Raw genomic sequence first — 108,349 nt, 5'->3', positions numbered from 1 at the left:
AAATTGTTAATTTAGAGTTTAGTGAGGTTGCAGGATCAACATACAAAAATCAACTGCTTTTATTATTATTATTTTATTATTATTTGCGGTACGCGGGCCTCTCACTGTTGCGGAGCACAGGCTCGGGATGCGCAGGCTCAGTGGCCATAGCTCACGAGCCCAGCCGCTCCGTGGCATGTGGGATCTTCCCGGACCGGGGCACGAACCCGTGTCCCCTGCATCGGCAGGTGGATTCTCAACCACTGCGCCACCAGAGAAGCCCCTCAACTGCTTTTTAAAATAATTTTTTATATACCAGAAAAATGCAGACTATCTCATTATTCTAAGCTTATTTCTGTATGTAAATGAAAACAACCATTCTGTCACGACAAAACTCACTGTGAATCCAGTGAATTAAAAAAAGAAAACATCCTATAGACAACCAAAGCATATTATCATGATACTTTAAAATACAAAAAAAGGACTTTCCTGGTAGCACAGTGGTTAAGAATCCACCTGCCAATGCAGGGCACACGGGTTCAAGCCCTAGTCCGGGAAGATCCCACATGCAGTGGAGCAACTAAGCCCATGAGCCACAACTACTGAAGCCCGTGCTCCACAACAAGAAAAGCCACCGCAATGAGAAGCTCACCCACCGCAAGAAAGTGTAGCCCCCGCTCGCTGCAACTAGACAAAGCCTGCGTGCAGCAACAAAGACCCAACGCAGTCAGAAAAAAAAATCCTAGGACTATCCAGAGAAGAAAAAAAAGTAGGTCACTGAGGTCACTGACAATGGAATAAGAATCAACAGCAACACTGGACGCTAAAAGACAATGGACCAATGCTTTCACATTTTTGAAGAAAAATATTTGATTTTAAACATAAAATTCTGTACCCAGCTAAACTGGCACTTAATTATAGATGTTTAAAATAATGGCATTTTCAGCTGTTATTATAAGGACTTGGAAAATTTGCCTCATGTATACTCATCAGAAGTTATCTGATAATATGCTCCAGCAAAAGAAGGGAGTAACAAAAAGTAATTAGACTTGATCTAGGATGCAGTAGACTCAGCCCAGGAGAGCAGCCAAGGGGAGTCCTAAGAAGACTTCTATGTAGGAAGCATAGCCCAAAGCAACCAGCCCAGGTTAGAGGGTAACATAGAGACTTCTAGAAGGGAGAGTTTCAAGAAAAAGGGCTTGATAGGGTAAGTGGTACGATAGCACTAGGGTGGAATAGGGAAGGGAAGGATATTAATTATAATCAAGATACTGCAAGAAAAAAAAAGTATAATTAGAAACACTAGGCCTCCAAAAAAAAATCTGTGTAAGGAATGAATATAATCCATTATAGTATTTGACTCTCCTATTCAACATTTACAAAGTCACAATAGTGTAAAAACCATTTATTGCTATAACTAAATACGATAATTTAATAATTTAGGAGAATAAAAGATGGAAAGTAGCATGACAGTTAAATCCTTATCAGTTACAATAAGAATAAATATATAAGGTCTAAAATGGATAAGTCAAGAAAAAGCATTATATCATTTAGAATAAATGGAGGTAACTACGAGAAGAAACTGCTAAAAGAGTTAAAAGGGGTTGCGTTTGGTAAGCAGGATTTAGGAATGGTGAAGGGCACATGTGAGAAATACGTTTGTTTTTCACTATAATCCTTAATACACCGGTTATGAACTATGTGTATTTACTACTTTGATAAAACTAAAAATTTACTTAAATAGAAAGATTTTTGGTCCAGAAAGGAGGGATGGTGTCAGAAACGGATTTTTTTTCTGGTAAAGCTAAGGAAGCTTTAGAGCTCCCCGGAAGGCTGGAATTTGTTTTAGGTGAGAGAGGAAACCATGTTGCAATCAAGCAGAATTTCTGACAACCTGCCTCAAGAGATCTCAGAGAAAGGGAACAATTTTCCAAGCATACAGTTATTTGTGGTTTATTTTCTCATTCTAAATAGACAATCATATTCAAATGCAATTAAAAAAATTTTTTCCCTAAAGAGAGTCCTTCAAACGGAGTAAATTTTAGGCTTCACAAAACCTGGGTTAGCTCCAGGGAGTTGTTTCCCAAAGGAGTCCAGATTCACCTTTTTTTTTAATGGTAGATTTATGTTTTTATGCAGATTCACTCTTTTTTTTTTTTTTCTGCACGTCGTATTTCTCTAGTTGCGGCGAGGGGGGCTACTCTGTTGTGGTGCGTGGGCTTCTCATTGTGGTGGCTTCTCTTGTTGCAGAGCACCAGCTCTAGGCGCACGGGCTTCAGTAGTTGTGGCACGCGGGCTCAGTAGCTGTGGCTCCCGGGCTCTAGAGCACAGGCTCAGTCGTTGTGTCGCACGGGCTTAGTTGCTCTGCGGCATGTGGGATCTTCCTGGACCAAGGCTTGAACTGTGTCCCCTGCATTGGCAGGCGGATTCTCAACCACTGCGCTACCAGGGAAGCCCTGCAGATTCACTCTTAATGTTTATTTGTTCCTTTTAAGTCTTGTTTTAGGGGGAGAGTGAGGACAATTTTTTCAGTAATTTTTGGAATCAAGAAACTGTATTAGAACCTGGTCCTCCTCTGGCTACCCTACCTGGAGCTCACGGAGACTGTAAGACCTTTGAGGATAGGAACAGAGCTGTGTTCTCTGTGTCTTCTACAGTTCAGGTGCAAAGTTAATGCAGGTTCAGTAAATATATATATATATATATATATATATATTTTTTTTTTTTTTTTGCGGTACGCGGGCCTCTCACTATTGTGGCCTCTCCCGTTGCAGAGCACAGGCTCCGGGCACGCAGGCTCAGCGGCCATGGCTCACGGGCCTAGCCGCTCCGCGGCATGTGGGATCTTCCCGGACCGGGGCAAGAACCTGTGTCCGCTGCATCGGCAGGCAGACTCTCAACCGCTGCACCACCAGGGAAGCCCAGGTTCAGTAAATATTTTTGAAGGAACAGATACATTTGAGTGCCATTAGGTATCATTTTCCCTTCTGCTCCGTCTCTTTATTAAGACTCTGTTATGCAAGGCAGAAAGCTGTGGGAATGAGGATGAGAAGAGGTAGAGCGGGGTAAGGTTGCTTTTTCCAAACCCTAGATCCCGCACTTAGACTTTACATAGTAGATGCCTTTCTGGATATTTTGCACCGTGTATATCAGATTTTGCTAATCTCAACTCACTTTACACATAGAGATTATTAATGATGTTTAAACATTTTGTGCTATGAGATGCAGAACATTTTTTTTATTTCAAGAATCTTTTTGTGCAACTTTCTGTAAAGTGAACTACCAGCATATCTGAAGTCTATTTTGGAGGTGTGCTTAAAATGGGGCACACCGTGTATACTAAGTTCGCCTTTAACAATGACTAATTCGCACACCATATGCGGAGTGTTAGATAGCTGTTGGGCGCTCGCCAACAACTAGGCACCTACCACTTCTTTTGGCCCCTTCACTCTCAGACCACCTGCTTCGACCCGGAGGTGCTGTCTTGACCCTCCGCGACCTCTTTGTCATGGCGTCTGCGGGGCGTCTCCCGCCGAGGCCCCGGCACCAGGCCAGGCGGCGACCTTCCCAAGATGGCGGCGTCAGGGGCCATTGCGCGGAGGGGGCGGGGTTCCGCCTCCGGAGGCGGGGCAGGGAGCCAGAGGGGTCGGCCTAGCGGGAGGGCAGCTTCCGAAGTAGGCAGCCCTAGCGCGCCTGCGTGGAGCGACCCTGCGCGCAGTGAGGCAGTGGCGGGGGAAGGCACCGGTGGGGCCGACTGGCGGGTTGAAGGAGGGAAGCGGGCGAGCGAAGTCCCAGTGCGCGCCGCGGCGGCACGGGTACCCTCCCCTTCCGGGCGTGAGGCGCTGTGAGGAAAGCTGAAGCGAGCTGACTCGCACCGGCAGCGAGACGCCGCTACCGCCGCCCCAGCCCAGCCTCCGTTGGCTTCGGCGCTCCCGTCGTGGGGGCCCGGGTTCCTCAGCACACCCAGCTCGAGCAGCCCCAGAGCCTGTCCCCAGTTCTTCGGAAGCCCCGGCGCCAGCCCGGGCCCTTGGCGGGGAGGATGACGGAGCTGCAGTCGGCACTGCTACTGCGAAGACAGCTGGCAGGTGAGCGGGCGGGTGGAGGGGCGCCGGCCCGGGCCGCGATCGCGGCGAGCAGCTGCCTGCTCCTCCTCTCCTCCTCCTGGGCGCTCCCGGGCGGGCGGCCGGACGGGCGAGGGGAAGCGGCAGCCCCCGGCGAGGCCGGGAGCGGGCCTGCGAGGTTGGGGAGCCAGGGCGCCAGTCCCAGCCGGGCCCATTACTTCTTTCCCTGCTTTCTTAGGGCATTAGGGGCGGGGACGCGCCCCAGCCTCGGCCCCAGGACCGGGCCTGCCGCCCCGGGGGAAGGAGGGGAGGTTGCCCCCTCCCCCACCGTTCGGTGGGACGTTGCGGGGGAGGGGCTGTAGGTCCACAGCCCCGGCGGACCCTCCCTGGAGGGGCGGGTCCGGGCTCAGGTGCGGCAGAGGCCGCCGGACCCCCGAGGCAGGAAGAGCGTCTGGGCCGGGCCGGCTGCGCGTCCGGGGCTCGGCTGTCGGAGCCGCGGGCCGACAGCCGGGGGCAGGGTGGGCGAGAGGAACTGGCCCCCGGGCGGATAGGTGAGGCGCGCCAAACTTCTGCCCAGGCAGCGCCGGGTCCGCGGAGTTGTGGCGGACAACAAAAGCCCCGGCCTCCGCGGCCTCGTCGCGGGCGCGCGGGGTCTGAGAACCCTGCGGGGCGCGGGACGCCGCCTCGCCTGCCTCCGCCTGGCACGGGCTCCGGCTGCGCCGCCCGGCTGGGGGAGGGTAGGAGCGGGCCGAGCCGAGAGCCGCTCGCTGGCCGGCTCGGGGCTTTGTGCTCCGAGCGACTCCGGCTCCTGTGCAGGCCTGCGGGTCCCCGGGGCTGAGGCCCGCGGGCTCTGGCTTGGGGCGGTGGCCAGCCTGCCTCCCCAGAGGTGCCTGCGTCCCCCTCCCCCATTGTCCCGGCCTCCGGCCGTTTGCGGCTTCCAGGTTGACTTTTTAGGGGGTTGGCTCCGACTCTGCTAGGACTGTGTGAGTGGAGCATGCGCAGTGGGGACGGGGACGTACGTGTGCGGAGTGGAAGGGGGGAGGCGGGTCGGTGGCTTCACAATGCCGCCCCACGTGCTGCCAGATTTAAAGAGAAATGAACCAGCAGTTAACCACTGCTGCCCAACGCCCAGCCTGTGTCCTTCACAGTTCTGACAGATCTTCACCTCCCCGCTCCACAGCCAGCGGCCCTGAGCCCTCGGCAGAACCCAGAGGCTGAAATGAAGACATCTATTTTTGAAATAGGTTTACTAAGACTTAGGTTGAGGTGTTAGTTAAATCACCTTTATGGCTTTTTAAGGAAAAGGTTGTCAGGGGCTGTTACAGGTTGTATAATTAGGTTTATTATTAGAGCATGAGCAAGCAGGTTTGGACAAGTACTAAAGTTCTAAATGCTCAGGGAGAGTGACGGAGTGAATGGAGAATTTCTAGTGATACCTGTGTCCATCGCAAATGTATTGGGCAAGCAGTGAAAGAATAACTTTATTGCATCTTATATTTGCAAACACACGTTACTCTGTGTATTTTTCTGGTTTGTTTTGTTTTGGAGGAAGGAATTAAGATGTTCTTTTTTCTCCCTAAGAATACTTTAAATCAGAATAAGTTTTAATTATGTGGTGGACTGTTAAACAGTATTAAAATACTAAATCAGTATTAAAACAGTACTCAACTCTTTCATAATGGGAAAGATACATGTTTTAAAGGTGTAAAAGAAGTTAAGCAGTTACTAAGATAGTAAAGTATGACTAATAAGTGTTATCAGTAGCAGTATTTCAAAATTCTTTCCAACCTATTTGTGAACAGGCTGTAAATTTTGATAGGCACTTGGTTCAGTTTTGCACTCTTTTACAAGATTAATCCCAAATATTGATAAGACATTTCCCAAAGCTCTTTCTTAATGGTTGACTTTTTGATAAGGCACACCAAGATATGCTTTAAGTTTGGAGAACAGAATGATTTAGTTTGTAATTTTTCATGCCTCATTATAAAGTTACTTAGCTGCTGATTAATTTTCTTGTCTTTTTGATCAGACACAATGGACTGTTGTTAATAGTTTCTTAAATTTTTGAAGGTTATTAACATGCTCAAAATGTATAAAACAGACCAAGGCCAGTGTATTAAGGAAAATGTGAAAATATCAAGTTTATTGGGAAGACTTGATAAAACTACATACTGAAATAAAGGCCCTGTTGTATTTTAGTCGTTAGTAGTACATTGTTTGAGCTTTTTGGTTTTTCAGATATCATTTGAAAACAGGAAAGAATGGTAAACTGTAGTCTCTTGAAATAATTTAGAGTGAACTTTTGGAAGGCGTAATAATAAATGCTTTGAAAATCTTGAAATGTATTGAACTGAGTAGACACACAAACCTAAGCCATTCTAGCTGCTAGAATTTCAGAAACTTAACAACAACAGTGGCTAACAATAGTTACATTTATTGAGACCCTAGTCTGCCAGTCCTGAAGGATTTTACTTCATTATTTGAGGGGAGAATTTATTGTGTGTGTGTTGTGTTTTGTTGGTAACTGTAATGAAGAACCTGGTGACTTTCTGAGTGAAGCAGAATGGTTCCTTGGGTTGCAGAGTTTCTCAGCCTCAGCACCACTGATGTTTTGGGCTGATTATTGTTGTAAAGGCCTATACTATGCATAATAGAATGTTTAGCAGCATTCTTGGCCCCTACCCACCAGATGCCAGTAGTACACCTCCTCAGTTGTGACAACCAAAAATGTCTCTGTTGCCAGATGTCCCCTGAGGGACATAGTCATCTGAGGTTGAAAACTCTGGTTTAAGGTGTTTTAATTAAGACCATAATGGCCATTGTGAAGCAAGTAAGAACACCTAACAGATTCATGAAATCAGATAGGTTGTATATTTCTTTGTGGGTATTATTAGACTATGACTTACTTCTTTGCGAATTCAGCAGTCACAGTTCAGTTTTTGCAGTGCATAATGCTAAACACTAAGAAATCCTACAGCACAAGAGATAATTTAATTTTTTTTTTTTGAAAAGGTGTTGTAAGCAGTGGTTAAAAATATAAAGAGTATAAAAAAGGTTTAGTCTTTCCATCCCAACCCAGGCTGCTTTTCTTGGAAGCAGCCATCATCAATAATTTCTTGTGTGGCTTCTTATACTGTATATGTTTATATAGCTATATATGTTTATATATATGTTTATACGGGCTAACGTTTACTGAGGACTAGCATAGCATCTACCAAGCATTTCGCTGAGAGCTTTACATATATTATCTCATTTAATCCTCCTAATAAGGAAATTGAGGCTAAGAGAGTATCAATAACTTGCCCAAGGTCACACAGGTAGTAAGTGGTGCTGCTAGATTCATATTCAGGACCTTCTTATTAGAGACTTCGTTGTTTTTAATTGGTTATATTGTCTTCCAGGGAGCAGCAGTTTAGCACAATTGTGAAATATGGTTTTATAAATTTAAATATTCGAGCTTAATTTATCCAGTAACTACCAAAATGATTGGGGAAATGTTCTCATCTTAATAAAATTTTATGTACGAAATAATGCACATTAAAATCTAAGTGATATTCTTAAGGTAATAATAAAAAGATGTTTTAGCCATTGTCACTTTACGACCAACATTCTGTAGAATGTCATAGATTGAAAGTAGCGCTAAGCTTTTTTGTGTTAGCAGTTAACTCTGAGAAAATAAATTGGACTAATTGGACTTATTCCCTACTCTAACCATACTAACTTTTATTTTATGATAAACATTTATAAAGAATAAGAGGATTTTTTTTTTAAGATCACTTGAGTTTTTTTTAACATTGACAACACAGTTGCTTTCTCCTAGGTACCTGTCATCCCAGAACTAGCGAGAAGGATCTCTTAAGCAGTAACAATAAAATAATTGAACTCCTTTTACTGTAGAAATTTTGATTGCATATTTTAAAGTAATCTGCAACATTCCCAAATCTTTGTCTCCTTGTCTACATATGTAAGTAGGTTGTGATGAGTTAGTTATGTGTGTTTCTCAGATTTATGTGCAATAAAATCATTTGGGAGTATGTTAAAAATACAGATTCCTGGCCTCACCTTCACAGAGTATTAGTCTACATGTCCAGATGGGGCCAAAGAAAGCCCAATTTTTAATATTTCTCCTTGGCCTTTCTAGAATGTATTGGCATTCTGACATAAAATTTCATTAATAATCTTAAAGTAGCAGAAATAGAGTAATTGATTATTGACAGGGATACCCTAGTGGTAGAAGATTCTAGGTGATGAGCAGAATATTAATATTTGTATACTAATAGTTGTTTACCCACATATTTAGAAATGGAAGAAAATTATAAAAGTAAGTTTATATTTCATCAAACCACTAATTGTTTAATAGAGTTTGGGAATTTTTATATCCAGAAATCATTACACTGTTATAGAAATAATGCAGCTACTATATGCTGTCAGAAAAAAAGTATAAATGAAACAGACATTGTGGTTGAGGGAGGGGTGTTGGATGATTTGTAATCCCTGTAGTGGAGGGAGCATCAAGGAATTATGCATCTGATGTTATGTTTCAGAATCTTATTTCAAAATATGTACATATATTGAATCGTGTATACCTTAAACACACGCAGTGTTATATGTCAATTTTATCTCAGTAAAGCTGGGAAAAAAGTCTAATTTTTTAGTAAGTGAATTTTCTTTTTTGTTTTTTTTAGTGAATTTTCTTAACATTAGGGAGTAAATGTTTTAAGTTATAATTTGTGTTACTCTGAATATTTTTGATATATAATGAAATTTAGTTTTTTATAAGTAATGGTAGTTTACTTTTGTATAAAGTCGGAATGAAACGTACTTGTCTTTTGTAATGGAAGACCTCACTTTCTCAAGTACTGCTTAATATATTAAAATACTGAAGTAAACTCTAATTTGTACATATTAGTATATTAGTATAATCTGTACTTACTATAAAGTAGTGCCAAAGTATATGGTTTTATTATATAGTTTGAGTTAATACACATTATATTTGGTGATATGTGTGCATATAAATGTACATTAGATGCCTTCATTATTGATAGAGTGATATCGAGTGAGGAAAATCTGAAAATCCATTCACTACTCCTATATTATTGTTGCTTTTTGACTTTTCAGGTGAAGAGTGTTTGTATATCAAGAAGACTTTCAATCCTTGGGTTATTTGATCTTGTTTACTTTAGTGCAAGTTTCTTTGAGGAGGTCATGCTAATTTATTGTAAATTGTAGTGTGGATGTGCTCTTGCTTCAAGCAAGTAAAATGCTAAGCATTCTTTTATTTTAATGGACTCACTTCAATTTAGGATGAAGGATTTTTTTTTTTTTCCGTATGCGGCCTCTCACTGTTGTGGCCTCTCCCTTTGCGGAGCACGGGCAGGCTCAGCGGCCATGGCTCACGGGCCCAGCCGCTCCGCGGCATGTGGGATCTTCCCGGACCGGGGCACGAACCAGTGTCCCCTGCATCGGCAGGCGGACTCTCAACCACTGCGCCACCAGGGAAGCCCAGGATGAAGGATTTTTGCATTTCTAAATTATTGAGAAATATTTTTGTTAGAATTTAAAACACTAGATGACCTGCAAAAGTCTGTTTAATGCCATCCTTGACTGGTTTATAGGAAATAACTTTTCAGAGAGGAAAGCATAGTATATGCTTACGGAACCAGTCTGGCCAGGTAAACATAGTATAGTTATATTTGGTTGAAGGCATTTCAGCCACAGAAAAGTACAAATAAAAAAAGCAAATATTTTGCAAATTTTGGTAATGAACATGAATTATTGGTATGAACAGATAAATGAGGGAATAAGAATAAAATGCGTCTTTAGGAAATAAGATATATACATGTTAAAATAGAGAATTTAAATTTTTTTTACCTAGTGCAAGATAGTATTAGGCTAATTCAAGTAAATCAGGATTTTTTTTTGGCTGTGCCACATGGCTTGCGGGATCTTACTTCCCTGACCAGGGATTGAACCTGCGCCCTCGCAGTGAAAGTGTGGATGCTAACCACTGGACAGCCAGGGAATTCCCTAAATCAGAAATTTTTATCAGTGCTGCTCCATTGATAGATTCTGGCCCTCAAAGAAACAGCTAGGAAAAAATTCTGTAGTTTATTGCAGTTGCTAGAGATGTGTACTTTTCTTTATGATGTTAAGTTCTAGAATATTTTTGAAAAGTTAATTTTTGTAAGTGGAAATGTTTACCTTTTATTGATGTTCTATATTAATGTCTAATAACTTAGAAAAACTGCTACTCTTCCTTCTCTGCTTTTCTTCGCCTTTCTTGTCCATTGGTTAGGGATCTGTTAAAAGTATAAACAACAAAACCTAAAAATGCCCTTTATATTAGAAGACACTTTTGATTTGCTTTTGAATGTACTTACACTTTAATTATATTATCAATTTCTTATATAAGGTGTATTTTAATTAGAGTTTCTATTTTAAGACAGTAATTCTAGGCAAAGTAGACATGGCGCCAAAAGAATGATCTATAAAAGGAAATATTGGTAAACTGGACATCATCAAAATAAAAAAACTTTTGTGAAAGGCAAATGAAAAGACAAGCTGCAAACTGGAAGAACAAAATTGCAAACAACCTGACAAAAGACTGATCTAGAAAATACAAAGAACTCTTCAAAACTCAACAGTAAAAGAAAACAGCCTGCTTAGAACATGAGCAAAACACATTTCAGATGGCAAATAAGCAAATAAAAAGTTGTTCAACACCATTAAACACCAGGGAAATGAAAGTTGAAACCACAGTAAGATATCACCACATACCTATATAGAATAGTTAAATTAAAAGAAATTAACACCAGATGCTGGCCAGGGGAGGCAGAAAAACTTCATCTCTCATACATTGCTGGTAGGAATGTAAGATGGTACAGTCAGTGTGGAAGCAGTTTGCAGTTTCTTGTTTAAATATACACTTACCATACAACCCATCAAGTACACATTTGGGCATTTATTTTAGAGAAATGAAAACTTATATCCTCATAAAAACTTACATGCAAATGTTCATAGTAGCTTTATTAGTAATAACTGCAAACTGGAAACAACCCAGATGTCCTTCAGTGGATGAGTAAACCGTGGTACATCCATACCATGGAATATACTACTCAGCAGTAAAAAGAAATATACCATTGATAAACAAAACAACTTAGATGATATCAAAGGAATTATGCTGAATGAAAAATTAATCTCAAAATGTTGCATATTCTGTGATTCCATTTATATAAAATTCTTTTTTCTGTGTGGTAAAAAACATAAAATTGACCATCTTAACCATTTTTAAGTGTATGGTTCAGTAGCGTTAAGTATATTCACATTGTTGTGAAACAAATCTCCAGCTCTTTCATCTTGAAAAACTGAAACTCTATACCCATTAAACAACTCTCCCTCTCCCCCTTGACCTAGCTGCTGCTAACAACTGTTTTACTGTTTCTCTGCATTTGATTCATATAAGTAAATTCATACAGTATTTTGTCTTTTTGTGACTGGCTCATTAGTGTAATGTATGTTGTAGCATATGACAGGATTTCCTTCCTTTTAAGGCTGAATAATACTCCATTGTCTGTATATACCACATTTTGTTAATCCATTCATCTGTAGATGCATTTGGGTTGCTTTCACCTGTTTGCTATTGTGATTATTGCTGCTATGAACATGGATGTGCAGATATCTCTTCAAAATCCTGCTTTCAATTCTTTTGAATATACCCAGAAGTGGGATTGCTGGGTCATATGGTAGTTCTGTTTTTTAAAAATAAACCTTATTTTTAGAGCCGTTTTATTTTTTATTTTATTTTATTTTATTTTTTGGCCACGCGGCATGGCTTGTGGGATCTTAGTTCCCTGACCAGGGATTGAACCTGGGCCCCAGTAGTGAAAGCGCCAAGTCCTAACCATTGGACCACCTGGGAATTCCCTTTACAACAGTTTTAAATTCACAGCAAAATTGAGTAAAAGATACAGAGATTTCCCATAGTACCCCCTGCTCCCACACAAGCTTAGCTTCCCCCAATATCAACATCCTCCACCAGAGTAGTGCATCTGTATTGAGAAGTTTTATTTTTAATGCTTTTGAGCGACCTCCATACTGTTTTCCATAGCAGTAGCACCATTTTACAATCCCACCAACAGTGTACAGGGCTCCAATTTCTCCACTTGTTCTCCAACACTTGTTTTTTTAATTGTAGCCATCCTGATTGATGTGAGGTGATATGGTTTTGATTTGCATTTCTCTGATTATTACTGACATTAAGCAACTTTTCCCATCTTCGTTGGCCTTGGTAGATCACCTTTGGCAAAATGTTGATTCAGGTCCTTTACCTGTTTTTAAAATCAGGTTATTTGATTTTTTGTTGTTAAGTTGTATACATTCTTTATTACTATGAATATTAACCTTTTATCTGATACATAATTTGCAAATATTTTCTCCCTTTCCATAGGTTGCCTTTTAACTCTGATTATGTCCTTTGCATAAAAGTTTTTAAGTTTGATGTAGTTCCAGGTGTCTATTTTTGCTTTTGTTGTCTGTGCTTTTGGTGTCACAGCCAAGAAATCAGTGCTAAGTCCAATATCGCAAACCTTCTCTAGTAGTTTTATAGTTTAGGTCTCACGTTAGGTCTTTAATCCATTGTGGGTAAATTTTTGTATGTCATATAAGATAAGGGTTCAACTTCATTCTTTTCTGTATGAATATCCAGTTTTCCCAACACCATTTGTTGAAGAGACTTCCCTTTCCCCATTGAATGGTCTTAACACCCTTATAAAATTCTTGAAATGACAAAATTGTAGAGATGGAGAATAGATTAGTGGTTTTTAGGGATTAAGGATGGTAATAGTGTGTTGCTATAAGGCGGCTGCATAAATGATCTTTGTGGTTATGGAACTGTTTCTGTCTTATAGTGGTTACATAAATCTGCAAATGTGATAAAATTGCATAGAGCTATACACACACACAAATAAGAGTGATACAGTAGGAATAAAGTGTGTGGATTGTACCAATGCCAATTTCTTGGGTTCGCTATTATACGATAGTGATGCAGGATGTTAGCATTGAGAGAAACTGGGTAAAGGGTATAGGAGATCTTTCTGATCTGTTTTTTTCCATTGCCCTATAAATCTGTGTATTAAAATAAAAAATTTTAAAAAGTCACTTGTAACCAGAGCATTTTTATCAGTCTTTTTTCATGTAGAGAAGTCCTTTTTAAACTTACTATTCATAGTTACAAACATAGCAACATAATTGCCATAACAACACTTTCAAGGAATAGGAAGTTGGAATTGAGAAATCTGTAGTTTGAGGTAGAAATTCCATCTTAATTTTAAATAATCCTCCTTTAAACTTCTTGTGTTGTCGTTTGGAAAATGGAAGAGAGGATCAGTATAAAAGCTCATTTATTGGGCTTCCCTGGTGGCGCAGTGGTTGAGAGTCCACCTGCCAATGCAGGGGACACGGGTTCGTGCCCCAGTCCGGGAAGATCCCACATGCTGCGGAGCAGCTGGGCCCGTGAGCCACGGCCGCTGAGCCTGCGCGTCCGGAGCCTGTGCTCCGCAATGGGAGAGGCCACAACAGTGAGAGGCCCGCGTACCGCAAAAAAAAAAAGCTCATTTATTGAGCTCTTCAGTTGCATTGAGAAATGCTGGGGGAATGCAAAGATAATTGATACGGTATTCCTGCCTTGAGGTGCTACATTTTGTAGGCGTTGATGGACATGTAAACAAAGTTATAATGCAACATAAGTACATATTGCAGTATAAGTGTAATGCAGTATAAGTATAAAACATACATGTGGAAGGAGCAGAAGGTAGCACTGAGGAAGGAGTGATTAATTATGGGAGAGTACAGTGAAGTCAGGGAAGGCTTTATAGGAATAGGACTATATTTTAGATACAGCAGAATCAAGATGTCAGTTCTTTTAAGAGCATTAAGTTATATATTAAAAAAAAACCTTTGCATTTAGCAATGTAGAAAAAACAGTAATTAGAATTACTTAACATTACAGAAGTCTAAAGTTGACAGATTTAAAACAAATAGATATTTATGAAAGACAAATAACCCTGTTGAAGATTTCCAAGAAAGTGGTCTGGGCACAACTTTCAAGGGATGGCAGTAATTTGTAATTAAAAAAATTTTGTAAAGAACTTAAGTCTGCTTACTTCACTAACATATAAAAGAGGGAAGAGGGCAGGAAGGAAACAGGTTACTCTTCATGATCCTAGACTTTCTATATGTGGTCACATTCAGTTCTTACAGCAAATGTTTGGAGTAAATATCACCTTTTTGAGATAAGGAAATTAAGGTTTATATTATATCTGGTATTTCGCCAAGCTAACCCTGATGGAGCTGGCTGGCAGAAATATATCTGTCTGCCAATGAAACCCAAGCCCTTTCCATATCAGTAGTTTCTTTAACATTTGGGGGCTTCTTAGACTCCTTTGAGAATTTAGTAAGCATTTAAGACCTTCTCCTGAGAAAAATGCATACAATTTTGGGTATAATTTTGGAGGTTTTTCTGATCTCTTGAGTGAAGCTCATTTATGCACATATAATACTGTCTCTTACATCATTCAGCAAATTTGATGCCTGTTTTGTATAGTCTATAGGGATGCCAGATGAATAAGTTATTCTTGTATTCTAGGAACTCGTAGTCTGTAGAAAATCCTCAGAGGGCTGCTTTAAAATAGTGTATCAGAGAAAGTCAGGGAAAGCTTGCTTCTACCTGGAGGGCTTTTGAGGAGTTGGTGGCATTTGTGCTTGACTTTTAAAGGATATGTAAAATTTGATCACATAAAATAGGAAAGTATTTAAGGCTGAGGGAAAAGAACAAGCAAGACAGAAAGCTTGTTCTGAAAACAATTCAATGTGGTTGGAGTATATGATAAACTGAACTAGTGGGAAAATAATATTTGGAAAGGTTGGTTTTATTTGTGGAATACCATAAAGATACTGAAGAACAGAGTCACTGAGGAGGGGGGAAGTGATGTGATCCGAAGTATGTGGGACCCGTGCTTCTCATTATCTGTGGTGAAAGACCAATTTAAAAAAATTTTCCAGGGACTTCCCTGGTGGTCCAATGGCTAAGACTCCATGCTCCCAATGTAGGGGGCCCAGGTTCGATTCCCTGGTCAGGGAACTGGATCCCACATGCCATAACTAAGAGTTTGAATGCCGCAACTAAAAGATCCCATGTGCGGCAATGAAGACCCGACGCAGCCAAATAAATAAATAAATATTAAAAAAATTCAATTCATTATATAATATTTTAAAAAGCAATAAAAAATGAATTATTAGAAAAATGAAATAAAGACAGATTTGAGCCCATATTTATAATATTAGGTTCATCATATAAAATGACTATCAAATTGCTATCTGAGTTTCAAAATGCTTCCTTTGGCTGGTGGTCAGGGACCATTAACAGTTTGGTGGATTGGCACCAGTTAAGGGACCACACTTCAGCATTACTTTGGGCAGAGTGGAGAATGATATTAGACTACGGTCTCTCCATAAGGACAGAGATTTTTGGTTTTGTTTATTAACTGACATATCACAGATGCCTAGAAGGGTGACAGAAACAGCAAGCAACCAGTAAATACTTATTGAATGGATTAAAATTACCATTCTGGATCTCCCCCCCACCACACACAGGATTTAAGCACATGTGAACTGAACCTTTTAAGGTAGAAAGTGAAACAATTAGAATACTTCCATTCAGTAAACATTTAATTCCTTCTATATGCCAGGCCCCGGGGATACAAAGATTCATGATACAATTCCTGGCTTCCCCTTCTAGTGGGGAGCGTAGACTTTTATAAATAAATATTGGTTGATAATTAGAATATATATACTTCACCACAGTAGTGTAGACATTCTTGCCCTTATACCACACCCCCCACCCCCCTTCACTTATTTACAGTATAGCTGACCAAATGATACTTGTTGGGCACCCTCAGTGTCTCAGCAAGGTCCTTACTTTTCTCTCAAAGCAGTTTCTCTAATGGACTACTTTACTATGACTGGTTTTTCTAACTCTTTATAAATTACCTCAAAAATGAAAGGTTTTCTCCCCCCACCTTTTAAAGCTTTTTTTACTTTTTTAAAAAAAATTATTTATTTTTGGCTGCATTGGGTCTTCATTGCTGCGCGTGGGCTTTTTTCTAGTTGTAGTGAGCGGGGGCTACTCTTCGTTGTGGTACGCGGGCTTCTCATTGCGGCGGCTTCTCTTGTTGTGGAGCATGGGCTCTAGGCGCGTGGGCTTCAGTAGTTGTGGCACATGGGCTCAGTAGTTGTGGCTCACGGGCTCTAGAGCGCAGGCTCAGTAGTTGTGGCGCACGGGCTTAGTTGCTCCACGGCATGTGGGATCTTTCCGGACCAGGGCTCGAATCCGTGTCCCCTGCATTGGCAGGCAGATTCTTAACCACTGTGCCACCAGGGAAGTCCCTTTTTCTACTTTTTTTTCTTTCTTTCTTTTTTTTTTAATGTCTTCAAAGTTTCTGTCTGGTCCTCAATCTTAGCTATCTTAGGTTTCCTACCAAGGTGGTTAACCACATTTTTCAGAGGAGGAAACTCAGTTTGGCTTATTCACAATAGCAGAACCAAGACAGCTAGATTTCATTACTCTCTGAGCCTGTTCTTTAACAGTATTTAAATTAGGTCTATATAGAGACTGTAAAAATGTGTTAGCCCAATTATTCCTTTCCTACTTGGGTCCTGGGGTGTCTGTGGGGTCATATGTTCTTTGATTTTCTTAGGTTTGTTGTTTTTTTTTTTATTTTCTTACGTTTTTTGTGGGTGAGTTAAATGTTCTTAAAACAGATGTCAGGTAACCCTAAATCAAGGTATTCTAAAGGAAAATGGAATGTGTATGTTTTAAAATACAACTTTCCTAATTACAAATGAACATGTTTATTGTAGATTTGGAAAAGATAAAACATGATACAAACATCAGCCATCCCTTTGTAGCTTCTTAACATTTGATTATTTTTTCATTGCATTTTTTGTAAATTGAAATTCTGAAAGGAAGAAGCCTTTTTTTTCTGATGTGGACCACTTTTAAAGTCTTTATTGAATTTATTACAATATATTTTTTTAAGCTTTTAAAAATTATTTTTTTGGCTGCGTTGGGTCTTCGTTGCTGTGCGCAGGCTTTCTCTAGTTGTGGCGAGCTGGGGCTATGCTTTGTTGTGGTGTGCAGGCTTCTCACTGCGGTGGCTTCTTGTTGCGGAGCACAGACTGTAGGCGTGTGGGCTCAGTAGTTGTCGCTCGCGAGCTCTAGAGCACAGGCTCAATAGTTGTGACGCACAGGCTTAGTTGCTCCGCGGCATGTGGGATCTTCCCGGACCAAGGCTTGAACCCGTATCCCTTGCGTTGGCAGGTGGATTCTTAACCACTGTGCCACCAGGGAAGCCCTTAAACTTGATTTTAAACTCAGGTCATCTTATTACCAAAACTACTGCTTTTTATACAATAGTACACTGTTAAATTCTGAAAACTTTGTGACTTTTGGAAGGGTAACTACTGTTGCTTGTGGCCTCATCTGATATTTTGAGTTTGTCTATTTCTCATCTTCTACGCTGTAGGATTCTAAAACTAAAATATCTGTCTATTTCAAGGCTTATGTAGAGAAGGGTGTTACTCTGAGACTTCCCTTTAATACTTTTTTACCTCGTAGGATAATATTTTTTGTATTTGGTAGTGCATAGGGTGGTTTATATTGTCATCATTAGCAGTCTAGGAGTTTGGACTGTGCTTTATTCAAACTGTTGTGGACCTCTGTGGTGTGGTAATTCCCCAGGGAAATACTGTATCTTCAAAGTCTCTTCTGGGTGTTTTTACATCTCTCCCTTAGGATTATACCTTTGCTGCAACTTCTGCCCTTAGCATTTGCCTGGTGGGAAAAGAACAAAACTGTCATTAACCAGTTTGGTTTATATTTAACTCTTGCAGGTGCATCAGTGGCATAGTGAGAGTGCTGTGCTTCCTGCTGCCCTCTTCAGGGTCTAAGGCATATGGTATGGCTGTTGGAAGCAGTGCCACTGTGATAGGCCTTTTTTTCTTTAAATAAACTTTTAATTTTAGAAAAGTTTTAGATTTACAGAAAAATTCTGAAGATAGTAGAATTCTATCTATATTCCCCGCACCCAGTTTCCCCAGTATTGTACTAACATGTTACATTAGTATGGTTCATTTGTCACAATTAATGAATCAGTATATATATATTTTTAACTTATTATTTTTGGCTGCATTGGACCTTCTTTGTTGTTGTGTGTGGGCTTTCTCTAGTTGCGGCGAGTGGGAGCAACTCTTCGTTGCAGTGCGTGGGCTTCTCATTGCGGTGGCTTCTCTTGTTGCGGAGCACAGGCTGTAGCACACAGGCTTCAGTAGTTGCAGCACGCGGGCTCAGTAGTTGTGGCACACAGGCTTAGTTGCTTCGCGGCATATGGGATCTTCCTGGACCAGTGCTCGAACCCATGTCCCCTGCATTGGTAGGCGGATTCTTAACCACTGTGCCACCAGGGAAGTCCCGATAGATTATTATTAACTAAAGTCCATAATTTATTCAGATTTCCATATTTATTTATTTATTTATTGGCTGTGCCGCATGGCACGTGGAATCTTAGTTCCCCGACCAGGGATCGAACCCACACCCCTTGCAGTGGAAGCTCGGAGTCTTAACCACTGGACCGCCAAGGAAGTCCCAGATTTCCATAGTTTTTACCTAATGTCCATTTTTCTGTTCCAGGTGCCCATCTGAGATATCACATTGCATTTAGTTGTCCTAATCTTGTCTGTTCTTGGAGAATTTCTCAAGAGTTTCCTTGTTTTTTGTGTCTTACAATTTTGGGGAATACCTCTCAGGTATTTTGTAGGATGTCTCTCAAATTGGGGTTGTCTAATGTTTTTCTCTTGATTAGACTGGGGTTTTCAGAAAGAATACCACAGAGGTGAAGTGCCCTTCTTATCACATGCCAGTCGATAACCACACAACACCACTGGTGATGTGAACCATGATCCCTTGGTTAAGGCAGTGGTGATCAGGTTTCTCCACTGTAAAGTTACTGTTTTTCTCTTCTCCTACCCTTATCTTTGTAAGCTACTCACTTAACGAAGTCCAGCCCATACTCATGTGGGAAGGAGGGACTAGGCCCCACCTACTGAAGGGGACACTACCTACATCATTTGGAATTCATCTGTAAGGAAGACTTGTCACTTCTCCCATTTATTTGTTAATTCAATAATTTACTCAGTATGGGCTTATATTTTGGGGGTTAAAATCTGTATTGGGCAGGGTTCTGCAGAGAAACAGAACCAATAGGATGGATATACAGGTATATCTATATGTTATGTGATTGTAGGGGCTGGCTAGTCCAAGTTCTGCAGGGTAGCCTGGCACCCTAGAGACGAGTCAGTGTTGTAGTACAATTCCTAAGGCAGTGTGCTGCCAGAATTTCCTCTTGGGGGAGGTCAGTCTTTTTAAAAATTAAGGCCTTCAACTGATTGAATGAGGCCCACTCACATTATGGAGGGTGATCTGCTTTACTGAAAGTCTGCTGATTTAAATTGTAATCTCATTTAAAAAAAATCCCTTCACAGAAACATCTGGAGTAATGTTTGACGACATATCTGGGTACTGTGGCCCAGCAAAGTAGACATAAATTAATCATCATATATTTATTTTGTTCCTTATGTCATTCATTTTGTCCCTGAATTGTTCCAGCTTTGGTCATTGAGAGTTCTTTCAACTTGGCTCTGATGTTGCTTTGACATGCAGTCAACCTTTTAGTTTTTAAGCACTTCCTTATTTTCTGATGACTACAGGATGTGTCAGACCTATCTTGTATTTTCTCTGTCTCAGCCCTGCAGTCAGCTGTTTCTCCAAGAATAGTATCTAGAAACCAAGATCTGAGCATTGAAAGTGCTCGTTGCTACTGGAGTGTCATTACCTTATAGAACAGCAGTAGGCAATATGTGTATTTTAACTTAGGTATATACATATCTATAATGTTTCTGTATATCCATCTGTATATGTATTAAGCTACTCCTAGGTTCATACTGATGTTTCTGACTCTAATCAAGTAGCAGAATGTTCATTCTAGTCTTCCCTTCTTGTTTTCTTGTAACTTCCCTCTCTGACAGTGAGAAACCTGACCCCTACCAGTTGTTTAAAAGCAGTTTTAGAATTTTTAACTCATACCCTTGTGGGAAACAAGTTTACAACTAGAATACAGTGTTTATACACAGTTCTTTGTCCTTTTCAGTTTACAAATATTGATTTCCAACGTTACTTAAGTCAGCCTCCCACCCCCCCCAACCCCTTCAGTGAAGTTATGTCATACATTTGTAATACAGTTAGATTCATTTGTCATAGTCTTCATTCCATCCTTGTCGATTTTTAATTCCCCCATGTGTCCCCCTTGCAGTTGACCACTCCCTTCTCCACCAGTCCCTGCAACCACTGATCTATTTTCTGTCTCTGCAGTTTTGCCTTCTCCCTAAATTTGTCATATGTAGCTTTTAGGGTCTGGCTTCTTTCACTTAGAAATATGCATTTAAAATTCATCTACATTTTTTTTTCTTTTTTTTTAATCTACATTTGTTACATGAATCAGTATAACCTGTTCCTTTTTATCACTGAACAGTATTCCACTGTATACTTTCCAGTGTATACATTCCATTGTACCACGGTTTACTTATCTGTTCCTATGTTAAAGGATATCTTGGTTGTTTCCTATTTTTAGTGATTATGAGTAAAGCTGCTGTAAACATTTGTATACAGGTTTTTGTGTGAAAGTAAAGTTTTCAGGTACCTTGAATAAATACCTAGGAGTATGATTGCCGATTGTATGGTAAGACTGTGTTTAACTTGATAAGAAACTGCCAAATTGTCTTCCACGGTGGCTGTACCACACATTTTATTGTAAACATAGTACCATCCTAATGCATTGTTCTGCATCTCGATTTTTCACTTAATATAGTGTAGACATCTTTATGTATTGGTATGTAGAAACTTATTTTGTTCTTTTCAAACACAGTATTCCATTGTATGGCTAAAACAAAATTCAATTTTTATTATAAAACACTTCTTTAAATTATAAAAATATTGCATATTCATGACAAATATATAAATTCTACCAAAGAGAATAAAATGAAAAGTAAGTCTCCCATCCACTCACCCCCCTTCCTTTTCCATCTCCAGAGGGAATTTATAGTTCATGCTTATGGTTACCACTATAGTTTATATGATAGCTCTTAATTCATGACTTTAACTTCTCACTGTGAAAGATGAAGACTTTTATAACACTAATTCCCTTTCCTGATTTTTGTTATATATTTGTAGCTCTTCTGATGGTTGGCTTAATTATTAAAATGATTTATCAACCTTACATAGGAGTTTTTGCCATGAAAGGTAAAAAAATTAGATCACTTACTGTTCAGTGATTCTCCCCCCATGCAGCTTTTGTTAATTGTTTTTATATTATCAGGGTTTATAACATTTATATTCTTTTTTATAACTGAAATAATGTTTTGTCTTGTCTCAAAAAAGAGCCAGAAAACAGCATTTATATAATTATGTTAATGTATTCATTGTAATACCAAATAACAATTTTGTACCTAAATAGGCCCTGTACTTCTCATCACTGAAACTGTGTCTATTGAAGGAGAATCTTTAAGTATCAAACAAAGTTTACTTCCTTCACCTTCACTTAGTTATTCTGGCTCATATGCAACTATTTTCTCATAACCCATATTGTCCTATTTCTAGTATTTCTTAAATTTTATAAAGAGTGTGTGGGTGGTAAATTTTGAGTCCTTGCATATTGAAAAATGCCTTTATTTTGTCCTCACATTTGATTGTTAGCTTTTCTGAGAATTGAATTCTGGGTTGAAAATCTTTTCCGCATGAAACTTTGATGTCATTGTTTCATTGTCTATAGTGTCCAGAATTCCTTATGAGAAGACAGTGAAGGAGAATTACTCATGTCAGTCTAATTTTACTTCCTGTGTAGATACATTTTTGAAGTTCTAAAGGATATTCTTCATACTCAGAGTTATAAAATTTTACCCATATGTGTCTCTTAAGTGTAAACTTTTTTTATTCGTTGTTTTAGACTCTCAATGGGCTCTTTTAGGCTGAAGGCTTAGGTCTGTCTTTAGCTCAGAAATTTCCTTCTTTTATTATTTTGTCGTCATCTTCATTCCCCTACATTGTGTTTGGAACTTCTACTAGTCATGTATTTGATCACTTTTCTTTCTCCTTATTTCCGTTGTCCATTTTCTGTCTTTTGTTACTATATTGTGGAGATTCCCTACACTTTTTTTTCCATATTAGTGACTTGGTCTTCGGCCATGCCTGTTTTTGTTTGTTTGTTTGTTTAGACTGGCCATTTTAGTTTTCATTTTGGCAATTTTCTTTATTTTTTTTTTTAAAGAAACGCTATGATGATTTTTAAAATTAATTAATTATTTTTGGCTGTGTTGGGTATTCGTTGCTGTGCACAGGCTTTCTCTAGTTGTGGCGAGTGGGGGCTACTCTTTGTTGTGGTGCACGGGCTTCTCATTGCGGTGGCTTCTCTTGTTGTGGAGCACAGACCTTAGGCATTCGGGCTTCAGTAGTTGTGGCACGCGGGCTCAGTAGTTGTGGCTCACGGGCTTAGTTGCTTCGTGGCATGTGGGATCTTCCCAGACCAGGGCTCGAACCCATGTCCCCTGCATTGGCAGGGGGAATTCTTAACCACTGCGCCACCAGGGAAGTCCTAGCAATTTTATTTCTAATTTCCAAGGACTTAGTCTCTGCTTTTCCTCCCCCCCACATATGAAAGTATATTTTTTATGGCAGATTTATTGAGGCTTAATTTGTATATCATAAAACCTACTCATTTTAGGTGTACAGTCAGTATGTTTAGAGTTGTGCAGCCATCATCATAGTGTAATTTTCTTCTTTTAATAATTAAAAAAATTTGTTTATTTGGTTGTGCTGGGTCTTAGTGGCAGCAGATGGGCTTTTTAGTTGCAGCTTGCCGGCTCCTTAGTTGTGGCATGTGAACTCTTTTTTTTTTTTTTTTTTTTTGCGGTATGCGGGCCTCTCACTAATGTGGCCTCTCCCGCTGCGGAGCACAGGCTCCAGACGCGCAGGCTCAGCGGCCATGGTTCATGGGCCAGCCACTCCGCAGCACGTGGGATCCTCCCAGACTGAGGCACGAACCCGTGTCCCCTGCAGCGGCAGGCGGACTCTCAACCACTGAGCCACCAGGGAAGCCCGGCGTGTGAACTCTTAATTGCGCATGCATGTGAGATCTAGATCCCTGACCAGGGATCAAATCCCGTACCCCTGCATTGGGAGTGCGGAGTCTTATCCACTGTGCCACCAGGGAAGTCCCCCATAGTGTAATTTTAGAACATTTCCATCACCTCAGCAAGAAATCTTGGGCGCATTAGGAGACACTCCCCTTTCCCAGCCCCACACCCAGGCAACTACTAATCTACTTTCTGTCCCTATGAACTTGCCTTTTCTGGACATTTCATGAAAATGAGATAATACAATATGTGTTCTTTTGTTATGGCTTTTTTCACTTGACATAATGTTTTTAAGAGTGATCTGGGTTGGGCTTCCTTGGTGGTACAGTGGTTAAGAATCCGCCTGCCAACGCAGGGGACATGGATTCGAGCTCTGGTCCGGGAAGATCCCATATGCTGTGGAGCAAGTAAACCCATGAGCCACAGCTACTGAAGCCTGAGTGCCTAGAGCCCATGCTCCACGACAAGAGAAGCCACCGCAATGAGAAGCCCTCACACCGCAACAAAGAGTAGCCCCCACTCGCCGCAACTAGAGAAAGCCTGCGTGCAGCAATGAAGACCCAACACAGCCAAAAATAAATTTAAAAAAAGGTTGATCTGGGTTGTAGCATATTGTTCCAGCATCATTTGTTGAAGGCACTAAACTTTTTCTACTGAATTACCTTGGAACTTCTGTTGACCAACCTATTGTAGGTGTCTTTGAGGACTCTGTATTGTTACATTGATCTATATGTCTACCTTATGCTGATATCACAGTTTGATTATTGCTGTATAGTAAGTCCTAAAATCATGCAGTGTAAGTCTTCTAACTTTGTTTTTCTTTTAAAAATTGTGTGGGCTTTTTGAGGTCTTTTCAAGTCTTTTTTTTTTTTTTTGCAGTACGCGGGCCTCTCACTGTTGTGGCCTCTCCCGTTGCGGAGCACAGGCTCCAGACGCGCAGGCTCAGCGGCTATGGCTCACGGGCCCAGCTGCTCCACGGCATGTGGGATCTTCCCCGACCGGGGCACAAACCTGTGTCCCCTGCATCGGCAGGCGGACTCTCAACCACTGCGCCACCAGGGAAGCCCTTTTCAAGTCATTTTGACACAGTTTCTACAAAAAAGCCTACTGTGATTTTGAGTGGAATTACAGTGAATATATAGATTAATTTGAGGAGAAATGACATCTTAACAATACTGAGTCTTCCATTAATATGGTATATTTCTCAATTTATTTAAGTCTTTTAATTTTATTTATTTATTAAAAAATATTTACATATTTATTTATTTGGCTGCGCTGGGTCTTAGTTGCAGAATGTGGGATCTTTACTTGTGACATGCGGGATCTTTTAGTTGTGGCATATGAACTCTTAGTTGTGACATGTGGGATCTAGTTCCCTGACCGGGGATCGAACATGGCCCCCTGCATTGGGAGCATGGAGTCTTAGCCACTGGACCACCAGGGAAGTCCCTATTTAGGTCTTCTAAAATTTTAGCAAGTTTGTAGTTTTTGCTGTATAGATTTTGTATCTGCTTTTTTAAGTGTATCCCGAAGTATTTCATGCAGAAATACAATTGATCTTTTTTTCTTTTCTTTCTTTTAAATTTTTATTGGAATGTAGTTGATTTACAATGTTGTGTTTCAGGTGTACAGCAAAGTGAATCAGTTATACATATACATATATCCACTCTTTTAGATTCTTTTCCCATATAGGTCATTACAGAGTAGTGAGTAGAGTAGCCTGTGCTATACAGTAGGTCATTATTAGTTATCTATTTTATATATAGTAGTGTGTATATATATATAGTCAATCCCAGTCTCCCAATTCCCACCCACCCCCTTCCCCTGGCAACCAAAAGTTTGTTTTCTACATGTGTGACTCTATTTCTCGTTTGTAAGTAAGTTCATTTGTACCATTTTTTCTTTTTAGATTCCACATATAAGCGATATCATATATTTGTCTTTGTCTGACTTACTTCACTTAGTATGACAATCTCTAGGTCCATCCATGTTGCTGCAAATGGCATTTTTTGTTCTTTTTTATGGCTGAGTAATATTTCACTGTCTATATGTACCACATCTTTATCCATTCCTCTGTTGATGGACATTTAACAATTGATGTTTTTGGTATTTTGACCTTGTACTGTGCAGCCTTGCTGAATTACTAGATCTAGTAGCCTTTTAATATTTTCCTTAGTATTTTTTACATACACAGCTATAGTCTGTAAATAAACACAGTTTTATTTCTTTAATCTATATACTTTTAAATTAATTTTCTTACTACACTTGCCATGATTTGCCATACAGTATTGCATAGAAGTGATGTAGTGATTTCTCCTTGATTTCATGTTCTGAATCTGGATCACTGTTGCCGTACTCTTCTTGAACTTTTGGCTCCAGGGTTGCTGGTAGATCAGTTCTGTATCTCTCTGGTTGTCATACTGGAAGTTCTTTCCCTAACTCATTCTTTTAGCCACTTGAATAACTTTGTAAGCACCTAATTTCTCATTAAATTCCTTCTCATTAAAATACTGAATGTATTTTCTGTTTTCTGCACCCTGAACCTTGACTGATAACACTTCCATTTACCATATGGCTCGTTCTTAGGGTCCTTGGAGACTGTTTCTTTATGGGTCAGGTAATAATTAACATTGGAGTAAAAAAATTAATGTCTGGCCAGTCTCCTTTTTAATGGTTCCTTCATGATCTGATTCCACTTCTCAATGAGCTACATAGAAACCTTTTCTTTATAGAGATTGGTAAGGCAGTATTATCTTGAAGATGATATGGTTATATTATCTAAGAGTGGTTTAAATAAATAACAGTGGCCCTACCATTTAATTATATAAGTTGATTCTTTCAGTCCCTGGGTGCACATTTTTACAAATAGTTTAATTTGGGGAGTACAGCCAGAAGTACTGCTCAAAACCAGACATTCTGTAAATGCTTTGTTATTCATTTTGAAGTGTTCAAGGTGGTGCCTTGACAGTGTTCTTAGCTAATTAGCTGAGCCATACTATATGGGATAGAAATTTGCTCATTTGTGTATAAGAAAGGAGATCGAAAAACTTCTAAGGCTAATTTGCTTTTCATCAGAGGTAGTCTTGTCCTTCAGGTAAACATTTAAATACTGACTTTAAATATTACTGGGTTTGGAGACACTGGAGAAATTGCTTCTGAAAGGAAGTACATTTTTTATTTTTTTAATTTTTGGCTGCGTTGGGTCTTTGTTGCTGTGCATGGGCTTTCTCTAGTTGTGGCGAGCAGGGCTACTCTTTGTTGCAGTGCACGGGCTTATCATTGTGGTGGCTCCTCTTGTTGCAGATCACAGGCTCTAGGCACGGGGGCTTCAGTAGTTGTGGCTCACAGGCTCTAGAGGGCAGGCTCAGTAGTTGTGGCGCATGGACTCTAGAGCGCAGGCTCAGTAGTTGCGGCGCACGGGCTTAGTTGCTCCGTGGCATGTAGGATCTTCCTGGACCAGGGCTCGAACTCGTGTCCCCTGCATTGGCAGGCGGATTCTTAACTACTGCGCCACCAGGGAAGCCCAGTACATTTGTTTAGCAGGGAAGACAGTCAGTTAAATTTGTAATTGCCATAAGATATGAGGTTCATATAATAGGAAGAGTTGGTGAGAGCATCATTTAGGAAGTGATATCTAAGCTAAGACTAAAGGATAATTATAGGAACTAGCCAGATGTTTGAAAAGGCCAGGACATTTGGGGAAACTAAGAGATCCAGAAGGGCTAGGGGTGGTGGTTGCATGAGTCAGTGAAGAGTATTAAGCCATTTTAAGTATCCATTGGAATCGTCCTCTCTTCAGTAGTAAGAGCTCATTAAGGCTTTCTGGAAGATGTGTGCTCTGCACTAGGTGTTTATTCTGTTGGCTACGTAGAGTATATGTATCTGCACTATAGGTAACTGGTCAGTGAATATAGTCTGATATTTGCTGCTACCATATTCAGTTAAGATTACCAAGATTAAATTATAATTTTTGAGAATTGACTAAAGATTCTGGGGTCAATCCCTTCCTCTTGGGTTCTTAAATGGATATAGTAGTCTGGAATCCTCTGAAATTTTGTGTTCAAAATTGTCTGCATTTAGTGGAGGGAGAGGAAGATCTGTCTCAATTTATATTCTGAGTTTTGAAACCACCTGCCTGCTGATCTCCCTTTATTCCCTCTCCCCCTCAACAAATTAAATATCATTGTTATGGATACTCTTAAATGCTTCCTCAGACTCTGCAGAGCGCTGTGCACCTACCTACCCTGCCGCACACCACCCTCCACAGAGGTGTCTTTACTGAATTGGGCTTTGAGTGAAATTACTGCTGTCTCCACCTGTGGAGATAATGCTGTCAGCAGCAGCCTTGTGAAATTCATTGTGGGTGTTGTGAAGATACTATGTAACAGTGTCCTTTTTAAGGAGAACTTTAAGGAGTAAGTTCATTCTTTTTGTTAGCAATGTAAATAATTCTTTTTAATCCGAAAAATAATTTTTTCAACTTTAGTGGTACTTAGTTGTGAGGCTTTCTGATCATAGTTCTTTTTTCATATCAGCTGCTAGAAATCTTGAGTTAATTGAACTAGTCATTCATCAAAAAGAGACAGTAGCCTTAATGACTACTACATTATATTAGTAGCACATAAAACAGTACTTTGCTTGACATGTAGTAGGCATTCAGTAAATATATGTTGAATGGATGGCATTGTTCAAGTAGCTGCTAACTTTAAATCTCTGGAAGGGATGTTAGAAAAGAAATTGCTGGAAGATTATAGAAGAACTAAGCAGTCTTTTTCTTGGATTTCGACAGTTGTATTACTTCCTCTTTAGTATCTTTTTCTGAAGTATATTTCTTCTTTTCTCTGTTCCTCCTTTCTAGGCTCCTGTGGAAAGTATAGGTTACATAGATGAGACTGCAGTATCTTACCTACTTCGAAGGACCATAAAAACTGAGTTCATTGGCTATGTAATCTGTATATTTAGGATTATTTCAGTTGAGGTCTGGATACAATGTTCATACTTACTTTCAAAAATTTATTTATTTTTGGCTGCACCAGGTCTTAGCTGTGGCTAGTGGGATCTTTGTTGCAGCATGCGGATTTCTTAGTTGCTGCATATGGACTTCTTAGTTGTGGCATGTGAACTCTTAGTTGCAGCACGCATGCGGGATCTAGTTCCCCAAACAGGGATCGAACCCCGTGCCCCCTGCATTAGGATCGTGGACTCTTACCCACTGGACCACTGGGGAAGTCCCTATACTTACTGTTGACTTGCATTGATATTCAATATTTATTGGATTAGTATAAAGAATGATCTACATGTAAAGACTTCTTTCAGTAGGTAGAAAATATACCTAAGATGAGAATTAAAATTGGTCTTCATATTAATGGCAGTAAATGATATTTGTATTTTAAGGATAGTCATTTTTATAAAGAGAAGTTGTAAGTTGTGTAGCAGTTCTGAATACTGTATTGTTGAAACATCAATAGCAGATATGAGCATCCTATTAGTAATCGTAATGTGAAAATAGTTTGAAAAGTGCAGTCGTGAATTATTCAACACTTCTATTTCATATTATGGGAAATACCTATTTTATGATTTTGAATAGAACCATAGGTTGTTTACTTAAAAAAGGATGGCTGTGTTCTTCCTCTCCCTTCTCAGTTTGAGTCTCTGGAATCTGTTCTATTTTTACTTGTGGATCTACATACTGAAGCTGTCTCTGATTTCATGCTCTGAAGATCAACAAGAGATCTTCTCTTGTAAGATGAGAGTTGTATAATAGGTGACTATTAGAAGAGTAAACAAGTCTTAGTAAGTCAATAAACATTTATTGAGGGTTTTTTTTCAGTCACAGCAATGCTGTACCAAATGTCTCCTGGTACTATGACTAAAGATAATTCAATAATTCAGTGGCTGGCTTTATGCCTGGTAAATAATTGCTAGAAGTAATTTTTTTTGTAGTATTGTTGAAGCTTTATTTTCTTTATGCTTACTTTTTAAGTGATCAGTGAAAGTAATACATATGAAATGTTTACAAATTGTTGTAAATTAGCCAGGATTATTGAATTTGAAAAAAGTCTGGCAAATCAAATTTAATCTTCATTATTATTATAAACTGAAAGTGAAGCAGTACTGTTTAAAATTCAAATTGAGCAACATTATACTTTTCAAGGCATTAGAATCTGCTTAGGGCTTGGTTTGAAAAGATTTTGGGGGAGGGGGCTGTGCTGTGCGGCTTGCAGGATCTTAGTTCCCCCACCAGGGACTGAACCCTGGCCCTGGCAGTGACAGCGTTGAGTCCTAACCACTGGACTGTCAGGGAATTCCCTGAAAAGATTTTTGATTCTTAGAAGATTACCTTTGCTAAACACTGCCGAGAAGACCTAATGACAGCCCTCCCTCCCCGCAAAAAGTAATAAACATTAGGTTGTTGTTATGAGGCTGGGGCCTGTGTTTCTAGCTGCCCATTTGGTGCTATCGTTCTACTTGTTCTTTCTGGATCTCTGGACTAACATGGCATCATATCAGACTTTAATTATGCATCAATTTATTTTGCAAAGCTGATTTAAAGTTTTCAGATAATTATGTTTTCAAGTTGAAGTTTGATCTTTTATTTCTTTGGCACATGAATACATATAATAAGCAAAACTTGTTTGAATTTTGAATTGTAGAAAATTTCTAAAGACGGGAAATATGTAGTTTTTTCCCACCCTTAACTCTCATCACTTTTAATTCTGGTGTTGTCTGTATATTCATGGTTTGTTCTTTGAAATTGGTGTGTTCCATTCTTTATTTTTACCTAAAGTTTTTTTTTAAGGTTATGGCATCCTTCGCCCTCCCCCCCACCCCCCGAATTTTGCCTGCTCCTCACCCATCTTTTATTTCCCCTTAATCTGTGGCAGGGTAGACCTAGGGGCAGATAGCCATATGGAACTTGTCTATTAGTTAAATAGACAGTTGGGCATACTTTTTGTAAAAAAAGAATTTTATTTATTTATTTATGTGGCTGCATTGGGTCTGTTGCTGCACGCAGGCTTTCTCTAGTTGTGGCGAGTGGTGGCTACTCTTTTGTTGCAGTGCGCAGGCTTCTCATTGTGGTGGCTTCTCTTGTTGTGAGCACGGGTTCTAGGTGTGCAGGTTTCAGTAGTTGTGGCACACGGGCTCAGTAGTTGTGGCTCGCGGGCTCTAGAGTGCAGGCTCAGTAGTTGTGGTGCACGGACTTACTTCGTCTGCAGCATGTGGGATCTTCCTGGACCAGGGCTCGAACCTGTGTCCCCTGCATTGGCAGGTGGATTTTTAACCACTGCGCCACCAGGGAAGCCCCTAACTGTGAAATTTTCTTGCAAAAAATTCGCGTCTGAATCTGATCAAGCCTCTGGATCTACCAATTTATAGGAAACACAGGATACAGAAAACATGTTCAAAGACACCACAGGAGGATGCAATCAGTAAAATCTAGAAGGAAATTCTATAGAACAAGTGTCTTGGTTTTTTTTCAACAAATAAGTGACAGGAAAAGAAAAAGGCTCAGGAAACCTATAAATTATTAACTAAATACAGTGTAGGGATCTTGTTTGGATGGACCCTGATTCTAACCAACTAACTGTAAAAATAGTCTTTACGGAGAAAGAGTGAAAATTTGAGCACTGGGTATCTGATGCTAACAAATTGTTCATTTTTCTTAGGCTGTGATAATAATATTGTGGTTATGTTTTAGAACTTAATTTTAGTATGACAGCTGGAATTTAAAATCCAGCTTGAGGGGGTATGGGTAGGAAAATAGATAAACAAGATGGGCCATGTATTGATAATTGAACCTGTATCATGGGTACATGGTAAACCGTTTTACTATTCTACTCTGCTGATAATTTGGTAAGTTTAAAAAGGGCCATATATGCTTATGCTTTGGTCTTATCTGAATTGCATGAAATCCAGTTTTTATATATGAGGCAAATGAGTTTTCTCAATTGTTAAATTTTTTTCTTGAGTTGTCTTCTCAGACTAAGACCAGTAGAACTTTTGGGGGATAGTATTTATCATTTGAGTTATCTGTGAGACTTAAATTCGTGCCTCATGTTTTGTGTGTTTCATGGTTGGGCTAAGGATTTTTTTTTTTTTTTTTAAAGAAATAGGATTAAAATAACTTCTGAGACCCATTCCTTTTGACATTTGCTTCAGTACTAGGGCAAGCTGTATAGAGAACCTTTTCTCATATTATTGATTGGGCTTCTTATTTGGAGATCCTTTGAAGTACATGAAGTATGTTGTGTGCTCTAGTGTTAATAGCAATAATTAGCTATTCTTTGGTTGCTTGTTTTCTTGTTATGCTATTTATTCCTCATTAACTTGATTTACTGTTGAGGATAACTTTGGCTCTGCCTTCAATAAATGAAGGACATAGTGCTGTTTTAGAAACCTGCTGGAGCACCAGTGTATTTGTTTGCCTCAATTTTTTCTTTTGGCTAATAGTCATTGCTGTTTTTTTCCAGAGACGTCCCTGGAGCTTTAGTCTCCAGAGTTTACATCTGTTGCAACCAAAGAGAAATTTACCAATAATATGTATTTTTCACCTTCTTGAAAAAAGGTTTGAAGAAGAGTATAGTGAAATCTCTCACCCTCTTATGTAGGAAAAGAGGACTTGACCTTGTTTTAAAGCTTTATAGCTTTTAAGTGATTGGATCATGTAAAAACTGTCTCACATAGCACTTTCAACTCAAAGTGCTGACATATCAAATTTAATCTCTAAATTTAATTCTATAGTCATTTAGCAAATATCGAGTGCCTACTTTTATAAGCATTGTAGTACTTTAAAGAACAGAATATAAAAGTCTTGCTAGCCCAGAATTTACATTTAGTGTGGGAAGACAGATAATAAACTAGATAATTAAGTTAAAATGTGATGTGTTAGTGATAAGTTCCCTGAAGGGAAAATAAAGTGGGGAAAGAGGATGGAAAGTTGAGGGTGGAGCATTGGTGTCTGGGGGCCAAGCTTCCCAGGCAGTGAGGCTCTGAGTTGGGAGGAGGGGCCTGGTTGTCAGCAGACAGCAAGGTGAGGGTTGATAGTGTGGTCTTTATAGGGAAGAACTTTGGCTTTTATACTGAGGCAAACCATTAGAAGGTTTTCAGCATAGGAGTTGACATGATTTGATTTACATTTTAACAGGATCACGCTTGACTTGTGATGCTGAGTATATAGACTGCAGGGAGAGAAGGGCAGAAACAAATAGACTATGAAACTTTAGCAGTAAGCCAGAAGAGATATGACATTGGCCTGGACCAGAATGGTGGCAGTGGAGATGATAAATGATTGAATTTTTGGTTATATTTGCTAAATCGAGTGGTCAGGATTTACTGATGAGCCAGATTTTGGGGTGGGAGGAGTGTGTGTGTGTGTGTGTGTGTGTGTGTGTGTGTGTGTTTGTGTGTGTGTGTGTGTAGAGAGAGACAGAGAGAGAGAGGGAGAGAATGTGTCCAGGACGCTTTCAAGGGTTTTGGCCTGAGCAACTGAAAGGAGGGAGTTGGCATTAACTGCGATGGTGGCCTCTCCCGTTGCGGAGCACAGGCTCCGGACGCGCGGGCTCAGCGGTCATGGCTCACGGGCCCAGCCGCTCCGCGGCATGTGGGATCTTCCCGGACCGGGGCACAAACCCGTGTCCCCTGCATCGGCAGGCGGACTCTCAACCACTGCGCCACCAGGGAAGCCCTGAATACACTGATTTTGAACAGCCTATTAGACGTTGAAGTAGAAAAGCCTTATAGTCAGTTTATCATATATGATCAGGAAATCAGTGAAAAGGTATGGCTTAGAGACATAAACTGGGGAATTGTTAGTGTATAGATTGTAAATAAACCATGAGACTGGTTGGGGTCAGTAAGAGAAGAGGATTAAGGACCAAATCTTGGGGCACACCAGCATTAAGAAGTCAGAGAAATTATCAGAAACTACGGAAGGAGTGTGAGGGGGCATGGTCAGGGAGGTAAGTGGAAAACCAAAATATGGTGGGTGGCCTGTAAGCCAAGTGAAGAAATTTCAGGGAGGGAGGGAGATCAGCTGTGTCCAATAAGAGGTCAGGTAAGACAAGGACAGATAAATGATTACTTGAGGTGAGTGGAGACTTTGAAAAGGACAGTTTAAGTGCCACTGGTGGGGGCAAAAGCCAGGTTGGTGTGAGCTTAAGTGAATAGAAGGAGAGGGACTGGAGACGGGGAATGCAGGTGACTCCTAGAAGTTGTGCTCTTAAAGTAGGGCAGCAGAGAAATGGCTCAGTAACTGGAGCAAGTGTGGGCTTCATTTTTGTGTTTGTAAAGGTTGGAAAATGATAGCATGTATGTTGATGGGATTGAATTCAGTAGAGAGGGAAGAATTGATGACACAGGAGAGGGTAGGAATTTCTGGGGCAATGTCTGAGTGAAGGAAATTAGATGGGATCTAATTACTGCCCAGTTTGGAAGCCTTAGCTAGGAGCATGGGCAGCTAGCTCATCTAGAGTAACACGTGAGAAGGTGGAGTAACGAGTCTATGGGCAGAGATTCAGGGAAGACATTGGATTTGTATACAGTGTGGAAAATTTTAGTACTTACCTCATAGGATTTTTGTGAGTATTAAATAGGTTAATACTTGTAAAGGGATGATTATAGAACATAGCAAAGCACTCAGTAAGTGTTGACTATTATCATTACTTGTAGAGGTAACTATAAACAATTTGATGTATGAAATTGTTAAGGTGGTAATATTTGTTTATAAACTCACAATGTTATTTACATGACCAGATAAATCTTTTGTGTGTGTAATTCTCTGGAAATACTGGGGTTTCACTTTACTGAATTGATCCACCTGGCTCAAATTCAGTAATTTCTGGTTATGCTATCGTTGCTTTGCAAAGATGCTGGTGGCCACTAGAGGTGCTACTCACACAGAATATTAACTTAAAGCATATCACAGAAAGACAAGATATTCATAGATCTAATCAGAAACATTGTAATTTTATGTTATGGCTTTGAAGGTGGTCCGTTTTCTTTAATATGTGGGTAAAAGTCTCTTTACCAAAATTGTAGCATAGCCTAATGGAAAATAGAATTCTTTTTATACTTTGCTTAGGATAGAAGTAGCAGAGAAATAATATATATTTATATAAACTGTAATTGCAATTTTAGGACCAGTTTTAAAGCTGGGGCAGTTAATACAGGAGTATTAGAGGGAGAGTTGGAACCTGGAGATGCTTGGGAAATCTGCTCAGACTCTCACCTGGCTTTAGGTATATTCATATTTTGAAAATGAGATGGAGAATATTTAAAATTGTTAAGTACATCAGTGTCACTTTAGGGTGATATGGTGGTGGGTGAAAGCTGAAAGAGAGAAATGTGGAGAAGTCGGATCAGAGAACCCAGAGCTTCTGTCAGAGGCAGGGTTTCTCTGACGGAGAATCAGATCTTGGCATACAGAATCCCAGGTTCTGACTGCGTTGTTGTGTAAAAAGTAATAGGACTAAGGTATATAGATTTGGTAAGACAAGACCTAGGATGTAAAAATCTTTAGGAGGCTTTTAAATGATCTGGGAAAAGTTGGAAACTAGAGAGAGGAAGGTTAAAGAGGAGTTGATTTGAATCAAGGGCCGATTGATAAGAATTTAAAATTTACTGGTTGAAATACCTTTGGACCTAAATTATTTTTATATTTATAAAATTATAAAGCATAAAAATGTTTATAAAATTATGTTTTCGAGCACCCATCATTTGCTAACTGAATGTTCAACACTGGACAATATTCTGAGATATAAAATAAATATTTAGACATGGATCCTGTAGTCGACGAAACCATATCAAACTAAGGGAAGTAATATAAGAAAGATAAAAGTTATGATGCTGTAGGTTTTTATAAGAGGTGGAGACTACCTTCAGTTAAAAAGGGTTCATGGAGGAAGCAACATTGTGGGATGGCCCTTGAAAATGGAAGATAAATGTTTGTGAGGATATTTTAGATAACAGCACGCCTTACAAGGTAGGAAAGAGTAGTGCTATAAATAGTTCAGGTTAAAATTAAATCCAAATAAATGTCTCAGAGCAGGGGTTTTTTTTCCCCCCTTCCTTTTCTTTCTTTTTGTCCACCAGTGAATCCTTTGGAAGATTGTGAGTGAGGTGGGTAGGAAGTGGAAAAGGGTGAGAGGGTGAAGCAGAAGCTATGGTAACCAACCATATAAAGAAATTACTTTTTTTAATTATGAAAGAGAATATGCTTAAAAAGCATAGGAATATAGAAGTGAAGAAAAAGCTGTTAAGCAGAAAAATACTGTGAACAATTTATGTTCTTAGTTTTAATTTATTTTTAAATTTAAAAATATTTATTTATTTTTTGGCTGCGTTGGGTCTTTGTTGCTGCGTGCAGGCTAAGCGGCAGGTGGGGGCTACTCTTTGTTTTGGTGCCTGGGCTTCTCATTGGGTGGCTTCTCTTGTTGCAGAGCACAGGCTCTAGGCGCACGGGCTTCACTAGGTGTGGCACTTGGGCTCAGCAGTTGTGGCTCGCGGGCTCTGGAGTGCAGTCTCAGTAGTTGTGCCACATGGGCTTAGTTGCTCCACGGCATGTGGGATCTTCCTGGAGCAGGGCTCTAACCCGTGTCCTCTGCCTTGGCAGGCAGATTCTTAACGACTGTGCCACCAGGGAAGCCCTGTTCTTAGTTTTTAAAATTAAAATTAATTTTGTTAAGAATTACCAGACAGGTAAAGTCAAATTATCTTGAAATAAAATCTTAAAATCAATTTCTTAAAAATAAATGAGCACAAGGACCCACTAGAAAAAAAGGACAAGGGCATGAACAGTCTATTTATGGAAAATTAGAGATGACTTTGAAAAATATTGAAGGTGCTAGACTTCATAGAAGCACAAATTAAAGCTACACTGAGATATTCTTTTTCACCCAGACACAAGCCAGAGCATCTTACATTACACGAAGCTATCAATCCTTACCTCCTACCCACGTGCTCAGTTTCCAGTCCCCCTGTTCATTTTAGTCGTCTACTCTTAAATATGGACAGTCAAGTTTTATCAGATAAGTAAAATAATGTTTCCTCATATGAAAGAAGTCAGTGGAGGTAGAAAACAAATAGGAGGAAATATACCTCGGACATGGAGAAGGAAACATTTAAAAAAGAAAAAAAGTTAATAACGAAGATTAAGTTTGTAAATAGGAGCAGAATTCTGTAAAGAAGGAAGGGAGCTCTTAGAAGATAAAATTGAAGAAATCTTCCAGAAAGTACAACAAATAGGAAGTTGTAAAAGAGGAGCAAATATTTTTGAGAGGCTAATACTGTAAAAGTATTTGTGAATTCTGTGTGTGAATATGACTGAATAAGAAATTTTTTAAAACTTTAAAAGTATGATGCATTAGGAGAAATTAAGTGATAGTTTTCTCAATGGTGCCAGTTTTTCTGTAGAACAAATTCCTAAAAATGGAATTTAAATGAAAGGGTGAAAAGTAAAGTTTAACAATACCAAATTGCTTTCTATAAAAATTAAATCGTGACATTTCTCCCTACTGCTTATTGACTCATATCTCGGCCAATTCTGGTTAAAACTGCGATTCACTTTCCAATCTTAAGATATAAGTGATATTTACAATTTTGAAATAGGTTAAACAGTTGTTCATGTATTTATTGGACATTTGTATTTACTCCCCTGTGCACTTGTTGGATCTCATCTTATTTTTTTGTCAGTGCCCTGTACTTATTTAGGGATTACCTCTGTCATGCGTGCAAATGTTTGCTTCTTAGTTTGTCTTAACGGATTCCTCCTCTTCTCCCTCTTAAACCTTTCAGAAGTTTAAAGTTTTTGTATTGTATTTAAAGTTTTCATTTGTGGCTTCTGTATCTGATTTAAGACTTTTTGTTTAAATTTTTTTGATGTGGACCATTTTTAAAGTCTTTATTGAATTTGTTACAGTATTTCTTCTGTTTTATGTTTTGGTGTTTTGGCCACGAGGTGTGTGGGATCCGAGCTCCCCAACCAGGGATTGAACCTGCACCCTCTGTGTTGGAAGGCAAAGTCCCAACCACTGGATAACCAGGGAAGTCCCTAAGAATTTTTTTGGGTTTTAAAATAATTAATTAATTAATTGGTTTTTGGCTGTGTTGCGTCTTTGTTGCTGCCTGTGGGCTTTCTCTAGTTGTGGCAAGCGGGGGCTACTCTTCAGTAGTTGTGGAGTGCGGGCTCAGTAGTTGTGGCGAGCAGGCTCTAGAGCACAGGCTCAGTAGTTGTGGTGCACAGGCTTAGTTGCTCCATGGCATGTGGGATCTTCCCGGACCAGGGATCGAACCCATGTCCCCTGCACTGGCAGGCGGATTCTTAACCACTGTGCCACCAGGGAAGTCCCCCTAAGACTTTTTCTAAACCAGGATTTAAAAAATGTTGCTCATTCTCCCATATTTTCTTTTTGTACTTTAATGGTTTTATTTTCTACATTAAATTTTTTTATCCATCTTGACTTTTTTGTTGTCGTAAGGAATTCGGTAGAGATTGACTTTTTTTTCTTTAATGAATCAGTTGTCCTAACACACCATTTTTGACTTATTCATTTTCCTCTCTCCTGATTTGAACTGCTATCAAATTTATCATATACCAAATTTCCGTGTGTATTTTGGTTCATTTCTGGACACTTCTCTAGATCTCCAAGTCTGTTCTTAGTCCAGATTATACTATGTTAGTTATTGTAATTTTAGAAAGATTTTCATTTATACATCATCTTATTTTTATCAGTTATAAACAAATAGAATTTTAAAAATCAGTTGTAAAGAGATTATAACAAACAGCTGCCTGTGTCTCTTCTCATTTGGAAAGTTCAAGACTAATGTTGAAGTTTTGATTAGGAAAAAAAAAGTCAACTGTTTTTCTGTCTGGAAGCTGTTAGGATTTGGTGTTCTGAAATATTATTTTGCTCTTAGTGTGAGCCTCTCTGTTAATGTTTTGTGAATTTTGAGGGCCCTAATATAAATTTTATGTCTTGCAGCTCTGGGAAAATTGTGTGTATGTATGTATGTATCCAGCCCTCTTTCTGTTTTCTGTTATCTCTTTTTGGAACTTCTGTTAATGGGATGCTAGACTTGTTGATGTGGGAAGATTAAGGTGAGCAGTGGGAAGAGAAGTAGGAGATGGGGTCAGACAGCTAAAGGGAAAGATGTGTGCCAGGTCCTGTTGGGCGTCGTGGGCCATTACGAGGACGTGGGCTTTCGCTCTAAGTGAGGTGGAGAGCCGACACGTGTTTTCAGCAGAGGAGAGAGATGATTTGACCCTTATTTTAGTAGGCTCACTCTTTGAGACAAAAACTGCAGCTCTCAGCCTTTCTGAATAAGAGATGGGATTATTCAAAGTTGTAGTTAGAATAATTTTAGCACCTATAAAAATTTGTCCCTGAATATTTACAATTCAAATGAAATTTTAGCTGTATTTTTTTAGCCCAATCTTGAAATATTTTTCTTTCTGTATTTTAAGTAAATTTTTAATGTAATGTTTTAGTTTTGAATAGCTTAGTTTTATCAGTTAATATTGGATTGTATGTTTAACATTTATTTTAATAAGTTTACATTTTCTTGATATTTCACAATTAACTTTTTTGCATTGAGATGATTATTTTTACAAATTCTACGAATTGTTAAAAATTCTTAGCACTTTAATTAAAATGCAAATATTAATGCTGTTATTTTGATAATACTGGCATCTTTTTGCTCCAGAGTTGCATGCAGTAGAATCACTTTGTCAAGTTTTACTCACTGCTATCCCTCACCCTGCCCCCCAATACTTTGCAGTTTTGATCAACTGCATTCCATTGAATTTATAGATTGATTAAGGGTGATTTGACATCTTTACAGTGTTGTTGTCTTTTCCAAGAACGAAATCTGGCTTCCTATGAATTCCTAGCTTTCAGTGGGCATTTTAATTATTTATGTTTAAAACAGGCTCTGCATTTTTCTGTTAGACTTGAATTGCTCTCGGTACAAAATTATTTTTCCACTTTTTTTTTTTTGATTAGCTGGTATTTATATATGCGAAAGCTGTTAATTTGTTTAATTTTGTAATTGCCCGCTTTGTTTAGTTTTTCATTTGGTTTTGTTAGCTTTCCTAGCTATGCAATAATCATATTCATATCTCCTCTTTAAATATTTTTTTAAACCGGAGTACATTGCTTAATTTTTCTAAAACATTGTTAAATGTTTTACTATTATTTATTATTATTAATAGTTTTTTTAAACTATTAGTGTTACATGCTTTCATTTTTCTTTCCTCAAAGAACATTAGTTTTTTTTTTGTTTTTTTTTTTTTGCGGTACGCGGGCCTCTCACTGTTGTGGCCTCTCCCGTTGCGGCGGAGCACAGGCTGAGTGGCCATGGCTCAAGGGCCCAGCCGCTCCGCGGCATGTGGGATCCTCCCGGACCGGGGCACAAACCCGTGTCCCCTGCATCGGCAGGCAGACTCTCAACCACTGCGCCACCAGGGAAGCCCGAACATTAGTTTTATGATTGCTCATCTTCATTTCCTTTCTTTCATAATGGTTGTCATGGAGGGAATCCTTGTTTTGTTTTGTTACCTGACTTCAATGGGAATACTTCTAGTTTTTGCCTTACTGGCTTAATGTATTATTTGTGTACATAAAATCTTTAATGAATATACACAGTATACAGCTGCATGTGTATTATATGGTATGTCTTTCTTAAAAATATTGGTGCTATATCCACCTCTATTTTATTAGGATTCTCTTTCCTTTTAATATCGGGAATGTATATTGCTGTTTTTTTTAATACCTGCATTTCTTTTAGCTTTTTATTTTTAAAAGTTTTTTGGCCTTGCTGTGCGGCATGTGGGATTTTAGTACCCTGACCAGGGATCGAACCCACACCCCCTGCAGTGGAAGCATGGAGTCTTAACCACCAGACAGCCAGGGAAGTCCCTATATTGCCATTTTATGAAAGGTTTTCAACAGTAAAAACAAACGCCTTTTCTCATTTGATCTTAATATGATGTTAGCTCAAAAGATCGAGCCTCTCTTAAATTTGTGGAAGATTGATACCTTTTAAATTTACTGTTGGATTATATTTACTAGTATTTTTTATTTTAGAAAGGCGGTATAGCTTAGAGGTTAAGTGCCCTAGCCTCTTTGTTATCTAACTTTTCTGTTTCTGTTTCCTCAGCTGTAAAGTGGAGATAACAGATAGTTCTCAGCTCATAAGCAGGTAGTGGTAATCAGTCAGTAGGCACCAGCACTAATGTGATGTACAGGTTGTTAAACTACTTTCTCCCTTCCTTGGCTGTTACCCTTCCTCCTTGTGATCTAGCCACTAAAGGGGTATTGTGTGGCAAAAAAGAGGGCCTTTGGGGTGGTGTTCCAGCATAGCCTAGTTCTGGCATGCTTCTGATGGGTTGGTGACTGTTCTGTACCTGCTGTTAAATATTTTGGTTCTCCAGCTTGTTGGATTGTTTTGAGAGTAAATGAGTTGATGTTACATACATTGCCTATCTAGACCAGTGTCTGGAATATAGTAAATACTATATATTAGTGTTTGCTGTTACTTAGAATTTTTGTCAAAGAGTATCCTCTGTGCTGTCTGTGCACGACTGGCTCCATGAAATGTAGAAAACTTTTGTTTCTGGATATACTTTAATAAAGGAACTACCTTTTGAATTTACTATGAACATGTCCAGGACTGGTGTTTGGAGTGGCTGGAGAGAGAACTCTTTGGCAGCTTAGTTCTTTGGAGTTATTGAGGTGTTTGCTTTCTAATTCTACTTGATTCCACTTGACAATTTGTATTTTCCTAGAAAACCATTTATTTTATCTACATTTAAAAATTTAGTAACTTAAAATTTACTGGAAACTTATTTTGGTTTCCTCTGTACCATCTTACTGCTTCTTTTTCAGTTCTAATTTTATATAATTGTTTTTTAGTCTAGCTAATGGTTTATCTGTTAGAGTTTTTCCCCTTCCCTTCAAAATGCAGCTCCTAGCTAGCTCTAAAACCTAGCTCCTAGGTTTTAGAATTAAATCTACTAGCTTCTGATTTCTAATTGAGTAACTTATGACTTTCTTTAATTCCTTTATTCTGCTTTTTAAAATTGAAGTATAGTTGATTTACAGTGTTAATTTCTGCTGTACAGCAGTGACTGAGTTACACACACACACACACATTTTTGTTTATATTCTTTTCCATTATGGTTTATCCCAGGACCCGTTGAATATAGTTCCCTCTGCTATACAGTAGGACCTTCTTGTCCATCCATTCTATATGTTATTGGTTGCATCTGCTAACCCCAAACTTCCAGTCCATACCCCCCACCCCCATTCTGCTTGTTGTTTTAGTTCTATTTATTTTCTAACCTTGAGTTGAATGCTTAATATTTAACTTTAATTCTTGATCAGTTGATACTATTTAGGCTGTAGATCTTCCTCTGAGTATAGCTTTATTTATGTATCAAAGGTTTTTTTATATAGGTAGTTTTTATAATTGTTATTTATTAATCTGTATTAATTTTGATTTCCATCTTTGAATGGAGTAGTTTAGGGAGAGATAGTACATAAATGGTCAGGTCTCTTCCACTAAGGGGAGTAGTTTAATTGTTTCATTTTCAGATGGTGGTCTCTATTATTTCTGCTTTCTTAAATTTTTAGGTGTTATGGCCTAAATAGACAATCAGTTTTTATAAACTGTTCCATAGGGATTTTATCTCATCCCATTATATGTTGTTCAGCCATTTTATCGTTTTATCTGTTTGGTCTTTAAGGACTGAAATGGTGATTGCCTTCTACTTTTATTTCTGCCCAGTTTTCTTGTATTTCTTTAAAGTTTGGGCTCCAAATATATATATGGCGAGAGGGAGAAGGTTTTGGTGTACATAGTTTTATATACATTATGTCTTCTTTATGGATTGTAATCTTGAGCATTCTGAAAAGTGACCCTTTTTGCCACCTTTAATGTTCTTCTACTTTGAATTCAACTGATAAGAGTGTTTATACTTGCTTGCTTATACTTATGTCTAACCTTTTATTGTTAACCTCTCAAAGTCTTTGTTTTAGGTTTGTCTCATGTAGACCCCATGTAGTTGGATAAAGAAAGGTTAGTCTTTTTGGACCCAATCTGAGATGCTTTTAATCATTTACATTAATATTGTATGTTTGTTTTTGCTTCTGTAATACTGTTCTTTTCATTGCCTGTCTTTTTGTTTGGTTTTCTTTTTTCTGTGTTAAACTACATGGTTTATTGCCTTTATTTTCTCTCCCTTCTCTCATTTTGGAAGTTCATACTGTATTTCATTATGTCTAAAGTACCATTGATTGTAAGATTGTACGACAACCACTAACATGCTTAAGTTCTGTCAAAGAAACTATGACATGCCATTGATTGTAACATGCATGCTGACTTCAGATATACTAAAATGTGAAAAAAATGCATCTTAGAATAGATGAAATATGATAGTTTATAGTTCTGTGGCTATTATTATAAAGGTATAGCTTTAATATTCTTAAATCTATTATGTTTATCAAGTAGATTTTTCTATTTGAGGAGTGGTTGTTTGAATGCTCTATTCTCAGGAGTCTAGTATGTTTAAAAATGTTGGAGGATTTCACAAGTGAAGTTATATTTTGGCTGGTTATAGAATTTTTGAGCTATGTTGCCTTCCCCTTAATACCCAATAGACATTTCTCCATTATCTTCTGGCATCTAGGGTTACTCTAGAGAAGTCTGGGGCCAGCCTGACTTTTTTTTTCCCTTTGTAGGTGACCTACTTCTGCCTGGGTATTGGTAGAATTCTTTCTTTATCCTTGAAGTTCAGTAACTTCATCAGGATATATCTCGGTCTTGGTGTGATTCTCTATTACATTTTCCTGTTACATGGTAAGCCGTTTCAATCTGCGATTCAGGAATATTTTCTTATATATCTTGTAATATGCTTTCATTTTTATTTTTCCTCGAAAGACATCAGTTTTATGATTGTTCATCTTCATTTCTTGTCTTCATTTTATTTTTCTAAATGCTTCCTTCGTTCTCTTCTGCTGTGTTCTAGGTAATTTTCTTGAAGTTCTCTTTCATTTCATAATTTTTTTTCATCAACATCAGGTCTGCTACTTCCTTTATGCTGTGTAGTTTTCATTGTGCCAGTGGCTTGAGTACTTCATTCAATTTTATTTATGTCTGTGAGCTGCCCTTTCAGCTTGTCTCGTTTATTTCCCTCTTTAAAAAAGCCTTTACTTCTTGTGGTAAAAACAGGTAAAACCACATTGTTTTTTGAGAAGATGGATGGGTAGAACCAGTTGCAAATTAGCTAATATCAAAATTTATTCTCCAAGAACACAAAAAACAAGTGATTAGTGAAACTTTTTTTTGTCAAGTCATGCTGTTAAGTGTGCTTTATTAATGGCACGAAATATGGAAAAAGTGTTATTCATTTGCAGGCTTAAAGACATTTCTTTTTGCAGTTGGATAAGCTTCTTTTTTTTTTGCGGTATGCGGGCCTCTCACTGTCGTGGCCTCTCCCGTTGAGGCGCACAGGCTCTGGACGCGCAGGCTCAGCGGCCATGGCTCACGGGCCTAGCTGCTCCGCAGCATGTGGGATCTTCCCGGACCGGGGCACGAACCCGTGTCCCCTGCATCGGCAGGCGGACTCTCAGCCACTGCGCCACCAGGGAAGCCCTAAGCTTCTTCTTTTTAACTCAGTAGAAATCTGTTTTGCCATGTGTGCTTCTGTGTGTATGAGGGAGAAGTGTTCAAGGATTTTTCTTATTAATCATTGAAAATCTGTTGAAGATTTCTTTTTTTCATCCAGTGAGTTGTAATGTAGGCTAGAAAAAAATTCATTGAAAAAGAAAATCATGACTGACAGAGGCTCTGTCATCCGTATGTGCCACAGTAAAAGACCTGCTATGTGAATTTCACAGGAATGCTAACTTGCTCTTTGTTTTATTCTGAAGAAATGAAGGTGATCAACAGCGTGCCCCTTGATCTCCATTCGGGGTTGAAGGAAATAGTGAAAATTGTGAATGTGTGCAAATTGTGGTTACTGAGCATGAGACTTTCACTGTGACATATTTAAAAAGGTATAAGACTTCTGTACTTTAAAGTATCTTAGCTCTTTAGGGGATAGGTTCTCCCATTTTTTTTAATGGTGGCAGAAATACCAGCATTTAAAATTTTACTTTTGATATTAAGAAAGGTTGTTTTAATTATTTCAACAGACTTGCACATTCATTATGGCCCAGTACGCCAGCAACATACTCAGTATTGTGAATAACCTGAATTTACCACTCCAGAGTCTAAGTCATAGCTTATCCTTAAAATTGAAATTACCAGAATTTCTTAAAGGTTCCAAACTGTTGTGCTTGATTGCCAATAATCTGGCAATTCCTAAGATGATATATATGTTTTATCTAATCTGTTAATTCAACAGGTACTTACAGAGGGCCTGCTACATGCCAGGGACTGTAACAGGTGCTGTACTACATCAGCAAACAAACAAAAATCCATATTCTTTTAGAGCTTGCATTCTAATGGGGGTAGGGGAGATAAACAAAATTAATAGAAAATTGTATGCTGTGGGCGAAGTATCCATAAAACGGAATAAGATAGGGACTATGAAGAGTAATAAGGAGTAAGGATAAAATAGGGAGTAGAGTGTAAGAGTGTGAAGGTTATGATTTAAAATAGGATGACATTTAAATAATTGAATTAGCTGAGGAAGGGAATCATGCAGAGGGTACAGCAAACACAAAGGCCCTGAAGTGGAGATAGTCTTGAATGTCAGAGGAAGATGAGGGAGAGCAGTTAGCTGAAGCCAAGTGTACAAGGTAGCAAGTAGAAGGTTGAAAAGATACTGGTTGATTCTAAAGGACCTTTTAGGCAATTAAGCAGGCTGTTCATTACTGTGAGGCAGAACTCAAAGCCATTGGAGTAGTAACATGATCTGAATTCACAGCTTGATAGGATTGTTCTGGGTGCTGGGTTGAGAATAGACACAGGAGAAAGAGATGTTTCATAGTACCCCCAGTACACACATTTAAGTAAACATTTATAAGTGAAATGAAAGCTTCACCAACAATATCTCTATTTTATTTTTCCTTTTATTAGGAAAAAGAAATGCTGTTTATATCCCACTAGATCTGTTTCATGACTGCATAACTTATAGTTGAAAAACACTGCTAAATGAGGTGCATACAGCCTCTGCCTTGGTGGGAAGGAAGTAGAACGTAGGATGTTGTGTATTAAAAGGAAAATGAACAAAGTATAAAATAAAAAAGGATGAAAACTTAAAATCAATATTATACACACACTTAGCTTAAAAAATCAAGTAATCAAATATCAGTGATACAAAAGGCCTAATAATGAAGATCCCCACTCTCCACAGGCAACTACTTTGAAAAAAACCTTTTTGGTTCAGATTTCCTGGGGCTTAACTCCATGTTCTGAATAATATGCTTATAGTGTTTATTTTTTGGTTTATCAACTTTAGACATTCTCTGTTGACTTCTTGATATGACAGATGTTTTCAGTCCCACTTCTCACTACGACGGTCACTGAACTGGCGCCTCTCTGGGGTTCTGCCCAGAAGATTAGCCTTCCTCGCCCGCTGCACCCCCTCTGTGAGTATTCTGCTCTTCTCCCTCCACTGTGCCTAATCAATCCACATTCCTCCATCCGTTTTCCATCTTTTCAGAACCATGGGCAATCTACCTAGGCTTTTTAAAAAATATTTTAAATTAAAAAGTTATTTTAAAATTTCTTTAGAAAAGCTTATTTAATAAAGTTATTAGGAAGGAGACGAGATAAACACATTTGCTTATCCTGGCACCTTGAACTGGACGATAGATTAGAGGTTTAGGCCAAATTTTTTGGTTTCACTTTTTAAAAATACATGTAGTGTATGTGTTTTTAAGAGTTAGATATATTTACAATATTTTATCTTTTAAAAACAAATTGTAAATACTTTTCCATGTCATTAAATACTCTCAAAGTATTTTACATTGATACATAGCATTCTTTCATATGCAAATATTGATACCATAGGATTCCCACAATTTTTGACTTCAGGTTGTTTTTATATTACAAATTATTTAAATTATAGCTAATGCTTCTGTGGATTTTCCTATGAAAAATATTTACGCATAATCTTTTATTATTTCTCTTAGGATAAATCTCTAGGAATGGTTATTGCTGAATCAAAGAAGATAAAACATTTTTTGAGGTTCTTTTTTTTCTTTCAGTTTTATTGAGATGTAACTGATAATACAGGACTTAGTTTATGGTATACAGTATAATGACTTACATATATTGTGAAATGCTTACTACAATAAAAATAGTTAACAGTCATCGTGTTATATAGTTACTCCAAAAAAAGAAAAACAAAAACTTTTTTTCCATGTGATGAGAACTTTTAGGATCTGCTCTCTTAGCAACTTTCAAGTATACCATACAGCAGTCTTAGCTATAGTCATCATGTTGTACATTACACCCCCCAGTACTTATGTATCTTATAACCGGAAGTTTGTACCCTTTTGAACTTCCTAACAAATATCACCAGTTACCTGCTAGGAAGGTTATAGTCCCACTATCACTGTATTAAAATTCCAGTTTTTATTATGTGCTTACTATCAGGGACTTCTAAAAATGTTTGATTCTGCAAGGTAAAAAGAAATGATTTTAGGGACTTCCTTGGTGGTCCAGTGGTTAGACTCCGCGCTGCCAGTGCAGGGGGCCCTGGTTCCATCCCTGGTCAGGAACTAGATCCTACACGCCACAACTAAAGATCACGTATGCCGCAAGGAAGATCCTGCATGCCACAACTAAGTGCCGGCGCAGCCAAATAAATGAATAAATAAATATTAAAAGAAAAAGATATAATTTTATTTTTAAAATTCCCAATAAAATTGAGCACTTCTTGACAGTTTTGAATTGTGTGGGTTGTGGGGTGGGGGGCTTGTTTTAAAGGTTTGTAGGAGTAGTTGTTTGCCTTTTAATTTTTGTTTGGCCGCACCAAGCAGCTTGTGGGATTCCCTGACCAGGGATTGAACCCGGACCTGGGCAGTGAAAGCACCAAGTCCTAACCATTGGACCACCAGGGAATTCCCAATGCCTTGTAATTTTGTATGGTGATTTTTGACATGGAAAAATTTTTTTCAGTTATCCAATTACTTAAGCTTTGCTGTATTTTCTTTCTTTTTTAAAAAATTTATTTATTTATTTTTTGCTGTGTTGGGTCTTCACTGCTGTGTGCAGGCTTTCTCTAGTTGTGGCGAGCGGGGGCTACTCTTCATTGCAGTGCGTGGGCTTCTCATTGTGGTGGCTTCTGTTGTTGCTGAACATGGGCTCTAGGCGCGTGGGCTTCAGTAGTTGTGGCACGTGGGCTCAGTAGTTGTGGCTTGCAGGCTCTAGAGCACAGGCTCAGTAGCTGTGGCGCACGGGCTTAGTTGCTCCATGGTATGTGGGATCTTCCTGGACCAGGGCTCGAACCTGTGTCCCCTGCATTGGCAGGCAGATTCTTAACCACTGCGACACCAAGGAAGCCCCTGCTGTGTTTTCTTTAACAGAATATTTCCTATTCCTAAGGTCAGATAAGACTCTGGAAAATTTGAAGATAGCTTTGAAACGCGTGGGGGGGGACAGAAACTTTTGACAACAGTTGATTTAGAAACACTTGGCCTTTGGCTTGTATTGAGAAAAATCTATCATGATAATTTAGATTTTGGATTGTTGCTGCTTCTAAATATGATCAATTGCCTTGTGTTAGAGTGTTAAATTATTAAACACTTCCATCAAAGTACAATGTACAAGGTTTCTTTCTTTTTTTTTTTTTTTTAAGGTATATGAGATGTTATTAGTACTAGTAACTTTGTGCTTGGGTAATCTGGCTAAACTAGTCTTTCCACCCAAAGGGCATGATACTTAATGAGTCATGGAATGTCACCAGGGAATTTGTCACTATTTGGCATAATTCCATTAGGAACTTCTACTGGTGATAGTTTAGTATTTTTTGGGAAAAATTAACTTCATTTTAGACTAAGAGAACTTCACTGAAATTTTAAGCTACTTATAAGTAGCAACATTTTATAAAAATGTTTTAAAAAATACCTTTAAAAAAGCCTAAATGGCAAGGAACCAGGCTTCATAGTAAAAGTTATACTGGGAAGAGAAAGGTTGGTTTATGATAGGTCAATGTTATTTTGAAGGGATCCCTATTTTTTGGGGTTATTGAAATCCTTAACTATTATAAAAATGTCTTGAATTTTCAATGTATTAAAGTCTTTAAGCTATAGAAATAAATTCCTATTCGTGAACTGTGGATTAATTGGAGAGAGAGAGAGAAACAGAGAGAGATCTCAGTCTCATGTCACTGGAAAGCAGTTACTTATGGTTTTGGTGTATTTTTTTCTTTCAAGCTTTTTACTGTATTTTGTAATCATATGTGTTACTCACCAAGTGGCAGTCATGTAATTTTTTGTTCAGACTCTTTTTTTGGAAAAAATTTAGTTAAATTCCAATTTTCCATGTAGGTGCTTAGGTTTCCTTTATAAGTTTGAGTAAATATATAAGTGATTTCAGGATTGTCTCATGGATTCTAGCGGGGAGGGGAGGAACTGATGTAGAGGAATGAAAATGGAAGCAAAGAAGCAAAGCACAACAGCATCCTTTTATTTTGTTTCACCATTTCCCCCCTCCCCGCCCCCCAGTAGTCTGGGTGCAAGGCAGTGAATTTGGACCAAAATCTTAAGCTTTACTGTGTCTCTTGTTAGCTAAAATATTTGTGAATTCACTTGACGTTTATTATGCCCATCAGAGCTGGTATTCGTAAGGTACTAAAGTGCTTTTGCAAAAAAAAAGAAAATCAGTATGTCAGTATTTTGAAGAACATAAAATAATTGCAGCTTGTACATTTACTTAAATAATTAATTTGTGAAAAGTATTTCTAGCTGTGTGTGTTTTGTTTTTTTAAATCAAGACTAATTTATCTTCATGTTCTGGTTCTCAGCTGGGAGAACCAGACTAGCCATTCTTTTTCTAGTCCAGGCTTTGAGTTCCCACTCCATAAAAATGATGACTGGCAACTTGGTGGAATTTGATATCCCTCACAAACCTAAGAAGTCTGTTAGGTGGTCCATTTGGAGTTGTTTTTTATATACATGTCGTTAACAATGAGAATGAGAGTTTTGGCTTACTTGAACCTCACACAGTCTAAAATGGCCCTTTCATTTAGGAGAAGCTCCACAGAAAACAAGGGAGAAAGGGTTCCCACATAGGAAGAGAAGGGCAGATTTGTTTTCAAAGGTCACATATTAAGCTAAGGGTAGCAAATGTCTCATCATGTGTTCGTTTGGCTGGAGTGGCTCCTGAGTACTACATTGAGAAACTTTGAGCTCCATGATTGTTTTTTTTTTTTTAATTATTTATTTGGCTCCACAGGGTCTCAGTTGTGACCTGGGAGATTTTTTAGTTGCGGCATGCATGCGGGATCTAGTTCCCTGACCAGGGCTCAAACCTGGGCCCCCTGCATTGGGAGTACAGAGTCTTAGCCACTCACTGGACCACCAGGAAGTCCCCCATGATTGAATATTAATGGTGCCTTCCTTGAGTGTGGACCACATCAAAAGTGTGAGAGTGATTAAGAGCAATGGTATCCTCAATCAGGATCTGTCACACAAAGCAGTAGGAAGATGACTGGCTTCTATTTGAGGTGCTCCACATTTATCTAATTTGTATGTTTGGACTGTTTTTTGTTGTGATAAAATACACATAACATAAAATTGATCATTTTAACCTTTTTTTTAAACCATTTTTAAGTGTATAGTTCAGTGGCATTAAGTACATTCACACTGTTTTGTAACCATTACCACTATTTCCAAAACTTTTTCATCATCTCAAATTGAAAAACTCTGTACCCACTAAACAATTTAACCCATTCTTGCCTTTCACTGGCCCCTAATAACCACCATTCTACTTTCTGTCTCTATGAGTTTGACTACTCTAGAGACCTCATATAAGAATCACAAAGTATTTGTCCTTTTGTGTCTGGCTTGTTTCACTTACCATAATGTTTTCAATTTTCATCCATGTTGTAGCATGTTTTCATGCTACAGTGTATGTATATTGTTTACCCATTCATCTACCAATGAACACTTGGTTGTTTCCACATTGTTTGGCTATTGCAAATAATGCTGTGCTTAACGTGGGTATACAAGTATCTGTTTGAGTCCCTGCTTTTAAGTTCTTTTGGGTATATACCCAAAAATAGAGCTGCTGGACCATATGGTAATTCAATTTTTAATTTTTTGAGGAAATGCTATACTGTCTTCTACAGTGGCTGCACTACTAAACATTCCCACCAGCAGTGCACAAGGCCTCCAGTTTCTCTGTGTCCTTGTTAACACTTGCCATTTTCATTTGTTTTGATTTTTTTAAAAACAGCCAACCTAATAGTTATGAAGTGGTATCTTGTAGTTTTTTTTTTCTTGTTTCTTTTTTTTTGCGGTACGCCGGCCTCTCACCGCTGCGGCCTCTCCCGTCGTGGAGCACAGGCTCCGGACACGCAGGCTTAGCGGCCATGGCTCACGGGCCCAGCCGCTCCGCGGCATGCGGGATCCTCCTGGACCGGGGCACGAACCCGTGTCCCCTGCATTGGCAGGCGGACTCTCAACCACTATGCCACCAGGGAAGCCCTATCTTGTAGTTTTGATTCGTTTGATTTCTCTGATGAATAGTGATACTGAGCATCTTTTCATGTTCTTTTTTTTTTTAATTTATCTTGGCTGCATTGGGTCTTCATTGCTGCGCGCAGGCTTTTCCCTAGTTGCAGAGAGTGGGGGCCACCCTTCGTTGGGTGTGTGGGCTTCCCACTATGGTGGCTTCGCTTGTTGCGGAGTACGGGCTCTAGAGCGCAGGCTCAGTAGTTGTGGTGCACGGGCTTACTTGCTCCGTGGCATGTGGGATCTTCGCGTACCAGGGCTCCAACCCGTGTCCCCAGCATTGGCAGGCGGATTCTCAACCACTGTGCCACCAGGAAGCCTCATCTTATGTTCTTATTGGCCAACTGTATGTCTTCCTTGGGAAAATGTCTACTCAAGTCCTTAAATTTATGAGGTTTGTGTATTCTGAATATTCATCCCATGTCAAGATATGTGATTTGCACACTTCTCCCATTCTTTGGGTTGCCTTTGATGCACAAGTTTAAAGTTTTGATAAGCCTAATTTATCTATTGTTTTATGTTGCCTGTTCTTTGGTTTTCATATCCAAGTAATTGTTGCCAAATCTAATGTCATGAAGATTTCCCCCTGTGTTTTCTTCTAAGAATTTTAGAGTTTTAGTTTTAACATTTAGGTCTTTGATTCATTTTGAATTAATTTTTACATCTGATGTGTGGAAAGAGTCCAACTTCATTCTTTTGCATGTGGATATCCAGTTTTCCCAACACCATTTGTTGAAAAGATTGTCCTTTCCCCATTGAATGGTCTTGACACCCTTGGCAAAAATCACGTGATGATGTATGCAAGGGGTTTTTCCTGGGCTATTATTTTATTCTGTTGTTCTATGTTTGTTTTTATGCCAGTACTACACTGTTTTGATTCTTGCAGCTTCGTAGTAAGTTTTGAAATTAGAAAATATGAGTCCTCCAACTTTGTTCGTTTTTAAGATTGAGGAAAAGATTCAATTGTTTAAAGGTTTCTCTCTCTCTGAAATTTTAAAATTACTTCTCAGTCTGTTTTACTCTTATGCTGTATAGTCATATCTACAGAACAGTGTATGGTATGTGTGTATGATGTATGCAATATAAACCATGTGCAATTTAAAGAGTTGTTATAAAGCAAGGTATAGCTACTACCCAGGTGAAGAAATAGTCGTGCAAAGTTTTTTTTTTCTTTTATTAACTGATTTATTTTTGGCTGCGTTGGGTCTTCGTTGCAGTGAGCGGGGGCTACTCTTTGTTGCGGTGCGCGGCCTTTCCATTGCAGTGGCTTCTCTTGTTGCGAAGCGCGGGCTCTAGGCGCGTGGGCTTCTGTAGTTGTGGCTTGTGGACTCTAGAGCGCAGGCTCAGTAGTTGTGGCGCATGGGCTTAGTTGCTCCGCAGCATGTGGTATCTTCCCGGACCAGGGGTCGAACCTGTGTCCCTGCATTGGCAGGCAGATTCTCAACCACTGCGCCACCAGGGCAGTCCTGTGTAAAGTTTTAAAACCACTGAACTAGAGCATGGACAATCAAGTGATTCTGTCAGATGAAGTAAGAAAACAGAACCATGTTTCTCAGGATGCACTGGGAAGAATACTATATTGTGGATGTGTTATTAGCTAGGGGATTGGAACCCTGGGGACACAGGAGGACAGGATTTCCTAGAGCCTGGTGGTGTAGCTAGAGTAGGGAACCTTTTCTAAACTTGAAATACTTTGCTCTGGAGACGAGTCAGTTAGCAACTAAATTTGTAGTCTGTTTTGGCCAGGATTAAGAGGAAGTGGGTTAAGAGTAATGTAGCTAGAAAGCAGTGCCTATTAAAGCTGAGTCATAATGTAATAAGAATTGAAGCTATTTTGAAACCCAAAGTAAGTTGATCTCATTGTTCCTAATCACTACTGTCAAAACCCCAAGCTCTTTACATAATTATAGTCAAGTGTGATTGTGTATCCAGTTGGATTGCCTAGATTTAAATGTCATTTTGGCAAAATATAATGGTAGGTACTTAATAATTATTAAATATGTTTAGCATGGTTCTTATATAAAACTAAAGGGTTTATACTTAGTGTTCATATGTTATTATCAGTCAGGTGAGATTTTGTATCTTCCCTCCCCGAAATAAATGGCTCCCTTTGAGCCTCTTAAAATATAGTTGAGTTATAAGGACAAACATAATTCATACAGCTAGAATGTGGCAAATTCACAAATACAAAATACCAGGGAGCACAGATGAAAAGGATAATTTACATTCCTGATTTGGGAAGGTTTATAGGAGGATCTGACATTTGAACCAGCCCGTTAAGGTTTGGTAGACTTTCGGGAGCTCCCTGGCAGTCCAGTGGTTAGGACTTGGTGCTTTCACTGCTGTGGCCCAGGTTCAGTCCCTCGTGGGGGAACTAAAGTCCTGCAAGCCTTGCGGTGCGGCCAAAAAAAAAAAGTTTGGTAGAAGTATGAATTACTGTTTAAGCATAGGGGATTGGCATTAGTAAAAAGAGGGAGGGGATATGATTTAGGAGTATGAGTATGATGGTGTGTATATTCAAAGGAGGGGAGGATGTAAAGTAAGAGATAAAGACGGAAAGCTTTCTTTTGAGGTCAGATCATAGAGGAACATGAGTGCTGGGTTAATGACCAAACTTTTGTCCAAGAAAGATCCATCTGGTGACAGTTTGTAGGTCAGATTATTGGGGAAGGTACTGGAAGTTAGGGTCATTTAGTAGGCTAGTTGGATGTAATGGGTGAAGAAGAGGGAGGAATAGGGAATGATTGCCAGATTTCAAGGTTGGATGACTAAGGGGAAGTAATGAAAGTCAGGTGGATGAACAGGTTTGGCGGGGAGGATGAGCTTAGGTTGAGGTCCTGTTGGGAAGTAGATTCTGAAGCTCATGAGAGGTAAATTTGGAGGTAACACCCCACACAAGGTAGTACTTTGAAGCCTTTGGTGTGTGCAAGTACCTAAGAGTAGATTGTTGAACAAATAGAAAAGGGCAGATGATGGGTTACTCTTGGAAGGCAGTGTTTGGCGGGCAGGTGGAGGAAAAGGAGCCATTAAAATGCTGAGAAGTGGTGTTCAGAGCCGGAGGAGAAAACTAGGAAAGAAAGAGGGGAGTCATCAAAGCCTGAGGGAGGAAAGTCTGAGGGGAAGTGGGAGTGTAAATCACAGGCTCAGGTTGTATTTGGAGTGTCAGTGATTCAGGGAAGTAGAGGATGAGAAAGGATTGAGATGAAGCTAAATTTTAGAGGGAGAGTTTGTCTAAGAAATTTGGTTATATACCATGAGAGTGAGAGGATCAGAAAGCCTTTTTTAAAAATTGTGGTAAAATATATATAACATAAAACTTACCGGGCTTCCCTGGTGGCGCAGTGGTTGAGAGCCTGCCTGCCGATGCAGGGGACATGGGTTCATGCCCTGGTCCGGGAAGATCCCACATGCTGCGGAGCGGCTGGGCCCGTGAGCCATGGCCGCTGAGCGTGTGCGTCCGGAGCCTGTGCTCCGCAACGGGAGAGGCCACACAGTGAGAGGCCCGCCGTACTGCAAACAAAGAACAAAACTTACCATTTTAACCATTTTGAAGTGTATGGTTTAGAGGCACCAAGTACATTGATGTTGTTGTACAGTGTTAAGAGTAGGGAAAATGATGAGGTAAAACGTTGCTTAAATATTTTTTGGTTTGATAAGTTGTCAGACTATTGTCTTTCCCATCTTGCTCAAAAAGTAGTTTACTGCGGCTTATCACCATTTGATATACTATAGTTTATCTTTCCCCATCAGCATGAAAGATCCTTGAGACCCTTTTGTCTCAAGAGCAAAGAGAACAGGAACTATTTTGTTCATTGTTATATCCCCAACGCCTAGCACGTACTTAAATATAAATATTTGAATGAATGAATAAATTCCAACAAGTTGACATCAATTTGAAGTGAGAGTGAAAGGAAAACAATGGATACAGGCATAAAGTATTCATTAGAATTAGCTTTACTAAAAATACATATGAAATAATTCTTTGTACTTACCGCTGGTGTAAACTGGCTCTTAAGTTTCTCACAACCAAAGCGTAAAGGCAGATATGATCAGTTACACAATTCATGGTATAGATAAGATAAAAATAAAGCACACACTCTGAAGAGGCCTAAGTATTACTGAGATCAGAAAACTATTTCTCCTGAATTCCTTTTCTCATAAGAAAGGAATATAATATAATATACAACATCCTCAAAAAACATCCTTACCGTTAATACAGAAAAAAAAAATCTTCAGTATGGGTGGAAAACAGTTGATAATTTTAATCATATTTTAAAATTAAACCTAGACTTGATGTTGACAGTAGCAGTGCTAAAAGTAGATGGTCACTAGAGACATTTAAGAAACGTCAGGGATGATGAATAGATGGAGTAAATGAAAAGAGTAGGGCATGGTTGAACATAAGTCTGGAACCTGCACAATTGAGTCAGAAAATGGGGAAGTTGAGAACGAAAGAATGTATAGGATGAAAATAAACTCAGTGCTCCTCTTGCCTTGGAAATAGCTTTATTTTCTGATTACAAAAAGATTGTATGCGGGAATTCCCTGGTGGTCCAGTTGTTAGGACTTCGTGCTTCCACTGATCAGGGAACTAAGATCCCACAAGCTGAGCTGCATTCCCCGCGCCCCCCTCCCCCCATAAAAGTATGCTTTACAAAAAGTGCCCCCCTCCAGACTTTTTCAGAAAATACTAAAAAAGTACATAGAAAAAAACATTCCAGTGCTTCCCTGTTGGCGCAGCGGTTGAGAGTCCGCCTGCCGGTGCGGGGGACACGGGTTCGTGCTCCGGTCCAGGAAGATCCCACATGCCGCGGAGCGGCTGGGCCCGTGAGCCATGGCCGCTGAGCGTCCGGAGCCTGTGCTCCGCAACGGGAGGGGCCACAACAGTGAGAGGCCCGCGTACTGCAAAAAAAAAAAAAAAAAAAAAAAATTCCACATTTTAGGTATTGTATTTTCAGAGTATACCAACAAAGAATTTAGGTTAACATCCCCTTCAGTTTTTCTTTATAAAAGCAATGTTCGTCTGACAAATTTTTCTTGTTTTATGAAATGAAAGTATAAGATGGCTTTCATTTCCCAAAAAAGATCTGTTTTCATTGAGATTACAAATTTGCTCTTCAGCACTACTATATTTATTAGTAGCTTTCCACAGTTCACTGGGGGAGATTTTTTGTAGCCTTGCTATCAGAAGCTGTTTTACCAATGATATTTAAATTTGTGTATTCTTGCACTGTTCTTAAACCTCTGAAACAATTCAGGACTTGCTTTGCAATGTAATAACTCTTCTACCGAATTCTCTTCTTCCTCCACTTTTACCTTCTTCATAATTTTGACGATACAAAATCCTACTGCTATATCCACATAGTGCTTAGTGGCATACATGCCGATTATGGTTACAAATCTATGGTACAAAAGTATTTCTTGGCTTTTCAGAAAAGCACCATGCCATGCCCAAGTCAATGTTACCTTCATTTTTCTTTCTCTTGCATAGAAATAAACACTGTCTTTTATATGGTGGAGGGGGGATGTGGTCATAGTCAAGCTCTTGTGTTATGGTTTTCTTCCCTTAATAAGCTTTATCACTTCCAACTTTTTTGTTTGACTGTATGTCCTTTTCTAGGCCTCTTATGCTCACCTGTATTTTTTACAGGGCATCCCATTTTCTAGAAGCCATTTTTACTCAATGTGGAGAAAATCACTATTATGCACAGTATGCCTTTCAGTAAAGGTATATTGCATGTACTCCATTTCTCATCAGGCAGCAGGGTTCTCTCCTTTTGCTAATGTGATTATACATACAAATAAAGTAAATAAATTGTGATTAGAATTAGAGAAACATATCAAGTAGTACCAACTTAAGGAAAGGTTTGAGGAGGAGTTTAAGGCATGATGGTTAGATATACCAGAAAGTGAATTAATAGGAATATATCACTGCTGTTTTCACATAGTCACATGTGTTACTCTCCTCTCTGGAAGAAATCTTGTATTGGAACTGGAATGGCCTTCTGCTTAGATTTATTTTTTTCTCCCTATGGCACGAGGGGGATTGGGCCTACTTAGAGGAAATAGTAGAAGAACCAGAAATCACATTGTTTTAATATGCATTTGAGTTAGAACATCTTACATTTATATTACCCATTCCAGTTTTTACTTTGTGCATTGCCTTTTTTGTTTTTGTAATATGAATCCACTTATGTGCACTAAGAGAAGATTAACGCTTGGTCATATGTTAGTAATTTTCCCCTGTCATTCAAGTGGTTACATTTCTGTGTAGACAAAGCTGTCATTCTGATTTATGGACCCTCCCCCCATTTCTTTTTTTTTGGCTGCACTGTGTGGCAGGCGAGTTCCCTGACCAGGGATGGAACCCGTGCCCCCTGCAGTGGAAGCTCAGAGTCTTAACCACTGGACCGCCAGGAAAGTCATCTGAGTTATGACTTTTGTGATTCATGTCTTGCTTAGTCCAGCCAAAAAATAAAAAAAAATATTTTAACTAAGTTATTTTGGTAAAATGTATATTATATACAAATGTGATATAAGTTTTGGATTTATTCCCCTCTCCCCCAATGGACAATTCTATAAATTCCCAAAGAGCCTGCTTTTGTCTAGCATGTTCCAATAATGTGTTTATTCTGGTTCCCACTTTATTTTAATTATGCTATTGTAAAAATTGTAAAGCTTCCTGTTTCATTTTGAGTCTGAGTCCAATATCAACATCTGACAGAGCGCACAGAAACCCTCTGGACCAATCCCAGTTACAGATAACAGTGTCTTCAGTAAAATCTTAGCAAGTTGAAATCAACAAAATAGTATCGATAAATGACTAATGGGATTCTACTTAGGATTGCTAAGATAATCTTTTCCTGTTACTACTGGTACTATATATTAATACATTAATGAAGAAACAGTCCCATGATTGTGATCAGTAATGATGTACACATATGTTGAAAAGGCATTTGAAAAAATCTGGCTTCCATTCTTTACCTTAAAAAACAAAGCACGGGGGACTTCCCTGGCGGTCCAGTGGCTAAGATTCCACACTCCCAACGCAGGGGGCCTGGGTACGATCCCTGGTCAGGGAACCAAGTCCCACACATCGCAACTCAAGATCCTGCATGCTGCAACGAAGATCCTAGGTGCCAACTAAGACCCGGCGCAGCCAAATAAGTAAATAAAAACCAAAAACAAATAAACCAGGATTTCCCTGGTGGTCCAGTGGTTAAGACTTCCCACTTCCAGTGCAGGGGACATGGGTTTGATCCCTGGTTGCGGAAGTAAGATCCTACGTGCCATGGGTGGTGCGGCCAAAAAAAATTTTTTTTAAATAAAAATAAACCAAAGCACCCCCCCCAAACAGACAAACAAAAACAAAAAAACCCCAAAAAACAACCCCAAAGCAAAAAAATAACTTGGGACCTGCTTTAATGTATAAATAATAGTTGTTGGAAATTATCAGTAATTACATGTATTTTAAAAGTGAGGAATAATAAAAAGATGTATATAACTGCTGTTGTTCATATTTTTTGGTACTGTTCTAGCCCTTGTAGGAAAACAAGAGAAAAGCAACACACAAATAATGGAAACAAAGATACCAAATATGTTGCCGAATGATGAATCTCCTTTAAAAATCCAGGAGAATCAACTGAAAGTTAGAAACAAGAGCAAAGGTAGATGTCTGAATATAATATTTAAAATTGATAATTTTATTTAATAAAAGAATTAAGAAAAAGATGAAAATCTAAAAAAAACAGATAAACGACAAGAATAGCATGGCATTTCATTGTAATTAGCATATAAAATAAAACTCACCCCATTAGTAAAGTAAGTTATATTCTTGACTACCAGATTAGAATACAAAATACTATTTGTAGCTGTAGTAAATTTAAAACAACTATAAATAGGGAATTTACTAATTAAAATTTAGCGCATATCCACAGTGAAATATTTTAAACTCTGGGATATATTTTACTTTATTTTTTAAATTAATTTTTACTGGAGTATAGTTGCTTTACAATGTTGTTTCTGCTGTACAGCAGCAAAGTGAATCAGTTATACGTATACATAATATTCCCTCTTTTTTAGATTTCCTTCCCATTGAGGTCACCACAGAGCATTGAGTAGAGTTCCCTGTGCTATACAGTAGGTTCTCATTAGTTAGTCTATTTTATACATAGTAGCATATATATGTCAATCCCGTGGGATATATTTAAATTTATATAAACAATTAAAAAATATGTGCTTACCTGTTCTTCATTTATGAGGAAGACTATGAAAGGACTTTCTGCTTGGAGTGCAAGTAAGCACAGGATGGATATGAATTTTCATAATTAAAAACTAAATTTGACTAAGCTGTCATTCAGATTGATAATGCACTAACACGTAGCTTTTCTTTTTTTCTTTTTTTTTAATATGAAAGAGTTAAGGACACAGCAAGAGAATTTTGACTTTTCCCTGCTAGTATGTAAGTCAGATTTGTATAATGAATCATTGGCTGCTGTCTTAAGTAAATGATGAGAGTTTGGATGTTGTAAATATCAGGTGCATTTGGCCCTAAATATCACACAGTCTTGTAACTTTGTGTTTAGAGTTTATCAAGGAAATGAGATTGGAAGGGGACCTCTCCTGGTTCAATCAGTGTGTTTTCCTAACCTTCATCTGATGGCATATGTTACTGCATCCCATTTCTTTATGAAATTGTTTTCTTTCATTCTTTTAAAGCCAGTGGAATGCAGTTAAGCCAAACTACTAGTTAGCATAGGAAACATTTTCTGTTGGCTTTGAAGCCAGCTCCTTCCTTAGATTGCCTTAAGAACTACATAAACTTTCCATCTAGATGGTCAGTGACCATCTGCCTCTAGCTTCAGTGCTTCTTTTATCATTTTCTGGGTTTAAGTCCAGTTTTCTCATGTATTGTTTTAGGGATCTGTCCTTCCCTTCAGTTGGAAATAGTCTAATGTTTTTGACTGTCTATCAGTCGTTTTATCTGGGCTATATGTAATTTTTGTTTTAAGTTTCTGTCATAGCTATAGATACACTGTAAAGCTACTGGAGACTTTGAAATACTTGTGTGTGTGTACAGGCAAACTCAACTTTTATTAAAAAAAGACTCACTGTCAGTAAGCTCATCTTTCTTTTCTCTTTACCTAAAACAAGTATTTCCCAGTCATAAAAACGAGGCTGTGTTGTTTGGCTGCGTTGGTCTTTGTTGCTGTGCATAGGCTTTCTCTAGTTGCGGCGAGCGGGGGCTACTCTTCGTTGCGGTGTGCGGGCTTCTCATTGCGGTGGCTTCTCTTGTTGTGGAGCATGGGCTCTAGGCGCACGGGCTTCAGTAGTTGTGGTATGTGGGCTCAGTAGTTGTGGCATGTGGGTTCAGTAGTTGTGGCACGTGGGTTCAGTAGTTGTGGCTTGCGGGTTCTAGAGCACAGGCTCAGTAGTTGTGCACGGGCTTAGTTGTTCTGCAGCATGTGGGATCTTCCCGGACCAGGGCTCGAACCCGTGTCCCCCGCATTGGCAGGAGGGTTCTTAACCTCTGCGCCACCAGGGAAGTCCCTAGGGAGTTTAATTTTTAATTATTTAGGATGCTTTCTTTCTAGGTGCTCTGTATCCAATTTAGAAATTTATATATGTGTACAACAAGTGAGAGAATGGGATTACCAGTTTGAGTTATTTTCTTTTCTTGGTAGATTTTAAGGTAAGTCAAACATTATAAAAGGAGATGCTGTTATAGGCAAATATGAAACCAAAGCCAGAATTGAGTGCCATAGTGGAAAGAAGCAGTGAATTTACAGTTCAGTGACCTTCAAGTCCAGGATCTACCAATGAATGGCTTTCAACTCTTGGGGAAAAGGTGGATTATTTAATAAAATGCCTTGGAACAACTGGCTTATCATACTGGCGATAGGTGGAGGGGAGCTAGATTTATGTCTTTATGTTTACATAAATTATGAAAGGATCGTGATAGTTACTGATTGCTTACAATGTGCCAGCTGCTGGGTTAGACACTCTAGGTGCATGAATGTGTTCTTCAAACAGACCTTATGAAATAGACACTGTTATCCTCACTTTACAGATAGGGGGACCTGCCCATGGTCAACAATTAGCCAATGGTTAAGATAAAACAAAAGATAAGATCATTAAAATGAAAGAAAGTAATCAAGAATGTTTTAGTCTGGGCTTGAGGGAGAGAGGTTTTTTCTATGCACGACAAACCAAAGAGCTGTGAAAAAAGATTGACTTTTTAAAAAAACTTATACTCCTTGAACTTCTGTTTAGCAAAAAATTAAAAATTAAAAAATAACACAAACCAAGAATGTTTTAAAACAAAAATGGCAGTTATAAAGAGCCATACAGCTTATAAGGCTCACCCAAATCAATAAGAAAAGGCTGAATCACTTAAGGTAAAAAAGGGCAACAAATACAAATAGGTAATGCATGTAGGAAGTATAAATTATCAGTTGTTTGGGGGGGGGAAGGATAACACCCAAGGCTGTAGAGAAGTAGATAACCTACAGTGTTTCTGGGACTATAAATTGAATTGAGCTTTTGGTAGATGATATACATGTTCCTTTGACTCACAATTCAACTTATACATTCTAGGTACGCTTCCACAGGTGTACAGGACAGTACAAAAAATTTTATGGCAGTATTATAAACGAACGAACAGGGGGAGAAAGTATCTAATGTTCATACCATACTTAAGTGACTACGGTATAAAATGATATGATCTTACTTTCTGTACTATGTGGTAATATACTTAAAATCTGAAAGAATATAGAGCTAATTATTAATAATGGTTATTTTTGAAAGATGAGGTAGAGTGACTGCTTACAATTTATTTTCCTGTGTTATTTTAGAATAAATGGCTTTTTTCATAATTTAAAGAAAAAGTTAAAAAGAAACCAAGCACTTAGTAATAACCATCACCTACATTTGATGAACATCATTCCAGATATTTTTAATGCATATATAATGAATGTAGAAATAGGGAGTTATGATATGCATGCCGTTTATAAATTTTTAATTAAATTGGTTGCATTTGACTGAAAAAAAGAAACTAAGATACTATTACAAACATGATTGATGTTTGTTACTACAAACAGGTGTTTGTTACTACAAGAAGGGATGAATTCCTAAAATAGTCCTAAAGCCGAGAGAAGAAAATTATAAAAACCTCTAAATAGTTTTGAGTCTCTTTTAGTACAACCCATTGACTTATTGATAAACCAGGATAAGGGAATAAACACATGCATATATTCTTCCTTCCCTTTCTTCCTTTCTCCTAACTACCTACCTACCTATTTTTATTTTATTTTATGTTATGTTATTTATTTTTTGCTTAGACCTATTTTAACATTATCAGGATTTATAATATGTTTTTAAAAGCTTATAACCATTCATGGTTGTTTAGTTTTAGTCATGTATTTAAACGGTCAGTAAGTACATGGTCTTTTCACCTTGGTTTTTCTATTACAGCATTCTTTAATTTCCCAGCAGTTATTTCAAGAAGTGATTTAACTTAAGTCCTTAAGTTCACAATACTTGTGAGAGCTTAATGCCATGCTGTTTCTACCCCTTCTTCATGTTTCACATTTTTTGTATCACACTTTTCCTCAGAATTCTGTGATTATTCATTCAGTATTCCTGAATTCCCTGTTGTGGAAGAATCTGAGGCCAACCAGATTCTACCTGCCTGCCTACATTTGACTTGATTTTTTTCTGTCTGGATGCTCATGATACTGTTTTGCTTTAAAACTCAGTACCTCTCATTTGACAGATGTTTTGGTGGTGTTTATTTTGTACCAGTTTTTCTGTGGGTTGTAGAGTATGTTTTCAGCCTGCATATTTAGTTATTTATTACAGGAGAGTTTCATATATTTATTTATGACATTTATATTATAATCTCTTCAGGAGTATCAATTTAACTTAAAGTATATCTGCTTAATCTATTATCTTTACTCTGTTCAACATGTAATTGTTTACCTTTTCATTTAAGGTGTATTTCTTTTTGGGGGCGGGGGAGATGCTGCTGCCTTCCCAGGGACTATGGTGGGTGGGGGTGGAGCAGCAGGTGTGCCTCATCTTTGTTTCTGGGAACACTCTCAGTTCTGGCTTCTGACACTGGGATCCTTATAGGCAGCAGCTTTTAAAAAAATTATTTTTAAAGATTTATTATTTGTTTATTTCATTTATTTTTTGGATGTGTTGGGTCTTAGTTGCAGCACGCGGGATTTTGGCGGCGCGCGGGCTCTTTGTTGTGGTGCGTGGGTTTTCTCTTCTCTAGCTGTGATGCACAGGCTCTAGAGTGCAGGCTCATTAGTTGCGGCGCATGGGCTTAGTTGCCCCGCAGCATGTGGGATCTTAGTTCCCTGACCAGGGTTCGAACTTGAGTCCCCTGCATTGTAAGGTGGATTCTTTACCACGGGACCACCAGGGAAGTCCCATTTAAGGTATATTTCTTAAAGTTATGACCATGATTTGTCTTGTATCTCCCCCGCCCCCACCCCCCACCCCCCAATTTTAAAATTTCTAAAATGACTGTAATCCCTGTCTTTGTTCTTTTCTAAACTCTTATACTTTGCCTTTCAGGTCTCTGTTCCTTTATAATATCTTCTTTCATATTTCTGTAATTTCTTTGAGACTGTTTTTCTGAAGTCTTCCTGGGTTTTTATATGTAGTATTAGGTGGTTGAAGAGAGCTCGAAGTGAGTTGGAATGGAGATTTGAGAACCTCATCATCGTGTTAGGGGAATTTTGATTGTGACGCTGTTCATGCAAGTGAGTATAACAAGGGATGGTAAGGAGATGTAGACTTCACTTTGAGGTTGCTGAAACCTGGAGAAATACAAAAGGAAGCACATTCCAGGGACTTCCCTGGTGGTCCAGTGGTTAGGACTCGGCGCTTTCACTGCCATGACCAGGGTTCAATCCCTGGTCGGAGAACTAAGATCCTGCAAGCTGTGTGACATGGTGCACCCCCACCCCCTCCACCCCCAGCCCCCCCCCCCGCAAAAAGAAGAAAGAAAAAAAAGCACATTCCATGTATTGATACATGAAGCAGTGCAACTTACCTAGTTTTATACAAAACAAATAGATAAGGAGATAAGAGCTATTAGAAATATTAATTTAATTTGAGTAGTACTTAAGAAAATCAGCATGGAGTGAAGTGGTTAATGATTCTCACCCTCAGCAGTTGGTGGCAGAGTGAATAGATTACCCCATTCATCTGCCTTTGGGGGTGATCATACCCTGCCAGCCCTGCTGAGAACCAATTGTAACCCCTGTGTAACGTGGCTGAGGGTAAAGGAAAGCTAGGAGCCACTGCTATACAGTATTCGAGGGGAAACTGACTAGAGACCAACTGGGATGAAAGCTTAAAAATACGACTCTTTGAATGGAGAAAAGCGTACTCTTAGTTGGAAGCGGCAGGAATTGAACTAGAGTAAGTTTAGATAAAAAAGGAAAAATGACCCTTAACCAAATTTATGGAAGAGGGCAGGTACCAGGTTTAAGGAACTAGAATTCTGTTAGGACCTCTCTTCTTGTTGCTTACTTTTGTGTATTTGACTTCATTTTGGCTTCATTTTCACATATCTGTTTTCTCTTTGAGATTTGAGCTGTGGCTATTGGCAGCCCTCAGGCTCCCCCATGGATTGGGGCTCCCTTTGTTTAATTCTGATTTTAAAAATCCTCAGTGAGATCTCATTCTTTTGGCTTGTCAGGTATTCACTCACTTATTTTTATGGCCCTGGGGTATGGGGTACAGAATAAACAACACCAAAACAAGCAGTTCAGTGTGATGTTCAGGGGTGGGTAGTATTTCCAAAAAGAAGTTTTTAAGGTATGGCTTGTTCTTGAGATTCTAAAGAACATTGTATTCATTTTATTTTATTTATTTTTTAATTAATTAATTAATTTTTGGCTGCATTGGGTCTTCATTGCTGCATGCAGGCTTCCTCTAGTTGCGGCATGCTGGGGCCAATCTTCATTGCGGTGCGCGGGCTTCTCATTGCCGTGGCTTCTCGTCGCAGAGCACGGGGCTCTAGGCATGTGGGCTTCAGTAGTTGTGGCATGCGGACTCAGTAGTTGTGGCTCTCGGGCTCTAGAACGCAGGCTCAGTAGTTGTGGTGCACGGGCTCAGTTGCTCGGCAGCATGTGAGATCCTCCCCGACCAGGGCTGAAACCCTGGTCCCCTGCATTGGCAGGCGGATTCCCAACCACTGCGCCACCAGGGAAGTCCCTGTATTCATTTTATAGCCTGTAGTCTAATGAGCAATTTCAAAGGAGGGAAATGGACAATTGACATTTATTGTACTCTAAGATGGACAGTGTTTTGCATATTACACTCAAAAAGAGAAATGACTTGTTTAAGGTGCTAAGGGTAGTGAGAGAGGTTGGCATTCAAACCCAGGTTTGACTGACATAATACCATACTCTGTGCCAAACTATGGCCCATATTTTCTCTTCTGAGATGAAATTCACAAGTGTTGTGTTCGCCCCCTTCCCCCCGCCCCCCTGCGCATCGTGTCTTTATCAAATTATTTCTAAAAAATAAGCGTAGACTATAGTGTCAAGGTGTAACATTTTATGTACTGTGGGGAATTCCTGCCACAGCACATCTTGTCAGAGATATGAGCTGCTGCTGCTGTATTTAAGCACAAACAACAACATACTCAGGACTTACTGTTGAAGAGCCCTTAGGTAATAAGTGTTTGAAGAGGATGTAAGCAAGGTGAAACGTTACAGGCAGCAGAACTTCCTTAAGTGCTATTTTAGGAATGTGGTCTGGCATTCTGCCAAGCAAATCCTTTCAGAAGCATATTGGCAAAATCTTTGCAAGATACTATCTCTGACCCCTTCTGCTTGTTCCATATTCCTTATGTTTTTGAAGCACAGTGAAAGAGATTCATCTAGGTTGAAATGTTTTGGATTAGGAAATCAAGTTAGCCCTGGTTTATGACATAGTGTAAAGAAAAAAATTCTGATTTTAAGCAGACTTTTAAAGTTTACCAGAAATCTGTAAAGGTGATTTAATTGATGCATTTAAAAAACCTTTAGAGGAAATATGAACAAACCGTTGGTTGTTTGCTGATACATTACTTTTTTTGATATTGGTTAGTTAATGGACGTTTGCAAGACAGGAATATTTTCCCAGTTAATTTTGGTGACTTGGTTTCTGGCGATGAGTGTTTTAAAGTAATATGGCAATTTATTCCTCTGATAATAAGGTCAAAATTGTTTTGACAAACCATCTCAATACTTAGGAAGAGTAATTAGATAGTGTCTGGATAAAAGGTTCTATCTGAGATTTCAGCAGTTCAAAATGAAGCCAGCATAAAAATAGTGACTTTACAGAAATGCACCTTACAGCCAGCTGTGTGATACATAAATAAACTTGACGGGAATGCACATTCCCCAGAGCAGGAGACTACAACCATTGAGACATAAAGGAACATCATTTCTAGACTATAAATAACAGTTTGTATTTAGCTTTGTAGCTGTTAGACTTAGTCTTGGCAAAGGGTATTTACAGTTAAAGTAGCTTATTTTCTTAATAGCCAAGTATAAAATGACATACTTGGGTCTTTGAATGTTGTTATTTTGAGACACCTTGTATTTTTGCCAAGGCTCAGTGAAGGTTTATTTTCACATGATCAACAAAATATTGTAAACCATTATTTTAGACTACATTAAAACTGGGTTTTTTTTGCATTTAAAAAAACTTTCATGGAGAAAAAACTTTAAACATATAATAATACCAAAGTAGACTGACTGTACAGCGAACCTCCATGTGCTCACCTAGCCTCAACAGTTATTAGGTCACAACCACTCTTGATTGATCTGTCTCTGCCGCCCCCCCCCCCCCCCCGCCACCCCCGTCTCTTGTGATTTTGAAGCACATCCTCAAACATCATCATTGTTTGTCTGTAAATGTATCTCTAAAAAAAAAAAATGGGAGTAAAAAACCAACACATTATCATTACCACACTTGAAAAAATTAACAATAATTTAATATTGTTAGATCTAGTCAGCCTCTAAATTTGTGCACGTGTCATACATTATTTAAAAGTTTGAATTCAGTCCGCTCTGTTGTTTCCTGTTGCAGTATATTTATTGAGGATTCTAGGCCTTGCTTTTTAGAATTTTCCAAAGTATAGATTTTGCTAATTGTGTCTCGGGAATGTTCTTAAACATATTTCTCTGTATTTTCTATAAATTGGGAATTGTGTCTGGGGGTTCTGGTGAGATCAGGTGAGATCACTTCGTAAGTGGTGGTTTATTTATCAGGAGACGTTAATGTCTGGTTGTCCTTTCTAAAATGCCTAGGTTAAAATGAAAAAATGGCAATGTTTCAATAATTTTTCTTTTTTTAAAAAATATCTTTATTGGAGTATAATTGCTTTACAGTGTTGTGTTAGTTTCTGCTGTATAACAAAGTGAATCAACTATATGTATACATATATTCCCATATCCCCTCCCTCTTGAGCCTCCCTCCCATAATTTTTCATTTTTTAACTGCACCATTTCTATAGAGAGATAACTCATTTGATCAAATAGTAGTTACTGTTTGATTTCCTGACAATAACATTTGTATAGAAAAGGAAGAATAAATCTTGATTCCTTCGCCTTTTTTTTTAAAAATTCGTTTTCAAAATAACAAAATGGTTTATTAGCATCCTGTAATGGGACCAATTAGTTTGTTGTTTTTTAAGTCACTGTTTTTCACCTCATGGGTTAAAACATATGTTTCAATCCTTTGTGGTTATTAAATGTTGATACTCAAATTGTCCCATATTGAGCCAGTGGGAATCTCTTCAAGTTGGCTGAGTACTTTTAACAAGACCATAGTATTATTTGATAGCTTCCTTTTTATCTGGTATGAGATGATCCTAGAATATTTCCTACCCCAGACCTGGAATCAGCCATTTTTCTGAAGAGCCTTGCTCCCTTTAAGTATAACTCATATTTGGAGACCATATTCTGGGCACTAGGGATTCTCATTGCTACAGAGTTGGTCATTTTTCTCGACCTTTTTAGTGGACAGAGCTCAGCATTTTTAAAGCTATATTGTGAATTCACATCGATACTTCTGATTCAGGTTCAGGACTGTGGAGTTTTTACTTTTCATATGTACTCCCCATTCTCTTTTAGTCTTATTCTTAAATAATGACTCTATCATAGCAAGCCTGCTCATGCATTATTTTCCATTACTTACACCTATCTAAATCATTATTCTCAAGGACATTACCTTGCCCTTGATTTCTTTTTAAATTCATGGTTTGTAGACCATTTTGGCCCACAGTGATTTCCAGATTCACAGCATGCATACATAACTTTCATTTAACAATCACTGGCGCTTCGGGATTTACTGAGTTTTAAAAATTGAAGTATTATATATACAAAGAAAAATGCATAAATATTATGTACAGCATGCCAGTACTAGCATCCCAGAAGTCTCTTTCATTCTTCGTCCCATATACCACTCTCATTCACCACTCTGAAAGAAAAAGAAGAAAAGATGATATCGTTCTGATTTCTAATATTATTGATTAGTTTTGTGTGCTTTAGAACTTTATAATTTTGTTTTAGCATTCATGATACGAGGGAAAGAGAGCTCTTTCTAGCTCTTTCCAACTCTACTTGTGTCCAGGTAGCATTCAGAAAAAAATGTATCTTTATCTTTGTCACATTCAGAACTTCTCTGTAATACCTTAGGAATCTAAGAAGAAACCCAAGCATGGGCACTTCTTGGTTTAAATATTTATCTTAAGTAGGCTAGATTTTTGTGTTTGTTAGCAATTTCCATTTTCCCCCATTATGTTTGTACCCTTTGCATGTTTACTCTTTCTTTTGATTTACAGTAACTCTATTTGTATTAGGGATATTAGACTTTTACCTATTGTGCTGCAAATATTCTCTCCCAGTCTCTCATTTGTATTTAAGCTTTATTGCTATAGTGGATTTAAAATATGCTGTGTAGTATAATCTGACTGTTGAGTTTTGTGTTCTGCTTAGGAAGGCCACCTCCACCCAAGAGTATGTTAAAAAATAAATCTGCATTTTTTTCCAGCTAAATTTTATGGTTTATATTTGGATTCAAATATAGTATGAGGTATCTCTGTTAACATTTAAATGTGATAGGATGTTTAAACATCTTTCGTTGGCCTTTCCCATTAAAAAAAACCTGCTCGAATTTCATCTGCTTATGGCTACTATACTTTCCCATCACAAACTTCTAGAAAAAGTTTCCACCTGTATTTTTCTGCTTCACCTTCTTTTTGTCAATTCAGTGTTGCCGGCATGGCCTGTCTCTGCTTTACCATTGCACGGAAACTAAATACTTAGGCCTAGGGCAGCCTTGCCCTTCTTTTAACTGAACCCAGTAGACTGAATTTAGACCCCCTCTTTCCTGAGCAGCATGTAATTGTCGTTGTTGGTAACTTTCTCCTTGGAATGCATCTCCTTTGGCGGCTTCTTTTTTTTTTTTTTTTTTTTTGCGGTACATGGGCCTCTCACTGTTGTGGCATCTCCCGTTGCGGAGCGCAGGCTGAGTGGCCATGGCTCAAGGGCCCAGCCGCTCCGCGGCATGTGGGATCTTCCCGGACCAGGGCACAAACCCGTGTCCCGTGCATCGGCAGGCGGACTCTCAACCACTGCGCCACCAGGGAAGCCCTCCTTTGGCTTCTTTGATCTAGCTTTTTCCTGCTTTTCTTCCTACTTCTGTCACTTTTGTAGCCACTTCTTTGTTTTAATCCCCCCAATATTGGTATTCTCTAGAATTCCTTTAGTTAGATTCTCTACAGTTCACACTTCAGGCTCTTCTTTGGGTGATGCCACTAACCACTCTTATGGCTTCAATTATCAGCAATATTCTGATAACCCCAAGTCTCTAGCTCAAATTTCTTTTTAAAACAATGTATTTAACGGTACTGATGAACCTAGTGGCAGGGCAGGAATAAAGATGCAGACGTAGAGAACAGACTTGAGGACACAGGGCGGGGGCGGGAAGCTGGGACGAAGTGAGAGAGTGGCACTGATATATACACTACCAAATGTAAAATAGATAGCTAGTGAGAAGCTGCCACATAGCACAGGGAGATCAGCTCGGTGCTTTGTGACGACCTTAGAGGGGTGGGATAGGGAGGGTGGGAGGGAGGCTCAAGAGGGAGGAGATATGGGGATATATGTATACATATTGCTGATTCGCCTTGTTGTACAGCAGAAACTAACACAACATTGTAAAGCAATTATACTCCAGTAAAGATATAAAAAAACAAACAAAACAATGTGTTGTTTATGCCCCATAGGCACTTAAAACCAAACCTATCATTATTTCTTTCCCTCACCCCTAAAATCAGCACATCTTTATTATAATTCCCATTTCAGAGAAAAAAACAGACTCCTACCCCGTTGCCCTATGTAGAAACCTATTTATCATTTTAAGAAATTGAGTTGAAATTCAGATAACATAAAACTAACCATTTTTAAAAAAAACTAGCCATGTTAAAGTGTACAGTTCAGTGGTATTTAGTGTATTCACAATGTTGTGCAACCACCGTCTCTTTTCAGTTTCGAAACATTTTCATCACCCCACCAAAAACTCCCATACTCATTTATCATACTCTATCTCCGTCCCATCCCACCCCCCCCCACCCTCACCCCCCATTTTGCTTTCTGTCTCCGGATTTGTGGATATAAAAGGAGTCATACAATATGTCACCTTATGTGTCTGGTTTCTTTCACTTAGCCTGATGTTTTTGAGGTTCATCTAAGTTGTAGCATGTATCAGCACTTAAATTCCTTTTTTAATGGCTGAATAATATTCCATTGTATGTATACATCATAATTTGTTCATTCATTGATGGACATTTGGGTTGTTTCCACTTTTTGACTGTTATGGATAATGCTGCAGTATAAACATTTGGGTACAAATTCCTATATGGGTAGATGTTTTCATTTCTCCTGGGTATATACCTAGGAGTGTAATTACTGGGCTATATGGTAACTCAATGTTTATAAACTTTTTGAGGAAATGTGTGTCAATTTTGGCTTATTATCTAAAACCCCCCACATCACCAAGCTTGGTTGATGGATTCTATCTCCTGTGTATCCCTGTTTATTATTCCCACTACCATATACTAAAGGTACACTTTTCAGGATTACTTTAATAGCTTCCTTTCTGGTTTCTTCGTCATCACATGGCCTTACTCTTTCACATACTTTTTTTCCACATATCTTTCATATACTGAGAGATTGGTTTTTGAAAAAGTAAATCTCATGAGGTCACCTCATTGCTTTAAAAACAAACTCTTCAAAGGCTCGTCATTTCTCTCTGGATAAAGTCTAAACTAACATGGCTTCTAAAGGCTCTTTGCAGTCCTTCCGACATGCTATCTAGCTTCAGCTGTATGACGCCCCCCCCCGCCCCCCGTATGCTGATCTCCATATTTCAAGTTTTTGTATATGTTCCCTGTGTAAGCCTTGCACCTTCTCCACCAAAATCCTTTGTCTTATTTCAGATGTCTCTTCTCTTTTTAGACGCCTTTCTGTCTCTTCATGATTATAATGTGCCCTTCTTTGTGCCCCTCCAAATTCTTGTACTAATGTTGGAGCATTTAATTGCCTGTTTACTTCTGTGGGAATCAGGAGCTGATAGTTAAGTGCCGGGTGATGCAGTACAGACTAAAAGTATGATTAATAGGAATTTAGCAGAAGTCAAAAGAAGATTATATGGTAAGTTATTTAGGGAAGGCCCCATGGAGGAATTGGACCTTGAAGGAATCATGAAGGTACGTAACGATCTGCCACTAATAGGTAGATTAAGCCTGTTAAATACCCATGGATCTAGGCTATGAGGATCCACGCTATGGGCAAAAGCCATGACAAAACTGAGATAGATGGACATCTTGCAGCATTACTTTTGCATTACTTAATGAAACAAGGAATGGACACAATCACTCCTGTAGAAGAAAAGCGTGGAAAGAATGTGCAAAAGATTTTTAAAGAATTTACGGTGTATTGACAAAGGTGAGAAGGAATAATTTACTTTATGGAAAGTGTAAGGACGTTTTCAAGGGTAATTTTGACCATGTATGCTAATTTAAGAATTTACCCACCTACATTTATAAAATTCCACTGAACTTCTGATGTAAAATGCAACCATTAGGTGATTTCTAGATAAATTATAGAATCTTCCGTAAGACTCTTGCATATAGTGTTGGAGAAAATGGTCTAAGTAATATACCAGTGTTTGTCTAGAGAAAGGTTAGAAATGAGATAACTCAGTGCAGAATTTACCTGCCCAGATTGTAATTGTCTATGCTCCACTCTGTCCCTCAGTTGACAGTAAAAGTGGGACTTCCAGATCTTTCCCAGTATGTCTGCAGCATATTGGCACTCAGTAAATGTTTGCATTGATAAACAAAATAACAAGATTGAAATACTATTTCTTTGCATTTTCAGTATTTTTAAAATGTCTTAGAATAGCTGTTTAAAAGTAAAAATGCATTTCTTGTGTTTCAAAACACAGTACTGATTTAAAACTATTTATAAAAATCTGTTTTGCCAGTTAGGCAAAAATACTAGACTTATAAATTAGAAAAAAAAATCTCCCCTCAAATTTTGAGAAAAGAAGCCATTCACGTTTAAATATAAATAAACTTTCACTTTTGGCTCTCTCTGTGTTTCACAGGCATGTTGGAGTGTTAAATCTGTTGAAATAACCACCTCTGATTCCTCAAAAAATTAATATTTTCTTCTCAGTTACTAACACACTTTGTTCAGTCTTTATAGCACTCTGAGTTGTATTATACTTACTTATCATGAGACTGAGCTCCTTGAGGATGATGGCAGGAATTATATGAGAATTACAAACCTGTTCAGCCTCCCAGCAAGCCCTCTCTCAATCGCTCTCCTGTGTGCTTTGTCCCACTTCTCAATTTGAGCCAACCAGTGCCGCTTGTTGGTGATTCATATATTTATACGCACACACAATCGTGACTGTGGTGATGGCTTCACAGCTGTATACATATATCAATATGTAAAAAAATAATGTAATTTAAATATGCGCAACTTACCGAATGTCAATTATATCTCATTAAAGCTGTTTAAAAAATCCTGACATGACGCTCACCATGGATTGGTCATTACTTTATTAAGCTCTGTGTCTCTAGGAACTGTTTCTTACCTGTCTCCTCTAAGGTGCCCTCATGGCCTGTTTCCCCGCCACCTCACTAGTTCTTTGCCTCTGTTCTCGTCCCCAGCCCCCGTCATTCCCCATCCATGCTAGAGCACTCTCTCCGGAAGAGGAAAATCTCATGTTGCTACTGCTGTTCCTGTAGGCTCCAGCTATTATTCTTTTTTTTCGTGCATATATTTTTTTTACATCTTTATTGGAGTATAATTGCTTTACAATAGTGTGTTAGTTTCTGCTTTATAACAAAGTGAATCAGTTATACATGTACATATGTTCCCATATCTCTTCCCTCTTGCGTCTCCCTCCCTCCCACCTTCCCTATCCCACCCCTCTAGGTGGTCACAAAGCACCGAGCTGATCTCCCTGTGCTATGCGGCTGCTTCCCACTAGCTATCTGTTTTACGTTTGGTAGTGTATATATGTCCATGCCACTCTCTCACTTTGTCACAGCTTACCCTTCCCCCTCCCCGTATCCTCAAGCCCATTCTCTAGTAGGTCTGTGTCTTTATTCCCCTCTTACCCCTAGGCTCTTCATGACATTTTTTCCCCTTAGATTCCATATATATGTGTTAGCATACGGTATTTGTCTTTCTCTTTCTGACTTACTTCACTGTGTATGACAGACTCTAGGTCCATCCACCTCACTACAAATAACTCAATTTCGTTTCTTTTTATGGCTGAGCAATATTCCATTGTATATATGTGCCACATCTTCTTTATCCATTCATCCGATGATGGACACTTAGGTTGCTTCCATCTCCTGGCTATCCAGCTATTATTCTTAAGCTACTCCTGGGCGCTGGAAACTCTGGTCAGCAAGGGGGTCAACACACATAGGCAGGATGGATGGAGCCTCTGCTGTCTCTGTGCTCAGAGTCTGATGGGCCGCACATGAACGCCAACTGTAGTTGTATATCCCCAAGAATACAGAGGACTTACTCATGTAGACATATAGTTATTAGTATAAATGAAGGTTGCTTAAGCAGCAAATTCCAATGAAAAGGTATCAGGCACTCTTGGTGTTTCTGAATATGTATCCTAAAGACCACAGCATAAGAATTACCAGAGATATTGGTTTGATTTCCCTCTGAACCAGAATCTCTAGGGGATGGGCCTGACACCTGCATTTTATTTTATTTATTTTATTTTTTATTTAAAAAAAATATTTATTTATTTGGCTGTTCTGGGTCTTAGTTGTGACATGTGGGATCTAGTTCCCTGACCAGGGATCAAACCCGGGCCCTCTGCATTGGGAGTGTGGAGTCTTAACCACTGGACCACCAGGGAAGTCCTGACACCTGCATTTTAATAAGCTCTCTGTATGGCTATACCTATATACCACTAGGGAGCTACTAGAATGGTGAGAACCTAGCTGGAAACCAGGGTAGAAGTAAAAGGGCACAATAGAAGTTGATTTTCTGGATACTTTGCTTTACCCATTGCTTCTTTGTGTTATAGAAATGGAAATGTTTTGGACATCAGGTAGCATTTTGCTAATGGATCCAGGTGTGTTCATTTAACAGGTTAGAATTTATAACATGTATATTCAAGTTCTGTAATGAATGTTGGGCGAAGATTATTTACTTAAAATTTTTGATAAACATTTTCTTTTTCCACAGAACTCAACAAAAACCCAGTGGAAGGCTTTTCAGCAGGTTTAATAGATGACAATGATCTCTACCGATGGGAAGTCCTTATTATTGGTCCTCCAGATACACTTTAGTAAGTATAATGGAACTAACATCCAAGTGGAGCTCTTTTAGCAATTGAAATATAAACTATTTTGACAAACTGAAGTTTCCCAGTTTATAAAAGTGATAAAGTTAATCAGTTTTAATTAATCACTATTAATTGATGTAAAGATACACAACAGAATGTGGTGTAATCAAAGAGCAACAGAAAAAGATGGAATTTCTTAAATACGTTATGTAATACATTTTTAGATTCAAAGACCACAGTCTGATTTTCTGTTCTGTGTGTTTGCAGACCAACTTAAACTTACTAATATTTAATGTTCTGTAAGATGGATCTTGACTATCTGATGTTAGTGACTAGTACAAGTCTCACACTTTTTTTTTTTTTTTTTTGCGGTACGCTGGCCTCTCACTGTTGTGGCCTCTCCCGTTGCGGAGCACAGGCTCCAGACGCACAGGCTCAGTGGCCATGGCTCATGGGCCCAGCCGCTCCGCGGCATGTGGGATCCTCCCGGACCAGGGCACGAACCCGTGTCCCCTGCATCGGCAGGCGGACTCTCAACCACTGCACCACCAGGGAAGCCCTCACACTTTTTATAGAAGTTGAGGTATTGAAAAAAAAATGCAGCAACCTTCTCAAAGAAATACAACTGAAGGACAGCAGGGACCTTCTTGGGGAGTATACTTGGTCACTCAACTGTGGTCCTTGATGGTACTAAGCAGCAAGGATTTGGATACATCAAACATTTTTTTGATGGTGGAATAGTTTTATTTTAGATGTTCTGAGATGGTAACTCCTTTGTCTCCCCTTCGCCAACACCTGATGTAAGAGAAAATTCAGAGCTAGTTCTATACCAGAGCAAACTGGTATATGACATACAGAGTTGAGCTGTAGTATTGATTTGGGCGTTTTCTGAGGTCTGAAAAAAATGATTTATGTTTTGTCACAACTGTTCCCAATCAGAATTTTTGCTGATCTCCCAGCGGTATGTTTGCATTGGTAATTGTTTTTTTAATGGTATTATTTTTATTTATTTATTTAAAAATATTTATTTGTTTATTTGGTTGCACCAGGTCTTAGTTGCGGCTCGCAGGCTCATTAGTTGTGACATATGAACTCTTAGTTGTGGCATGCATGTGGGATCCAGTTCCCTGACCAGGATTGAACCCGGGCCCCCTGCATTGGGAGCTCGGAGTCTTATCCACTGTGCCACCAGGGAAGTCTCTGCATTGGTAATTGTTGCAAACTAAAATAACTCAATTTAGTCATTCTACAATGTTAGTTTGGTAAATAACAGTAGCCAATGAAAGCCATCCTAGAGGTATTCCTCCATAACCTTAATATTATTTATTTGAAAGCAAATTTCTTACCAAATTTTGCACACAAAAATCATACATACAGCCTGGCCTATGAGCCTGATGAGGTTCTGGTCGTCTAGGTTTTTAAATCAAAACATATTGTGTGAAGGTTTACTCAAGGGAGATACAGCAACATTCCAGTGACAGAATCTTGTTAATCTTAAAGTTGATATGTGATAACAAGAGAAATTCTTCTAAACTAATGTCTGTGTAGAAGATTAACTAGGCATCCAGGTTTGACCTCGATCTGTAAGGACCTTGCAAAATTCGTACACTTTTTTCGTGTGATGGTGGCAAGCATCTCTAAATATTATCAGCTGGTCCATATATATGTTGTGTCCCTTCAGCTTTACCAAAGAGAGACACTTTAGTACTCATTGCACTAATTAGGCCATTCTTGCCGCCAATAAAAATCTATTTCTGGCCTTTCGTATGCATTTAAAAACTGCTGGCTGTTGATCTGAGGTGTGGACAGCAGAAGCATTTGTGGCAGCTCCTCTGGAGTTGCTGACGAGACAACTGGCTGCCACTTCTGCACTGTCCCTTCCTGATGAGAGCACTGGCTGCACCTGGGCTGCAGTTTAACCTCAGTGCCACACGTACTTTGAACATCCTGTGAGTAATGAAGCCTTAATGCAATTGACAGACCTTATAATAATCATCCAAAATTACTTTGGTATGATTGCTTTTTATTAATGACCTTTTCTAAAATTCATGTGCTGATAGTTATAAAATTGTTTTTAAAGCCCTCAAAAAAGAGGTTTATGATTTATTGAGTTTAGGCCGTCCCTTTTAGCAACTTCCTACTTAGAATGGTTGCAAAAATAAAGCAGTGTACTGGCATTTACATTACTCATTGATTTAGTTTCCAAAAGTTTTTTCAGTACTCTTATGCTAGATGCTAGGAACATGATCTTGAATTAGCTAATAGTCACTGCTCCTAAAGAGGTTACAGTTTAGTTGGCAAGACAGCTCATTGCATAGTTATTTAATACACTTTGAGGACAGCCATGATGGAGGGAGGCATTAGGTGTTGTGAGAACTCGTTGGTAGCATGGCAGGTTATGACTGTGTCAGGGAATTTTTCCCAGAGGAAGAGATGTCTAAAGTGGGAACTGAAGAGTTAGTAACTGTAATAGTTAGTAGGCTTTTGGCTTCAAGCAACAGAAATTGGATTTTAGCTGGCTTAGAAAATAAGGAATTAAAAAAAAAATAAAATTATTTATTTATTTTTGGCTGCATTGGGTCTTCGTTGCTGCATGCTGGCTTTCTCTAGTTGCAGCGAGCGGGGGCTACTCTTCCTTGCGGTGCACGGGCTTCTCATTGTGGTGGCTTCTCTTGTTTTGGAGCATGGGCTCTTGGCGCGCCAGCTTCAGTAGTTGTGGCACACGGGCTCAGTAATTGTGGCTCGTGGGCTCTAGAGCGCAGGCTCAATAGTTGTGGTGCACGGGCTTAGTTGCTTTGTGGCATGTGGGATCTTCTCGGACCAGGGCTTGCACCCGTGTCCCCTGCATTGGCAGGCAGATTCCTAACTGCTGTACCACCAGCGAAGCTCCGTCTTGAGGCTTTCTCTACGAAAAACATTCTGAAACTGGTGTGACATGCCTGCTATTTTCAGACTAATGATTATCAAGTAGTGTGGCTAGCTGCCCATATCCTTGGCAAGAAAAATGTCAGGTAGGATGGCAGTAGGTTTTTACAGAAACTTTAGGAGACATGGGTAGCACCATGTAATCATAAATCTTATAAATTTGTATGAGGGAATGGTGAATGTGTACCTTTCCTGTATCTCTTATTCTTTTTTCATCACTAATGGCTAGTGTGCTCAAGAAGTATGCTTAATTTTGTTTCCTACCTCTGCCAATGATGTGAAGAATTTGGAGAATCTTAAGATTATATGTATTTTGTAGTATTATTGCCTTATCTTGAGTGGGTATAGAAAATGAAGAGGTGGCTAACTAAACTCTCTGATTAATATTCTTTTACACTAACAAAATTCTTCCACAGTTCTGTTTAAAACTTAGAGGCGCAAGCCATATATTCTGTAATGAAATTTTGGAGGGAATGAACCTGCCTGCATGGCTTAGAAATTGATTGATCAATGGCAGTGCCGTGCCACTTATCATTTAGTGCTTAAGAACGTGAGTTTTGGAGACTGTCTTTGTTTAGCTCCCTGAGGCTATCACTGTTATCTGTGTGACTTTAAACAGTTATTTAAACTTTGTCTTGTTTCATTTCTAGGGTAAAACCCAATGCCTAGAAAGAGTTCAGAATGTTCAACATTCTGTTGTTTGTAATAGCAAAAGAAATCGGAAGCAAACATTTTGATTGTAATAGAAAAATTGTGGCAGGTAAAAATGAATAAACAGGAGACAGATATTATCAGGAATATATAAAAGAACAGTGTTGAGCAAAATTTCAGATGGCAGCATATGGTATATCATTTAAATAAGTAAATATGGCAGAATGATAGGATCTGACAAAGTAGGATGATAGGATCTGATACTTGTAAGATTTTTATAATTTTAATACAAAAACAGTAAGGGAAGTCTAATAGAAGAAACTTGAACTAGGCCTAGATTTCTCAACCTTTTCAAATGTGAAACTATTGGTTTCATACCTCTTTTTAACATCATGCTAGTAATTATACTATTAATACCTGTGAAGAGAATGTATAATGGGAGGGAAGGTATTTTTAATTCATTGATGCTTTTCATAAACTGCCATTTTGTTCATCATAGTAGATCTTTATATATTTGAAAAATAGTGAATATGTGACATTTTAATATTTAGTTTACTATGTTTTGTACTCTTTGAGTGTTCTGAGTTTTTTGCTAACTTGGCTGTTCACTGTTCACTAGAAGTTTGTGCCCACAAGTTGGGAGTACTGAACTAGGCTTTTAAAAATAACAAGTAGGATTTTCACAGGTATTAGAGAAGTTAAAGATTCCACCTGTAGGAGAAAAACTGTAAGGAACTGCATGATTAGTTTAGAATGGGTGAGGACATTGCAGACAGAGTTAAAATTGTGTACTTTAAACTTTTAAGGATAGTCCTATTAAAATTTAAAGATTGAAAATAATTCAATAGACTAAGGCAATTTTTCATGATAGGGATTCCAATCAGCTAATATAAAGCTTTTTTTAAAAAAAAATTTATTTTACTTATTTATTTTTGGCTGTGTTAGGTCTTTGTTGCGCAGGCTTTCTCTAGTTGCAGCGAGTGGAGGCTACTCTTCGTTGTGGTGTGCGGGCTTCTCATTGCAGTGGCTTCTCTTGTGGAGCACGGGTTCTAGGCACGCAGGCTTCAGTAGTTGTGGTGTGCGGGCTCAGTAGTTGTGGCTCACAGGCTTAGTTGTTCTGCATGTGGGATCTTCCCGGACCAGGGCTCGAACCCATGTCCCCTGCATTGGCAGGTGGATTCTTAACCACTGTGCCACCAGGGAAGCCCCTAATATAAAGCTTTTAAGTAGATCTGATATCAGTTAGAACTCAGGGACCCAGGAAAGCTAACTTAGTATCAGGGAATAGTCTTACCAGTGGGATAAAGTACATGGGCTTTGTGGTAGCTGTTTTGATGTTGTTTTACATAGATTCTTGGCTGTTTTCTGTATTTGTGGCTTTCAAAGTGTTTTTGTTTTTCTTTTTGTTTTTGTTTTTTGCGGTACGCGGGCCTCTCACTGTTGCGGCCTCTCCCATTGTGGAGCACAGGCTCCGGATGCATAGGCTCAGCGGCCATGGCTCACGGGCCCAGCCGCTCTGCGGCATGTGGGATCTTCCCGGAACAGGGCACGAACCCTTGTCCCCTGCATCAGCAGGCGGACTCTCAACCACTGCGCCACCAGGGAAGCCCTTTTTATTCTATTTTTATTTGTTTATAAAGAAAACTCGTTAGTGACTCACTTACTTAGCTTTGCAGCCCCAGTTTGAAAAACTAGTTCATAGAATTAATATTTCCTAAGGCCAGTTTTGGCACTAATTTATCCAGTTGGGGTAACATAGTCCGAGAAGGTAGACTTATCTCTTAACAGTGTAATGCGCTCTTTACAACTGCTGTTCTAGTCTCCATTCCCTCAAGTCTTCATGTTTTTTCCCTTCAATAGATAGTCTCATAAATTATGAAAATTAAGACCATAAGGCAGGCATAAAATGTGTCAGCTTTCTTCCTTTTTACCCCTGGATATCTGTACTACATTCAGTCTGTTTTCTTCCTGTGCAAAAGGAAAGGATATTCTTTCTTTTTCGTGGTAAGCCCTTTACTACCCTTATTTTCTTTCTTCTAATTTCTCAGTTACTCTGTTTCGAGGTTTTTAAAGTCGAGGTTACTTTTTATACTCGGAATCTAGTGGCCTTTCCTAAGTATTCAGAAGTGTTTGGTGTTAATGATCTACCTTTCTTTAACTCCCCTCATCTTGCTTTTATGATTAGAAAAAGGCAATAAGAATTAATACTTGCTTGTGGTTAAAAATTCATGGTATATCAAAATGTACAAAGCAGAAAGTAAAAAAATCTCATAATCTTGTGCTTCAGAGTTAATTAACCATTATTATTATATATTGGTGTCATGTTTCCAGACATTTTTCTATTTGTATATAAACATACCCTCACTTTTTCTTTGTAAAGGCAAATGGGCTTATTCTATAGATTAAAAAAAATTTTTAACAATAGATTGCTCATATCATTCCAGTATTTATTACCGGTATTTTTCTTGATACTTTCCTCTGACTCTAGAATGGTAAGTGCCATAAATCAGTGATCTCTAATGTTTTGGTCCCTGTTGTATTCTTTTACATACAACAGTGCCTCCCATAGGTAGATAATCATTATCTATTTGTTTAATGAATGAAAACCATTTAATGAGCTGAGGATTCCATTTCTCGATGATCTGAAACAAACACAGTCAGATGACCCTGCTCTGATGGGGTGTACATCTTACAATAAGAGAATCAGAGGTGTGAATTGCTTTTGCAATAAAGAAATGAAAAGAGGTCCATGTGATAGAGGGACACAGTGGCTAGTTAAGATTGGGTAGTCAAGTAAAATCATTCTCAAGAGGTAACATTTAAGCTGAGTTCTGAATATGACAAAGGGAGAACAGTGTTTCAAACAGAGGAAACAGCTAGTACCAAGGACACAAGTCAGGGGCTTTGTCGTTTTTGCCCCATAAGGCTGACTTTTTTTCATTGGTTTTCTTTAACAATGACTTACGTTGTTTTGACAGTTGTTCAGGAACAGTTCCTAAGCAAATGACAGTGCTCTGCAGTGCCTTAACACAACAGTCACAGCCCCATGTGCCTATTAGAATTAAACAAGATTAAAAATTCCGTTCCTCAGTTGTACTAGCCATATATATATATATATATATATATATATATATATTTTTTTTTTTTTTGTGGTACGTGGGCCTCTCACTGTTGTGACCTCTCCCGTTGCAGAGCACAGGCTCCGGACGCGCAGGCTCAGCGGCCATGGCTCACGGGCCCAGCCGCTCCGCGACATGTGGGATCTTCCCAGACTGGGGCACGAACCCGTGTCCCCTGCACTGGCAGGCGGACTCTCAACCACTGCGCCACCAGGGAAGCCCTCGCCATATTATTGATACAAGTGGTTGGTGGCTAACATATTGGCCAGCATAACTATAAACCACCTCTAGTGTGTGAAAGTTCTGTTGCACAGCCCTACTTTGGAAAGTCACCAATTATAAACTCCTTGAGAGACTTTATGCTTTGTTCACTGCTGTACTCCCAGTGTCTGACACGTAAAGGCTGAATAAATATTTGTTAAATTATAAGATGAATAAATGGATGGATGGATTGAAGGTCAGCACAACTGTTCCCAGAGAGGGAATAAGAAAATACATAAGCTCTCAGATGAGAAAAAGCTTGTTGTGTTTGAAGAACAGAAAGAAGACTGGCTGGAACTAGAGAGAAGAGTGGAAGATTGAGATCAACGTAGAGAAATTGGCAACTTGACCCTGATAGGCAATGTTAAACTTAACTTTTAAATTTTGTTTTAAGTGCAGTGGGAAGAGATTAAAAGGTTTGTAGCACAGCAGTCGTGTAATCTGATCTGGATGCCTTTTTTTAAAGCTGTTTCTTTCATTTTACTGTTTTTTGAGAGTTTAATAAGGTGGTAGGTATGACAGTTTATTAAACTGGATATTTGAGTAAAGTAAACTGCTTGAAATCCAGATTATTTATTTTGTTTATAATGTTAGCACTAACATCCTTGTTTTATGTTTGTTTTAATAATTTTCTTATTTATAAGCAGGAACTTATAGGCAAGAACTTGTTTTTGTTTTTGTATTTCCAGTGAAGGTGGTGTTTTTAAGGCTCATCTCACTTTCCCAAAAGATTATCCCCTTCGGCCTCCTAAAATGAAATTCATTACAGAAATCTGGCACCCAAATGGTAAGTTTATCTAGTTTTACTTTTACATTTGCAAGTATGATGGCCTGTCCCTGAAGTTTTCAAGGTCAATAAGGAAGATGTAGTTCTCAATGAAATTGCGTTGGAATTTTTGTACTAAGTTTGTTGTGTTTGTTATGCACATGGGCTTGGATTTAGATTCCTTAGAAGAGAAGAATTGACAGAGATCACATGGGGAAAAAAATCTTCATTTACTTATTTATTTACTTACTTAGTTTTCAGCTCGTTTTGAGACTCATGATGTTCCTAACTGGAGGCAGGGTTGGTGGGTGATATTCAGCATTAATAGAGCTCTTATAATTGAGGAGATAATTTCCAAGGTATTAGGTGACTCATTGGCTATTACAAAGAGCTTAGAAGTAATTAAACCTGGATTTTTAATTTCTATTTTCTCATCTTAGCTCCTAGACTATGGACAACGCTTAACTTTTAATGTATGTTCTTAGCTGTCAAAAAGGAATGTCTTACCTACATCATAAGGTGATTGATAGGATCAAATGAGATACAATACTGTGTGTTTAAACCTTCAAAAGTATCCAGTACTGCAGTGCATAAAATGGTGACATTGACTTTTTTACCCAAAGATGTACTACCATTTAAAATTCACTTTGTGAGCCAAAGGTTAGGCCAGATAAACTATGTGTATACACAGTCTCCCTGAACTTTTGGCCTTGTTTTGTATGATAGAGCTTGCAAGAATTTCTTTCCTAAGTATTTTGACTATCAGTATTTTGTCATCAAAGTTGTCTTTTTAGACAATTACACTGATCTTCATTCTACTTCTCATAGTCCAGACTTTCAGTTGTAAGGAAGAGAAACCCTTATATATTAGTTTAAGCAAAAATCAGTGAGGGTAACAGATGCATGAATAAACCAAGGCTTTGTTTCAAGGAAGTGTAATAGCACCCAGTGACTTGAAAAACAGATGAGTCTTACTTAGGAGAGAATAGACTGGCAAATGGAAAACTATTGGGAACCAAGGAAGCCGCCATATTTCATCACATCTAAGATAGCAGTGATGACAAAAGACATAGTTAATTTTTGCACCAGGAAGAAGGGAGAAAAATAATTTCTTTCTGGTAGAACACATTAGCGATAATCCTACAAGATATATGGAGGCACGAATTGACCACATCTGCCTTGGACGTTTCTTTCATTTCTTCCTAGCCTTTTGGCAGTTTCTCCTGCCTTCTCTTGAATTATTTGATGTGTAAGTCAATCTTTTTCCACCTATTTCAAAGGAAAATGTAACGAAGTTTCTGAATGTTGTCTCTACCACAAATTAGCTATATTACTGTAGGTAAAAGCCTCTTGAACCTTAGTTTCTCTATCTGTGAGAGTTACATGAGAGAATATATGTAAGCAGTACATGGAACCTCTGTTAAGAGGAACAATAGCAGTGGCCTCCGTAGTTTAAGAGGGCAACTGAAATGAGTGTTTATTTTCTTTGTTTTTTAAGGTTGAAGGGATTGTTGGTTTGCAGACCATAAGGGAGAAGGCATTAGAGAGTGAAGTAATTAAGACGTGATTTGAGTGAAGGGATGCTTTGTGGAGAAAGGATACCCGAGGAGGCAATGGGCCAGGGATGGCAGGTTCAGAAGGAGCTAGACTTAGAAAGGGGAGTGAGAGTGGTCTGCAGTGGGAATGAGGGGAAAAACCAGCATTTGAATTTCTGCTAGGTGCTGGAGATACAAAGATGATCGAGTTATGGTCTTTCTGTAAGGATATTATGGTATGTGTAAGGGAAAGACGGACATAAATTTAATGGTGAAACAGAGACAACAGTGATGTTGTTAGAAAGGTGTTTGGTAGCATAGAAGAGGGAGTCAGGGAATGATGGAGAATGTGATTCTTAAATAGAATTTTGAATATGTATCTTTAGTCGTGGGGACTCAATAGTTTTAAAGCTGTATAGTAGGTTCATCATGACTATATTTATGTCTAGAAAGTTTATACTCACGGGGGAAGGTTTGGAAGGGAAAACCAGGCAAAATAGCTAGGAGATAGAGGATTTTATCAATTGCTAATGGGTACGGCATTTCTTTCTGTGGTGATGAATATATTGTAAAATTGATCGTGGTGATGGTTATACAACTCTAAACATACTAGAAACCATTAAATTGTATACTTCAAATGCATGAATAATATCTCAAAAGCTGTTTTATTAAAAATTATTATATGGTAAAGTCATACAAGTCATTTGTATGACTTAGATGCACTCAATTTGAGACTTGTTTTTCTGGAGGTGCAGTTGCCATAACCACTTAGGTAATTAAAGAAAACTAGTCAAGGCTCAGCAGTGAGCTTAGGGCCTTGGAAGCTACTGACATCAAGATGACAGGTAACGATATCATATCATCATGTGGTATACCTTAAACTTACACAACGTTTTCTGTCAATTATATCTTAATAAAGCTGGGGGGGGAGATGGTGGGTAACACTGTGATATAATGAATGGTTTAATTTACTTAGGGAAAAGAGGATTAATTTTGGAGATTAGGATAACATCAAAAGTCAGACCAAGGAAAAGGAAAAGAAGAAAGTGATTGAGAGAATGGCTTCAAGAACCAGGGAAAGGAAGTGTGCCACGGAAGTAAGAGAGGAAAATGTGTCCAGGAAGGTGTCCTCAACGGTATCAGTTGTTTTGGGCCCAGAAGGGTTGACTTTAAAAATACCCAGGAGAATATGTTCTCCCAGTCACTTTGTGAGAATAGTCATAGCATCCTGTTTGGAAGCAGAAGACAGTTTCCCATAAGGCAAAAAAGAGAGTACCCAAGTGTAAATAGAGAAGACGAGGGGAAATCAGATTTTCCTAATTTTAGAGCACAGCTTCAAGAGAAGGGAGATAGCTTGAAGGGTATGCATGGTTCAGGTAGTTTAGTTTCAAGATGGAAGAAGAGCTGTGTTTTCTTTTCAGTCGTTGATGCTGAGACTGTTGGCTAGCTACTTATGGGGAAATTGATTAAGAAATTTTCTTCACACGAAACAGCAAAGTGAATTAAAACTCTAAATGGAATAAAAAGTTTCAAGTGGTTTTTAAAAATAGTGAATATTATTTTCTGGGTGTTAGGAACAAGGAGTTTCTAGTTTCAAAAGCAATAAATATTGGAAGACTATAAAGAGGAAAGAGAAATGGTAACTAAATTCAGTATGGGATTCTTAAATGAATCTTGTGTCAGATAATAAGGCCAGCCATTAAAAAACATTGGGGTATTGAAATGAAAGAAAAAAAATAACAGGCAAAAATTAAACAAGGAAAATTAAGAAGCAGTTTGGCAAGAAGAAAACTAAACATTGAGTACATAAATGGGTAAAGGACATGAACAGACATTTGACTAAAGAGGAAATACATAAAGTTTCTGTACATGGAAAAATTTAGCCCCTAAAAGTATTTTAAACTAGATTTCAGTTGTGAAATTAAAAATTTTTTCAATAAAGAAAAATCTTAGTTTTATTGCCTTGTCACTCAGAATTATCAGCTCATATCTTGCATTTTTAAAGTGTAATTTGGTAATAGGCATTAAGCGTAAAAACCTCTTTCTAAGAAACTAAACTGTATGTTTAAAATGAAATGACACAAGGTTAAAAAATTTTAAAGGTGCTAAATTACGATAATTTTTATAAAAGGAAAATGGGTCTCAAATAGATTCTCTCTGATAGAATTCTGTACAAACATTTGATGTTAAATGTTCTCAAAGAAAATGACTTCCAAAGAAAAAATTTTAAGTGTAAGTGAGGAAAATATCTTAATACTGTGTAAGCATTTTCTGTTCAACTTTATAGTGCTGTCACAAGTTTTGCTGTTGTTATTCTTGATCTAGTTAGTTATTTCATTTTAGTTAAGAGATTTTACTAGGAGGTGTAGGTGAGTTGGGAAAAGGAACCTTAGTTGCAGAACAGCTCATATACAAGACATTGAAGGCATGAGTCTTGAATGTTGCATTCACTGCTGAACTCCATGTCAGGTGGTGGGTGCCTGGCACACGGCACGCGTTCAAGAAGCATTTATCGTAGAGCCACAGTGCACACGAACTTTGACTCTGGTTACCCAGAGTTAATAATAGCAGGGGAGTGCTTGAGTTAGGAGATGAAAAGTAGGCTTTAACATTATACCTATCATAAATTTGTTGGACTTTAGGTAGGAAGTCAGGGATGAAATATACATAAATAGTGTCATTGGTTGTTTATAGGATTTGGAAATTTGGTTAAAAAGTTTTTCACCAAAATTTTATACTTTTCTGTCTTTTCTAACATTTCTCCAATAAGTATGCTTTTTGCAATAGGGAAAATTTCACTGTAGAAGATTAATGAATGTTATGATTTTGATAGTTCCCTAATAGGGAATATTTGTGTGATGTAAATGTGGATTAGGACTCCTCTACCCCTTTTGATCAACAATTAATTTGTGGCTTGGATTTTAAAACCGTTTTATAGATTAGGGGCCTAATGAATATCACTTACGTTGATGAATTTTCACTAGCAATATAACATGTTCCTTTTGTGGATTTGAGTATACTTTTTCCCTGAAAATATAATTTTGCCTTTATGTGATTTTAAAAGTATATTATCATGTTACCTTTTATTTTTTTCTTAGGAAAGTCTCTAGACCTTTGACTATTAACAATTTCAATCAATAAGTTAGTGGGGAAACTAGGAATTCATTATCCAGAAACTCAATTCTGGTGTTTAGACCATATACTTTCTGCAAATGAAGAACAGATTCAACAGATGCCATTTCTTCATTTCATTGTATTTATTACATGTAAATGCTAGGCACCATCTACATACTATGTGTCTTGAAATTTTGCACAAATGAAAAAGGTAGCTTACATTCCTTTTGGGTTTGTCAGGTGGATCCTACTTGGTAAAATCTTCGGTCTTCCTAAAAGGTTAACAGGTTCCATTTTGGAAATTAACTTCTGTATCTTTTCAGTGGTACAGTGGTATTGAATTTTATACAGATGCCGTGGGAATTGGGACCATGTTTATTATAATATGTATTTTATGTATAGCCAAATTATTTTAAATATTTAAAACAGTAATCTTATTCTTTAATTTTGCAGTTGATAAAAATGGTGATGTATGCATTTCTATTCTTCATGAGCCCGGGGAAGATAAATATGGTTATGAAAAGCCCGAGGAACGCTGGCTGCCTATTCACACCGTGGAAACCATCATGATTAGTGTCATTTCTATGCTGGCAGACCCTAATGGAGACTCACCTGCTAATGTTGACGCTGCGGTAAGGTGGTCACATGCACACATCTCCCCTCCCGTTTAATTAAACTTGATTAGAACTATAGTAACTTTATAAGTATATATGTGTGGATGTGTATGATATATGTTTTTATTCATTTAATTTTTTCATGAATCTGTACAAAGATAAGTAAGACGTAACTAAGCTTTACCCCTAAATATTTGTACCTGCATCTTTTAAGAATAAGGACACTAGGGGATTCCCTGTTGGTGCAGTGGTTAAGAATCCTCCTGCCAATGCAGGGGACATGGGTTCGATCCCTGGTCCAGGAAGATCCTACATGCTGTGGACCAGCTAAGCCCGTGTGCCACAACCACTGGGCCTGTGCTCTACAGCCCACGAGCCACAACTACTGAAGCCTGCACGCCTAGAGCCCGTGCTCCACAACAAGAGAAGCCACCTCAGTGAGAAGCCCGCGCACCACAATGAAGAGTAGCCCGTGCTCGTCGCAACTAGAGAAAGCCTGCGAGCAGCAACATAGACCCAACGCAGCACCCCCCAAAAAAATAAATTAAAAAAAAAAAGGAATAAGGACACTATCCTATATAACTATAAAACAGCTGTCATACCTATGAGAACTTATTATCAGGTCCCTAGTAGGTCCATATTATTATTCCCAAGCTTTTATTTTTAAAACTTTCAGACCTACAAAATGTTGCATTAGTTATAAACACCCTTAAACACCCCTATACCCTACACATACAGGTTCACAAATGTGGACATTTTACAACGTTGTTATTATCATTATTATTATTTGCTAAACTGAGAATACTTTACAGATCTTTATGTTTAAGTATATACTTAAATACTTCAGCGTGTATCTCCTAAGAACGAAATGGGTGGGGCGGCAGAATCCAGAATTTTAGGAACCCACATTGCTTTTGAAAAATTAATTAATTTTGGCTGTGTTGGGTCTTCGTTGCTCCACGAGGGCTTTCTCTAGTTGTGTTGAGTGGGGGCTGTTCTTCATTGTAGTGCTCGGGCTTCTCATTGTGGTGGCATCTCTTGTTGAGGAGCACAGGCTCTAGGCGTGTGGGCGTCAGTAGTTGTGGCACATGGGCTTAGTTGCTCTACGGCATGTGGGATCTCCTGAACCAGGGCTTGAACCCATGTCCCCTGCATTGGCAGGTGGTTTCTTAACCAGTGCGTCACCAGGGAAGTCCTCACGTTACATTTTGTATTCGTTTTATTTATTTTTTACTTATTTATTTATTTTTTATTTTGTAAAGGTTGGTATTTCTTACCATTTTACTGTAGGTTTCTCATTTTTACATTATTGTTTTTATTTTCTTTTTTTTGGTCTTCTCTTCCTTCTCCTTTTCTTTTTTTTAAAAATTATTTTATTTATTTGTTAATTTTTTTTGGCTGCACTGCACTCCATGGCATGTGGGATCTTAGTTCCCTGACCAGGGATCAAACCCATGCCCCCTGCAGTGGAAGCGTGCAGTCTTAACTACTGGACCGCCACAGAAGTCCTGTATTCATGTTTTATTAGTCTCCTTTAATCTAGAATAGTCCTAGTTCCTCAGCCGTCTATCCTTCTTTAACAATCCTTTTGTTCTAATTCTTATTCTTGGAAACTTTGTTAGTATATGTGAAAGCTGGGAGATTAAATTCACCTTTTTTCCTTGTTATTTCAAACCTACATAAAAACTTGGGTGAAATCTTACATGTAGAAAAACACTACATATAATAACCCCCTTTCAAATCTCTGGCTTTGAATTTTTGAATTTAGTAATTGAATTGAAGTAAACACTGGCAGAAAACCATTCTAACTTCTAATAAGTCAAGTATCAGTCCAAACAACATAAGGGGCGCATGTGTGCAGAATTGGTTTCACTCAAGAGTGTGTGAGTAATAAGCCAGATGTTAAACTAAGAGTGAAAAAAAAAATAAACTAAGAGTGAGTTGGAGGAAGAGGGGTACCATTTAAATGCCAAAGTGAAGAAGTAATTACTTTCAGTACCAATACCCACACTAGCAGCTCTAATTCTAGTGGTCTTCAGTATATTTATATAAAATCTATATATCATCGTTATTATTTTAGGAAGGTATTAATTTTGGGTGTAGGTAGGAGGAAGGGCCAAGCTATTGAGTCATATAGACTTTCTGTCAATCTCTTTTCAGCCCCACTTCATTTATTTATTTGTTTGGCTGCTCCAGGTCTTAGTTGCGGTATGTGAGATCTTAAGTTTCAGCATGCGGGATCTTTAGTTGTGGCATGCGGGCTCTTAGTTGCAGCATGCAGGATCTAGTTTCATGACCAGGGATCTAACCTGAGCCCCCTGCATTGAGAGCGTGAAGTCTTAACCACTGGACCACCAGGGAAGTCCCTCAGCCCCACATCTTTTTTTTTAAAAATATTTATTTATTTATTTATTTGACTGCACTGGGTCTTCTTTAGCTGTGGCATGCACCTCACCCCCACTTCTTACTGACTTCTCAGAGCTGTCATTTCCAAACTTTAACTTCAGAGTTCTGTTCAATAGGTCCTTTTCCCTCCTTTGCTGGGGTTCCATTGAGACTCCTGTAGGCTATTACTTTCTCTCCTCTAATGTACGTTTCATTGTTCTTCCATCTACTTTTGGTCTTCCAGAAGAAATTTCTCCCCGTTATCAGATGATTTTAATGCCATTTTCTTTGACAGTGAGGATTTATACCTTAAAAAAATAATTCCGGTATGATCATTTTAATAGGATCTTAGGAGAGCTAAGAGATAAACATATGTGCTTTTTGGTCTATTGATTCCGTAGGTTCTTCACATGTAAAATGCAGATGATAACACCACCCATCTGGTCATCCACAGTGTGTGGCATAGTGGATTCAACAAATGGCGACTCTGTTATTAGCTAGCTCCTGCTTTGAACCATCATCTACCAATCTATCTTCTACCTAGAAGTCATCCTTGCCCAGTCTTGTGTGTCACCAGAGAATGTCAGTCAAATTATATATCTAAATTCCTTTCCACCCCTCTGCCATTGATTTGAGTCCTTTTAACTTCTTACCTACATTATTGTAATAGCTTTCTATCTCATCTCCCTGCTCTCAGTCTTACTTCTCTCTGCTAAGTGCTCTTTTTAGGTGATTTTTTTTTTCTTTCTTTTCTTGAGATTGACCTTCCTTCTTTTCTGGAATTGACCCTTTCTCCTTAAAATTTCTTAAATATGATAATGAGGTAATTACAGACAATAACATTTTATCCATAAATATTTCATCAAACATCTCCAGATCTCTGTAGATGTTAGCATTATAGTTTATCTCATAATTTATTATAATGATTGGCTTTCTGGGGTGCCTTGCTTTGAGGGCAAAAATTGTTGTTCAAATCTCTTCCTCTGCACAGGCAAGTATTGAAGATTTCTGTAGTCTTTGCTGTCCCTAAATGGATGATATAGCGGGGGGAAAAAAGGGCTGGGCATTTTTGTGAGAATTTCCTGGTATTTACATGCTAAGTAAAATCAGCTCTATTCTCCTGTGAAACTATGCTGGTGCTGTTTTGTGTTCCATTTTTATGGGCCAGGCAGTGATAGTGATATTGTCACTGTCATGTGTCCCACCCCCTCATCCCCCCGCCCCCACTAGAAATAGTACTCAGTATCATCTCAGTATGATGCATTACACCCATATACTTGATATTGGAGGCACTGTTATGTCTACTTTATTTTCTGGTTGCTACCCAGTAGGGAGAGTTGGTGATCCTTCAGATAGCCTGGATATCTTATTTGTAAGTCGTAGCTTTCTTTTTAGCATAATACAAAACTGCTAATGATCTTCAGGGCCTTTTCCTTTTTTAAAGAGACTTTTGCCTGTAGAGGTCATTTGCATGTATCTTAGCAGAGTGCCTTGCAAAAGTGTTTCTTGACTACTTTTCTACCTTGTCAACTTTTTAACATTTTAAAAGTATTCACATTACCAAAGCATTACATTCAAAATTAAAGTTAGTATTTGAGATTGTAAGAGGAGTTTACATAAAATCAGTTGCTGTTACTTTTGTACTTACAGAAAGAATGGAGGGAAGACAGAAATGGAGAATTCAAAAGGAAAGTTGCCCGCTGTGTAAGAAAAAGCCAAGAGACTGCTTTTGAGTGACATTTATTCAACAGCTGTAACTTCACTTATTTCAGGGTAAGTTCATTTAAAAAGTCATCCTATTCTTTTGCATTTTTATACACGTCATAAATGTTTTTAGAAATTGTGTGATTTGGGTATTTGAATTGCTTGTTTTCATTGGCCTCATTTTTTAGTGGTAGTATCCAGTAGTCTCTTATTTCTCAGCAGAAATAGTGTCATCCCCTTGCTTTTTCCTTCAGTAAATACAGCTGTTTTTTACTAGATATTCTGTGTTAAACTGGTTGTTAGTATGGTAACAGTCTATTTCTTTTCACTGATGGTAAAATTTCTCATTATAAAGTTCTGTTCTGTTTTTTTTTAAAGCTAAGTTTCCTCCGTTTTACCTTTTGGTTTGCCATCTTTGACTAATCTAGGCATTGAAGTTTCTTGTATCTTCTCATACTGTGCTATATGAATAAAGAATGACTTAAATTTTTGTTTCCCAGTTTTTTTTAAAGAAGGATCATATTTTATATTCAACATCTACCTTTCTTGTTTTAATTCGTCTTTATCTCCTTGTTTATTACTTATAGGGCCAGTAGGAAGATTTTCCCTTTTATTGTATACCGTCTGTCCACAAGTCCGTTTTAAGTCTAGCAAGGAGCCAAAGATAGCAGCCACCCATCTGGCTTAGAAGAGGACATGGTGTAGATGAATTGACCAAATGTGTGATATTTAAGTTATTTGGTTTCCCTTTTTAAAATCAAATATCGAGGTGATAAAACCTGTGTATGAAACGTAGCATCTAAAAAATCAGAATCCATGATACATCCCTGTACCTGGCCACCTATTTTAAGCAAAAGAACTTTAGGAATTCCCAGGTGGTCCAGTCAGTGGTTAGGACTCCGTGTTCTCACTGCCGAGGGTCCGGATTCAATCCCTGGTGGGGAACTAAGATCCCACAAGCTGTGTGGTGTGGCCAATCAATCTATCAATCAATATTAAAAAAGAAAAAGAACTTTATTACTACTTGTTACTTCTCCTATATTCCCCTCCTACCCCATCCTTTTTTCATATTCCCAATTCTTTGTTTACCATTGCTTTTCTTCATAATTTCATCAAGTTTGTATTCCTAAACAACATATTCCACGTTTTTGAACTGAATATATGTGAAATTATAATGTATGCATTCTTTTGTGACTTTTAGCTCATCATTATATTCTTGAAATTGGTCTTTGTTATGTGCAGTTATATTTCTTCTGTTTTCACTGTTTAGTATTTCATTAGATAAATTACTCTTGATTCTCATTGCATTATTTCTCTATTTTGGGAGGGGTTCTTTTGTTTGTTTTGCTTTTTTGTTGTTTTGTTTTGTTTTTGCTTGGTGTTTTTGTTTGTTTGTTCTTTTGGGTTTTTTTGGCCATGCCTCCTGGCTTGCAGGATCTTAGTTCCCCAATCAGGGATTGAACCTGGGCCCAGGGCAGTGAAAGCACAGAGTCCTAACCACTGGACCACCAGGGAATTCCCCTATTTTGCTCTGTTTTTGCTATTACAGAGAATGTGGCTATCCTTGTTTCTTGTTGCAGAGATACTACAAAAGTTTCTTGGGGGCTTCCCTGGTGGCGCAGTGGTTGAGAGTCCACCTGCCGATGCAGGGGACACGGGTTCGTGGCCTGGTCTGGGAAGATCCCACATGCCGCGGAGCGGCTGGGCCCGTGAGTCATGGCCTCTGAGCTTGCGCATCCGGAGCCTGTGCTCGGCAACGGGAGAGGCCACAACAGTGAGAGGCCTGCGTACGGCAAAAAATAAAAATTAAAAAAAAAAAAAGTTTCTTGCGTGTATACCTAGGGGTGGCATTAAGTTAAAGGTATATGCACACCACTTTGAGTAGATAATGCCAAATTGTCTTCCAAAATGTTGCATCTATTTATACTCCTTTTGGCAAGGACAAGGATTCCATTTGTTCCATATTCTCTTTAACATTTGATATTATCAGAGTTCTTCAAAGTTTGTTTTCCCAAAGTTTTTGATCTGGTGTAAAATGATATGTCATTATGGACTTAATGTGTGTTGCCTTAGTTACCAATGCAATTGCGTATTGTAACATGTGTTTGACCATTGACACTTCCTCTGTGAAATGCTTATTCTGGTCTTTCCTGTTTTTCAGTAAGGTTATTGATTTGTATCCTTGTCAGTTCACTTTTTCCATGGTGTCTTTGGATGAACAAGGTGCTTAATTTTAATGCAGTTTAATTTTTTAGTTCTTTCCTGTATGCATTTTACTTTTTGTGTCTTAGTTTCTTCCCTGCCATCAGAAAGCTACTATTGTATACTGTCTTCTAAAAGTTATTATGGTTTTGCCTTTCACAAATGTGTTGAATTCACTGAAATTGGTTGATGTATGGTATGAGTTGGAGTTCAACTTTACCCTTTGATTCCCCCTAATATATAACTGTTGACTGCATCATTTATTTACAAGTCCATCCTTTCACCACTGATATGTAGTGTTGGTTATGTTGTAAAACTACATTCCAGGTATGTGTTGATCTGTTTCTGACCTTTCTAGGTTTCCTTAGTTGGCTTGTCTATCCTTGAACTGGTATCACAGTGTCTTAATTTTTATTTATGATTTTTATGATTAAACGTATCAAATGCAAAGGTAAATCAGAAGTTAAGCTAAAGTCTACCCACTTTTCATTCTGTTTTCATGTTTGATTATCTCTAAGTTTCTGAAAAGACTCATATCTACTTTTAGATCTTGTTATAATAACCTAAAATGCTGAAAATTAACTTTACTTCTCTTTGTTCCCAACAGATATAGCAATAACCTTGCAGTCTTCAAATTATTTCTGTTTTGTTTATTTTTGCTAACAGTCCTGTCCTGATTTCATTATCATTACATCTAATACCTCCCACATGTCTAGTCAGTGATCCTCATCTTTTCTTTTGACTCTTGCTTTCCACCACCTTAGGTCAAGTTCTTGTTACTAGTTGAACATCTTTTGTGTCGGCCTGCACTTCATCCTAGATATTTGTCCTGGATACAACTGCCATGTTAGTCTTCACGAAGCTCAGCTCATTTATTGCATTGGTTCTTTTATGGGTCGGACAATATCTTAGGAACAACAAGCACTTCAGGGCTTGTTTTCCTTACCCATACTATTTTCCAGTCAGAAAAGAGCTTGGCGACAACAACGAATTGAGAGGAAGGAAATAATAGGTTGAAGCCTAAGCTTATGTGTGATTTTACCTTATAAACAGTACTTTATAAATTTAGGAAATAATCAAGAGTTTTTTTTACCTTGATAGTATATTGCAAATAAAATAAATAAGTACGAATGAAGTGTCACAAACTAATTTTGTAAGGGATTATATATTCTTTGTTGGTGGGATTAGAGTTAATTTATACTTGATCATAACATACACGTCTTTAAAGTATACTTATCAAGATTAAGGTTCATGTAAAAAGAAGATGGAGGCAAATAATAATGTTGAATCAAAATACCTCCTTGCATAGAATAGGTTAATTGAAAAACAGTATAATATACTGTTAATGATGAAACTAAACTGAGAACTTACAATTAAAGGTGTAGGAAGCAATAACTGGAAATCTTGGCAAACAGGTCAGCACTGCTTACACATCCTTCTTTAAAGTTGCAAGTCCTACATATAAATTCATTCGTGCATTGTAATGGCTGTGCACTGTTGTAGAGGATGTGTGTGGCAGCTGGACATTAGATAGGACAGAATTTTGAATTAAATTAATGCTCTAATATTTTAATGGTTAATTTTAGTTACTATTCCTAACTTATTGTGTTACTATTAAGCTCAGGCTTCTGTGTAAAAAATTATAGTCTTTGAACTGTGTGTTTTTCATCGGTAAGAACTGAGTAAACGATTTTGCATTTTGTTTTCAGTCTGAAGCTCATCCTCATCATGAGGATCCTTTGGCCCACCTATGGCCAAAGACAAACATTCTTTGGGAAACATTGATTAATAAGTAATTAAGGGGAGTTTCCTGGTGGTATAGTGGTTAAGATTTCACTGCCGTGGCACAGGTTCAATTCCTGGTTGGGGAACTGAGATCCCACAAGCTGTGTGGTGCCGCCAAAAAAACAAACAAACAAAAAAGTAATTAAAGCAGACGTACTTAAATAGCATTCAGGGACCCAGTCTTGTCTATTGTATGTTGATTAACAATTACTAGTAGCTTCCCTCTTATGCTCGTATAGTCCCCCTCTTTCTGAAATGTATCTTGTCATTCATTCAACTCAAATACTCGACCCATTTCCCGTGCCAAGGGTCTGGAATGTGTGTTCTGTTTCTTTTGCCACTTGAGATGAGGTCCATTTCAAATTTCCCTTCTTTCATGAAGTTATTGCTCTTCATCCCCAAGCAAATTCTTCCCTTTCTGAAGTACTGTAGCACCTAGAGTCTTAACTTTTAGCCATTTATGAATTTGTCTTACTGCTCTTGTTACATGTGATATGATGCAGTTGGGAAATAATGCCTCAGTAATACCCAATTCCAGTCATCTGTTTGGATTGCACTAAAAGTGAAATCATTTGAAAATTAAATTAAGAAATCACATCAGACTCCATGACTTAACTAATACCTTCTATAAAAGGGCCTATGTTTTCCTCATCTACCTAATGCACAGAACAAGGTAAGCTGTAGGGTTGAGGTGCCCACATAATCTTTATTTTTTATTATTATTATTTTTTATAAAGTTATTTATTTTTACTTATTTATTTTTGGCTGCGTTGGGTCTTCGTTGTTGCGCGTGGGCTTTCTCTAGTTGCAGCAAGTGGGGGCTACTCTTCGTTGTGCGCGGTCTTCTCATTGCGGTGGCTTCTCTTGTTGCGGAGCACGGGCTCTAGGCATGTGGGCTTCAGTAGTTGTGGCACGCGGGCTCAGTAGTTTTGGCGCACAGGCTTAGTTGCTTCGCGGCATGTGGGATCTTCCCGGATCAGGGCTCGAACCTGTGTCCCCTGTGTTGGCAGGTGGATTCTTAACCACTGCGCCACCAGGGAAGCCCCACATAATCTAAATGTCTCTGTCATTACATGATTTTTATGCCCATGGCTATACTGTAGAAACCTGTTGCTTTGTGGCAGATTTAGCGAGCTCTAGTCTATCACTCAAACTCTTCTTTTTTTTTTTTTTTTTTGCGGTACGCGGGCTTCTCACTGCTGCGGCCTCTCCTGTTGCGGAGCACAGGCTCCAGACATGCAGGCCCAGCGGCCATGGCCCACGGGCCCAGCCGCTCTGCGGCATGTGGGATCCTCCCGGACCGGGGCACGAACCCGTGTCCCCTGCATCGGCAGGCGGATTCCCAACCACTGCGCCACCAGGGAAGCCCTCAAACTCTTCTTAAAGACTTGCTTTTTTCATGCACTTTCTGAATATCCTCAGTCTCTGTAGTCTTGTGATAGGATGATGTGAAATAAAACCCACAAGAAGCACTTGAAAAATGTACATTCTATTTGGGTTGAATGAAAAGTAAATTTAATTTAGTATTTTTTAATGATGTAATTTTTTACATCAAAATCTATAACTTATATAATTTTCTTTTAACTGGAAGCATTAGTGTTGATGTACTTGATCCAGATTTTCTTTATTTTACTTTTATTGTGGTAAACACACAACCTAAATATACCCTCTTAACAATTTTTATGTGTACAGTATTGTTAACTATATGCACATTGTTGTACAGTATATCTCTAGAGCTTTTTCATTTTGCACGACTGAAACTTCTCTACCCCTTGAACAACAACTCTCCATTCCTCCTCTCCTCAGGCCTTGGCAACCACCACTTTATGTTTCTATCAGTGTGACTACTTTAGATACCTCATATAAGTGTAATCATGTAGTATCTGTGTCTCCTGTATAAAGGTTATTAATAATTAATAACCATATCCTTTTTCTAATTCAGGTGTGGGATGGGATGAAGAGAGAGGAGATAGGGAGAAACAAATCCTCCCTTTCCCATAGATCAGCAGCATGGCCACATTCTATACCACTAGACAAAAGGACTTTGGTCTTTTGGTTCTGTATCAAGGCTAGAGGGATTGTATTAATTCTCTGTTGCTGTGTTACAAATTACCTAAAATTCAGTGACTTAAAACAGCATTTCTTTTTTTTTTTAAGTGTCATTTTATTTTATTTAATTAATTGATTAATTAATTAATTAATGCTGTGTTGGGTTTCTGTGCGAGGGCTTTCTCTAGTTGTGGCCAGCGGGGGCCACTCTTCATCACGGTGCGCGGGCCTCTCACTATCGCGGCCTTTCTTGTTGCAGAGCACAGGCTCCAGACGTGCAGGCTCAGTAGTTGTGGCTCACGGGCCTAGTTGCTCTGTGGCATGTGGGGTCCTCCCAGACCGGGGCTCGAACCCGTGTCCCCTGCATTATCAGGCAGATTCTCAACCACTGCGCCACCAGGGAAGCCCTAAAACAGCATTTCTTATCTCATGGTTACCATAGGCCAGGGTTCCATGTATGACTTGGTTGACTCTTCTGGCTCTGGGCTCCTTATAATGCTGCAGTCAAGGTGTTGGTTGGCACTGCAGCCATCTCAGGGCTCAGCTGTGGTGGGTGGATCTGCTTCCAAGTTCAGTCAACTGGTTTTTGTCAGGTTTCTATTCCTTATAGGCCATTGACTGAGTCCTAAGTTTTTTGTCACATGGGCCTCTTCATAGGTCAACTCACAACTTGCTGGTTGGCTTCATCAGGGAATAAGTAAGATGATAAGAGAAGATAAGCTATGGGTGTAGTGGATGTTACTGTCTCTGTCCAGAGGGAAATAATCATATCCCAGCCTGCTGGGCATGTTGCCTACTGATAACTCATAGCTGAGTTGCTTTCTAGGAGTGTTGCCCTTAGCTAAAAGAGATCACTTGCCCAAGTTAGTCCCCTTCCCCAGAGGCCACTTGCATCCAAGGACTAGTTGGTTTGGGTAAGGGATGGGTTGATACAAAGGCTTGGACTTTTTTCTCAATTTGGGAATTATCTGAAGGGCCATTCCAGTGTGGGATTGACTGAAGCCTTTATTTCAACTGCCCCCCTCAGTTCATCTTCTTCTGCTTAGATCTATTTCCCTCACTCTTGTTTTTGGAAGCACTTCCCAGTAAACAAATACCTGTCTGAGAATCTGTTTCGTAGATAACCTCACCCAGGATAGTAGGCATTGTGTAACCCAGCACAGTTAGATAGAAGATTTTCTGCCTTACCTCGTTGCATATGTGTACGCATGAATCTAGAGTCATTTCTCACAAATAGAAGTATATGTGGCTCCATGTATACGGCTTCTGTTCCTCCTAGGTGGCCATATTTTCTTCATGGCTTATTTGAGACCACATTTGGAGTATGTGATTATCACAATAGGACCACATCCTTGATGGGTTTCATATTCAGATCATTTAAGGATTAGCCTCCACATCTCACCCGTATCTCCTTAAAATTAGGGCTCCTTAAACGTTGAGGCTTTCTGATCTCTTGTGTTACAGTAAGATTATGAAGAAAAGTGCAGACTCTACTGAACCTGCTTCAAGGATGCATCCACCTCACTCCCACTAATACAGGTGATCTATAGTGATCTTGTTGACTGAGGTAAGGAGGAGACTAAGCTATCTCCAGTAAATTTTAAAACATAAGACAGATAGGAAAAACAAATATCAGAACAAAATACAGGAGAATATCAAGGTAGAGAAGGATTTATTAGGCACCAGTAACACCCATAAAAGGAAAAAATTTGATAAATTTGGCTGTATCAAAACCAAAAACTTAAATATTATGACAAGACAAAGTAAACAAATATAAGCGGCAAACTGGGAAAAATTTTCTGTAAATCTAATATTCAGGATTTCTATCTAGAATCTACAGACTTTTGCAAAGCAATAAGAAAAATATCAGCACAAAGGACAATGATATGAATAGATAATAAATAGAAGCAAAAAGAAAGATGATTGTTGTTATACATGCAAAAATTAATTCAGCTGTATTTGTAAGCAGAAATACGAAGTTACAGGGGATGACATCAAATCCATCAGGTTGTCAAAAACCAAAATGTGCAAGAAACCCAAGTGTTGGTGAAGATTTCGGGAAGTGGTGTACCTGAAATACTGGTATGAGTGAAGTTGTTCTGTCAACATTGGAGAGCAATTTGGTAATATCTACTCAATTTGAAAACACGTATCCTGCGATTTAGGTGTATAGGTTAGAGAAACTCCAGCACATGTGTACAGAGAGACATGATACAAGGATATTGCTTGCAGTATTGTGTGTAATTTTTAAAAGGCCTATCAGAATTGATCAGTTACTATTAATATCAGTTACAATATTCTATTGTATCAGCTAAAATACCTAATGTAGACTTAGTAATATATAATCACATGGTTAAATCTCAACACAAATCTTTTTTTTTTTTTTTTTTTTGTGGTATGCGGGCCTCTCACTGTTGTGGCCTCTCCCGTCGCAGAGCACAGGCTCCGGACGCGCAGGCCCAGCGGCCATGGCTCACGGGCCCAGCCGCTCCGCGGCATGTGGGATCTTCCCAGACCGGGGCACGAACCCGTGTCCCTTGCATCGGCAGGCGGACTCTCAACCACTGCGCCACCAGGGAAGCCCTCAACACAAATCTTGAGTAGGAAAAGCAATTTGCAAAAAAAAGTATGATATCATTTATGTAAATTATAAAGTAAAACCAACTATATTTTATTCTATCATAGTTATCCGATAGAATAAACGTTTTTTTAAAAAGAAAGGACTAGAAGAAATATATAAAATTCTTAAAATTTGTAGTACTACTTAACTTTAGGGAGGAAGAGAGGGACCTGGGAAACAAAGGGGCTTTGCCCTGTTTTTTTTTTTAAACTGTCAATCTTCCAGCACATTTGCCTCACCTTCTTCCCTCTCCACAGAAAACTAACGTAATAAGGAAACCAGGGGCTGCCTGTTTGCCACATCCAAAGGCTTAATTTTAGTTTAGTGGGTTTTTTTTGGCTGCACCATGAGGCGTGTGTGATCTTAGTTCGCCCGACCAGGGATTGAACCTGTGCCCCCTGCAGTGGAAGTGGGGAGTGTTAACCACTGGACCGCCAGGGAAGTCCCTTAGTTTTGATTTTTAATCTCTGTAGCAATTGAATTGAATTGACTATTGATCTCCCTTCTAGAAACATCTTCTCTAACCCATAAATATCATGGCTCTATTTTGGTTCCTTCTGAATTTGACTGCTACCTTTATAGTTGCAGCTATATATAAGGGAAAGTAAATCTCTTTTCCATCTCAGCTCCCCAGTTCTGCTATCAGAAGTAAACACTGTTTAATCTTTCAGAAATCTTACTCTCCCCCTAACACACATGTACACACAAGTGTGATTTTGTGTCTGTGTTTATAACATAAATGTATACATAGCATACACTCTGTACTTTCCATTTAACATTGTCTTGATATTTTACTAGCTCAATAATGTATATCTGCTTCCCTTTTAACAGTTGCATGTTATTAAGGATTAAGATTTATATCTTGAAATGAGAGGTAACACCAAGAACAGCTGACCCTGAGCTCATTTCTTGTTAATGAATATTTACAAAGGCACTGTTTTCTTGGGAAAGAAGGGGCTCTGTAGGAGTACCATAGACATTATCCAGGCCATTAGAGAGCTGTTCACCTAGCCAGTTAGACCAGGCATAAAAAAGGTTAAACCACTCGCAGAGCTCTAGTGGGAGTAGAAACACGGTGCAGCTTTGAGAAAGTATGACTGATACTGAATGGTTAGGACAGAGGTTAGACGTAGGGCTGCGGGTGAGATTAGAAGTCTCTAGAGTAGAGATGACCATTCATTTGGTATAGAGAGCAGTACATACTAGGGCCAAAGACAGCATCTTGCACAATTTCCACATTTAGGGGACAGAAACATGTGGGCTGCCTGGTCACAAGGAGGAGAGCTAGGAGAGTGAGGTATTACCGACCTCAGAAAGGAAGTGTGTGGATGGTCACCAGTGCATGACATAAGGAAAAGAAAAAGAATAGTTCAGTTTGGGGGAAAAACAGATGGATTGGTGATAAGGGGGAGAGTTGTTGTTTAGTAAGTAGTATATTTGGTGGCAGTGTAGAATGAATTGGAACTTTTGGAATCATCTGTGTGAAAGATAATGGGGAAAACTTCCTTGATATACTAAGCTATTTAACTCATGGACTGCTTTCACTTAAGAATGGTTGAGCTTATTGGGACACTTACCCTTGAATGACGAATTACTTTCAATATTGTCTTTAACATCAAAAAGTGTTAAAAAAAAGTGTTTTTTTTTTTTGGAAATCACGCTTGTCTGCTTTTTATTTTTTTAGGCCTTTTAGAAAGATTAAATTGTGTAGCCACATGGAAAACTAATGATTTGATTCTAGTTTTAGAAATAAATGGAACAAGACACTTTCCAACTAAACCATCTCCAGATTTGTAGGTTAGAAATCAAGAATAATGAAGTGTAAGTTTGAGGCAAAAAATAGATACTTAAGTTATTTTGTAAAGACATACAGTTGATATAATTTCCATTAATATAAAAATGGTGTGATTTTTTAACAAAGTCACACAACAGAAGATTTATTTTAAACCAGAAATGGGATATGCTTACAAATTGTAAATGACTGTTTTAGGTCAGCACCGTTTATTTGAGTGTTATGCAGGTAATTCAGTTTCACATTTCTCTTTCTAGAGAAAAGAACAACAAACTTGCTTTTTCTGTACCAAGGCCTTTTGTCTGTTTAGAATATATTTTATTTAAAGGCGGGGCGGGGGGAATAGATTTTTCTTTTCCTGCTGAAGAAGAAGCTAAAGCTATTTAAAGCTGGGACCTTCCTAACTACTAAAAGGCTCAAATACCTGATTTTAGGTAGTTAATGACTTTCTATAGTCAGTCCTCTCTGGAGTATTTTTCTTTAAAACCTCACATGGAAACAGGTTTTAAATGGTTCTTTTGTGACCCTGAAATTTCTTGTTCATATCATAAGGGAATGATTACTGAATGCCCGAGCTCTATACCCAGTTCTTTTTCAGCCCTGAGAGGTTAACTGGGCAGGGGTAAATTTGGGTGTGATATGTAGTCTTTGGAAAAACACTTAAGTAACATAACCTAAAAGTTACAGTCCTATTCATAATGATTTCTCATGAGTATCAGTCTATGTCTTTAGATTTTCTAATAAAACGTGTGCACATATGTGTATCTGTGTGCAAACAATAGAACCTGATTGCTGGTGAAGGTGGTATATTCATATTTGGTGGATTCAGTGCTTTGCTGGGGACCATTTACATTGATTGGTATGAGCCCTTTGGAGAGAAATTTAGCAGTCATTCTACTTCTCAGGAGCTGTCTTAGGGAGGTAGTCTAAATTCAGGAAATAGGCACATGTTCGGCCATAGATAAGCCCACAGCTTTCTTCTTGCCCACATCAGACCTCTGGTATGGTTGAATTCGGGTGATTGTAATATTGATAAATTCATTCGGGGATTTAGAAGACACACTGAACTTTTCACACATCTGGTGTGAGTTAAATATTTGCCATGGCTCTAAGTACATTTGGCTTCATTGTTAGGAGTTTAAAATTATATCCCTTGGATTCCCAGTCATCTTCTATTAGACTTCTTTGTGACCAGCATTGGCTTGGCAGGTGATACAGACTTCAGTGTTTCTGGAGTACTTGATCCGATGTAATAGTAATAGGTATTCTCCTCCCCTGCTCCCGCTACATACTCAAAGGACACATTCATATAATAAAAGCTCTGAAAAGTCCAATCATTTAATTAGACTTTTTTAAATTTAATTGAAACTAGTGTTTTTTTCTAACCTTTTGAACAGGAAACTCTGCCACTTATTAATTAGCTCTGTGACCTTGTCTCTCTTTTCTCTGTAAAATGGGGGAAACCCCTTCATATGGTGATTATGAGCATTACATGAGATAAGTTTGTATAGCACTTTGTATACTGCTTGGCACATAATAAGCACTCGATAAGGTGGTAGTTGTTTTTATTTAGCTGTGGTTCTTCTAGTCGAATTGAACACATGAGATTAGCAGATACAAAACAATAGGGAACTCTAATTGGGAGAGGTCAGTTGTCAGAGGCTTCACGGATAATATAGGTTTGGACTGAACCTAGAGAAATCTAAGTTAAAGCTTAGTAATAGAACTTTCTTCACTGATGGAAATAATCTATATTTGCATTGTCCAACATGGTAGTCAGTAGACATACTGAGCACTCGATATGTGGGTAGTGTGACTGAGGAACTAAATTTAAAATTTTATTAACAATTATTTGAATTTAAAATGAAATGGTTGTATGTGGCTATCATATTGGAAAAGCACAAAAGTGAGCTTAAAGTGAAATGAAAAATTTGTTTCCCAAGAAATGGAATACAAATAAAAATTTCTAATCAATCAATTCTTTTGTAATTTATAAAATCATTATATAATGCTGTTTGCTTTCTTGTAGGTCTCCAATTGAGAAACATGGCACTGTTTTTCCTGCACTCTACCCACCTATTGCTGGACTTCTGTTGTAACAAGTTGGCAAACACTGGCTGGAACTGGGCTGCAATAAAACATGCCAGTATCAATGCTGACAAGAGCCTAACAAGTGCCAACTTACAGATGATTACGCATTTTGAATTCTAATGAACTGTTTTAACCTTCAGGAAGAATTGTAAAGACCTGTACATAGCACAACATGATCCGGATAATATATATACTGTTCATGTACATCCACAAACACACCTTGTACCAAATAATGCTTTCTTGTAGTAGAATAAGAATCGTGTAAATTCTAAAAGATTTTAGCAGGTGTTCTTTCCCTATTCATTGTTTCTTATCAGTTTTAAAAGACTCCTTAAAGCATGTCAGATAAAAAGCAATTAGGATTAAAAGTTTCCATTTAATTTCCTTTAAACCATTGAGGCTTCATTAAACTCTTTTCACTTACTAAACTTTGTATCTTCTTTGTTTTGACACACTCCCCTTTGCTTTTGTCTCTTCTGTCTGCCAGGATCATTTAGTTCGAATACTGAAACACTCAATAAGCAACTACTTGATTTTTAATGATGACTTCAGAGGAATGGTCATCACTAGGTGCTTCATCCCTTTTGTATTATACTTGCACCCATCTCTTGGATTGGATATAGCAATAACATTTTTTTCATTGTTGAGAGCTCTTGAATTCAGTCATTATCCCCAAGAACTAAAAAGAGTTGGTTCTGAATTCAATTCAGATTTAAAATGATTGAAATTTACCCCAAACAATACAAAATTCTGATTTGGTTTTATTTTTGCCCTCAGTTACCTAATGTGAAGGTTGGATGAATAAAGCATGCACAGCTGCAGGCTTTCTACTTAATTTCTGGGTTTGCTATTAAAAATGCTGTTTACCCACACACCCTTCTCCTTAGCTCTTCATATTTCTTTGCCTCTATCCTCTATACTGCAGATTTTTCTCACCTATTGTACAAAGAAATTGCGATGTATATTTTCATGTAATTTGATTTTGGAATTCTGTCACCTTATGTAGTGAGTTCTTCCAAAATATAATTTTTTTCCAATAATTGTCAAGTTGTTGGCTTTTATTGTATTGAATGAAGGTTATAATACTGAGTGCCAGAGAAGTGCAGTTTAGAAAAATCTCAGGTTGTTTCCTTATGCAAACAAATTTAATACTTGAAAATCACATGGCCATGGCAGTATATGTATTGGGTTCTGTATAGATTCTTACGTGAATCCCAAAGCATTACAGGGATGTAAAGGCTTTGTTATTTGACATATACAGATTTTGCCACTGACATACTGCACTTGGATTTTTATTACTGTTTGAGCATAAGTATATTTCATATCATAAGTTTTCAAAAATAATTTCAGGAAATGTAAAATGAGCATGTGCAGTGTTAAAGGTGTGCCCAGGTTCCTCTGTGTTTGGTGTGAGGCTGGGACTTGGAGGTAGTCTTTGGCATATAAGGGATAGAACTTGAGACAGTACCTGATGGGACATGGTGATTAATTGTGAGAATCAGTGAGAATTGGTGCATCTCTGCTCTGGGGGGTTTGGAGAAATGCTTGGGCAGAAGAATGAAAGGATTCCTGCAAGGAGCCAGTCCTTTATGAACTTGCATGTCTTTTAAAGCAGAAGTAAAATAATTGAGGATGTAGTCACAGTAGAGAGTGATTTTTCTAAATGTCAGTCTCTTCTTCACTCTGAAGCATTAAAAAAGCCCATAAATGTGTAATGGCTGAATGTGAAATTGTTTGATTCATTGCAGCCCAATTTTCTTCGAGAACTTGGCGTGTGACTTTACTTTTTCAAAGACTCTGTAAACACTGTTGCCCCAAAGTGCCAGCAGTACTGCATGCCTACCTGGGACTTTGAATGCAATCCCTTTTTATTCTTAAATCAGAAATTGTTCACATGGTGCTTGCTTGTGGCAAGATGGAGTCTGAATTTTGTTCTCCTATTGCTGTAATTCTGCTAGCAATCTCTTGAGTTAAAACCTGGGATTTGACTCTTCAGAGAGGAGCAAATGACCTAGTAACTCAGGGACAACTATTCTTGAACTTTAAGTGCCACATTAATGCAGTTACTTTGGTGTAACCATGTGTTCTTTAGGGCTAGATCATGGGGGGTAGAAGGAGAGCCAGGAATGAGTGCATGTCTCATGACACCCCTTTCCACCTGGTGCCCTGAGTGTGCTACATATGGAAACACAGGCCTCGAGAGATGTTTTGGCTTCTTTTCCTCTGTCAGAGGTGTCATCTGTGCCTTTCCCAGTGTTCATCTGACTGTGAATCTAAATGCCTCTACATTTGATATTAAACCACACTCAAGTGACACTGATCCAGGTGGCTTTTGTCCCAGCAGTGCCTCATCATTAGTGTGAGTCTTGTCTGCTTTAGGAAAAGGATTTTTCTCCCTGACCTCGTGCCAACCATCAACAACACCTGCATAGTCTTATGGATTGTAGAACCGTTGCCTGTTTCCTAAATTTATTCCAAGTTCTTGTAAAGGCTTATCGATTTCAGTCTGTGCTCATAATAGGATAGATGATCTCAGTGGCTTTCTGGCCTCTTGTGAGTTTAAAATCCAAATGAGGTTGGTTTTCTTGTCATTACAAGGTAATATTTTTGTGAGGTTATTCCACTAGTTCTGTGATTACTTGGGTGTCATAGTGTCTTTAATGGCCTTCATTCTTGGTTGTGAAATTTTATTTTATATGCTCATTCACCCTCTACAAATCTCCCCGTTTGGGGTTGTGGTGCCTGTGTATCTTTGCCTGTCTGGTCCCCAGTTGGTGGAATTACCTTTTGTGTACTGCCACTTCTCAGCATCTTTGAAATTTGACATAATGTTGCTTCATTCCAGTTTTTTGTTTGTTTGTTTTTTTTTTAGTTCTGTAATTTGTTGATTGTATTTAACTATGTGAGTTCTGTTGTGATGTTTACTGTATTGTAAAGCACCTCGATCATGTGATGGGTGCTCTATAAATCAATAAATGATGACTTAGAGGCTGTATCATGAGCTATTTTGGTTTCAGGATGCAGGTCTCCAAAGCAAGTTATGGGATTCTTTCTATATAAACAGCACATGATAGCAAAGGGTCCACAGGGGAATCTAGATAAAAAAATTTTAAAACCTTATTTAAAGGAGGAACCAGAGGGTAGGAAGTTCACTTTACTTCCAACCTGATATAACGGTCTTAAAATTTCCAGTACGCAGCCAACCACCATTCTTAATCAGAATTTCGTGCATGCTGATTTAGAACCTTATATAAAATAAAATGAGCACATGTTAGAGCATTATTTGGGATTTTGTCTTTGGCCTAGACTGGTTCTACCATGAAGATAAGCCAAAAGGTGAAGAACCCAGTCTCAAACGTCAACTGGAAGAGAACACAGGCACCACCTCAATCCCCACCTTCCCTCCTCTAAACAGATGGGCAAACTTGGCCCCAATACCTGCCCAGTACCACTCAGTAAGTTACTGGCAAATGCAGCAAGAACTGAGTACTTTTTTCCCCCTTAACAATTTTTTTCCTTTTTCTGGAGGACTGCAAACCACAACAGGATTCAGGATGTAAATATTCAGCTTTTCACCCTGCATCTTTATATATAGTTTATATGGATTTACAGTGTTAGGTGTTGAAAGCTTGTCTGTCTTGATAGAAGTTGCCACTGGTTTTAAGGCCTCTTCCTTACAAACTCCGAGAAAAGAACATGGAGCCTAATTTCTTAATCACAAGAAGAAAATCCTCCTTGAGAGCAGTTTGGGGAAAATGGGGGCTCAGTTTTCAGGGTTTAATTTTTCTGAAAAATATATTTGAA

General features: G+C 38.5%; 1 protein-coding gene across 1 annotated transcript; it reads left to right on the top strand.

The window, feature by feature from the left end:
• Positions 1-3,671: 3,671 nt before the first annotated feature.
• UBE2G1 (ubiquitin conjugating enzyme E2 G1) lies at positions 3,672-107,484 on the top strand. The gene is made up of 6 exons (XM_030861713.3): positions 3,672-4,064; positions 74,833-74,935; positions 82,578-82,675; positions 87,757-87,935; positions 91,953-92,075; positions 104,484-107,484. Exons 1-5 carry the CDS (start codon positions 4,019-4,021, stop codon positions 92,037-92,039), a joined length of 513 nt encoding a protein of 170 aa, XP_030717573.3. The 5' UTR covers positions 3,672-4,018; the 3' UTR covers positions 92,040-92,075; positions 104,484-107,484.
• The last annotated feature ends 865 nt before the right edge of the window (positions 107,485-108,349 follow it).

This window comes from Globicephala melas, chromosome 20 (genome assembly GCF_963455315.2).
Source record: "Globicephala melas chromosome 20, mGloMel1.2, whole genome shotgun sequence".
Taxonomy (NCBI): Eukaryota; Metazoa; Chordata; class Mammalia; order Artiodactyla; family Delphinidae; genus Globicephala; species Globicephala melas.
This window is presented reverse-complemented; position numbering and strand designations above follow the sequence as displayed.

What these genes read in the sequence shown, in the direction of transcription:
- UBE2G1 (XM_030861713.3), top strand. Translation starts at nt 4,019, where the DNA reads ATGACGGAGCTGCAGTCGGCACTGCTACTGCGAAGACAGCTGGCAG. An exon ending in ACTGCGAAGACAGCTGGCAG is followed by an intron (nt 4,065 to 74,832) that starts GTGAGCGGGCGG and finishes CTTTTTCCACAG; the next exon opens with AACTCAACAAAAACCCAGTG. An exon ending in GGTCCTCCAGATACACTTTA is followed by an intron (nt 74,936 to 82,577) that starts GTAAGTATAATG and finishes TTGTATTTCCAG; the next exon opens with TGAAGGTGGTGTTTTTAAGG.